General features: G+C 43.0%; 2 protein-coding genes across 2 annotated transcripts; both read left to right on the top strand.

The window, feature by feature from the left end:
• The first annotated feature begins 15,280 nt into the window (after window positions 1-15,280).
• On the top strand, window positions 15,281-28,904 carry LOC120026768 (PR domain zinc finger protein 1-like). The gene is made up of 7 exons (XM_038971486.1): window positions 15,281-15,318; window positions 16,275-16,581; window positions 21,099-21,218; window positions 23,259-23,502; window positions 25,298-26,175; window positions 26,280-26,408; window positions 27,020-28,904. The coding sequence occupies exons 1-7, from the start codon at window positions 15,281-15,283 to the stop codon at window positions 27,590-27,592; spliced, it is 2,289 nt and encodes a 762-aa protein (XP_038827414.1). The 3' UTR covers window positions 27,593-28,904.
• A 58,551-nt stretch (window positions 28,905-87,455) lies between these two features.
• On the top strand, window positions 87,456-134,892 carry LOC120026765 (beta/gamma crystallin domain-containing protein 1-like). The gene is made up of 20 exons (XM_038971483.1): window positions 87,456-87,466; window positions 95,749-97,819; window positions 120,893-120,940; window positions 122,496-122,614; window positions 124,962-125,175; window positions 125,548-125,687; window positions 126,604-126,730; window positions 126,874-126,909; window positions 127,028-127,167; window positions 127,245-127,371; window positions 129,940-130,094; window positions 130,414-130,540; window positions 130,769-130,804; window positions 130,945-131,057; window positions 132,132-132,261; window positions 132,618-132,757; window positions 133,220-133,343; window positions 133,471-133,629; window positions 133,971-134,130; window positions 134,322-134,892. Exons 1-20 carry the CDS (start codon window positions 87,456-87,458, stop codon window positions 134,408-134,410), a joined length of 4,266 nt encoding a protein of 1,421 aa, XP_038827411.1. The 3' UTR covers window positions 134,411-134,892.
• The last annotated feature ends 1,079 nt before the right edge of the window (window positions 134,893-135,971 follow it).

The following is a 135,971-nucleotide window of genomic DNA, read 5'->3' as shown; positions in this document are numbered from 1 at the left end:
ATTCACTCACACACACATGTGAAGGCTGTTCTGTTTCCAGGATCCTGTTGCGCAACACAGTAGAGGTGGTGTGGACAGATCTGCGTTAGCAACACTACCTGCTTCCTGTGGTGTTGTGTCTCCTCCAGTGTCCTGACAGCTTCACTCACCTGTCTGTGTCCTCAGGGGTTGGCTATCCGTCCTCACCTCAAGCCTAAACACACAGGCCCATCATGCTCTGAGGTCTCTCCACCCTGTCTGTCTCCTACCTTTCAGGAACTACAGCATATTGTATTATGTATATGTGATTTCCATTTTTTTTATTTAATCGAACCTTTATTTAACGAGGCAAGTGATACATGGTTGGGATACGAAAGTGATATGTGGTTTTCACGCCTGGCCATCTTAAGATGAACGCACTAGCTGTGGGTCGCTCTGGATGGGAGTGTCTGCTGAATATATATATATATATATATATATATATATATGTATATATACAGTGCTTTCGAAAAGTTTTCAGACCACTTGACTTTTTCCTTATTCTAAAATTGATTCAATGATTTTTTCCCCCCTCATCAATCTACACACAATACCTGATAAAGACAAAGCGAAAACATTTTTGCACATTTCTATAACAAAAATATACATAATAAAACAGTAATACAGTGTGATACAGGACATCCTTTCATAGACCATAGTGTTGTTATTGATACAGTAGCTGTGTCATGATTAAAGAGAACAGGTTCTGATACAAATTCATCTGACTATTAGCAATTCAGCAAGTCATACCCAAAAGGAAATGATGTCACCAATCAACCTTATTCCTGATTGACACTCCTATAGGAAACTCCCCATTTTCCTAGACTGTCCTTACGACTCAACACAACCTGCTTATAAAAATAACTAATGTCAACAATCCTCCACAGTTTCACTGCCAAATGACACAAACACACAGGTGATAAGCTCACGATTTTTTTCTTTTACATGATTACATTTCCGACGCAGATTACTTTTCTGAGGTGACTCATATCTGCCATTTACTGTGCTTTCTATTGAAGTAGTGTGATAACACCTACAGTAATTCCATTTATGAGGTTAATGATTACTGTTTATGGCCTTGAGAGAGAGTGCATCGCTCTTGTTTTTTAACTTCAAGGAGATGGAAGGATTTCTGACAGTGCCCCATCAAAACTACTATACCACTCGTTCTTTCACATCCCACTGTCCTGCCTTCGTCCTCTCCATATTTTCTATCCTGTCTCTCTCCCCCCCCCCCCCCCCCCCCTCTTGTCCTTCTCTATGGCCTTCAGGTATTCACCTGTTACCTAATGGAGCAGGTGTTTTGGACCCCCCTGACTCTGGCAGACAGACATATAGTCTCCTCAGGTTGTGTGGAGAAACTACAGAGGCAGGCCAGAGACCACACACAATACACACAACAACCCTGGGTGGTCCTCTCAACACTGGGAAAACATGAAGACGTTTTTTGTTGTTGAGAAATTAGCCTGTCAAGCAGACTGTTATTGCTTCACTGTTCAAAAACAGCTGCTGCCACTACTTATTTTCAATAGTAGACTACTATTGGTCTGTTTGTTTTTGTCACGACTTCCGCCGAAGCTGGTCCCTCTCCTTGTTCGGGCGGCGTTTGGCGGTCGAAGTCACCGACCTTCCAGCCATCGCTGATCCACTTTTCATTTTCCATTGGTTTTGTCTTGTCTTCCATCACACCTGGTTCCAATTCCATCAATGACATGTTGTGTATTTAACCCTCTGTTCCCCCCCCATGTCCTTGTCCGTAATTGTTTCTTGTAGGTCTTGTGCACGGTATGCTGGTATTACCGGGTTTTGTTTGACCCATTCATTGATTGTTCTGTTGACGGTGGTTTATGGATATTAAAGACACCGTTGTAAATCAGTTTTCGCTCTCCTGCGCCTCACTTCTCTGCCGCCAGTACGCACCTCACTACAGTTTTTCATATGTATAAGGCTTGAGGTCGATGTTGCATGCTTCCAATACGATTGTGTCAAATAGAAACATTGTTTGTGAAGCATAAAAAAGCAGACAAGATAATGTAAACGGTCAAACTTCTGGTGTAGCATTATTTTAGCTCTACGAGTGTATATTTGACACAAACTCTTTTTAAGCTTGGTGAGAGGCTATGAGCCTTCACAATTTACTGCTATTCCTCTATTGTGGTTTCATAGATTAATTAGCTGAGGAGTAAGAGGGTTTTGTGTAGGCAGACATTTGTTGTAATGTGGCGCATCCTTTGCGCATCATGGACTGGCCCTAAGGAATGGAGGGACCTGAAACAGGTTTTGAGTTTCGGACGTTCAGTCTGTCCAATCCATAAAGCTGTGAAAACGACTTGGAGAAGGAGGGAGGAAGGGGTCAGGGATGAGAGGCATGCAGTCATACAGATGGTTCATTTTGGTCTAATTAGTGTTGCAGTGAAAAGCAAGATGGTGTCCCAAATGGAACCCTACAGTGCATTACTTTTGACCAGGCCCATAGTTCTCCGGTCAAAAGTAGGCTAGTGCACTAAATAGGGAATACACTCTTACAAAAAAAGGTGAACCCTTTAAAGAACCCTTTTTGGTTCCAGGTAGAACACTTTCGGGTTCCATGTAAAACCCTTTCCACAGAGGGTTCTACATGCAACTCAAATGGGTTCTACCTGGGACCAAAAAGGATTCTCTCATGGGGACAGCCAAAGAACCCTTTTGGAACCTTTTTTCTAAGGGGGTGCCATTTGGGATGCACAGCTCAAGACAAATGAAGCTTGAAATAGTGGAACATACATGTTTTTGTATCAGTAATGCCCATTTATAAATGTAGATGGCAAGGATTTACAGAAAATACAGTACATTTAAAGTACACTTATCTTTGCCAGACAAGCAAACAAAGTTTGACCCCAAAAAAGAGGACGATGAGCGTGATGATGATGATGAGTATGAACTGTTGAAGGCAATTGTAGATTGCATCAGTGGAGATGAAGACGAGCGCAATGAATCAGAGTATTGAGGAGGATGACAATGAAAACAACAGGGACAATGACGACAATGACAGGAAGTTCGGACTTAGCACGTAGGACAGCAACATCCCCTATACATTACCTCACCACCATACTGTAACTCTGTTAGCAAACTGATTGATCGATCAGTCAGCATGCATGCAGCCCTAACTGGCCGGCTGTAACTAAGGTGTGGTGAGGCTGGGTTTAGTGGGGAGGAAAGTGGACCAGGCCACAGACAGTTGCGTGGTTATGAAAGCAGCCAGAGCCAGACAGGCCGTTGAGACAGTGGTCCTCCCCGCCCATCTGTGTTAGACCATTAGCATAAGGGCTAATGGGCTAACACATACAGTCAGGTAGCCTGCCAATTTGTACCGGGATTAGCCAGTCAGATTACAGAGAAGCCACGAGACAGCCTGAGAGGGAGAGGATGTAGTGGCTCCTGAAACAGTACTGGCTCTCGGTTCACTGCCAAGTTAAGGGATGATGTGGAGACCATGTTATGGCACTGAAAAAGACACGAATAGACAACGAGAGAGGGAAAGAAAGAGCTCAGAGCATATATTCTGCGTCCACTCGTTACACTGTCAGTGAATTGCAAAACTCAAACACACACACACAGACACAAACACACACACTGTGAAGGGAGCATTGTGATCAGTCATACTCTACTCTCAGTGTAGCGTATGGGGGACTGACAATAGATAATATGTGATTACATATTATATTGACTATTTTGAATATCATTGTGGTCATAAATTCAATATGAGATTTTACATGTTTTAATTGTACCTTTATTTAACTAGGTAGCTATACAGCACTCCTATCTGCAGAGTCATCGTCTAGTCTACATTTGTAAGACCACGCACCGGTGCTAGCATTGCCTAATGACATTACAAGCAATACAAGTAATACAACAATGGTCTGTGATAGTATTGGTATTGGGATCTAAGTATCATTCATCTTGGCAATCTACAGCTAAATGCTATCCATGTGGTAGCATAGCTAAAATCGCTTTGTCTGAGCTCAGTTACAGTAGTTGGAGACAGCATGGCACAAGTTAATCCACTAACACCATCTCTAACATTGCGATGGTGTGGCTTCTAGGCTAAACTCATACATGTAGATAATTCATATCTACTGTTTAGATTCAGGAACTTCTACCAGCACACTGTACAGTGTATCACACTAGTGGCTGCCTTGTGGGATACTTCTAAGAGTGGTGTAAACTGGCTTTTAAGTGGGCTATCTTCAAAGAGACTGAGCTAACGGCTATGAATGTATCAGAGATGTAAATTCTCTCAACTTTCTAACCATTTCTCAGTACAGAGGAAGTAGTGGCAGGAGGTGTTGCATGGTGTCTGTGCCCTCAGACTGCGGCTAGCTCATGCTGGCTAATGTAACTGTTTTTGTTTACTGGCTAGCTTACACTACTGACACAAGTTAGCTAACTTCCAGAATTCAAAACCATTAGGCCTAGATTTTTGGTAGCTTAGGCAAGCAATCTAACTTTTATGTGCACCATTCAATTTTAGTTTACTGGAATTAGCATGTTCAGTCTAGCCAACTTTCATTGTTTTTACTATGTTTATTCTGTTTTTGTTAGCTGGAGCATGCACATGCTAAAACAAGCTCCTTCACCTTTTACTGCTATCACATTTCAGGGAAGACCCAGAAGCAGTGTCGAAGTAACACAAGTTTATTACTAGAACAGGGGCAGGCAAAACGACAGGTCAAGGGCAGGCAGAGGTCAGTAATCTAGATCAGAGTCAAAAGGTACAGAACGGCAGGCAGTCTCAGGGCAGGCTGAGGTCAATAATCCAGGGCGGTGTGACAAGGTACAGAACGGCAGGTAGGCAGAATGGTCAAAACCAGGAAAACTAGAAAACAGGAACTATACAAAAAGACAGGCGCAAGGGGGAAATGCTGGGAAAAAAACAACGTTATTAATTATGAAATCATAAAAAATATTAATAACGTTTCACCCATGAGGCCAAAGAGGGCGCTTTTGGTCATTGACTGCAGGAAGAAAAAAAAATCTATGTGACAAAACTATTTGATTTGTGTTAGCTTGGGACAGCACATGCTAGCTCATGCTAGCTACTGTCTTTATGTGTCAAAAGCATTTTTTAGAAGTTGGGACATGCTGTCTTGTTTATTTTACTATAGGTCCCCATTGTTTGATTTTTGGTAAGATTTGTCACCATGACAGGTGTAGCTTATGGGTGGTATTAGAACAAACCCAAACCCCGCACTAATTAGAAAACACAGGCTTAATCCACATGCCACCCACGTGTGGCCCAACTCCAGAACATCCCCGAGGGGTGTTCCACTGTTTGCATGGGCTAGGGGTTAACATGTGGGCTCGTCGACTGGGGTGACCACCAAAGACCCTCAGAACAACTTTACCACAGATCCGTCTGTTAGACAGGGAGGATTTCAGCCCAAATCCCATAGATCAATAAAAGTGTCTGCTAATTAGGCTGGTGGAGAAATTGAAAAAAGAATGAGAGGAGGAGGAGGAAAAGAGGAGGACAAACAAATAGAACACCCTATGCTGATTCAGTCGTGTCTGGGCAGCGGACAACCCCCAGACAGAGACGCCCAGGGAACAAAGCAGGGGAAGTACAGGTGATGAGGTTATCTGACTTCACACATCACTAAGTAACACAACATCTCTCTTAGTCCCTCCTCTCTCTCTCTCCCCCTCACCACTTATTTCTTGATATTCTCCAGTCCAGTGCTAACGCAATTGGTTTCTCTGACCCCAATCCTCCCCACCCCCTCCTTCTCCTCCCTCCTTCTTCTAGCCATCATCGTCACTTTGACCTAATTCTCGATATTTAATCTGCTTCTTCTCCTCTTTCGGACAGCAAATCATCCCCCTAATTGTCTTAATCCTGCCAGTCTTTAACTGCCCCTCTAGGCCTTACACGTGCTCTGCCGTGGGGATGGAAAACAAACATGATAACTCCTCATCCCGTCAATTACAACTGATTCATAATACATGAAAATTGGACTGGCGTACTTTAGATCAAATGAGTAGCATATAAACACATTTTAGTGGTGTTTCGATTGATTTAGTTATTTGAAAAGAATAGAAATTGATAGTAATATGGGAATATTTTTTATGTGGTGATAAAATTTTAGGAATGATTTCAGCTGTGTATTTACTGGTAATAATGAGTGAGATGACGTGAAAAGGAGGTGAGACATACCATTCAAATCATGCTCTTGGTAGTAAAAACAAAAATGGATTTTAAGCAGAAAAACTGATTGAAGAAAAAAACAGAAATACCATACCAGTAAGGTGTGGAATAATACCTTCTGTCGTAATAATAATGGACATCTAATGTATGTCATGTGTCTGTCAATCTCCCTGAAAAGCAACAATAGACCTAACCAGATGTAAACACATTCAATACTCCCATGGCTGACTTTATCTGATCTCTAAAGGCAACACATCTGCACATTGTCAATTTCTACATGAGGATTTTATAGAGTACCACTCTTAGTTGTCTCTGAGTCTCTGCCTGGCCGGTTCCCGTCTCTCCACTGGGATTCTCTGCCTCTAACCCTATTACAGGGGCTGAGTCACTGGCTTACTGGTGCTCTTCCATGCCGTCCCTAGGAGGGGTGCGTCACTTGAGTGGGTTGAGTCATTGACGTGATCTTCCGGTCTGGGTTGGCAGCCCCCCTTGGGTTGTGCCGTGGCAGAGATCTTTGTGGGCTATACTCGGCCTTGTCTCAGGATGGTAAGTTGGTGGTTGAAGATATCCCTCTAGTGGTGTGGGGGCTGTGCTTTGGCAAAGTGGGTGGGGTTGTCCTGTCCTGCCTGTTTGGCCCTGTCCGGGGGTATCATCGGATGGGGCCACAGTGTCTCCTGACCCCTCCTGTCTCAGCCTCCAGTATTTATGCTGCAGAAGTTTATGTGTCGGGGGGCTAGAGTCAGTCTGTTATATCTGGAGTACTTCTCCTGTCTTATCCGGTGTCCTGTGTGAATTTTAAGTATGCTCTCTCTAATTCTCTCTTTCTCTCTTTCTTTCTCTCTCTCGGAGGACCTGAGCCCTAGGACCATGCCTCAGGACTACCTGGCATGATGACTCCTTGTTGTCCCCAGTCCACCTGGCCGTGCTGCTGCTCCAGTTTCAACTGTTCTGCCTGCGGCTATGGAACCCTGACCTGTTCACCGGACGTGCTACCTGTCCCAGACCTGCTGTTTTCAACTCTCTAGAGACAGCGGGAGCGGTAGAGATACTCTCAATGATCGGCTATGAAAAGCCAACTGACATTTACTCCTGAGGTTCTGACTTGTTGCACCCTCGACAACTACTGTGATTATTATTATTTGACCATGCTGGTCATTTATGAACATTTGAACATCTTGGCCATGTTCTGTTATAATCTCCACCCTGCACAGCCAGAAGAGGACTGGCCACCCCTCATAGCCTGGTTCCTCTCGAGGTTTCTTCTTAGGTTTTGGCCTTTCTAGGGAGTTTTTCCTAGCCACTGTGCTTCTACACCTGCATTGCTTGCTGTTTGGGGTTTTAGGCTGGGTTTCTGTACAGCACTTTGAGATATCAGCTGATGTAAGAAGGGCTATAAAAATACATTTGATTTGATTTAGTTGTAATATGGCTTCAAATCTAGCATTTCTGAGCCAAAGATATTAGCGTTGACTACTAAGCAGATAATCACCAGTGGAAAGGTTTGTGAGGGCTCCCGAGTGGCGCAGCGGGCTAAGGCACTGCATCTCAGTGCTAGAGGTGTCACTACAGACCCTGGTTTGATTCCAGGCTGTATCACAACCGGCTATGATTGGGAGTCCCATAGGGCGGTGCACAATTTGTTAGGGTTTGGTTTGGGTAGGCCGTCATTGTAAATAAGAATTTGTTCTTAACTGACTTGCCTAGTTAAATAAAATAACAATAAATAAAGAAGTTATTTGTGAAGCTACACATCTCTCTCCTTCCTCTTTGACAGTGTGTTACCTCCAGGTGTGAAGTTTACGGCTAGTTATTTTTGGCTGACACTGGTCTTATGTCATCATTGGTTGGTAGAGACACTCCTAAGGAAGTCTGAGTGAGCTCTCGCTTTTTCTTCCTTAAATGGTCAATTACTTGGTGTATGACTTCACAATCACAGAGCGGCATCTTTCAATCATTGAGAGGTGTGTCTCAAATGCTTAGGCTATGAATAGCCAACGGACATTTACGCCTGAGGTGTTGAACTGTTGCACACTCTATGTCCACTGTGGTTCCCTTTCAGTGCACCTTGCACCTTTGATGGATGCACCTTTGATGGATGCACCTTTGATGGATGCACCTTTGATGGATGCACCTTTGATGGAGCTGTGTCATAGGGTGGCAAATCACCTGAGGATGGATTGGCTGTCTTCTCCCCCGTATCATCCCGGATCGCTCAACGTAGGTACTGCTCTACTTTCCAGGGGGGTGTCCTATCTCTGTGGAGTAGAAACTGCATCCTTCGGTGGTTGCCCATATATGGGACCGGTTCGGCAGGGCCGATGTCGATCTTAACAGATCTCAAGAAAACGCGCAGTGCCAACTGTTCTTCTCAAAAAGGGATCTGGGAGCTCCTTTGGGAATGTATGCTTTGGCGTATCAGTGCCCTCGGACCCTGCATTATGCGTTTTCTCCGGTGGACCTGATTCAGGACACCGTGGAGAGGGTCTGTCAGGAGGGTCCTTTGTCGATTCTGGGGGCTCCCCGTTAACACAGACAACCTTGGTTCCCAGAGATCATCCGTCTGTTGGGAGGGACCCGTGGAGGATTCTGTGTTGTCGGGATCTATTGTCGCAGGCGCACGGGAGAATTTGGCACCAACGACCACAGATATGGATCTGTGGGTTTGGCCCCTGAAAGGTTGAATTTGACGGCTAGGGGTTTACCCTCGAACGTGATTACAACTATACAGTCGGCGCATGCTCCCTCTACGAGACGGTTGTTTTCAGATAACTGGCGCACGTTCGAGATTTGGTGTCAGATTAAAGGAGTTTCTTCTTTTCAGAGCTCTTTGGTGGACATTTTGATGTTCATACAAGAGTTTTTTGAGCAGGGCTTTCCTTTTCAACATTAAAGTTGATATGGCAGCCATCTTGACGTGTCATGTAGGGATTGACGTCTCTACCCCAGGTTCTGATCCGTTGGTGGTTACATCCTAATTCAGCTTTTGCATCCAAGGTATACCTATGTTTACCTATGTCTTACAGGTCCCCGGCCTTCGATCTGTTCCCGGTCTCACCTCCTCCGTTTGCTTCCAGTGAACAACGGAGGTTGCATGGCCAGTGTCAGGTGCGCGCTTTACACACGTACAGTGCATTCGGAAAGTATTCAGATTCCTTCACTTTTTCCACATTTTGTTACGTTACAGCCTTATTCTAAAATGGATGAAATAAGAAAAGTTCCTCATCAATCTACACAAAATACCCCATAATGACAAAGCGAAAACAGGTTTTTAGAAATGTTTGCAAAATAAAACAGAAATACCTGAGTATTCAGACCCTGAGACTCGAAATTGAGCTCAGGTGCATCCTGTTTCCATTGATCATCCTTGAGATGTTTCTACAATTGATTGGAGTCCACCTGTAGTAAATTCAATTGATTGGACATGTCTATATAAGGTCCCACAGTTGACAGTGCATGTCAGAAAAAAAAACAAGCCATGAGGTTGAAGGAATTGTCCACAGAGCTCCGAGACAGGATTGTGTCGAGGCACAGATCTTTTCTTTTTTTAATTTAAGTAGGCAAGTCAGTTAGAGAGAAACAATGAGAAACAAGATTCTCTGGTCTGATAAAACCAAGATTGAACTCTTTGGCCTGAATGCCAAGCGTCACGTCTGGAGGAAACCTGGCACCATCCCAATGGTGAAGCATGGAGGTGGCAGCATCATGCTATGGGGATGTTTTTCAGTGGCAAGGACTGGGAGGAGAAAGACGAACAGAGCAAAGTACAGGGAGATCCTTGATGAAAACCTGTTCCAGAGCACTCAGGACCTCAGACTGGGGTGAAGGTTCACCTTCCAACAGGACAATGATCCCAAGCACACAGCCAAGACAACGCAAGAGTGGCTTCGGGACAAGTCTCTGAATGTCCTTGAGTGGCCCAGCCAGATTCCGGATTTGAACCCAAACAAAAACATCTCTGGAGAGACCTGAAAATAGCTGTGCAGCGACGCTCCCCATCCAACCTGACAGAGCTTGAGAGGATCTGCAGAGAATAATGGGAAAAACTCCCCAAATACAGGTATGCCAAGCTTGAAGAGTCATACCCAAAAATATTCGAGGCTGGAAATCCTGCCAAAGGTGCTTCAACAAAGTACTGAATAAAGGGTCTGAATATTTTTGTAAATGTGATATTTCAGTTTTTATTTGCAATTTGCAAATATTTCTAGAAACCTGTTTTTGCCTTGTCATTATGGGGTATTGTGTGTAGATTGATGAGGGGGGGAAATGATTTAATACATTTTATAATAAGGCTGTAATGTAACAAAATGTGGGAAAAGTCAAGGGTTCTGAATACTTTTTGAAGTTTTTCTGGAAAAAAAGAAGTAGAGGGATAGGGATTGAGGGAAGTAGGGGAACACGAGAAAACATTGAAGAGGGGTATATTTTGGACAGGGTTCTCGTTTGCCCATTTATCCGTTTACTAATGTACTCATGACTGGTTTGTGCAGTGAACAAGCTTACTTAGACTTATGACGATAGCCCATTTGGTTTCTTAAGTACAATACCGACATGTTACCAAGCCCATCACCATCCCCCCCAAAATTTGACAGTCGTAACCTCTAATGTCGTCAGTAGCTCACTTCACTTTCATTCTTACAGAGAACCACCGACACATTATTAGGAACTACCTAATTGTTTATTGTAGCAACGAATAAATCCCTTTGCCATGTTACGAGTACTGCTCATCTAATGTCATCTGCTGAATTAGGTCAAGTGTTATAAAGTGTATCAACAAGCAAATAAATTCACCTGAAACTCTTGTGAAGGTTTTTATGATTTTTGACGTGATTTAAACATGACATAACTCCCCATGCAGACTAAAAGATTCCTTGGGTTGTTTATTCCATCGCTATTGACTCATGAAGCGTGTTAGAAAAGTGTATCTTAAGACTACAGTGAGTTTTACAAAACATTAGGAACACCTTCATAATATTAAGTTGCACCCCACAGTCGTGTCAAGTTGGCTGGATGTCCTTTGGGTGGTGGACCGTTCTTGATACACACAGGAAACTGTTGAGTGTGAAAAACCCAGCAGCGTCGCAGTTCTTGACGCACTCAAACTGATGCGCCTGGCACCTACTACCATGCCCTTTTCAAAGGCACCCTGTGAATGGGACACATACACAATCCATGTCTCAAGACTTAAAGATCCTTCTTTAACCCGTCTCCTCCACTTCATCTACACTGATTTGAAGTGGACTGAACAAGTGACATGAAGGGATAATAGTTTACCCCTGGACTCACCTGGTCAGTCTGTGTCATGGAAAGAGCAGTTATTCCTAATGTTTTGTACACTCAGTGCATGTTGTTATGCTGGCGCGTTGACAGGCGGCCACCACACTGGTAAAGTGATCTGATAAATTGATAAAACACAAAGGGAGAGATGAAAGAGGAGAGAATTGCTCGTTTTCCAAGTCATCCCACATTCATGTGAACTGCGCTGACATGCTGCCTCTAGTTCAGCTAAAGTGGTATCTGTGTCTGTGGGTGTATTTTGGTATGTGTGTGCTGTTCTGTATTTGGGAGTGTTTAGTGTGCTTTACGCAACAGTGTGTGTCTCATTGAGTGTGTATAAGTGCTTATCATTTTGTAAATGGGAGGGGGGTGACCCGTGGATGAACTTGCCTCCCTGCTGTGGCCCTTCTGGAGGTCCTGTATGGTTAGAGTTGAGACGGTGAGGGGGGTGAACGCGGGCACGGGTTAGGTTGGTGAGGTGGGGGCTAGTTTGGAGGAGGTTAGGGGTTAGATGGATAATGAATGGGATTAATTTAAGAGTTACACGTTAATTGCCTTCAGTGGGTGTTTGGGAACGTCTGGGCTGGGGGCAGGTGTACCCCAAGCCCATAGTCTCCTAAACTTTACTGTATAACAAGTTCAGTTGTGATGAATTCCATATAAATGTTTTACCAAAGCAGATAAAGAGGCTACTCTCCAGTCTCTGTGAGACACAACCTTGTAAGATACTAGATTTTCATTATCGCCAACTGTTAGTCAGGTGCAAATTAGTGAAACGTCCTTCTAGCTTGAAATGGTACATAAGTGGTACTGTATGATTCTCTAACTGTTGTCTTTCACCTGTTTTCAAACTGTTTGTGTGGGCTACCACAGCTTCCTCCCTTCCTCCCTCCTTCCCCAAGCCCAGTTCTTAGGAGGTCGGCAACGCTGCTGCTCCTGGAAAAAGTGCAACTGGAGCATCGCCCCGGACAGGAGAGGGTAGGAGAGGAGAGAGAAAGAGGGCGAGATCAGCCAAGCATCACGCTGAGCCTCCCTGTCCTGAGCCTCATCTCAGACAGTCTGCTTTTTATAGAAATGAGCCGCCGGGGGACAGAAGCTCAGAGATCTTTAGGGTCCCCCCTCAACTCCCTCGTACACACGCAACAGTGAAGCGCCCAGCACTCCTGGAATAGAAGTTGTGCCAGATGGCAGCCAATTTAGCTATCGTTTCACTGGGCAAGTTAAGAACAGGTGGTGCTAGACAGACAAACACACAGTGACATGCAGGACAAAGACAAAGAAACATACATAAATATACTGTATATACTTATAGTGAAGTCAACTAAATGCTTTAGAAATATATGGACATAATATGCACACATGCCCTAAACCCCAACACAACACATGTACGCATAAGCGCGACAAAGGGTGTTTCCGCCTTTCTCTCGCGCCGTAAATATATCAGTGGCCTACAGCCCAAGCTCCATCCATGTGCATGCGCAGGAAGACCTAAGTTGAGGAGTTAATTATCCTGACTCTCACCCTAGAGGATATATTGCACTGATCCCATGGGAATTCATGAAGCCTAGGAGAAGGTCTTGTTGAGTGATTGTATGACATATGACATATGACCATTAACACTAACAACCAATTGAACACGGTTTCTTCTTCTTCTTCATTTCCCCATGCATTAAGGAAGTTCCTGTATATACAACATCCAACTTGATTGACCAACATTTCTGGGATTCTGAAAGATTTTTTTGGAGGGTTCTTAATTGATTCTGTTTCTCACCGTGAACCATCTGTGTTATCAATTTGCTTAAAGTGATTCTAGCACTCTATAAGGAACTGTAAGACTTGCTATAAGACATGCTATAGGCGTATATCCTTTACAAGTACTACTAAGACTTAATAACACCGGTGGTTCATAGAAAGTAGAGCCCAACCTATATGTTTTCTTTGGGGTCTGATAACGATTCATATTTTTTGTGGGACAAAACTTACCGATACCGCCTCCCGAGTGGCACAGCACAGCTGTGTCACTACAGGTCCTGGTATGATTCCAGGCTGTGTGGCAGCTGGCCGTGACCGGGAGACCCATGAGGGGGCGCACAATTGGCCCAGCGTCGTCCGGGTTAGGGGAGGGTTTGGCCCGAACGGGATGTCCTTGTCCCATCGCGCTCTAGTGACTCCTATGGTGGGCCCAGGCGCATGCACGCTGACACGGTCGCCAGTTGGACGGTGCTTCCTCTGACACACTGGTGCGGCAGTGAGCAGTGGCGGGGTCGTGTTTCGGAGGACACATGGCTCTCTACCTTCACTTCTCCAGAGTCCGTAGGGGAGTTGCAGCAATGGGACAAGACTGTAACTACCAATTAGAAAATGGGTAAAAAAAGAAAAGAAAAAAAGAAAACTTACCGATACCGATATATTTGCAGGTTTTGTGTTTTACAGCAGGGAAATTAAAAAGTAAATTTTTTCCACACTAAGTTCTCTTAAATTTCCATCCAAAAGAGTAATTGTCCAAGAAATTTCTTCAAATGTTGATTTCTTACATTGTGACAATAATGACAACGAGAATGGGCGTTAGTGTTCAGATAAGCATGAGATTCACTTTTTTCCATCCCATTTATTGAATATCGGTTATCGGTAGAATTATCGGCCGATATCAATATATCGGTAAAAGGCCAATATCGGCCGATAATATAGATGAAACTATATATATCGGTCAGGCTCTAAAAAGAAAGTGTTACCAAAAACCTTGCTATAAGACATCATAGAGGCTTATACCACGTACAAGCATTAATAACACTTAATAACACTGACGGTTCATAGAAAGTGTTACCAAAAATCCTCTGTCTTGAAGGTGTTAGACAAATACAGTACAGCTGAGATTGGAGTTCCATCACCTCACAGGATGTCTATGCCACAAACCGATGTCCACGTGTTGCAGGGGGCTAGCCAGAAATGTATACACATAATATGCACACATACCCTATACCCCAACACAACACATGTACGCATAAGATTCATAAAATCAAATACGGGAAGTCCTTCTTATAATCCAAACTATATAAATAAACATGATAAACTATTTATGAACTATATATAAATAATATTTTCATATGTATATATTTCAGCGTAAGATGTACTAACTACTTCATTTTTGGCAGATTTTTTTTTTTTTTTAATATTCATTCAATATTAAAATATAAAAATATTCAATATTCATCCGAGGTTTTCCTGTAAAAATCTAAAGGAATCAACCTAGAAGGCATAGAATTTTACGTTGACTCCCCGCTTCCAATTATCCAGAAAGATCTTACAACAATTTACAGTCCTTTCACAATACAATGGATGATCCTTTGCACCTCTATGCTTTATTGTGAATCCAAATAAAATATTTGAAGTGTGTGTGTGTACTTGTGTGTGACCGTTCAGGGTCCTTTGAACCTAAATGTTTTATTATGAATTTGAAAAAAGTATGTGTGTGTGTGATCTGGGGGATTGAGGAGACCAAGATGTTGTAGGTCAAGGTGAGGGGCTGAGGACGTTGTTCCACCAGATCAGATTGCTCGTTAAGGGCCAAACCATGCAAAAGTCTATGTGTGTTTCAGTGTGTTTGTCAGTGGCCACAAGCCAGCCATCTGCTATTCTTTCTTTCATTCATTTGGATGCGTTACGTGGGCCCTGGGGTGTTCCTTTGTGTGTGTGTGTTCGCGTGTGTGTGCACAGTCACTTGCGGCCAAGTGTATATTCAGGGAATTGTCCAAAGCCACCAGTTGTGTGTCAATTGGCGCACGTCCAACTAATCCTCTCAGTCACATGGCCAACGGCAGCTTCCCATTGGACGAGAGGATGGGGTAAAAAAGCATTGCCCAACGGTGGCTCGGGAGTTTTGGTGGCAGAGGCAAAGTGGCCACAGCCTGGATACCCGAAGGATCTTACAGGGAGGAATTCCTGGAAAAACAAAGTGAGAGTGACACTGGAAGTAGTAGAAGACAAGAAAAAGAGAGGAAGCGAGGGATGACCTTACCAAAGAGATGATGATCCCACAGCAAAATGATTGTCTAAAAGTAATTGTCAACTGCTTCCTATTTTGTGCCTGTATGACAATCCATTTTTTTTTTTAGAAGGAAGGTGTTTAAGCAATACGTCAAATACAGTAATTGTGAACTTTGTATTCGAGCCAATGCTGAGTGAATGAACAGTGAATGAACAGCACCGAATGGGCTTGACCTCTTGGGTCTGATTGAGTTTGCATTGGGAAAATAGCTCATGGTCAACAACGGGGGTTGAGAAATGGAGGTGACTTGTTTACACTTACTTGATGGACTAGGATTTGGATTGGATTTGATCAACCTTGGCGATATTCAGATTAATATTGGGGCTTGGAATATGTTGAATATTTTTGCTGGGTTGAATGGAAAAGCTGCATGGATTTTTGGTGAAATTAAGCATGTTGACTTGATTCAGTATTGAACAATAATTTATTAGCTTGATGATGTTTTGGCTGAATTACATTGCTGATCATTTTGTCATTCAGTGGTTCTGTTGCCTTTTTGCAATATATTGCTGCTCCATGGATTATATTGATGACGACAAACATTGTCAACACCCTATCATGCAGTGAGATTAAGTCACTTTCAATCAATTCTCACAGTACAGGGTTTTGCTTATCAAGTGACAATGACAAGTGACAACAAGACGCAAGGCAAAGGAATTCCACTAGTTGTCACTAGTGAATTCAAACATACCATTTTATTCATGCTAGGATAAAGTAGCATGAGACCCCTTCTCTCCCTTTTCTCTCTTCCAGACCTCAAGCTTTAACCAACGCGTTTAAAGACGAGGGCCCCCAAGAAAAACAAAGTATCACCAAAGTGACACCGTACCGAAGCACCCCAACCCAAACCAAGTCCAGTGGGGAAGAGAGAATCAACACAAAGAGTGTTACGATGAAGCTGGAGACAGACCCAGATATGAGGGAGTGGCGAGAGGACGACTTTGCCCTCAACTGTACCTACATTGTCCCTGACCAGGTGTCGGACCCCAGCTTCGGTGTGCCCAAAGCCATGACGTCCATACCCCGCAACCTCACCTTTGAGTACAGCACAGAGAATGAGGTAGGAACTTTATTAGAAATCACATTTAAAATCAGCATTTCTGTGAAGGCGCCAGATTTAGAACCAGGAGGGGAATACAGTACACGTTCACAGCCAAGTGCATGTTTGTGTATTGACATTTACTGTGATGCACCATGTCTTTCTTACATACTCTATTAATTAAGTCTGAATGAATCTGGGAGAGTCAGAGGTCAATGACAAGTTGTGGTCAAGGCTCGTGTTAGGTGCGAGCAAGAGCTTCTCCATTCCATTGCTGGTTTGTTCAGTGTCACGATGGCCATCTCGCGTGTGCACCGGTACAAGCCCCTAGCCTCTTTACCGTTACCAAGTCTCTAGGTCAGTATTACAATCACGTCTCTGGGTCAACACACACACATTTCCGTGAACAGGTAGCTGCAATACTGAAACAAATACCTTGTCATTATGTCTTTTCCATATTGCATCACAATCACCTTAGTTTCTTCACTGCCAGGATCTTCCAACCACAAACAGGCATAAGGGACCAGGTCTGCTGCATCCAGTTGATCCAACCTGAGCCGTAAAATCACATCAACAGTTCCCGCTCTTGCCCTCCTTCCCCCTCCCCTCTCGATCCCTCCTTTCCCTCCATTTAGGTGAATCAGTCTTCTACACAATATCTCCAGGCTATGAGTGTCAGTGAATCAGCTGACTGGCATGGCCTTATTATGACTCACTAGAGAAGGGATCTGAGGTGTGAGGTTTTAGGCCGAGGGTGTCCTAAAATGTACACCATGCTCTTGTGAAAAGTGAACTTCAAATTGTGGCAGAAAAGTCGTCTCTCTCTTTTTGGGAAAAAAAAGGCTGTAATTCTCTCTTGCATTCTTCTCACTTGGTCAATCTTCTTCACTTTTCGTGTGGTTAAGTGAGCATACGGTTCCTTCCTCCTTCTCTCAGTATTTTCATCCGAGCAACGCTTAGATGTCCCTGCTTTAGCTGTGAGCGCCTCTTCTCTTCCTCTCTCTGCTGCTTTTTCTGCCTAGGCCTGCGAGAGGTGTGAAAACTGTGGTTCTGAACGCATGGTACGGTTTTATATGACTTTGTTCGTCTCCTTCCACCCTCACAAACACAAACATCAGCCAAACCAGATGTAGCAAGTTGAATACACAGTGCAAGACTTCACTTTCACACCAAGGGTTTGTGAGAACTCTTTTCCTGTTTCAGCAGAGGCAAAGTGACCCTCAACTCTACTGTACTTGCATGCAAGACAGCAACATTACTTGCACTTGCAAGCAGAACTTTTTTATATGAGTGTCTCACTAAAACACACGTGTAAAGTACAACATTTCAAACATGTTACAGTCTTTTGGTAAGGCTGGCTTTGTAGCCTCAGAGAAGTTTCCCTTTCTGATAATGGCATCATGTCAATTTCTCCCCTGAGTAGTTGGCATTTGCTTGGGGAATCCATGTCTTGGCATCTTACCTTTATGTATGTATGTATGTATGTATGTATGTATGTATGTATGTATGTATGTATGTATGTATGTGTGTATGTGTGTATGTGTGTATGTGTGTGTGTGTGTGTGTGTGTGTGTGTGTGTGTGTGTGTGTGTGTGTGTGTGTTTCCCAGTAAAGGTCACAGTGCCAGAGGGTGTGTGAATCGACAGGAAACAGACACATGCCAATTGAATCAAAAATAAAACCTATGAACTACCTATGGGAACTTCACACATACTTATTAGTCCTTGCCAACCATTGTTTGTTACCAGTCATTGTTTAGTCATGGCGATTGCCGATTATGCAAAAGTACTACTTTTCAATTCTGTGATTCTTTCAGTTGTTCACCAAGTTATTATTGACTAACAGAAAGAGAAATTCTAATTAATTTTCATATGACTTTTTTTGGTCCTCTTTGAGTTCTAATGTAATACTTATATACAAAAGTATGTGGACAACACTTCAGATTAGTGGATTCGCCTATTTCAGCCATGCCCGTTACTGACAGGTCTAAAAAATCAAGCACACGGCCATGCAATCTCCATAGACAAACATTGCCAGTAGAATGGCCTTACTGAAGAGCTCAGTGACTTTCAACATGGCACCGTCATAGGATGCCACCTTTCCAACAAGTCAGTTCGTCAAATTTCTTCCCTACTAGAGATTCCCCAGTCAACTGTTAGTGCTGTTATTGTGAAGTGGAAACTTCTAGGAGCAACAACGGCTCAGCCACGAAGTGGTAGGCTACAAAAGCTCACAGAACGGGACCGCCGAGTGCTGAAGTGTGTAGCGCATAAAAATCGTCTGTCCTCTGTTGCAACACTCATTACCGAGTTCCAAACTGTCTCTGGAAGCAAAGTCAGCACAATAACTGTTTGTTGGGAGCTTCATGAAATGGGTTTCCATGGTCGAGCAGCAGCACACAAGCCTAAGATCACAATGCGCAATGCCACGAGTCGGCAGGAGTGGTGTAAAGCTCACCGCCATTAGACTCTGGAGCAGCGGAAACGCATTCTCTGGAGTGATGAATCACGCCTCACCATCCGACGGAAGAATCTGGGTTTGACGGATGCTAGGAGAACACTACCTGCCCCAATGCATAGTGCCAACTATAATTTTTGGTGAAGGAGGAATAATGGTCTGTGGCTGTTTTCATGGTTCAGGTGAGGCCCCTTAGATCCAGTGAAGGGAAATATTTTATGCAACAGCATACAATGACATTCTAGACAATTCTGTGCTTTCAACTTTGTGGGAACAGTTTGTGGAAGGCCTTTTCCTGTTTCAGCATGACAATGCTCCTGTGCACAAAGCGAGGTCCATACAGAAATAGTTTGTCAAGATCAGTGTGGAAGAACTTGACTGGCCTGCACAGAGCACTGACCTCAACCCCATCAAACACTTTTGGGCTGAATTGGAACACTGACTGCGAGCCAGGCCTAATCGCCCAACATCAGTGCCCGACCTCACTAATGCTCTTGTGGCTGAATGGAAGCAAGTCCCCACAGCAATGTTCCAACATCTATTGGAAAGTCTTCCCAGTAAACAGCTGAGGCCACACGTAAGATCATGAATGGAAGGATTTGGCTGGTTAGTATAGAAGAGGGGTCACTCCCCCCTTCACTCCTCCTTCCAACGCTCTTCGTAACACCTAAGTGTGCCAAGAGGGGGGGGGGGGGGGGGGGGGGGCTGAGGGGGTGAGGGGAGGAGGTGGGTAAATAGGTTAAGCTCCAACGATTAACTTTCGTTTGGGGCGCAGGGCAGGCATCGTCACAGGCTGTATTTCCTGGCTGCGAGAGGACCTATTCCCGAGCAGGGACAGTTAGGGGGGAAGGTGGGAGGGAGAGTGGTGGCGTGGTCCAGTCAAGAAGCGAGTCCTCTACTCCCCCCCCCCCCTCCCTCCTTCCTCGTCTTCTTATAAACCTGGCTGAGCGGTCGTTAATCAGCAGCCCCGTCGCAGCTCATTCATTAGTCACGCTAAAACGGGGCCACACAATGTCCCTGTCACACTCACTCTCGTCTCACCCTCCGTCACCCCCTGGCCAGGACTCAACAGATCTTCAAGACAAAGCCCCTTAAGACCCCCCCCCAAGCTATGGGTGCGTCTCACAGATGCTCCCTGCCAAGCGGGGGTGTCCCCTGTGCCTTATTCAAACTTCCAGTACTTTCTAAAGAATCCCTATTGAAGTATGAGTCAGGTTGCTATTCCTGGCCGTCAAGGCTCAGGGGAGAGAGTCAGTCCTACTGTAGCTATTTCCCTGTTTCCTTACGCCAGCTCTCGAGTTAACTGTGGATGCGTGTTTTTCTTTACTTCATGTAAGTGTATAAGTTGAGTCTGGTAAACTCCGAGTCAGAGTGTAGACATTGAACACGTACCAGAAAAAGTCCAGGCACTACAGAGACTGGTGGTCATTCTCACCAGCGGGGGCAGCGGTGAGCTGAGTTAGGTAATTTGTGTTCCGTCTCTGTCCCTGTAAAAGGGCTCTGCATGGTCAATCCAACGTCTGCGGCGGCCGTAGAGCGTTCACTGCAATACGGCCTCCGCAGAAGTCAGGGCATTTATACTTCTCGAGCTTTGCTGAGCAGAGCAGAGCTGTTGTGAAGTACGTTGTCATGGAAGTGCGTTCGTGTTTATACTGTCAATGCAGAGCTATACGGGCCCCTCCGCATTGTTAAATCAGTTGGTCGGCGCACGGCGATGCGGTACAGAGCTCAATTTGGCCTCTGCATGGCTCCGGAGGCTCTGCAATTGCGTCACACCATTCATTCGGTGCCTCCAACCACATTGTCGGGTCAAGCATAAATTGGCTTTAAGTCAATGGTGTTTATGAGGACAGTCAGCAGGTCAGAGAAGCAGGTCAGAGAAAGTGCAATTCCCTTCATTCATTTAATGACTGCAGCCTCATGCTTCTAACAACTCTATTTCTATGGTCAAGGCTGTCTTAAGGAACTGGCACTGTTTGACTGACTCTAATGTTTGATAGCATGGGTTCCAGATCTGTTTGTGCTGTCTTGAAATCTGGTTCTAAGGCTAACTGTTTGATGATGTATCGTCTTGTGTTTAGGTGACAGGCGTGTTCAGCAAAGAGTACATTCCTCAGGGGACTCGGTTCGGACCTCTGCAGGGTGACATCTACACCAAATACAACGTCCCCAAACAGGCCGACAGGAAATACTTCTGGAGGGTAAGTTGGCGGAATAACCCTTCACACACACACGGTTTGTTTGGCCTTGGTCCAATTGTCCTTTTCATTAAAGTTCTTCCCATCTTGTCCTAACATGATTTTGGCAGCAACAAATTAGATTTGGCATACTTAAAGGAAACAGGATAACCAAAAATAGTTAGAACTTGCTCTCAGTCAGCTGGAGTTGTATATGAAGACATACTGTAAATACCAGCCAGGTCACCCGTGATACAAGTTAGTATTCAACTTCCATCCATGTCTGAAGACGTCAAGATGTCGGGAGATGATGTGGAAACCAGCCACTAGGGGCAACAGTGAGCGCTGTTACCTTCAAGTAGGTTTGGGCTTTGCTAGGGCATTGTGGACAGGGATGGTGGATGGGCGTAAGCATCTGCCTCTGATTCCAAAGGTTGCAAGTGCTTATCCAGTGATATTTTTGTTTTAAGCCTATCCCAGCCCCTAACCCTTACCTTAACCATTCTGAGTTAATACCTTCACAATTTGTAGTCAATTCCTGAACGTAACCCTTAACTTAAAAATGCTGAGTTAATGCCTAAACTTAATGCATTAAACACAAATTTGACTTTGGAGCAACTTTGAAATTTGACGTTTGAACGTCTAATTCTGACGCGAGAATGTGAGAGCTGGTTGAGAGCTGAGAGAGCTGGTACAGACATGAAAGCAGGTGAATGAAATTATACTGTGGGTTCTAGGGGAGAAATCTCAATACCTTACCTAACAAGTAGATATGGGAACTGCTTCTCGAAAGAGACGGGAAAAAGAGATTCGAAAATTCCAAAAATTCGTCCTAGTTTTCTTCTCCAATTATTCTTGGAAAAAGAAGCAAAAGTGGTCGAACAGTTTCACACCAAGTCAGTCACTTCCCATCTAAAAGGAAACAAAAATGCATTGCTCAGAAGCCCATATGTATTCAGGGGTTTTGGACAGATTTTTGGGGAAGTTGTGGATCTTTACACGCACGCAACAATTACATCCTTCCCAGTGCTCAAGTACCATTCAACCCATTCAACAAGTATGACATATAGGAAGTGATTGATAGTGTTCCCCTCTCTCTCATACACACTTCCTTCTCATTCCCACACACCCTCGTCCTCTCTCTGTCTCCCGGCGGTGACTTGCCTAATTCAGGAGTTTTCTCTGAGTCGTTTCCCTGTTAGGGCTTTCTGTCCTACGTTTTCACCTTCCTTCTGGCATTTCCTGTTAACCAGATCCATCCTGTCCTACTACTGCAAATTGGTGAAAGTCTGACTCGCCTCGAGAGTATGTCAACACTCTCTCACGGGACAGGTGTGGACGTGTGTGACGTGTGTGTGCCTGTGAGCACGTGCCACCATCTATTTGTGTGTGTTTGTGTCTGCCAACACAACCCCTCTTACACTTCCTTAAGGGATGCCAGTAAAAACAATTACAGTGCACCCTATATTTAATAAGTGATTGACAACTTGACAAGTGAGGAAATGTAATGGAAATGCCTACGGTTGACAATATTGCGATATGCTGCATCTCCTGGTGGGAAGCAGCCATTCAAGTCTGGGCATGTTGAGAGAAACCCCCCAACCAGATTGTGAGAGACAGAAAGAGAAAGAGAGAAGAAAATGTCTGTCTGTCTGTCTGGGCGTGCGTTCAAACTCTTTGCCCTGCCCCCTCTCCGTCAGTCTAACTAGCAGCTGATAAAAGCAGTGACAGCGTTGATTTCACACCAGACAGTGACAGTAGTTCAGGGACACACACTCAAGAAACAACCCAGGTGGAACGAGAACCAGATCATTCGAAGAGGATATAGGAGACTATTCTGTACATGGCAGAGGTGAACTACGCTTTCTATCTGTATACTGTGACAATGTTTGTCAACTGCCACAGTGAACATTTCAGTCATGAGTGAATGTAACAACACAGTAGAGGTCAGTCGGTTACAAAGTTGTGTACTAACTGATGTTACACTATGTTTAAATACAAGTGTGTGTGTGTTCTATTATTGCATTGTATTCTTATTTCACTCTCCCATCTTTTCCCTCTCAGATCTATAACGGCAGGCAGCTATACTACTTCATCGACGGCTATGACGTGCGGAGCAGCAACTGGATGCGCTACGTCAACCCGGCGCGCTCGCTGTCCGAACAGAACCTGGTGGCGTGCCAGAATGGCCGCGACGTCTACTTCTACACCAGCCGGCCCGTGGAGCCCAAGCAGGAGCTGCTGGTGTGGTACAGCCAAGATTTCGCCCAGAGACTGTGCAGCCAACCGGGTGACGAGCTCAAACAAAGTGAGTACCATCTTTGATTTTTTTTTTTTAATTTGCCCTCCTCTCATCTGTTCACTCTCCTCAACTCCTCTCCTTGTTTCTTTCTCCTCTACCCTCTCCACTCGTCTTTCCCATCCTCTACTCTTCTCTCCTCTGCACTCATCGTTCTCTCTCCTTGATTTGCTTTTCCATCTACTCTCTACCTCTCTGAGTGGGCAATGTAGTAAAAGACAGCCAGGTGTGTATGTTTGTCTCTAGGTGGAAACGATGGTGAACAGTGAGACAGTTTTCTTTTCATACCTATATCAGATAAAAAGGGGATTTAAATCTGTGTGTGTGTGTGTCTGCTCGATAAGATGACACAAAGGTGAGCCATTTTTGTCCGATCACAGACTTGATTATTGTCTTCAACGTAGTATTTTGGTCTCATATTGATAAGAACTGAGTTTATTACATGGTAAACAATGAGACTGAGTGTGACGGAAACCGTTTCCTGTCTTATCCCCTTTTTGGAGTGGGTGGCATTGTTATGGAATACATCCTGAGTCATGGTTGGGTGAGAGACTTACTGACAAAACACAATACACGGCTACACCTGCCTTAATGTAGAAGACAGCTCACCCACACACACACAAACACACTCACTCTTCCTTACACAAATCTCAAAAGGAGTAGAAAGTCATCTCAACAATGCCTGGTCAAGTAAAGTCCATGAGTCATAGTCAGCTGTAAATTCAGGTATGGCAAGTTGTCCACTCATTATATGACAACTAGTTTTGTTGCCAGAAATTCTGTAAGGAGACATGCCCTCTTAAACTATAATTACATTACACAGTCATTCAACCTGTTGACTAATGTTGACTAGGCTACAATGGCAACTGCATTGACACAGTCCTTTTTACTGTGTACTTCACACACTTGGGGACACCCCTGATAAAGACTGTAGTAAATAGACTAGGCCTCTAAAATTTCAACAAAACAATAAACGATAAAAGTAGCTTAAATAGTTTATCCAAACACATTCGGTTTAAATTGACCAATTTATAGGCCTAATTAAATGGCTTACAATTTTTTCAATGAACAGGTTGGCACTGAACAGGTGACAGTTGAAAGTTCACGCCTAAGCTTTGTAGTATCACTAGTGCACGGTTTAATGCACTATTGTAGCCTGCAGTGGTTTGAATTTCCCTTTAATCCTGGTTGTAAGGCAATTTCTGTTAAACAGCGAGTAATGCGTTAGCTAAGCTACACAGATATTCACATAAAACATAAGTAGGACTTAAAACAAGCTAACTAAATGGCAAATGTATTTCTTCCTGCGGTCCCGAGAAACACGCTTGTGCGGTAACTGAAACCTTGCGACAGAAACGTCCCAAAAATTAAAGCTCTTTGTCTTACTACAAATCCTACATGACACATACCCACATACACCCACACATCAAAATGAAAACATTGCTATCATAGTGCCAGACAGAAACCGTGAACTCTTTGAAGTTTCATCTAAAAACTGAAACCATCATCATCATTTACCATAAGAGGGAGTGCTAGGGAGGATGTGAGAGATCGAGTGTGAGTGTGGTGCGTCATTACAGTCACTTCTCGCTCCGTTAAGACTGTGAACTTTGTCACTTGCCCATCAATACTGTCCTATTACAGAGTGATAAGTGAATAATGGCTCATTAGGTCTACACAAAGGACGGATGGAAGTTGTATTATTGTGTGGATTGGCAAGGTTGACAATTGTTTTTGCAGTGTATTTCATACACACTCAAACCCAACCACTATGTCCGACCTTGTGTTTTATCTTCTTCTATAGAACACATTATCGGAGATGTCAGAGAATCCGAAGAGAAGGAGGAGATGACAGACCAGAGAGAGGATGAGGGGGAGGAGAGAATTGACGTGGAGGTGCTAGAAAGAGACACTCCGCCCGACACGCCAGACAACCAAATCATGGACTTCAGCCAGAAGATAGAGAATGAGAAGGTGACCCAGGACCACCGGGACCACCAGGGACCCATCCCCTCTCCTCAACCCATCCAGCGAGAGCCCAACCTGGGATCTCACGTCTACGGCTTCCCAGAGTGCCACCCTACCGCCCCCTCCCCGACCCGCGACCTCCACCTCCAAGGGCTCTACGGCCACAGAAAGGGCCTAGTGTCCTCCTACCCCCTCTACCATCCCTCCAGACCCCTTCAAACCCCCTACCAGCTTCTCCCCCCATACAGCAGCCCCCACTACCCCCTCCTCCTCCCCGAGTACCCCCCACCCTTCCCTGGGATGCTCCCCTCCAGAGGCCCTCTGCGGTACAGCAGCTACCCGAGTAGCGATGGACTTCCATACCCCTCCATGACCCACCAGCCTGGTCTGCTCCCAGTGCCTCTGCCCTACCCCGGAGCTACTCAGGGAGGGCTGAAGGAGAGGACCCCAAATATGTCACCTCCTTGTGGAGCCCCAGCCACCCCAGCCACCCCCTCTCCCCTTCCCAAGCAGGAGCACCAGACACCCCTGCCGTCACCCTGTGGCTGTGAGGAGGCCATGAACCTCAGCCTGGCCATGCCAAAGAGCAGCCCCTCGCCACCTGCTGCCCCTGGCTACAAATCCCTCCCCTACCCCCTGAAGAAACAGAACGGCAAGATCAAGTACGAATGCAACGTCTGCATCAAGACTTTCGGACAGCTGTCCAACCTCAAGGTGAGGATCTTATAGACATAGGTGGTACTTTTGGTTTCTTTGGTGGCCCAATCTATTCCTGTCTTATTGTGGGTTCCTATCTAACCGAGGCATTTGTCTTTTAGGTGCATCTGAGAGTTCACAGTGGAGAGAAGCCCTTCCAGTGTCACCTCTGTCAGAAGAGCTTCACCCAGCTAGCCCACCTGCAGAAGCACCACCTGGTCCACACTGGAGAGAAACCACATGAGTGCACGGTATGTTTGTGTTTTGATCTGCTTTTTCCAGTCTACTTCAGCTCTAAAACACACACACACCCCTGCGTGCCAGTATGACTTTCACCCTGCCCTGCCCCTGTGATGTAAGGAATCCCTGGGCTTTTGTTGAACATTATTTTATAACTATGTGGGTGTGATCATGACCTCAGTCCTGTGTTGATTTTCCTGGTAGGGTTCAGTGATCTCCCACTCAAAAGAAGCAGTCTACACTTATAGAAAAAAGGGTTCTTCGGCTGTCCCCATAGGAGAACTCTTTGAACAAACCTTTTTGGTTCCAGGCTGAACTCTTTTGGGTTCCATGTAGAACTCTCTGGGGAAAGGGTTCTACATGGAAACCAATAGGGTTCTACCTGGATCCAAAAGGGTTCTACCTGGAACCAAAAAGGGTTGTTCAAATGGTTCTCCTATGGGTCTCTAGCACCTTTTTAGGGTCATACCCTGCTAGCATGCAACCAGGGAAGGCCCTGTCTGGCTGGCGGGCGAACAACAGAAACCCAGGAGCCTGGTTTCACCCAGTTGTTCTCATGATATCACTATCACAACATCATCCTAACCTGAACTTTCCTATCTATCTGTTCCTATTCATATAGGTGTGTCACAAGCGCTTCAGCAGCACCAGCAACCTAAGGACCCACCTGCGGCTCCACTCAGGTGAGAAGCCCTACCAGTGCAAGCTGTGCAGCACCAAGTTCACCCAGTACATCCACCTCAAGCTGCACCGACGCCTGCACATCGCCCGCGACCGCCCCCACTGCTGCCCGCTCTGCGCCCGCGCCTTCCTCCATCGCTTCTCGCTGCGCATCCACCAGCGCAGCTGCTGCCCCGCCTCTGCCCAGGTCCACGCCAACTCACATGCCCACACCCACATCCGCGAGCTGGTCGAGCGCTTCGACACCAGCCCCGAGGCGGACACTCTGCCTGAAGGGGCAGGACCAGCCCATTTGGAAGCTGCAGTGGAGCGCTGGGTAGCCCGGAGCTTGGAAGGGCGAGAGGGCAAGGAGGACCAGAGTGAAGCCACCCTGCTGCTCAAGGCCCTCACGGCGGCCATTAACGCCCCAGCTCCTCCCACCACGTCATCGCACACTTCTACTTCAGCCTATCAGGAGAGGGCTAGTGTGGTACGCCTCTACAACCGGCCAATGGTGAAGACGCAAGGGCAGTAGGCGAAGTAGAAGGACCCTTGTGGGGAGGGGTAAGGAACAAGAAACATTTTAAGGGTCTACCTCCTGAAAAGCCAGAGCACAATCTGGGAAAAAAAATCCTCGAGTACAAATAAGTATTTCCTCGAGGGGAAGAGAGACTATGGACAGCCAATAAGAGAGCAGCAAAACAAAGACATGGCCAGTGTGTTCAGTGATTGCACTTCCACCCTAACTAAGGGTGTTTTCTTATTCGCTGTGAAGTTTCACTCCGGTTCACAGGTGTAATTTACATGGAATGTGTGAGAGAGTTTGTCAGCTATATTTGTTCAGTTGAGTGGTTATTTTTCCTGTTAACGTAATGTTACGTCTTGACACTTCCAAGGAGGCTTACTCCTGGGAAAACCGTTGGACCAATGCCACAAACTATTACTGCGATATCTAATGTTTTATTACCGGACAATCTTTGTGTGTGTTTATTTATTTTTTGCTAAAAAAGGGTAGATCAGGGATCTTGAAACTATGTGTATGTGTTTGCGTTTGCCAAAAAACAACAACAATCAAATAAAATATGAGGATAAACGGGTCTAACTTATGTAGCATAACTTAAAAAAAAAAACTTAAATAGTGTATTCTAATGTAATGTAACAAGAGAGGAAAGCAAACTAAAAGTAGTCCAAATGTTATAATGTTCCAGTTCAATGCAAATAGCTTCTCAGGACTTCCTGTGAGTCATTTAGTGATGTATTGGAGATACGTACTTCTGCACAGAAACTAGCAATAAAAAGTAAAACGTTTGTTTCTCTATTTTTTGTGTGTCTTTTTGTATGTTAAAACATTAAGACCGTGTATTTTTATTTGAATTTATTTGTGTTTCTAGCTCTTTCTCTTTGATTTAGTTTGTTATCTACCCACTGTCGCTAAAGTTTTATTTCATTCGTCCTCTATACTGGTGGTACTGTAGATGCGAGTGTCATCTGAATCAGAGCTTGAACCATATAGTATGTGAGAATGAACCCAATGTAGTCTGTACTGCACTTGCCCCTTTACTCAGTCTGCTCCTAGTACCACTGTATATATACACTCAGGTGAATGGCTCTCGACTCTTGTTATTTTACCAAAACTATTGACAATAGTACCTCATACGAGAGCTGTACGTTTTCGCTCTCACTGGAAAAAGCCAGAAATAGATCCATGCGCACCAAGGTTTCTGTTACCTAAAACCAAAATGGTGGAACTGTTCTAACATTAATACTGTGTGAATTATAATTGTTTTTGTATACACGTTTGTAGTTTTGTCTATGTAGTTTATTTTTGGACCAAGGTTATGATATGTGGATACTTTATGTCAGAGATTATTTTGATGATACTTTTGTAATAAATGTAGCACATTAAACATGTTGTTTTTCAAAATGTGATGTCTTTTGAGTTTTCTATTTTTCTCGCTTCAAAAATCCAACATGCTTGTATTTGCACATTCACATGAACGCACACACAGACACCCCCTCACAAATCCCCCACATACTCTCGCCCTCTCTTACTCATAACCAAACTCTAGAAAGTCCCATACGACGGCCCACTCAAAACTCTTGAGTTCACTTTCTTAGAAAATAGAGGAACTGAGAGTATGCAATGATGTTCACTAGAATCAGCATCACTTACCATCAGACTATACCTAATGTGCTAATAATGATTGAATGATTGTGCTAATAACATTGAATACGGATTATGTCTTCTGAGAAAATGTCACCTTTGTGGATATTCAGCTCTCTTGAAAATCTGTGAAACTATTGTTACCACCTTTCAGCATACGCATATAGTATGTAATCAAGATAGTCGTGAAGAGGGCACGAAAAAAACTAAAAAAACTAAGATTTGGCATGGGTCCTCAGACCCTCAAAAGGTTCTACAGCTGCACCATCAAGAGCATCCTGACGGGTTGCATCGCTGCCTGGTATGGCAACTGCTTGACCTCCGACTGCAAGGCACTATAGAGGGTAGTGCGTACGGCCCAGTACATCACTGGGGCCAAGCTTCCTGCCATCCAGGACCTCTATACCAGGTGGTGTCAGAGGAAAGCCCTAAAAAGACTCCAGCAACCCTAGTCATAGACTGTTCTCTCTACTACTGCACGGCAAGCGGTACCAGAGCGCCAAGTCTAGGTCCAAGAGGCTTCTAAACAGCTTCTACCCCCAAGCCATAAGAATCCTGAACATCTAATCAAATGGCTACACAGACTATTTGCATCCCCCCCTCTTTTACGCTGCTGCTACTCTCTGTTATTATCTATGCATAGTCACTTTAATAACTCTACCTACATGTACATATTACCTCAATTACCTCGACTAACCGGTGCCCCGCACATTGACTCTGTGCCGTTACCCCCTGTATATAGCCTCGCTATTGTTATTTTACTGCTGCTCTTTAATTATTTGTTACTTTTATGGAAAACTATTTTTGGGGGTATTTTTCTTAACTGCATTGTTGGTTAAAGGCTTGTGACAAATAAAATGTGGTTTGATTTGATTAATTGAATTCAATATGATTTCTATAATTACATTATACCAGAACGTAGTTTGAAATGCTGGTAAAAGACCACGCTGCTGTTCTCCACAAATACATTCTTAGAAATGATATCGATTTACAGGAATTGGCTCCATCTGTTGAGGACTGACTGAGTACTGGCACACCTGCTGAAGTTGAAACAATCTGTTGATGGACCTCCCTGACATTAAACCACACTTTCAGTCAACAGCATAGTTACAGTAAGCTGGGCCACTACTCCCATTCTTTCTCAGGTGGTCTCTCCTCTCCTTTCAGGGTGTTTACATGAGTGATCTCTCTCTCTCTCTCTCTCTCTCTCTCTCCAGAGTGTTTTTGTTTCCTCTCGTGATCTTTGCTTTCAAAGTCTGCGCTCATCAAGGGAGAACCCCACTGCACACCTCTGACCAGAACAAAAACACCTCGAACCGGATTAAGAGCCATAGGTTTGTCACGTTGTCGAGCAGAGATGATGTTAGCTAGACGGTAAGTCAGTTAGCATGCCTGTTAACTAGCCAGTTACATACAATATATGACCATTTAGCCAGTCAGTAAGCTTCAGAATTAGTCAGTAAATGTATATTCTTGCCAGTATAAGCCGTAGAGAATAAAGGCTTTTTAATTTTTTCACTACATTAGAGTTCTTTGATAACTTCTTGAAATTCTTTGCACAAAGGCTTTTCCACATTGTTCAGCAATGCATAAACTTCTGTTTCTTATTTTTAGCCTGCCTGTTCAGCAGTCATCAAGTAAACCAGTCGGTCAGTCTGTTTTCAGAATACCAGTAACAAATTAGCTCACTAGCTGATAAAAACACATCCTGGTGAAGAAAGGGATGGAGCAGTTATTGTGGAGAGGGGGAAGTTATGAGGGCCAACTTCCTGTTTACTCTTGAATTTCTTCTAAACCTACCCTTGTTCCGGTCTGTAGCTGGGAAGGGGTGGGACCACAAAATCACAATTTAATGGAATGCTGTCACGCCCTGACCGTAGTTCCTTTTTTATGTCTCTATTTTGGTTTGGTCAGGGCGTGAGTTGGGGTAGGCATTCTATGTTTTTGTTCTATGTTTTCTGTTTCTATGTGTTTGGCCTGGTATGGTTCCCAATCAGAGGCAACTGTCTATCGTTGTCTCTGATTGAGAACTATACTTAGGTAGCCTTTTCCCACCTATGGTTTGTGGGTAGTTGTTTTCTGTTTTGTGTTGTCACACCTTTCAGGACTGTTTCGATTTTCGTTTCTTTCATTCACTTTGTTATTTTGTATTTTCGTGTTCAGTTAATAAATGAACATGGACACTTACAACGCTGTGTTTTGGTCCGATATTTCCTGTTCCTCGGATGAAGAAGATCGTTACAAATGCCATCCGGACCTTCTTCATTGAACACATTAAAGTGGCACCAGTCTCCTTTTATTTATTTTTTTTTTTTTTTTTTTTAAGTTTAACTTAAATCCAATGACAAGGAAAACATCTTAGTTGAATTCACGTTAGTTGACAACTCAACCAAATGTAAATCAAAACTAGACGTTGAACTGGCATCTGTGCCCAGTGGGCAAGGTGTCGTCTGTATCATGTACGGTTCACGGATCACTGGGTCTTACATGTCTTGCATGTTTCGGTCTAAAAAGGGCCTAGAATGGCCACTTTCATCATCATTTTCATAAAAATGGTTTATGTTACAAATGTAAAAAGCATATCAAACATGCTTTCTACCAATGAGGTTTCTATGTGAGAATTGCCAGAACAATCTTAGACACACAAAATATTTTTGAGCCATGCTGGCATGGAATTGCCCAAGACTATTAGATGTAAGGCGAAGCGGCCATGGTTCATCAGAAACCTGTCAGTCTGAGTTAGATTTCACAAAATATTCATAGCCAGTCTTGCAAAACCAAACATTTACTCTGACATGCCATGGACGGTGAACATGCAACAGGTGTTTTCTTACATCATTATTTTTGATTGATGGGTGTCTTTGTGGTGACTGTATTGGAGGGGCATTTAACAGGTCATTAAACCAGATTAACACACTTGACACCCTTGATAAAGATGAGCAATAATGACTGTATCAAATAAGTAATTAAAATACTGAGCAAAACATTTGGAAATTAATCTATCTTACACTAATACAATTGCTCAGAGAAAGAGATTTAGTTTAACAAGTAATACATTTCCCCCCCAATATTTAAAATTAAAACTTTAGTAGGAGTGCTGATATTTATTGGGCACAAAATAATCGGAAACAACCAAACTGAACTGCAAATGCATCCAATAAGTTTGTAGAGTCACAAGCTTGAAGTAGTCATCACAGACAGTGCATTGCACACCAGTGCTCCACACACCATAAAACCCATCACTCAGAACTCTTTGTGCCTATTTGCATGGAACTGTGAAAGTGAAAACACAACTGGTTCTCCACTTTCCTCAGAAGTTCTTTGGAAGTGTGTGTGCGTGCGTGCGTGTGACGGTTTGAACCCTTAACATGATAGAGATGGTCTCCTGTAGTTGCCAGGGTGTGGCATCAACGACATCACTCCACACCTCCATCCTCTGGCCACACATCCTTGTCTGATCAAAGATGAACATCTGGAAAAGACAGCACCATTTCATAAGAGGGGTTCAAAGTAAAGGGCACAATAATAAAATCAACCATAGGCCTCTATATCTTAGCCCTGGTTGTGTGTGTGTGTGTGTGTGTGTGTGTGTGTGTGTGTGTGTGTGTGTGTGTGTGTGTGTGTGTGTGTGTGTGTGTGTGTGTGTGTGTGTGTGTGTGTGTGTGTGTGTGTGTGTGTGCTGTATGCCAACATACTTCCTTTTTAGATAAAGGGCAATCCATAGCTCCTTACATACTTCTTACTGTTGACTGATTTGTAGAATAATAGTCATTAGGGTGACACCACAGCCCTACTATATATTGTAATTGAGGTAACAACTAGCTTCTTATCAGGAGGGCTTTAGTTTCCATATGATGTCATCACATTTCACTGATGAGCCTGTCCTGTTTGCCTTGGCCTCTGAGAGCAAACACGGATAATACAATACAGTAGAAGCAAAAGAGAAAAACATTCTGTGAAGGTGTGGTGTTTTTACCTGGAACAAGGAAAGATCCAGGGCTTCGCTGGAAGAGAAAAAAAAAGTACATTCTTGCACTTTTCGTGGTTTGTTATCTTCAAAAGTACAACATGAAGGTAAACTGGGAGCTTTCTTTATGTGATACCTTTTACATAACTGCTAGATTCTTATCACAAAGAACTGGTTGTTCCAAGATGTCACATGACTGGCCCCACAAGCTCTCAGTCCAATGGGATTACTTTTAACTTTAATTGCTTTTATTTAACAACTGATTCAAGATCTGTTTCCCCTACTTCTACCTAAGCCTAACTGACCAATAAATATAATTTGTTACAGGCATAATGTCCCTTCACAGTACATATGGATTAGGCTACCTGCACAGAAACATAAACTTACATTATAATACAAAATCTGTCCTTCAATTGAAAATATGTATTAAGACTATGGCCTAGGGTTGTCTAGCAGTCTAAACTGCTGCCTCTTGATCACATACTGACGATTTTTTGTAAAAACTCTATCAAGGTTCCTGGGCGCCGAAGACGTGGATGTCGATTAAAGCAGCCCCCTTGCACCTCTCTGATTCAGAGGGGTTGGTTTAAATACGGAAGACACACTTCAGTTGAAGGCATTCAGTTGTAAAACTGACTAGGTATCCCCCTGTCCAATAAGGCATACAAAATGCAAAAACTAACTTTAAAAAAAGTATAATATGGACCTTTGATAAAAAATAAAAAACACAGATAAGTTTTATCTTGGTGTCCAACCCTGGACCATTCGTCACTGTCCTGGGCTGTTTGTCTTTCCATTACACACCGTCTCTGACAACATAGGTAGGGCAGGGTGCAGAGCAGACAGTGATAAACTGGATGAGTGATGAAGGCTCTCAGATACAGTAATCTATATGGGTTTAAAGGTAGAGACAGAGGGTGCTTATTCATTTAAATGCTGCTTGTGACGTGCACCCTACCCCCGCATCATTCTGCGGATGTCATAGAGCTGCATCCATATTCAACTGATCTGGTGTGTATCTCGTGTTCTGTTCACTATCATATGTTATTCTGGGGGAAATTGGGTTATTCTAAGTTAGTTAGCAAAAATATGATTTTCTACCTGCAACTGAACTCAACAATTGCTTTTGGTGACTTTCAAAGGCAAGATAAAGTGATATGATACTCTTCTATTATAAATAGAAAAATCCTATTGTAAATTTGTTCCATAAATACTATCAAACAATAAGGAAATGCAGTGACATTGATTTTCTCTCATTATATGTATCAAAGTTCAGTCAGAACCCCTCTTGTGCCACAGTAGATGAAAATCACAATTTGCTGTATTTTAACGCCCTCTTGTGTCAATTTTGTAGGCCTAGTCAGTCTATTGCTGCATTCAAGACAACTTGGAATTTGGGAACTGGGAACCCGAAAATCTCCGGCCTCCGACTTCAGTCCAATCGAGACAACTGGGAACTCTGAAAGAAACGAGCTTCGACTGGGGGAAAAAAAAAATTGAACGGTCATCCAACTTGGAATTCCAAGTCAGAAACTCTGGCCTCCTCCTAGAGCTCCGACTTTCCGACTTTCCGAACTGAAGATAACTGACTTTGCCGTGGGCTTTGAACAGGGCACCTGGCTAACGCCCGGGAATCAGCCAGGTTCCAAAACGAATGCAATCAACTTTCACCTGGTGCAAAACACACCGACCCGGGCACTCGGGCCAGATTAAATCGAATCTCCTTATTGACACAACAAGGAAATTTGACAGAGCCTATTTTCGTCAATTTATTTGCGGTTACATTAACATACTGCAGCTAAGTCTAAAGCCTACAACAGATGGCATGGGATATAATGCACAACCATATTTTTTAGGTCTTGTTATGTAGTAGCAGAGGAAAAGTCGCATCGGCTAATTTGAGTGAAGTTTTAGGCCTACTTTTAGGTCTATCTTTGCACATTGAAAACAAACATCCACAACTCGCAGTTCTCCCTCTATATATACACTGAACAAAAATATAAACGCAACATGCAACAATGTCAATGATTTTACTGAGTTACAGTTCAAAAAAGGCAATCAGTCAATTGAAATCAATTCATTAGGCTCTCTGATCTATGGATTTCACATGACTGGGCACAGGCGCAGCCATGGGTGGGCCTGGGAGGGCATAGGCCCACCCAATAGAAATGAATGGAAATAATGTATTGTGTCATTTTGGACTCACTTTTATTGTAAATAAGAATATAATATGTTTCTAAACACTTCTACATTAATGTGGATATTTCCCTGATTATGGGTAATCCTGAATTAATCGTGAGTAATGATGAGTGAAAAAGTTACAGAGGGTCAAAAATCATAACCTCAAGACATGCTAATCTCCCCTGTTATTGCTAATGGTGAGAGGTTAGCATCTCTTGGGTGCATGATCTTTGACCCTCTGTAACGTTCTCACTCATCATTATTCATGATTATTCGTAATCATGGTAGCATCAACATGAATACGTTTAAAAACATATTCTATTCTTATTTAAAATGACACAATACATTATTTACCATTCATTTATATTGGGCACAAAATAATCTGAAACACCCAAAATTAACTGTGTGTGTGTGTGGCGGTTTGAACACTTAACCTGATAGAGATGGTCTCCTGTAGTTGCCAGGGTGTGGCATCAACGACATCACTCCACACCTCCATCCTCTGGCCACACATCCTTGTCTGATCAAAGATGAACATCTGGAAAAGACAGCACCATTTCATAAGAGGGGTTCAAAGTAAAGGGCACAATAATAAAATCAACCATAGGCCTCTATATCTTAGCCCTGGTTGTGTGTGTGTGTGTGTGTGTGTGTGTGTGTGTGTGTGTGTGTGTGTGTGTGTGTGTGTGTGTGTGTGTGTGTGTGTGTGTGTGTGTGTGTGCTGTATGCCTACTGACACCCTTTTTAGAAAAAGGGCAATCTATGGCTCCTTACATACTTCTTACTGTTGATTGATTTGTAGAATAATAGTCATTAGGGTGACACCACAGCCCTACTATATATTGTAATTGAGGTAACAACTAGCTTCTTATCAGGAGGGCTTTAGTTTCCATATGATGTCATCACATTTCACTGATGAGCCTGTCCTGTTTGCCTTGGCCTCTGAGAGCAAACACGGATAATACAATACAGTAGAAGCAAAAGAGAAAAACATTCTGTGAAGGTGTGGTGTTTTTACCTGGAACAAGGAAAGATCCAGGGCTTCGCTGGAAGAGAAAAAAAAAGTACATTCTTGCACTTTTCGTGGTTTGTTATCTTCAAAAGAACAACATGAAGGTAAACTGGGAGCTTTCTTTATGTGATACCTTTTACATAACTGCTAGATTCGTATCACAAAGAACTGGTTGTTCCAAGATGTCACATGACTGGCCCCACGAGCTCTCAGTGCAATGGGATTACTTTTTACTTTAATTGCTTTTATTTAACAAATGATTCAAGATCTGTTTCCCCTACTTCTACCTAAGCCTAACTGACCAATAAATATAATTTGTTACAGGCATAATGTCCCTTCAAAACCACCAATTGATGGTAGTGTATACAGTACATATGGATTAGGCTACCTGCACAGAAACATAAACTTACATTATAATACAAAATCTGTCCTTCAATTGAAAATATGTATTAAGACTATGGCCTAGGGTTGTCTAGCAGTCTAAACTGCTGCCTCTTGATCACATACTGACGATTATTTGCGAAAACTCTATTCAATAAGGCATACAAAATGTCAAAACTATAAAATAAAAAAATTATAATATGGACCTTTGATTAAAAATGAAACACAAATATGTTTTGTGACAACCCTCCCACTCTGTCTGCCGAATTCTTTCTCTTTGCTCTTGTTTTCCTTAATAGGATGTCGGTGGGCGGAGCCGGGAGGGTCGTCAGTAAAATGGGACACACCTGGGCTCGGGTGTGTCCCGGGATAAATACACCTCTTCCCCATTTATTGAGGAGACTCACTCCATGCAGACACTGATAGATTTTGGTTGTGCCATTTTTGTGGCCGTTTTGTTTGTTTGTTTGCTTTGGCACCTTTCAACACTCCTCATTATCACATTTATGCACGCAAATACTCACTTACACTACTAATTACTGACTACACACCATTGTTAATTGTATTTAGTTTACTTCAGTTAATAAATATATTCTGTTATTCCTTATCTCCATGTTGTCTCCCTTTTTGTTACGCACTTCGAGCCGGTTTCATGACAGTTTTATCTTGGTGTCCAACCCTGGTCCATTCGTCACTGTCCTGGGCTGTTTGCCTTTCCATTACACACCGTCTCTGACAACATAGGTAGGGCAGGGTGCAGAGCAGACAGTGATAAACTGGATGAGCGATACAGGCTCTCAGATACAGTAACCTACAGTGGTTGCTCCACTAAAAGGTTTGTGATTATGCCGAGGGACTTAAGAGGTAATCTGTGGTTAATACCCTGCGTCACCACTTCATTGCACCAGACCAGCGCAAGGGGGAGTTAGAGCACTGATTATGCTAAATAGAAACTGATAATTGTGAACGACTTCAGTATTACTTACTAAAACTGTTACACTAAGGTTTTTATTATTCTCTAGTACAGCCACTATTGAAGGCTATCAATTGCTTCTCAAAGATGCCCTCTGGTGGTCAAACTAGCACTAACTACCATTAATGGTACCAGTTCACACTTAAATAATGTGCTATAGAATTCAGCGGCACCATGCAAGCTGCGCCACAGTACCCTGCAACTGGGCAGAGGCGCAGCCATGGGTGGCCCTGGGAGGGCTTAGGCCCACCCACTAGGTCAGACAGAAATACTCCTCAGTTTCATCAGCTGTCCGGGTGGCTTGTCTCAGATGATCCCGCAGGAAGCCAGATGTGGAGGTCCTCGGCTGACGTGGTTACATGTGGTCTGCGGTTGTGAGACCGGTTGGACTTATTGACAAATTCTCTAAAACGACATTGGAAGCAGCTTATGGTAGAGAAATTATCATTCAATTATCTGGCAACAGCTCTGGTGGACATTCCTGGAGTCAGCGTTCTAATTGCATGCTCCCTCAAAACTTGAGACATCTTTGGCATTGTGTGACAAAACTGCACATTTTAGAGTGGCCTTTTATTTTCCCCCAGCACAAGGTGCACCTGCGTGATGATCATGCTGTTTAATCAGCTTCTTGATATTCCCAAAATGTGAGAGAAATATGCTTTTTGTGCACATTGAAAATATCAGGGATCTTTTATTTCAGCTCATGAAACATTCGGACCAACACTACTCCAGACTGTGCTCTGTGATCCTGGGGCACGCAAAGCTCCCCTATTGATTAGGCTTATATTTAAGAAAATTATTCCACCTAAGCTACAGCAAAAAAGTGCAATAAGGAATGTATTATTGTTACCAAGTGAGCATACAATTATTGTCTATAAGCTGTAAACTGCAGTGATGTAGGCTAATTTGAATAACTGCTCAAATGTCTACTTTTCTTTTAGGCTATATGCCGAAATAACTGCAAACTGCCTAGGCCTGATTATGCAACCATTTGGATCAGTTATGGGTCTATTCGACAGTTTACAAGGTCCAGAAAGGTACATTATTAGCAGGCTACTCATATGGTGTATTTTGTCAGGATGTATCGGTGCTAAGATACCATCGGAAAATATGGGCTTCCTCTGACACTGAGATGCACGGTCTCGCTCTTTTCCAACTCCCCGCCAGATCTTAAGTCTGTAGCCAATTTCACATTCAGCAAGCAAGAGCAGGTGTGCATCTCTCCTCCAATAGTCTATTATAAATCAAATAAGTCAAAATAATTGTCCAACAAGCTATTGTTGTCTGGCTTTTCCTAGGAATAGCCAAGGCAGTACATGATTGTGTTTATATCTCCTGCCTTGCTGACTCTGAGACGAAATAGGCTAGGATGTCGTGCTTCTATACAGCACAACAATACTGTAGCCTAGTCATACTGTCGCATATTTGACGTCTATTTAATTTCGAGGATGCTTCTTGGCTATTGAATGAGCAATGGATAAATAAATGGTAGCCTAATATTTGTTGTGCAGCGGGAATAAACCAGTCATGTCCGAAAAGGAGAGACATCCCAGCTAGCACATAAAGTTCAGAGAACCATGTTTCTTAAAGCTTGGTGAGAGCGTGGTTGTCCTATGCTTATTTGGCGTACAACCTCCGCACAACTTTCTGGGAAGGGTGCAGGATAGTTGCTTGGCTTTGGAACATTCTCAGCACGTTTAAGGAACTTGTCAAAAAAACATTATTTTCTTGGTATTTCATTATTTCCTAAAAGTTCAAACATGGTTACGTTTCATTTACATTTTGGTAATGTTCTAGGAATGTTCTCCAACTGGTTTGATGTTGGGAATATTCTCACATTGTTCTGAGAACATACTTCTTTTTTTTAACATAAAAAACGGAATAAAACTTTAACAACATTTCAGAGAACATTCTAAGAATGTTATTTAAAAACATACATTCCCTTCTCAGCATCAACAAAACTCTCTGTATCCTGTATTTTGTTAAGTGTGTTCAGGTGTTGGCCACACCTGATCTTAATGAGTGCTTGTTTCCTTTGAAATGAGGTCTGTTTGAATAGACTAAAATGAACAGCTTTATTTGAGTTAAAAACTTGGCATGCTAGAACCAACCTAGTGGCGTAGTGGACTAATTCCATGGATAGCAAACAGAAGATCATAGGTTGGAATCCACAATTAAAAATTATTGTGTTTGCTTGATTAATGCCAAAGCAAATTCATTTCCATGGCTGTGTTTACACAGCCAGCCCAATTCAGATTTTTTTTCGCCTACCCATTGGTCTTTTAAGAAATCACATCAGATATTTTAACATCAGCTCTTTTCAGAGCTGATCGGATTGGTCAAAAGACCAATGAGTGAAAAAATATCAGAGTTGGGCTGCCTGTGTAAACACAGCCCATATGTCATATCTGTGCTTGGAGTTTAAAGCTAGCAGTGTTAATATTTTTTTTTATAAAACATGTTTTCATAACGATATTTCATTACCTTCAAATAACCTATATTTTCTGTTCTCAGAACATGAATAAAATCTCCCAGGAAAACTTTCATGGAACCATAGTAAATAAAACATTCTCAGAACCTCAAAACGAACGTTCCCAGAACAGGTGAAATTTTCACTTCCGTTCTCAGAACGTTTTAAAAAAAAAGTTCAATTTTACCAGTCAGGAAACTTATGGCTTCATTCCCAGAACCAATGGGAAACCAAAAACATACGTTCCTGCAACTTCCAATGAACCAAGTGTGCTAGCTGAGATGTCCTGCAATATATCATTAAGATTTAGAACTATATAATAAATGTAAAAGAAACATATTAGGCTACATACTGCTATGTGATCTCCTTACCAACAGCAAATGCATCTGTTTTATCATTAGGCACACGTTTAAAATGTTTTTATTATTATAATTCCCTGTGCATATAACACCTCCATTTCCCCATAAGAACAGTATTTGCTTGCAATACAATTGATCAACCACTAGAAGTTGTGCGTATGCAAGGTCTGAGCTGAACTTGGAGATATGCACACTTTCCTGCAAGTTCACTTCCCTGAACCAGATTACAAAATCCCAAATTGTTTGCAAAATCATTGTCATGTGCTTAATCAAAATTCTATCCAAATCTAAACGAAAATTATTCAGATCTAAAAAGTAACTTCTATTGCCATTGCCAACTATGTACAAATAGTCTACATAAAGCCAACAAATAAAAACATTCCAGCCTTCAGGTAGAAAATATCCTGATAAAAAAAATGATATCCTATACATCACATTGGCTACACAAAGCTTGCACTAGCGAACTTGTAACATTGTATAAAATATTCTGGCAGTGGTGGAAAAAGTACTCAATTGTCATACTTGAGTAAAAGTAAAGATACCTTAATAGAAAATGACTAAAGTAGAAGTGAAAGCCACCCAGTAAAATATTACTTGAGTAAAAGTCTAAAAGTATTTGGTTTTAAATGTACTTAAGTATCAAAAGTAAAAGCATAAATAATTTCAAATTCCTTATATTAAGGGAACCAGATGGCACAATTTTCTCTATTTTTTTTATAACTAATCTACAATGTTTGTAACTTTGGTTACGGTCATTTATTTTAATGCATTCAATATTATTCCAGTCTTCCTGTTCTCATTGTCAGAGTGGACACATTGTTTGCAGAGTTTACAACCTATGCTACACTTGTGAGAAACAAGTTTTGTTTTTATTTCATTTCATTTACGAGTTCTGTCAATTTAGTCATTGTCTTTTGTTTGGAGCGCTCTTGTCAATGTTGAGTAAGGACGCGCATGCATAGAAGTAGGCCTAAATGTACTACTAGTGATACATGTAATGGGGAGTTGATATACACTAAGAATCAAAAGGAAACAATTCACACAATGAAGTTATGAAACAATGAATGTGCACAAATCGTCGGGAGAGCGCATTCTGGAGCGAGAAGTGCGTTGTGCATCTGGGCGCATAGTCAATCCGACATCGTCATTAACCATGCAGCATTTACAGTGATATGGCCTCAGCAGAAGTCAGAGCATTCATACTTATTGTACGTCGCGGAGCAGTGCAGAGCTGTTGTCAAGGAAGTAAGTATGTGTTTATACAGGATGTATCGCATCCACCTACCGTCAACCAATCATGTCAATGCGAAGCTATACATAGCCCTCCTCATTGTTCGAAAATTTGGAAGTCGCATTGCGATGTGGTATAGACCTCAATTTGGTCTCTGAATGCTTTGGAGGCTCCGCAATTGCATCACACCATTTTAGTCTAGACCTCCGTAATGGATTCGTTCACTGAGATGGGCGCAGGTGCCTTTCCTCAGGTGACAAATCACTTCACCATGCTCTATATGTGCGGAAGTAAACCATGCTTGTGCGAGACTTTTATGAGTTGTCTGTCTCTGAAGAAAATAAATATTTAACAAAAGGAGTGTCAGAACTCCAGCAATTCTTTTTAACCAAAAACCCGTATTATGAATAATTTGTTCAGCTCCAAGGGCCAGACCAGTGCAAACTTTTGGGCCAGTCACTGAGGAGGAAGAATCAGGTAATGATGAGCAATTTAATAGATTCATCTGTACAATTCCTTGCTAGTCAGTGGCCTTGTAATTAATTTATTGTATTATTTTTTATTAAAGCTGTTGTAACAGTTGTAACAATAACAAAGCACACCCCCCTCCCGTTTTGGTAAAAAGCTGAGTGATGGGGTTGGGGAAATGTAACCACTTTCAATTTATGGACAGAGCTATGGATGCAAGGCCTTACCATCAACAATATTAAAATAATAGTTTTAACCATAATAGTTAACAATGTTTTTTTTACATTTATTTTGTATAAATACATTTGACTAAAACAAGGTTATAGTTTGGGTAAAACAAGCCAATATTTTGGGTTCAGATGGGGTACGACAGTTGAACTAAGCTCATGAGGCGTTCATATATTCTTCAAGAATCAATGGGTCACATATCATTAACATACAGTGCATTCGGAAAGTATTCAGACCCCTTCACTTTTCAGCCTTATTCTCAAATTTATTAAATTGTTTTTCCCCCTCATAAATCTACACACAATAACCCATAATGACAAAGCATAAACTGTTTTTTAGAAATGTAATAATACAAAAAAAACAGATATTTGAAGCACCTCTGGCAGCGATTACAGACTTGTGTCTTCTTGGGTATGACGCTACAAGCTTGGCACACCTGTATTTGGGGAGTTTCTCCCATTCTTCTCTGTAGATCCTCTCAAGCTCTGTGAGGTTGGATGGCACAGCTATTTTGAGGTCCTTCTAGAGATGTTCGATCGGGTTCAAGTCCAGGCTCTGGCTGGGCCACTCAAGGACATTCAGAGACTTGTCCTGAAGCCCTTCCTGCATTGTCCTGGCTGTGTGCTTAGAGTCTTTGTCCTGTTGGAAGGTGAACCTTTGCCCCAGTCTGAGGTCCTGAGCGCTCTGGAGCAGATTTTCATCTGTACTTTGCTCCATTCATCTTTCCCTCAATCCTGACTAGTCTCCCAGTCCCTGCCACTGAAGAACATCCCCACATCATGATGCTGCCACCACCATGCTTCACCGTAGGGATGGTATTGGCCAGGTGATGAGCGGTGCCTGGTTTCCTCCAGACATGACGCTTGGCATTCAGGCCAAAGGGTTCAATCTTGGTTTCATCAGACCAGATAATTTTGTTTATCATGGTCAGAGTCCTTTAGGTACCTTTTGGCAAACTCTAAGAGGGCTGTCGTGTGCCTTCTACTGAGGAGTGGCTTCCGTCTGGCCACTCTACCATAAAGGCCTGATTGCTGTAGTGCTGCAGAGATGGTTGTCCTTTTGGAAGGTTCTCCCATCTCCACAGAGGAACTCTGGAGCTCTGTCAGAGTGACCATCGGGTTCTTGGTCACCTCCCTGACCAAGGCCCTTCTCCCTTGATTGGTCAGTTTGGCCGGGGGGCCAGTTCTAGGATCAGTCTTGGTGGTTCCAAACTTCTTCCATTTAAGAATGATGGAGGCCAATGTGTTCTTGGGGACCTTCAATGCTGGAGAATTTGTTTGGTATCTTTCCCCAGATCTGTGCTTCAACACAATCCTGTCTCGGAGCTCTACTGACAATTCCTTCGACCTCATGGCTTGGTTTTTGTTCTGACATGCACTGTCAACTGTGGGACCTTAAATAGACAGTCCCTTATATAGACAGCCTTTCCAAATCATGTCCAATCAATTAAATTGACCCCAGGTGGACTCCAATCAAACTGTAGAAACATCTCAAAGATGATCAATGGAAATAGGATGCACCTGAACTCTATTTCGAGTCTCATAGCAAAGGGTCTGAATACTCCGTTTTTTTGTAATAAATGTGAAAATGTTTTATTTTTGCTTCGTCATTATTGGGTATTGTGTGTAGATTGATGAACAAGGCTGTAACGTAACAAAATGTGGAAAAAGTGAAGGGGTCTGAATACTTCCCGAATGCACTGTATTTGTTGTGGTCTTGTGAAGGCTGGCTGAATTTGAGCAGAGTATGTCTTTTATCTCAGCATGTCTACAAATTCTCCCTTTTCCCTGTTTTGCTTTTCTTGTAAATGGTGATACTGGAGACTGTTATCAAACGAAACTGTGTAACCTAGCATCTAAGAAATGCATTGCCATTAATTGGAATGTTGGTTATCCTTCCACAATGTCACAATGGATGGCAGAAATGTCAAGTTATGTATCACAATATTATTTATTACAAGATTAAGGGTAAACTGGGCAACTTTCATAAGATCTTATATGGAATACAGTATGACAAAAGGAGTCTGTATTGAAAACATGCTGTCAGGGAAGATACCTATTTAGGCAATCCCTAACTGCTGGGTGGCTCAGTCCTGGCCCTGGGGGTCTACCGTCCTGTGGGTTGTCACTCTGGTCTTGGCCCAACACACCCAAAACCAATAATGTTTCATTAAGATCTTAAAGCTGAGTTGGGTGTGTTGCATTGGGGCGTTGCAGGGTGGTGGACCCCTAGGGGCAGGACCAGGTGACCCAGCTATATTTGGTGTAAAAGTAAAAAGAGCTCTACAATACTATTAGGCCTATGAGAGTAATTATACGGAGGATGTGCTGTTTCTGTGTGTTAATGTGTATGTGCAGTTGTATGTGTTTTTTTGTTTCCAAACCTTTCCCATGTAAAAATAAGAGTTGACAGAGTTGATGAATTGACTAGACTGGTGGGGGTCAGGTGTGCAGGTGGCTTGGGCAGGCTGGGCAGTCTGGCTAGAATTTGATATAGAGGATGTCTTAATAAAGACCGTCAAAAGTCGGTTATTAGATTAGTTATTAGTTATTAGATTTATTAGGCTATTAGTTAAAAGGTGCAACAATATTGACTATTGAATTACCTTTGATGTAGTTCAGTCTTATCAATCACTTAAACATATGTAATAATGACCTCTTACCTAGCTTGCTTACTTTCTGTTGTTCTAAATAGAGACGGCTAGAAGGGCCATTGGATTGTGTAGAAATGCAGGAAATTAGCTTCTGATGCCAGCCAAAAATCTGGGGGAGGACCCCGAGACCCCCCACCAGGTTATGTCCCCCCAACTTCTAAAACCAAAGTTTTGCCCCTGCCTTCAACTATCCGTCACCACCACAAGTTGGTTCAACTTCTTTAATTAACATCATTGTCTGATCCTGGCACTGTCCTTTCAGCACCTTTTGCTTAACATGTCATTTCATCCAGATCTGTTGCCTACGCCTATAATAGTCCTACTCATCACTTATTATTGTTATTATTACAAATAGAAGATGATCACTTCTCACAATGGTGCTCCTGTCTCAGCCTCCAGTATTTATGCTGCAATAGTTTATGTATCGGGGGGCTAGGGTCAGTCTGTTAAATCTGGAGTATTTCTCCTGTCTTATCCGGTGTCCTGTGTGAATTTAGGTATGCTCCCTCTAATTCTCCCTCTCTTTTTCTTTCTCCTTCTCTCTCTCTTTCTCTCTCTTCTCTCAGAGGACTTGAGCCCTAGGACCATGCCTCAGGACTAACTGGCCTGATGACTCCTTGCTGTCCCCAGTCCACCTGGTCATGCTGCTGCTCCAGTTTCAACTGTTCTGCCTGCGGCTATGGAACCCTGACCTGTTCACTGGATGTGCTACCTTGTCCCGGACCTGCTGTTTTGGACTCTATCTCTTACGCACCTGCTGTCTCTAACTCTGAATGATCGGCTATGAAAAGCCAACTGACATTTACTCCTGAGGTGCTGACTTGTTGCACCCTCTACAACCACTGTGACCTGTTGCACCCTCTACAACCACTGTGATTATTATTATTTGACCTTGCTGATCATCTATGAATGTTTGAACATCTCCACCCAGCACAGCCAGAAGAAGACTGGCCACCCCTCAGAGCCTAGTTCCTCTTTATGTGTAACGGCTTTCTTCCTGGGGTGAAGGAGAGGACCAAAATGCAGCGCGGCTAGTGTTCAACATGATTTAATAAAGAAGAGACAATAACGTGAACACTATACAAAATACAAAATAACAAATGTGAAAACCGAGACAGTCCTATCTGGTGCAGAACACAAAGACAGAAGACAACCACCCACAACTCCCAACACAAAACAAGCCACCTATATATGATTCTCAATCAGGGACAACGATTGACAGCTGCCTCTGATTGAGAACCATATTAGGCTGAACACAGAAACAGACAAACTAGACACACAACATAGAATGCCCACCCAGCTCACGTCCTGACCAACACTAAACAAGCAAAACACACAAGAACTATGGTCAGGACGTGACATTATGTTTATTCCTAGTTTCTGGCCTTTCTAGGGAGTTTTTCCTAGCCACCGTCCTTCTACATCTGCATTGCTTGCTGTTTGGGGTTTTAGGCTGGGTTTCTGTACAGCACTTTGTGACATCGGCTGATGTAAAAAATCTGTCCTTTGGTCTGATGAGTCCAAATTTGAGATTTTTGGTTTCAACCGCTGTGTCTTTATGACACACAAAGTAGATGAATGGAGGATCTTTGCAAGTGTGGTTCCCACTGTGAAGCATGGAGGAGGATGTGTTATGGTGTGGGGGTGCTTTGCTGGTGACACTGTCTGTGATTTATTTAGAATTCAAGGTACACTTAACCAGCATGGCTAACACAGCATTCTGCAGCGATACGCCATACCATCTTGTTTGCGCTTAGTGGGACTATCATTTGTTTTACAACAGGACAATAACCCAAAACACACCTCCAGGCTGTGTAAGGGCTATTTGACCAAGAAGGAGAGTGATGGAGTGCTGCATCAGATGACCTGGCCTCTACAATCACCCGACCTCAACCCAACTGAGATGGTTTGGGATGAGTTGGACCGCAGAGTGAAGGAAAAGCAGCCAACAAGTGCTCAGTATATGTGGGAACTCCTTCCAGACTGTTGGGAAAGCATCCATGAAGCTGGTTGAGAGAATGCCAACAGTGTGCAAAGCTGTCATCAAGGCAAAGGGTGGCTACTTTGAAGAATCTCAAATATAAAATATATTTTTATTCGTTTAACACTTTTTTTGGTTACTACATGATTCCACGTTTTATTTCATAGTTTTGATGTCTTCACTATTATTCTACAATGTAGAAAATAGTGAAAATAAAGAAAACCCCTTGAATGAGTAGGTTCAACATGTTCAAGATAGCATGCAAAGGTTGCAGGTCTGTGGAGATCTCCTTAATTATTATAATAATCTGCGAAGAATCTTGAACAGCATTGAACACTTGCACTATGTCATTTTAATGTAATCTCAACTACAATCCAGGTAATTTGGTTGTGCCATTAGATGAAGCATAGTGATAGCACATTAAATTGTTGTATAAATCCAAAAATATCTGGCATTGTATTCCCATTTGAACTTTTAAATAGTTGAATGCGTAATGATAACACACTTAGATGACAACTATGCCAAAAACCTGGCATTGTTTTTCCTCTGTAACTTGGTTGTGCTTTTCGATGGTTGAAATCATAGTAATAACACAATGAGAATTCAACAAACTTCTGGCTGTCTTTTCGAGTGGGTGAACAAAGGTTGAAATCTCATTGATCAACGTCTCAACCAAATATGACCCAATTCTCCACGTTGAAATGATGTGGTGTGCCCAGTGGTATTTGTGGCTTATTGGAAGTGTGGCTTTCAGTTAGTTATGTTTGGCCACCCATCCCATGAGAGTGAATGTCCTTCAAGTTGATCTGAATGTCATTCCAGTGCACTGCTTGCTATGAATTATATCTGATGGTGTTTGCATGTTTAGGTAAAAATACAAATAATGTCCCGTTTGGAACACTGACAAGTAGAGAGCATTAAAAAAAAATCCAATCAATCTGATTGGGTGCCTACGCGGCTGCAATAGACTTCCTCACTGCTCATTCTGCAGTATGGAGGCTATGGAAGAAAACGAACAACGGCTCCAAAAACACCCACATGTGATGTCCTCTTAGAGAAACGTCAAAGCTCGCAGTATAGAGATGCAGGTCTTTAGATGTTGTACACATGAAATTGTGTTATTCCAAGTTACTATATTCCATTTTGTGTGACTTGAGTGGTTTCCCCTACCAGCTGTGCTGTGTGGGCTAGACGGAGAACTGCTAACTTCCTGCATTTCAACACATTTTGCCATGGTGCAGAGAAAATGTTGCAGTTTTAAAGCTAATTTCCTTTAATTCTACACTTTATACCATGTGTGCTGTTTTATAGCTCATCTCATGCTATTGTTCACATTTTGCCATGAGGCTGACAGAAAATGTTGCAGTTTTACAGCTAATTTCCTGCTATTCTTCACATCTTGCCATGGTGCAGAGAAAATGTTGCAGTTTTAAAGCTAATTTCCTTTAATTCTACACTTTATACCATGTGTGCTGTTTTATAGCTCATCTCATGCTATTGTTCACATTTTGCCATGAGGCTGACAGAAAATGTTGCAGTTTTACAGCTAATTTCCTGCTATTCTTCACATTTTGCCATCGTTTATGACGTGTTCATATGCTATCAGACCAGCCCTCGGCTTCCAGGCCTCCTGTGTACCTGTTCGGTAATCCGGCCCTGCTCTCAGTGTAGTGTTGCAGGTCTTTAGAAGTTGTACACATGAAATTGGGTAATTCCGAACTGTATCCGCAAAGCTATATTATATTTTGTGCGACTCGAGCGGTTTCCCCAACTTCGAGTTGGATGATCATTCAAACCGATTTTTCCCAGTCGGGGCTCCGTTTTTTTCCTGAGCTCCCAGTTGTCTTGAACGCACAGACGTCAGATTATCTAGCCAAAAAGCATCAATGAGCTGTTATATTTGTCTATCAATAGTCTGGCTCTGCTTGTGTCTATATTTGAGCGATTTACGCATCTGCAGGTATGTGGATTTCCTTAAAATGCTTGGCCAACGCATCACAAGGGCTAGCGTTGGGCCACAACATCGGGAGTCTGTGTATTGGGTAGAGCAGCAATATGGTGCGGTTCAGACAAAAGTTAGATTCAAACATGTATTTGATAGTGAGGGACACATTTGACTATACGACAGGTAAAAAGTTCCTACAGATTATACATATGCTTTAATTGACAGGAAACAATTTTTTTGGGTGAAGTCGGCAACATTGTTATAGTGTTACTTTCCGTCGATACACACACCAGAACGATGTACAACTCCGGGAGTCAAACCTACACTCAATACACAGACTCCCGGTGTTGTCACTCACCTGTGCGCGACTGCGCGTGGAACCGGAGAAAGTGAAGCGCGAGGATCAGCTGTCATCTTGCTGTCAGCAGGTTCAGCTAAGCTTGTGTTTTCCATGTCAAGATTCGTGACAATTCGGTGTTTTGCCAGATCTCGACCTCGTGTCCGGAATACACATAAAGATGGCGAAAAAGAGTAGTTCCAAAAAGTCATTCAAAAGCTTGTTTTCTAAAAGCGAAGCCAATTTAACCGACTCGGTGGAGAAAGATGACGGTGGACGTAACATTTTTAAACTCTTCAAATTTAAGAAAAAGAGGAAACCCAACAAAGATGAAGAGAAGCAAGTAGTCGTCGGGTAGGCTATGCCAAATACTTGAAATAGTTCCAGGCTTTTCTTGTTGAAACAACATACTGGTTTGGTGGAATGACACCTGTCGTAGTTTGCAATTTGAACTAATGGTCGTGATAACGTTACCATTATAATGTTCTACTGAAGTCCACTGACTTTGAATAGCATACTTTATTTATTTTGTGCATGACTTGAAATTAATTCACACTTTTGTTCTATTTGTTGCCCGCATCTCTAAACAGTGGGAACAATTAGGCTTAAAAAAAAAATGTTATTGTTTTGTTACATACACCGGATAGGTGCATTGAAACGTGTTGTTTTACAGGGTCCGACATAGTAGTACGGCGCCCCTTAAGCAATTTAGGGTTAAGTGCCTTGTTCAAGGACACAACGACAGATTTTTCACCTTGTTGGCTTGGGTCTTCAGCCACGACCTTTCGGTTAGCCTACTGGCACAAGCACAACACTCTAACCGCTAAGCTACCTACTGCTGCTAGCTACAGTAATTGACTGGATAGTTATCATTATGGTTCATGATAGAGTATAACATTGCATACATCTGCAGGGGTTATCCCGTTTGTGCTGTAGCTTTTTAAAATGTGTAATATTTAGTGGTTGGCTGTAGCTAGTGTCAAATTTGCGACCCTGGGTATCAATGCCAGTACACTTCTAACAGAGGTAAGGTTTCATCGTTCTGCAGTGTAACACAACAGAATTTTTTTTAGGAATAATCATCTTATTATGTGATTATAAAGTCATTCACAATGCTTTATTAAGAAGGGGACTACTCGGTTGGAATTCAATAAATAAGATAATCCAGTGATTGTCATGAATTTAAGGTTGACAAGTAGGTTATCTTTGTTATATTTTAGGCTACTTTCAAAATAGGGCTCAAAACACATTAGGTCACTAACTCTACATATAAAACCTACTGCTAGTAGCAATGTATTAATCAATAAATGTAATGTCCTAAAAAATACTTTGCAATGAGACCTAGTGCACTTGCGATGACCGATGCACATTTCACACACTCCATATTTTAAATCCATATCAAATATTTATTTGTAAAACAGTGTGTTTTGAGCTCAGTATTTAGCATTGAGAAACAAATACCTACAGAAAGCTGAGACCCTCCTTTCTATAATATGGACAACTGGTTGCTTCTAAATAATAATTATTCTAATGCTATGGTTGGTGTTTTGCATGACAAGAAAGGAAAAAGCCAGGTAGGGGTTATGACAAGGTAGGAACCGAAGTGTTGGTCAGTGTTTCCCAGGGGACCCTAATTACATTTTAATAGATGTTACATTTTGTCACGTTCCTGACCTTATTTTCCTTGTTTTGTATTTATTTAGTATGGTCAGGGTGTGAGTTGGGGTGGGTTGTCTATGTGTGTTTTTCTATGTTGGGGTTTTGTGTTCGGCCTGGTATGATTCTCAATCAGAGGCAGCTGTCAATCGTTGTCCCTGATTGAGAATCATACTTAGGCAGCCTGGGTTTCACGTTTGGTTTGTGGGTGTTTGTTTCCTGTGTCAGTGTTTGTGCCACACGGGACTGTTACGGTTAGTTCGTTTGTTATTTTGTATTGTGTCTTGTTTTCGTGGATATTAAAATCATGGAAACTTACCACTCTGCACATTGGTCCTCCGATCCTTTTCGCCTCTCCTCGTCCGAGGAGGAGGAAGAAATAGACTGCCGTTACAGAAACACCCACCACCAAAGGACCAAGCAGAGTGGTAAAGGACAGCAGCAGCAGCGGCAGAAGACACAGGACTCATGGAGTTGGGAGGAGATTCTGGACGGCAAGGGACCCTGGGCTCAGCCAGGGGAATATCGCCGTCCCAAAGCAGAGTTGGAGGCAGCGAAGGCAGAGAGGCGCTGGTATGAGGAGGCAGCGCGGCGACGCGGTTGGAAGCACGAGAGTCAGACCCAAAAAATTCTTGGGGGGGGGGGGGGGGGCACACGCGGAGTGTGGCTAAGCCAGGTAGGAGACCTGAGCCAACTCCCCGTGCTTACCGTGGAGTGAGAGGGCGTCGTACTGGTCAGGCACCGTGTTATGCGGTGGAGCGCACAGTGTCCCCAGTACGTGTGCTTAGCCCAGTGCGGGCTATTCCACCTCGCCGGGCTGGGTTGGGCATCGAGCCGGGTGCCATGGGTGCCATGAAGCCGGCTCAACACATCTGGTCTCCAGTGCGTCTCCTCGGGCCGGCGTACATGGCACCAGCCTTACGAATGGTGTCCCCGGTTCGCCAGCATAGCCCAGTGCGGGCTATTCCACCTCGCTGCACTGGCAGGGCTACGGGGAACATTCAACCAGGTAAGGTTGGGCAGGCTCGGTGCTCAAGAGCTCTTGTACTCCTTCACGGTCCGGTATATCCGGTGCCACCTCCACGTACCAGTCCTCCGGTGGCAGCCCCACGCACCAGGCTGTCTCTCTGGTTTCTCTCTACAGTTGCTCCCGCCTGTCCAGCGCTGCCAGAGCCTTCCTCTTCTCCAGCGCAGCCAGAGTCTCTCATCTGTGCAGCGCCGTCTGAACTGCCTGTCTGCCCAGCGCCACCTGCGCTGTCCGTCTGCCCGGCGCCGTCTGAGCTGCCTGCCTGCCCAGCGCCGTCTGAGCTGCCTGCCTGCCCAGCGCCGTCTGAGCTGCCTGCCTGCCCAGCGCCGTCTGAGCTGCCTGCCTGCCCAGCGCCGTCTGCCTGCCTGCCCAGCACCGCCTGAGCTGCCTGCCTGCCCAGCGCCGTCTGAGCTGCCTGCCTGCCCAGCGCCGTCTGAGCTGCCTGCCTGCCCAGCGCCGTCTGAGCCGCCCGTCAGTCAGGAGCCGCTAGAGCCGTCCGTCAGTCAGGAGCTGCCAGAGCCGCCAGCCAGCCAGGAGCTGCCAGAGCCAGTCAGCCAGGACCTGCCAGAGCCGTCAGTCAGCCAGGACCTGCCAGAGCCGTCAGTCAGCCAGGACCTGCCAGAGCCAGCCAGCCAGGACCTGCCAGAGCTGTCAGTCAGCCAGGACCTGCCAGAGCTGTCAGTCAGTCAGGACCTGCGAGAGCCATCAGTCAGCCAGGACCTGCCGGAGCCGTCAGTCAGCCGGGAGCTGCCAGAGCTGCCTGTCAAGCCGGCGATGCCGGAATTGCCTTTTACTCCGGTGCTGCCGGAGTCGTCTTGCACTCCGGTGCTGCCGGAGTATCCTGTCCATTCGGGACCCATGGCTAGGGTCCTCAGGCCAAGGTCGGCGGCGAGGATCGCCGCTCATAAGAGGCCACGGGGGCGGTTAAGGAAGTGGACAAAAACAATGGTGAAGTGGGGTCCACGTCCCGCGCCAGAGCCGCACCCGCGGACAGACGCCCACCCAGACCCTCCCCTAGAGTTTTAGGTGGTGCATCCGGAGTCCGCACCTTGAGGGGGGGTTCTGTCACGTTCCTGACCTTATTTTCCTTGTTTTGTATTTATTTAGTATGGTCAGGGTGTGAGTTGAGGTGGGTTGTCTATGTGTGTTTTTCTATGTTGGGGTTTTGTGTTCGGCCTGGTATGATTCTCAATCAGAGGCAGCTGTCAATCGTTGTCCCTGATTGAGAATCATACTTAGGCAGCCTGGGTTTCACGTTTGGTTTGTGGGTGTTTGTTTCCTGTGTCAGTGTTTGTGCCACACGGGACTGTTACGGTTAGTTCGTTTGTTATTTTGTATTGTGTCTTGTTTTCGTGGATATTAAAATCATGGAAACTTACCACTCTGCACATTGGTCCTCCGATCCTTCTCGCCTCTCCTCGTCTGAGGAGGAGGAAGAAATAGACTGCCGTTACACATTTAGACAAATATTACAGAATAGGCTCTCTGATTCAGAACATACTGTTCCACAAACAACATGCTGATCTACACCACACAGAATGCAATTTGCAACCTCTATTAAGCACAGGGTTGCAAAGGTCGGAAACTTTCCGGTAAATCTCTGGAATTTTTCCGGAAATTTTCCATAGGAAGTTAGCCCGGTAATTTTGGGAATTTTAGCTTATAACAGTTAACTTTCTTTGTGGGATACACATAAGGTAATTCTAGGTCTTGTGGCATATTTTGGTTAAACTATCCCCAATTGAATGGAATTGCAACACTCTGCATGTACAGTGCATTCTTCCATCACATGTGCAGTGCACTCTTCCATCACATATACAGCTGATTCTCAAGATCTTGCACACTATTGAGATGCTATTGAGCCCACACTACTACACTGTCTGAGCCAAGAACTACATGCTTTCTGGTAAGTTTTGATTACAATACTGGGTGAGGTGAATATATTTTACATGACATACATGATTTTTTGTTAACTAGTAAATAGTAGCCTACAGCAAAGTGTGTTTAAATAATTTCTAACTTGTTAACAATTTCTGCTAGTTAGTTTTTGGTACCATGTGGGTTTTAGCGGGCTTGAGCCTGCCAAACTGAGGAATGTTAATTCACCTGTTTCCATACATGTTTCATTTTAAAACATTTATCTTACAAAGGAGCTGTTTAATCTAACTGCGTAACAATTTTTTTTACCCATTTTTTTCTAATCTTTACAGGAAAATGCCACGGACACTATTTGATGTGTGGAGACATTTCACTGCAGCTAATGTAGAAGGAAAAGCTGTGTACATTTGCAAATACTGTGCCAAATCATATGTGAAGAATGCAAAAAAGATGCAGAATCATCTGGCCATGTCCATAAAGTTCCCTCAACGCTCACAGCAAGCAACCTCTGACAAAAGTCTACTTCTATTTGAGGTGAACATTTTGAATCAGACACCTTATCGATAGCAACAGCTCTTGGTCCTCCTGGAATCAGAAGTTTTTTTGACTCAATGGAGGAACGTAGTCAGATAAATGCTGATGAATGTCTTGCTCGAGATGTGTATGCAACTGGTTCACCTCTGATGCTCGCAGGCCATGTGTATTGGAAGAGATTTATGACTGTTCTTCGCCCAGCATACACCCCTCCACCAGACATGCTTTATCTACTCATTTACTGGATGCAGAGTTCAACGAAGTTCAAGTGAAGGTCAAGCAAATTATAGAGAAGCAGACTGTATTGCAATCATTTCTGACGAGTGGTCGAAAGTTCCTTGGGCAAGGAATAATTAACTACATAATCTCCACCCCTCAACCAGTATTCTACAAGAGCACAGACACAAGGGACAACAGACACACCGGTCTCTACATTGCAGATGAGCTGAAGGCAGTCATATATGACCTTGGACCATGGAAGGTATTTGCACGGGTGACAGACAATGCTGCGAACATGAAGGCTGCTTGGTCTAAAGTGGAGAAGTCCTACCCTCACATCACACCCATTGGCTGTGCTGCTCATGCATTGAATCTGCTCCTCAAGGACATCATGGCACTGAAAACAATGGATACGCTCTACAATAGAGCCAAGGAAATGGTTAGGTATGTGAAGGGTCATCAAGATATAGCAGAAATCTATCTCACCAAGCAAAGTGATAAGAATAAGAGCACCACATTGAAGCTGCCCGTTGGGGTGTTGTCATCATGTTTGACTGTCTCCTGGAGGGGAAGGAGTCTCTCCAAGAAATGGCCATATCACAGTCTGCCGATATGGACAGCCCCATCAAGAGGATCCTCCTGGGTGATGTATTTTGAGAGAGAGTGGTATACAGCCTGAAACTCCTGAAACCTATAGTAGTAGCCATTGCATGGATTGAGGGAGACAATGCCATCCTGTCTGATGTTCAGATTCTGCTTACAGATGTAAGGGAATAAATCAGTACTGCCCTGCCCACTTCACTGTTCCTCCAAGCAGAAGAAACTGCAGTTCTGAAATACATAAAAAAACGTGAAGACTTCTGCCTGAATCCCATACACGCCGCAGCGTACATGTTGGACCCCAAGTATGCTGGCAAGAGCATCTTGTCTGGTGCAGAGATCAATAAGGCCTATGGTGTCATCACTACTGTGTCTCGCCACCTTGGACTGGATGAGGGCAAGGTTCTTGGCAGTCTGGCGAAGTACACTTCCAAGCAAGGGCTTTGGGATGGAGATGCCATATGGCAGTCGTGCCAACATATCTCATCAGCCACCTCACCTGGTGGAAGGGACTTTGTGGATCTGAGGCTCTTTCCCCTGTTGCCTCCAAATCCCACCAATATCAGCCACCTCAGAGCGCAACTGGTCCTTGTTTGGGAACACACACAGCAAAGTACGCAACAGGCTGACCAATACAAGGGTTGAAAAATTGGTGGCCATCAGGGCAAATTTGAGGCTTTTTGAGCCTGACAACGAGCCATCCTCAACAAGGTTGGAAAGTGACAGTGAAGATGAGGCCTCAGAGTCTGATGTTCAAGAGGTAGACATTGAGGAGGTCCTGGGAGAAGACATGGAAGCCTGAGAGGAAGACAACCAAAGCTTTAGTTTCTAGACTATCATTTTACAGATGTATGTTGAAAATGTTTTTGGTAGATGCGATGGATCATTCAATATTCCCTTTCTTTTGTTGTTCAGTGAAATCATCCCATGTGAAGAGTCAACTCATTTAATTCAAGTTCAATTCGTAACTAAATAGTTTCGTTAATTCCCAGGGAAAGTTTCCACCTCTGAATATTCCCCAAAATGTGCAACCCTAATTAAGCATGAAGCATATTGACAATCTGATTGTCGATAAGTACTTAAGTATCACAGTAGGAGGCTGTTCCTTCTCTTGCTAGAACAAAATACGTACCTGCTGCGTACCGACAAACCAGACGTTTCTACTTGTAGAATCGCAATGGTCCTCAGTGGCCGATAACTTGGCTTTGAGCCAATAATAGAGCACAAATCTCCATGTGGGGCTGACAGGAGTGACAGCAAAAAGGAAAAAAGTGTTGTGCTAGGTAGCGAATGACACGCTAACGGTTTAGCTAACGTTAGCTAGCGAGCTAAAAAAAACTGTCTATGGGCTGGCACTATGGGATTATGGAGAGTGAATTAAATTGTTTCTTCGTCATCTTGCTGTGGCCATCTGGCTAGTATCAACAAGGGCTTTCTACAACAAAAGCAACATTAGCCCCATTAGCTAGCTAGTTAGCCAACATCGGAAAGCTTCAAAGCAAAATACAGAGAGAATAGCATTGCCAAACTAATCTTAAGAATGCAACTCTACTGCCAATTTAGAGTTGCAATTTAGAGTTGTATTTTAACAAGGCTGATGGCTTCAATGTCGGTGTGGTCGAACACAAAAGAGATTGACTGCTGACACTCTGTTCAGAGGTGCTAAGTACCCCCGGCACGCAAACATTTTATAATTGTACTGGTATGTGGGATCCATTAGAGTTAACGTTTGCTTTGCTCTAGCTCAGTGCATTAGGTAAATGGCATTGAGCTGGCCAGCTAGCTAGCTAGTTAGCGATTAGCGTTACACATGCCAGCTTCCTTAGACTGACTAACTAGTGTTTTGCAGAGAGCAAGACACACAAACTAATAGGAAAATACAGAAAACATGTGGAAAGCCACATGCATTGATAGTGTGCTGAGAGAAAGTCAACAGGGGGACCTGTGCTGCCTGCTTGAGAGACGTGGGCGGGAGCCATCAGCCACGGGAGGGAGAGTGTTTTTTTTTTTCGGGGCGAGAGAGAGAGAGGCTCGTTAATTCCAGCAGCCGGCCCCAGCGAAACAGGCACGGCGGCAGTGCAGACACTTTTTTATTACAGGAATCTTGAGGATAATTCAAAAAGTAGGACATTTTGATTGAGGTAGAATGTGCAGATCGCACCAGTAAAATTTTACCCTCACAACCAAGTCAAAGGGTTACAAAATTCGACTATGGTTGCAGTCTGGATCCCTGGTTATGTGGGGTCAGTTGATAATTGGAGTCCTAAAATATCCAATTTACGATTGGTGTGGTCCCTATTATCATGTGTAGATGCAGTATATTGTGTAGATATCATAGGAATCCTCCCAATGATATGATACCTGTCATATCACCTTTCATATTTGTTCACCATGACCTGCCATTCAAAATTGTCCCTCCTTGGCCCCAGACATTAAGGCACCAGACGTTAAGGCAACAACATCATTGTTAGTCTGTGGATAACTATTTGATTAACTTTTTTTCTTTCATTCAGTTGTACTATCATATTGATAGTTCCCCCAACAGTGGCGAATCCTCAGCTGCAATGCTGCGAAGGTGGTGGGGTGATTCAGAACCAGCAACCTCACAAGAGGTCCAGTCTCTGTGGTGTTAAACCATACACAACACGCTAGACAGGATGCAGAGCTACTGGTTCAAACCATCCACTTTGCATGCTCATCTGGGGGTAGCCCAAACATGCAGTATTTACACACATTTAGGTTTGTTGATCCTACAAAATTCTCAATGGCTTTATTTAGGTATGCTATGTGGTGATGAAACTTTGACCCTTATTTAGTGGCAAAGTTGAATATGAACAAACAGGTGAATGAGCGGCATAGCACATTACACAACAATCAAGTGGTTTGTCGTTTTAGAAAGCGGCGGTTGACATCTGTTCTTATTGGCACCAATACACCAGGTCGCCTTATTTGAACAGTGCCAACTATACACCTCAGTGCCTGGATTAACAGCAAGAGTAAACATCTCCTTTTCATAGAAGAGTTCATTCAAAGGCAGGAGGGCCAAACCAGGATACCAATGGAGTTGAGGTTTAGGCAGTGTTTGTTTTGGTGGTGTTTGTCAATTCCAGGGTATCAAGGGTAGTTGCCATGTTTGACTATTTAATATAGGCTTTGGTGATAAATAACTTCCTTATGTTATAAAATCTATTTTACCAAGACAAATATGAGTATTCATGTTCTGCATCGTTCAGTGGGGTCTTTCTCTAACATATCATTAACATTATATCCAAAAAGTCAGATTTTGTAACCTAATATATCCATTAATAAGCACAGACCCCTGTTGACATAGCAGTGCAGGTGTCTCTGAACAACTTTTGAAGATTTAGCATTTCGTGGTCGTTGTCTTCAAAGTTGTTTCCGTGTGTCGCAAAAGTAGCATGACATGAGCTGAATTTAGTCACCCGAATTTTGGCCATCCTACAAAGATAAAAACTCCAATAACTTTTGAGCGGATTATGATAGAGGCATGAGGTCTGGACCATTGGTTTTCTTCGAGGATTATCTACACATAACCCATAACCCCTTCTAGTGAAACCACCTTTATCTCTTCAATGGGGAGTGGTGAAGGGGAAAGGTTTTAAGTACACATGTCTCCATGACATAAAAAAAAGGACATTAATCCCATATGTGAGACTCAAAACTACATAAAATACCATTACAATATCCAGTCAGCATTGCCAAAACCACACAGGTAAAGATACTTCCAAATATAGAGCACTTCATGCTGTTTAGTCTAAAAATCCAGTGTGGAGTGTTAACTGAACTTATCACGTCGTGCTCAGAGCAGTTGTGTGACGAGGCAACCTGGCATCAGCATAACCCTTTTTCACAATTTAAAAATCTAATTTGTCTTGACACAACTCAAGACACGTCCCACTCCATTCTGTCCTTGTGCATAGCTTAGCTTCTTCACAGCCATCTGTCTAGCCAGAATTGTCGCTACATTATCTGTATCTAAGGAGGACTGTCTATGGACATATTTATGCCTTAGAGAAGGGGCACGAAGAGAAATTGGGTACTTTTCCCACCACTGTCCACGCTTTCCTCTTCATAGTTCTACAATGGTAGCTAAATCAATAGTGAAAACAACATGTCCTTCATATTTCTGACCCAGTACCTTCTCCCATCTCTGAATGTTACGTTGCCTTCTATTGTTCACGTTTAGCCATTTGACTATTGATCCCAACTGTCATGTCAACTCAGTGACCCCAGTACACTAGCATTCTTGTATGCTCCACAATGTGTTTTCCGGATCTCGAAACGACGCTTCCGTCAACAGACCTTATTGGTTTACTGGGAGGTGTGTAAATAAGAGTTTGTTTACCTGCAATTAAGGCATATCAGCAAGAGATAATAGTAGTTTACTCTGTAGAATTCTCATGTTTTATAGCACCGCCCAACATTTGAGTTAAACAGACTGAGTCGAATAGATGTTTTTCAATAAGGTCTACTTTTACCAAAGTGTGGCAAGGTTATCTCACATTCTGTACACAGTTACTAGGAGCTATGTGAAGGATGTGTACACAGGTATGTGTACACAGGTATGTTTCACCCCTCAGGGTGAAACTTCCTAGACTCCAACAGAACTTCACATTATACATGCATGCTTGCACATGTGTGTCAATACCAGTCTCCCCCCTACTACTACACTGAACAGAAATGTAAAAACAACATGCAACAATTCATAAGATGTTATACATAAGGAAATCAGTCAATTAAAAGAAATTCATTAGTCCCTAATCTATGGATTTCACATGACTGGAAATACAGATATGCATCTGTTGGTCACAGATACTGTAAAAGGTAGGGACGTGGATCACAAACCAGTCAGTGTCTGGTGCGTCCACAATTTGCATCATGCAGCGCGACACATCTCCTTCACATAGAGTTGATCAGGCTGGTGATTGTGGCCTGTGGAATGCAAAGTTGCTGGGTATTGGCGGGAACTGGAACAAGCTGTCATATACATTGATCCAAGGCATCACAAACATGCTCAATGGCTGACATGTCTGGTGAGTATGCAGGCCATGGAAGAACTGGGACATTTTCAGCTTCCAGGAATTGTATACAGATCTTTGCAACGTGGCCGTGCATTATCATGCTGAAACATGAGGTGATGGCGGCGGATGAATGACACGACAATGGGCCTCAGGATCTCATCATGGCATCTCTGGTACATTCAAATTGCCATTGATAAAATGCAATTGTGTCCGTTGTCCGTAGGTTATGCCTGCCCATACCATAACCCCACCGCCACCATGGGGCACTCTGTTCACAACATTGACATCAGCAAACCATCTGTCATCTGCCTTGTACAGTTGAAACCAGGATTCCTCCTTGAAGATCACACTTCTTCACGTAACTGACTTCAGTGGGCAAATGCTCACCTTCTATGGCCACTGAAGTCAGTTACGATGCCAAACTGCAGTCAGGTCAAGACCATGGTGAAGACGAAGAGCACGCAGATGAGCTTCCCTGAGACGGTTTCTGACAGTTTGCAGAAATTCTTCGGTTGTGCAAACCAAAAGTTTCATCAGCTTTCCGGGTGGCTCGTCTCAGACCATCCTGCAAGTGAAGAAGCCAGATGTGGATGCCCTGGGCTGGCGTGGTTACATCTAGTCTGAGGTTGTGAGGCTGTTTGGACGTACTGCTAAATGATCTAAAATGACGTTGGTAGAGAAATGAACATTCAATTCTCTGGCAACAGCTCTGGTCGACATTCCTGCAGTCAGCATGTCAATTGCACGCTCCCTCAACTTGAGACATCTGTGGTATTGTGTTGTGTGACAAATTTGAGAGTTGTCTTTTATTGTCCCTAGCACAAGGTGCACCTGTGTAATGATCATGCTGTTTAATCAGCTTCTTGATATGCTACAACTGTCAGGTGGATGGATTATCTTGGCTAAGGAGAAATGCTCACTAACAGGAATGTAAATAAATGTGTGCACAAAATTCGTGAGAAATACACTTTTTGTGCATATTGAACATTTCTGGGATCTTTTATTTCAGCTCATGAAACATGGGACCAACACTTAACATGTTGCGTTTATATTTTCGCTTACTACACACTGAACAAAAATATAAACGGAACATGCAACAATTTCAAAGATTTTGCTTAGTATAGTTTGTTGTTAACCTTAATTAGGCTATAAACTGTATGCATGTGATTCTATTAACGATTAAGGTTGGCATAACACATCGTTTGAGCAGAACTTTAAAATCCCAAATAGAATGTGAAGAATAGTCTGAATCCTTAAGGTGAGCCTTACAGTATATTAAATCATTTGAATAGGGAAACTGGGTGGCTTGGCTGGCTGTGAACCAATCTACCTCTATGCAAATCCTGAACTCATAAAGCATCCTGTCTAGTTGCACTGAGGCGCTCCTCACTTTCTCCCTCAATTTCTGCCTGTGCAGCTGAAGGAGGCACCTGTCACCTGCTCTTTAGGTATGCCCAGTTGAACAGCAGCCAAATCATGTCTTACATAGGAAGATGTCGGTCTATGGGCTTTTATATGAAGTCTTTATGAAGCCCACATAAGCAAGGCATTGTGCTTCTGTCAGGGTATACATGTCGCCAGGGAAGGATCTTGGAAGATGACATGACCCGTCTACATGCATCAGCACTCTTCCCTCTGAGCCAGAGAAACACCATGCTCGTCTTCTCTGTGTGATGATGAATGGACAGAATGATTGACAGGCCAAGCACTGCAGATGACACAGTAGAATGTCGATGTCTGTCTATTGTAACAGAGATCATATTTTTTTTATATACTGTATATTTGATTTGATCTTTTATAAACAATACAAAACATACACATACAAATGACAACAACATACAAACATCAACTACATCACACCTGCCCAGACCCACTAGCACACACCCCCATGGCCTTAAACTGCACCATTTTGTTTCTCTCTGTCGTCCACACACTTTCTATTTTTAGATAATAATGCATTTGACCTTTCCATTGCGTTAACGACTGAGGATTGGTTGATTTCCAGCTTTTAAATATACTATATGTTTTTAAGATGATTAACGAGAAAGGTATCGTCCAACCCATCAGGTATCTCACTGCACCCTCATATGCCATGTCTTGATATATGCAGACAAACGGATTAAAAGTACATTTCCATTGTAATACTTCTGACAGCCAACTTTCTAACTCCGCCCATAGCTTGTGGAGGCCAGATGATCTGGCCTCCACAAACACCCGACTTCAACCAAATTGAGATGGTTTGGGATGATTTGGGCCGCAGAGTGATGGAAAAGCAGCCAACAAGTGCTCAGCATATGTGGGAACTCCTTCAAGACTGTTGGAAAAGCATTCCAGCTGAAGCTGGTTGAGAGAAGGCCAAGAGTGTGCAAAGCTGTCATCAAGGCAAAGGGTGGCTACTTTGAAGAATCTCAAATATAAAATATATTTAACACTTTTTTGGTTACTGCATGATTCCATATGTGTTATTTCATAGTTTTGATGTCTTCACTATTATTCTATAATGTAGAAAATAGTAAAAAATTATGAAAAACCCTTGAATGAGTACAGGTGTGTTCAAACTTTTGACTGGTACTTTATAAAGTATATTTTCTCAAGCAACCTGAATATGGTCAGTCTGCACATTCTAAAGGTGGTTTAGTGTTAATAGCTCAAGAGGTTGAAGCGCTAGAGTGAGTGGAATAATAATAATAAGTATGTAAGAAATCTAGAGTTGTGCTTTGCCTTCAGCAAGCACACCTAATCAGGTTGTATTTGTGTGTTCTCCAGTGCTGCTGAGACCAATGGATCTGGTGGTGATGCTCTGGGGAGGGATGCTGAGGACTGGCCTGATGTCAGTCACACCAAGAAGACCAGATCTCTGACTGCTCCCAGATCAAAGGTCAGTTAAGGCATCCCCATGCTTCCCAACCGAAACAGTTCGGTAGAGTTTATGCCTATATTTTGACGACATTTTCTGACGTTTCGGTTGAATTCGGTGAGGTTTTTTTCAGTTGTTCGGGCACACACCATTTTTTCTGGAGGCAAGCTGAAGTTCGGACCAAAGTCCGGGGGCGTGAGCCCAACGCCCTGTTTCTCTAGAGGCAAATCAAATCATCAGTGGTGTAGAGTACTTAAGTAAAAATACTTGAAAGTACTATTTAAGTAGTTTTTGTGGGTATCTGTACTTTACTATTTATATTTTTGACAACTTTTACTTCACTACATTCCTAAAGAAAATGATGTACTTTTTACTCCATACATTTTACCTGACACCCAAAAGTACTCGTTACATTTTGAATGCATAGCACAACAGGAAAATGGTTTAATTCACACACTTATCAAGAGAACATCTCTTGTCATCTCTACTGCCTCTGATCTGGCGGACTCACTAAACACATGCTTTGTTTGTAAATTATTTCGGACTGTTGGAGCATGCCCCTGGCTATCCGTAAGTTTAAAAAAAACAAGAAAATTATGCTGTCTGGTTTGCTTTATATAAGGAATTTGAAATGATTTATACATTTACTTTTGATACTTAAGTGTATTTTAGCAATTACATTTACTTTTGATACCTAAGTATATTTAAAACCAAATACTTTTACTCAAGTAGTATTGTACTGGGTGACTTTCACTTTTACTTGAGTCATTTTCTATTAAGGTATCTTTACTTTTACTCAAATATGACAATTGGGTACCTTTTCCACCACTGCAAATCATTCACGAGAGGAATCAAGTCAAGAACACTGTGTGACGCTGAGTCTTAGTTGTCATTGATCAAATCAGAGGAAGAGGCGAAGTGAGAAGTTTCACTCTTGCCAAAATCTGTCCAAAATAAGCCCAATACATTTCTATGTACTTATTTTGGACCTAAGCTTGTCACCTACCTTCCCGTCTTTGGGACAATGACTTCCCTTGTTAGGGCGGAGACGTGAGCATATTGTCATTATATACAGATCTCTGGACAGTTAAAAGTTTACGCCTGCTACATTTGGTTATATACACACGGACTGCATGAGAGAGGAATGTTCACAACGACGAGAGGGACAGAGACAGTTTTTGAAAGTATGCCTTATCTACTTTGTAGAACGAGTAAAATGTTGTTTTCAGACAGCTCTGCAGCATACTTAGGCAGGCTAGCTAAATAGGATGACTAAATACAGTACAGTATGGGGAGGACGTAATGTTATATGGCCTGGCTGGCTGACTGCTACTGCCTGAACAGAAATTAGATGATTACTTTAAGGCATGAAAAATAATAACTGAAATATTGTATTATTTCATAGTCATTTCCTATTTTTCTCTTGATGTGTACCCAATGTGTACCTGACAGAGACAATGGAATATTTTCAATGTTTTGGCAATTTAATCGTCATTATTTTTGGCTTTGAAATTTCCATTAAAAAGCTAAAACATCATTGTAACGTCATTATTTCATAATGCATTTCATGTTAAGAAAATATGATCTAAACCAAAATAAAAAAAAATTGATTATTTTTAGAAATCGAACCAAAACCGAACCGGCCTCAAAAAGCACTAATCGCTCAGCACTGTCAAATACTTCAAATAGAAGTAGTGGATTTTGGCCACATTTTTAGAAAATACAAAAATACACAGTAAACAAGTATTTCAAAAATCTGTCATATTCTTGCACTTTAGGCCATCCTTCTCTCTCAAACGTTAGGTAACCTGTGTCTCTTAAGTTGTCGCCACCGCTGTCGGTCCATCTGGAAATCTATTTAAACAATAATATACGAGAGGCCATGTGTTATACATTTTTAATCATGGCTGTGCTGTGGTCATAGAATATACTGGAATGTATGTCCAAAGTACTTCAGTTGTTCCTTTCCCTTAAACCTAATGTAATGTGAAACTGTTGTAGCTCATCACACGACATGGGTTTTACCTTTGTGTTTGTCTAGGTTGTGTCTAGGATCTCTCTGTTTGTCCTAGTGTAGTGACTCCATTTGCAACTCCATTTTGTCCAGTGCTGTTTGCTGTAGTGTTTTCAGGCTCAACTGCCAGTTCAGTGTGGATATTTGTGATGATGGTCAGTATATTTGCTGTGGTATTATCCCAGTGGGGTTCCAGTTCTAGTAGACGTTTGCTCTGTAGTCATTGTCCTCTGTCCTCAAAGTCTTTTTTCAGTTATGCCCAATATGGGTGCAGCTGATCCTCGTACTGGATCTTACCACTTCACTTACTGTAATGACTGTAGCTCCGTTTGAGAAAAAGTAATGCACATGAATCAAATATTTAATTCTATAATTTCTATCACCATGGGAATAGCATCATAGTTACAATTCTGTAAAAAAAATTTTTTTTAAAAATGGTATACAATTATGTCAAAAATATATTTCCTTATCAGCTTATTAGCTATGGTATCCATTTAATTTGCTTTACTATAGTATGCCTGTAGCTCACTCCTAACTGTTAAGGTGCAGTATCGTTTTTCAGTAGTGGTGCTTGGGTAAAAAAATGAAGCCATATTACAACCTATGTGTTCTGATAATTGCGTGGTTTTCTCTATAAATCTTGTTAGTTCTCATGCCTTGTGACCGTGATATATAGGCCTAAAGAAGACAATAAGAAGACGGTGGCAGAATAAATTCAACCACACCTTTGTTTCAACACAAAACTGGAGAGCAACCACTGTCCGGCAAAGTCCACAATGCATATTGCATGTAACAAACAGTTACATGACCTACAGCATGGTCAAGCAAGTTAATGTTTCCATCCACTAAACAACTATTCATTTAGAACCACAGAGAGTTACCGGAAGTCGCAAAGAAAACAGGAGCTGCCTCCCCTCTTCCAGCACCATTTCAACTTCAACATTTCAACATCATCAAATCGCCTCTGCTTAGTCTAATACAATGACAACTAGGGCTGACCCCAATAAGTCGACTGTTCGATTGTTTGGTCATTAGGCTGTTGGTCGACCGAGATTGTTTTAGTCGAGCAGTAACAAATATATATTGCGGATGACCTAGAATAAAAGCCCATTTTATGCTTGATTATAAAATGTGGTCAATGGATCCACATGGAGGGTGTGATGCAGTTGCTGAGCCTACAGAGGCATGCAGAGGCCAAATCGAGCTCCGTACAGCATTGCCATGCGCCTTCCACATTTTGTAACAATGCGGAGGGCTCTATAGCTCAGCATGGATTGGTTGATGGTAGGTGTGGGCGGTACATCCTGTATAAACACAAACTCACTTCCTTGACAACATCTGCTCCGCAAAGCGCAAGAGGTATGAATGGCCTGACTTCTGCCGAGGCCATATCAGCGTAAATGATGCATGGCCAATGCAGACGTCGGATTGACTATGCGCCCAGATGTACAACGCATTTCTCTCCAGAATGTGCGCTCTCCTGACAATTTCATAACTTTATTGTGTGTATTGTTTGGGTTAGATTGTTAGTGTATATCGATTGCCATTTACATACAGTATATCACCAGTAGTACATTTACTGTTAATTCTTATCATTTCTCATCTACAATGTTTGTAACTTTAGTTAGGGTAATTTATTTTAATTGCATTCACTATTATTATTCCAGTCTTCCTGTTCTCATTGTCAGAGTGGACACATTGTTTGCAGAGTTTACAACCTATGCTACACTTGTGCGAAACACGTTTTGGTTTATTTCATTTCATTTACGAGTTCTGTCAATTTAGTCATTGTCTTTTGTTTGGAGCGCACCTGTCGATGTTGAGTAAGGACCCGCACGCATAGAAGTAGGCCTATAGGCTACCTGGCCTGCGTGCAAATGTAGGCATATAGCGGTTAGAGCATTGAGCCTGTAATGGGAAGGTTGCTGGATTGAATCCCAGAGCTGACAAGGTAAAAATCTGTCTTTCTGCCCCTGAGCAAGGCAGTTAACCCACTGTTCCCCGGGTGCCGAAGACGAGGATGTCAATTAAGGCAGCCCCCCGTACCTCTCTGATTCAGAGGGGTTGGGTTAAATGCGGAAGACACATTTCAGTCGGATACATTCAGTTGGACAACTGACTAGGTATCCCCCTTTCCCTATGTGCCCATTTGTGGATCTGATAGTATTTCTGATTGGCTTAACCCACCACCACTAATGCATGACCTGTGGAGCTTCTCAAAGTGATGTTTTCTTCACCTCAAACAGCAAGTAACAAAGTCTGTTGAATTACAATAGTTCCTTAATGTATTTGAAAAATCTTTCCAGCTCTCTCCCTTTCAATAACCAGTCAGTGTGAAAGGGAAAAATGTCATGCTCTAATCCAGTGGAAACATCATAAAATAGGCCTACCAGATGACTTCTTAGCAGTGCTTGACTTGGACTGAAATAGGTTCCGGTACTCATTTTGGGTACTGGTACTGTTTATATTTAGGTGCACAATACTTTTGAGCTAATATTCTATAAGAGGAACAGGAGCTCAATCAGTAGAGAATTTGAGGTGCCGGTACTCTGCTCCGGTGAGCTCCTGCCCAAGTCAAGCACATCTTCTTATCTCTTGTGCAAATAGCCTACAGCTGTGTCTGTCCCGAGCTCACTGGCACAGGAAACTGAGGGCCCAGAATATTTTATACAATGTTGCAAGTTTCGGGGCTGGACCAAACTTAATAGTTGATACAATGTTTCAAGTTCGTTGCAGACAGGCCATGCATAGCTAAAATGATTTATAGGATATTTATTTTCAGCCGGATATTTTCTACCTGCAGGCTGCAATGTTTTTATTTGTTTGCTTTAGGTAGGCTTTTTAGATAGTTGGCAATCGCCAAGTTACTTTTTAGGTTTGTATCATTTTCATCTAGATTTGGATAGATTTGTGATTAACAATGATTTTGAGATATGAAGATGTTATTATAAATTAGATGAAACTTTCACGAAAATGTGTATATGAAAACCATAACTGGCACGCATATTAGTCCAATCAACGTAAGCTAAATATGATATCCATGGTTCTGATTTCTGTGTGTGCGTGCGCGTTCCTTTGTGCAAGTAGAAAACATGTTGATTCACCCTACTTGTAGAGAAACGGCAATGCCATCCTCCTCTCTTTCATGTTGACGAAACTATCACTCTGTCATACCGTACACACTTTTATTTTTTGTTGTCCTAGGCTACCTGGCTGATATGCTTGCTCGCTTCCTTTCTTTGGCAACGGTAGCTCGTTAACATTAGCCTTCTACTTCTAGCTACATTTTGAACTTCCATCCTCTCAGGCCAGGGGCACAATGTATGAATCAATGGTTGGATCAGAATCACAGTTATAATCATTGGTCAGTACAGAGAATTAAGTAAAACCACAAGTCCAAATCCCTATCTCCATCCATGGCTAATATAGGAAAGGGAGAATTTTATCTAGCTAGCTTACCACCGGAGGACAACAACACAACGAGATGCAACAATTCAAGTTGTTTCGGTCAATGACGTATGGTCTCAATGCGATTTGATAGGAGGGATGCCAAATACAACCTGGCTTCCATTGACACTTTTTTTTGGTGCGCCAGGACCATTCACAGTTGAGCTTACTACTGGCAATTATTTTATACTTTTTTTCTATCAAGGGAGGCCAAATGCTCACTGGCTTCCCTTGCATTCAATGCTACAGGTGGCAACAATGTCATACTCCATTGGACCAGACAGCATCAGATAGATGGCCTACACATACAGAGACAGAGGGGCGCTGTTTCGCTCGCTCGGATGCTTTCTCAGGTAAGATACATTCAGCCTCTTGCGAATTGAATGAACATTGTGAAACGCAGAGAGACGAAAGATACATTATTATTGATATATTTTCCCAATGTTTTGGGGGGAAGCCTGGCTTCCCTTGGCGTCCATGAATACACGCCACTGTCTGTTTGAGAAGCCTAAACGCATTAGGGCAATTACTGCTTTTGTTGGTGTTATTATGGTGTCCGTCATTCTGATGGAGAAACCATCTGGGTATTTCTCTTAATTTTCTCAAGGCTTGTCCGAGCAGGAATATACTCGGGGTCTTATTTTTGTTTGTGTTAGAAAATGCGTATCGCCTCTCTAAAGGTTAGTGTGTGGCCCCTTTCTAACAGTAATTGCATGCCAGTCGTAGTCCCCCTCCACTCCCTCTGTCAGTTCTCAGTGCAGTCATGACAGTACAGTACACACCCACACATAGACTCATCACACTGTGATCTGTGTAGCAGTCATTTTAAGCGGCGTTGTAATTTGAGTGAATTATGACGTTATCAGATTCTGTTATTCCATGCTAGAGGGAGATGCAGCACAACAGGTTGTGGTGGAGCTCTGTCCCCCTCTGCTGTGTGACTGTGTGTTGCACAGACCTGGGTTCAAATACATGTGCATTTGAGTATTTGTATTTGAGATACTTATTTTCTGTTCATTTTATTTTTCTGTAGCCGAAACAGCTAGACTGCATGGGGGCACCTGTCATAGGCCTCATAGCCAGAACAACCTTGTCGACTGCTGTTGAATAATTCATCAATAGTCAGACACATCTAACCTTTTTTAAAAGAAGACCGATTTATTTATTTAGTATAAACAATGAAAACGTGCATTGTATAAAAAACTTTGTTTTTACTGAAGTGCCATAGCCTATAGCGCTCTACACTCCCTCGCATCATCAGTTGCAAAGAGGAGGAGATGGAGAACGTTTAGTAGACAGACTAAGTTAGCAAAACAATTGCTTATAATCATTAGTTAACACTCCCACTATTAGGTAAAGTTTATCTACATGAAAATAAAGTTGATAAAACGTTTTAAAAAATCAAAAAAATGTATCTATGCCTATTTAAACTGTTTTGATGGTTGTTTTATGTTCATGATGGTCTTCATCCATAACCGTCAGTTAAACGGTTATTCAATTACCGTCACGGCCCTACTTGTATTCTATCTACTTGTATTTTGAATGGAAAAAAATATCCAAATACTTACTTGGAAATTTCTTTGAAAAAAATTGAAATACGCAAAATAGTTTAACTCTGGTTTGGTGTAGCCTATTAAAAAAGGGCCAAGCCAATAACAAAATAATGACCAGCTTAATAATCAGATTGATTTTGGTTTAATGTAGGCTATTTCTTGTTGCTAGATTTTTAGAATTGTTCAGAGGGATTAGGGAAAAGTTGCCCCTATTTTATATTTCCAACACATTAGTGAACACTTCTCAAAGTGTTCTAGTGAGTTAGGAGACACATGGGAACTTTCAATATTTGGTAGCTTTTCTACTTGCGTGTGTGTGTGTGTGTGTGTGTGTGTGTGTGTGTGTGTGTGTGTTTTTCCCAGTAAAGGTCACAGTGCCAGAGGGTGTGTGAATCGACAGGAAACAGACACATGCCAATTGAATCAAAAATAAAACCGATGAACTACCTATGGGAACTTCAAACATACTTATTAGTCCTTGCCAACCATTGTTTGTTACCACAAACCACATCATATTCTCCTTTCAGTCTTTCCTTTAACAGTCAACCATTTCTATAGTAGTCTTCAAGTACATTGACGTTTCACTCTTTCTGTTCTGACAATAAGCCAAATGCTACCTATGTCATTAATCTGTTTCTGCTGCTGTATATAGCAACCCCTATGTATAGCCAAGCCAACTGCTATGGTAACATGGCATGACAACCATCATACATTAGGAGTTAATAAGACAGCATAAACAGATCTGAGACCAGATTTCTACAATCTGCCCCACCAGCTTGGTATGTACAGTGCCTTCGGAAAGTATTCCAACCCCTTGACTTTTTCCACATTTTGTTAGGTTACAGCCTTATTCTAAAAAAAAATCCTCAGCCATCTACACACATTACCCCTTAATGACAAATCAAAAACAGGTTTTTAGAAATGTTAGCAAAATTATTACAAATAAAAAACAGAATTACCTTATTTACATAAGACCCTTTGCTATGAGACTTGAAATTGAGCTCAGGTCATTCTGTTTCCATTGATCATCCTTGAGATGTTTCTACAACTTAATTTGGAGTCCACCTGTGGGAAATTCAATTGATTGGACATGATTTGGAAAGGCACACACCTGTCTATATAAGGTCCCACAGTTGACAGTGCATGTCAGATCAAAAACCAAGCCATCAGGTCGAAGGAATTGTCCTTAGAGCTCCGAGACATGATTGTGTCGAGGCAGAGATCGGGGGAAGGATACCAAAACTTTTCTGCAGTGTTGAAGGTTCCCAAGAAAACAGTGGCCTCCATCATTCTTAAATGGAAGAAGTTTGTAACCACCAAGACTCTTCCTAGAGCTGGCCGCCCGGCCAAACTGTACAATCGGTGGAGAAGGGCCTTGGTCAGGGAGGTGACCAAGAACCCGATGGACACTCTTACAGAGCTCTAGTGTTCCTCTGTGGAGATGGGAGAACCTTCCAGAAGGACAGCCATCTCTGCAGCACTCCACCAATCAGGCCTTTATAGTTTTATTTGAAATGACTGTACAACCATCAAGATTAATTGTCAGATCCAACAGCAGATCTCTTTGTTTCTTGCGACCTAGAACTAGCATCTCTGTTTTGTTCGAGTTTAAAAGTAAAACATTTGCCGCCATCCACTTCCTTATGTCTTTAACACAGCCTTCCAAGGTAGGCCATTTTTGGGGCTTCACCATGTTTCATCGAAATGTACAGCTGTGTGTTGTCCGGATAGCAGTGAAAGTTGACATTGTGTTTCCAAATGACATCACCAAGAGGTAGAATATATAGTGAAAACAGTAGTGGTCCTAAAACAGAACCTTGAGGAAAGCCGAAACGTACAATTGATTTGTCCGAGGACATACCATCCACAGAGACTAACTGATATATTTCCGACAGATAAGATCTAAACCAGGCCAGAACTTGTCAGTGTAGACCAATGAGGGTTTCTAATCTCTCCAAAAGAATGTGGTGATCGATGGTATCAAAGGCAGCACTAAGGTCTAGGAGCACGAGGACAGTTGCAGAGCCTTGGTCTGACTCCATTAAAAGGTAATTTACCACCTTCACGAGTGTAAGGAAGGCAGGGAGCTGTTTTTTTTTTTAATTGCGAGGAATGGGCCGTTTTGTGTTTTATTTTGGCTTGGTTTGGCTTTTTCAAGAGTCTTTATTAATATCATTTTTAGTGAGTTTGGTACACATCCGGTGGATAGAGAGCCATTTATTATGTTCAACATAGGAAGGCCAAGCACAGGATGTAGCTCTTTCAGTAGTTTAGTTTGAAAAGAGTCCAGTATGAAGCTTGAGCATTTAGAGGCCATGACTATTTTTATGAAAGTGTCAAGATATACAGTGTTATAAAACTTGAGTGTCTCCATTGATCCTAGGTCCTGGCAGTTCTATGCAGACTCAGGACAACTGAATTTTGGAGAAATATGCAGGGTCAAAGAGGAGTCTGTAATTTGCTTTCTAATGATCATGATCTTTTCATCAAAGAAGGTCATGAATTCATCACTCCTGAGGTGAAAGCCATCCTCTCTTGGAGAATGCTGCTTTTTAGTTAGCTTTGCGACAGTATCTAAAATACATTTTTGGATTGTTCTTATTCTCCTCAAGTAGGTTGAAAAAAAATAGGATGATCGAGCAGCATTGAGGGCTCTTCAACATTGCACGGTACTGTCTTTCCAAGCTAGTCGGGAGACTAGCTAGTCGGGAGACTTGGTGGAGCGCCATTTCCGTTCCAATTTTCTGGAAGCTTGCTTCAGGGCTCGGGTATTTTCTATATACCAGGAAGCAAATTTCTTGTGACAAATGTTTTTTGTTTTTTGGGGTACATGTGCGTCTAGGGTATTACGCAAGGTAAAATGTAGATCCTCAGTTAGGTGGTTGTTGTACTCCGACGTCTTTGGGTAGGTGGAGGGAGTCTGGAAGGGCATCTAGGATTCTTTGGGTTGTCTGAGAATTTATAGCACTGCTTTTAATGATCCTTGGTTGGAGTCTGAGCAGATTATTTGTTGCGATTGCAAACGTAATAAGATGGTGGTCCGATAGTCCAGGATTATGAGGAAAAACATTAAGATCCACAACATTTATTCCACGGGACAAAACTAGATCCAGGTTATGACTGTGACAATGAGTATGTCCGGAGACATGTTGGACAAAACCCACTGGGTCGATGATGGCTCCGGAAGCCTTTTGGAGTGGGTCTGTGGACTTTCCCATGTGAATATTAAAGTCACCAAAAATGTGAATATTATCGGCCATGACTACAAGGTCTGATAGGAATTCAGGGAACTCAGTGAGGAACGCTGTATATGGCCCAGGAGGCCTGTAGACAGTAGCTGTTAAAAGTGATTGAGTAGGCTGCATAGATTTCATGACTAGAAGCTCAAAAGAAGGAAATAAATGACATTTTAATTTGCTTTCGTAAATGTTAGCAACACCTCCGCCTTTGCGGGATGTGAGGTTGATATGGTTACTAGTGTAACCAGGAGGAGAGGTCTCATTTAACACAGTAAATTAATCAGGGTTGAGCCATGTTTTAGTCAGGCCAATCACATCAAGATTATGATAAGTGATTAGTTAATTGACTATGGCTGCCTTGGAAGTGAGGGATCTAACATTAGAGATATCACTATCTCTTTCAATAATGACAGGAATGGAGGTCTTTATTCCAGTGAGATTGCTAAGGCGAACACTGCCATGTTTAATTTTGCTCAACCTAGATTGAGGCACAAACTCGGTCTCAATGGGGATAGCTGAACTGACTACCCTGACTGTGCTAGTGGTAGACTCCACTAAGCTGGCAGGCTGGCTAACCGCCTGCTGCCTGGCCTGCACACTATATTATTGTGGAGCTAAAGGAGTTAGAGCTCTGTCTATATTGATGGATAAGATGAGAGCACCCCTCCAGCTAGGATGGAGTCACTCCTCAGTCAGCCAGGCTTGGTCCTGTTTGTGTGTGAGTCCCAGAAAAAGGGCCAATTGTCTACGAATTCTATCTTTTGGGAGGAGCAGAAAACAGTTTTCAACTAGTGATTGAGTTGTGAGACTCTGCTGTAGAGCTCATCACTCCCCCTAACTGGCAGGGGTCCAGAGACATCTCGATGCCGACATATCTTTCTAGCTAATTTACACGCTGAAGCTATGTTGCGCTTGGTGACCTCTGACTGTTTCGTCCTAACGTTGTTGGTACCGACGTGGACAACAATATCCCTATACTCTCTACACTCGCTAGTTTTAGCCTTAGCCAGCACCATCTTCAGATTAGCCTTAACGCTGGTAGCCCTGCCCCCTGGTAAACAGTGTGTTGTCACTGGATGGTTCTTTTTAAGTCTAATATTGTGGGTAATGTAGTCACCAATGACTAGGGTTTTCAATTTGTCAGAGCTAATGGTGGGAGACTTCGGCAGCTCAGACCCCGTAATGGGTGGAGGAGAGACCTGAGAAGGCTCAGCCTCTGACTCCGACTCGTTGCTAAATGGGGAGAACTGGTTGAACGTTTCTGTCTGCTGAATGAGTGACACTGGTTGAGCATTCCCGACAGCATTTCTTTCCATAAGTCTTGAGAAAATTGTCTGTCTGCGGGGACTGTGCAGGGGGATTTATACTGCTATCTCTATTTACTGGTGGCACAGACGCTGTTTTATCCTTTCCTACACTTAAATCACCCTTGCCTAACGATTGCATCTGAAGCTGGGCTTGCAACACGGCTATCCTCACCATAAGGTGATCGTTCTCCTGTATATTATGAGTACAGCGACTGCAATTGGATGGCATAGTGTTAATGTTACTACTTAGCTTTTTCGGCTGGTGTTAAAGCGTCCGGGATGAAAAAGTTAAATCAAAAAAGTAAAAAACCAAAAGTTTTACAGATAGCCAAGTAGCAACAAACAGCACAGCAGCACGGAGACAAGTCCGGAAGTTGAGGTTGGAGGTCAAATTCTTGCCCTGCTAGAGCTTCCCCGGTCAACTGTAAGTGCTGTTGTTGTGAAGTGGAAACGTCTAGGAGCACAGAACGAGACCGCCGAGTGCTGAAGCGCTCAGTGTGTAAAAATCGCCCTTCCTCAGTTGCAGCACTCATTAACTTCCTCTGGGAGCAATGTCAGCACAATAACTGTTCGTCTGGAGCTTCATGAAATGGGTTTCCATGGCCGAGCAGCTGCACACAAACCTAAGATCACCATGCGCAATGCCAAGACTCGGCTGGAGTGGTGTAAAGCTTGCCGCCATTAGACTCTGGAGCAGTGGAAACGTGTTCTCTGGAGTGATGAATCACGCTTCACCATCTCGCAGACCGATGGACTAATCTGGGTTTGGCGGATTCCAGGAGAACGCTGCCTGCCCAAATGCATATTGCCGACTGTAAAGTTTGTGGAGGAGGAATAATGGTCTGGGCCTGTTTTTCTTGGTTCGGGCTAGGCCCCTTAGTTCTATTGAAGGGAAATCTTAACTCTACAGCATACTTTCACATTCTAAACGATTCTATGCTTTCAACTTTGTGGCAACAGTTTGGGGAAGGCATGACAACGCCCCCATGCACAAAGAGAAGTACATACAGAAAGGGTTTGTCAAGATCTGAGTGGAAGAACTTGACTGGCCTGCACAGAGCCCTGACCTCAACCCCATCGAACACCTTTGGGGTGAATTGGAACGCTGACTGCGAGCCAGGCCTAATCGCCCAACATCAGTGCCTGACCTCACTAATGCTCTTTTGGCTGAATGGAAGCCAGTCCCCGCAGCAATATTCCAACATCTAGTGGAAAGTCTTCCCTGAAGAGTAGAGGCTGTTATAGCAGCAAAAGGGTGCCCAACTCCCTAATAATGGCCATGATTTTGGATTGAGATGTTCGATGAGCAGGTGTCCACATACATTTGGTCATGTAGTGTATAATTAACTGCAAATATGACAGTATACTACAGTCCGTAAAAACACTATAGTGAATATAGTGTGTATACATATAGCATTACTACAGTATTTAGACCATAGTATAATATAGTACTTTTTTATCTGTTCTGTCTGTGTGTGTGTCTCATACTCTTTGACCTAGTCTTCACCAAGTAGCTCCTCATCAAAAGCACCTTCCTACAAGAAGTCAATGACCTCTTGGTCCTCCTCATTCTGAAAGCCTTCCTCACCGATGACCGTTTCAGCACATAATTCCATTCATGAATGGAAGGGAGTTTTGTAGCTAAAAGTTATCAACCTGTTGGCAACGTGTCAAAGTTACATTTTATAATTGTAAGGTTTTCACTCTCACATTTGAGAAAATGTTACATAAATTCGTATCTGATAGTCTATAACTGAAATAATATGATAATGTATACCTGTAGCAAAGTCAAACCAGCTAGACCTCCAGCCTGAGCTTTAATGAGTCGTATGATCCATCATAAGGGCTATACATTCATTCTTGCGTTCAACAGCCAGAAGTCTTACTATTTTTCAGGAATCATATCACAGCTACACATACACCTGATGATGATGATGATGATAATAATAATAATAATAGCTACCCTCTCTCTTTCTTCTGGCTGGCAGGCTTGTAGCTACAAATCCAATCACAAGCCAGTTCATTTTAGCTCTATTACCTAATGACAAATACTCTTCAAATTGTCAATTTGACCATTTTATTTAAAAGTAAAGACAAATACAGTGTTGAACAACAGTCAACAGGCTAGCTAACAGACTTTGGTAACTAGCAATCAAGCTAACATTATCTGAGGAGACACTATAGTGGCCTGGAAATACGATGACATTGCTAAAGTAGGCAAGTAATTAGTAAGAAACAACTTTGCTATCATTATCATGTTGTAAAATGTACTTTAGAGAGATGGCAATTGCCATAGCTAGAAAAGTGAGTAAAAAATAGCTAGCTATTAATGTGTATTTTCCAAATTCATATGATTGTAAGTTTTTTCATTCTCTGAACAGCATATTGTAGAGTTAACTGAATTCCATCTGGTTTTGGGACAGACATGAATGCCATTTTGGACATGCGTGACCTAATAAGACCAACTACAATCCACAAGCAACCAAGGCTCTCCAGCATATACTCTCTGATTACAACCTCATTGATGCCTGGCGAGCACATAATCCTATGGCAAAAGAGTACACTTTCTACTCAAACAGGCATAAATCATTCTCAGAAATCGATTTCATACTATTATGCACACGTCTATTTTCTTTAATCAAGAAAATAGAAAATCAACATAATATGAGCTTGTCTGACCACGCTTACTACGGCTAACTTAACATGTCTAAATCTCCTAAAAGAGACACATTTCATTACTACAAAATCCTACAGTTCTGTATTCATGCAACCCATGAATAACACGCCCTTTACTTATAATAGAAAAGTAACTATCTAGACGTGAATGGGTTGCTGCTCCTGCCAATTTTCAAGACATAGAGATTCTGGGAACATCAGAAGTTGGGGGGAAATGAACTATATTCTGGTAATCCGACCAACTGAACATATGCGGTGGTACTTAGGTATATTATGTCAGTTCGGTTGTCATCTGAGACATTCTCATCAATGATAGGATGACATAAACTCTACTGTGGAAAGTCTAAACATCAGAGGTATCGGATTCACATGGAATTGTTGTTTAATTCAAATGCTATGAAATTATTTGTGAAGAGATGAAATGTAATTTTAGCTTCCAAATGAGAGATTTGGGTTTTCATAAGTTTGGGCCTCTGCTCAACCAGTGGCCCGCCCCTGTGAAGAGACATGGGTAATAAACTTTTCAGACACACCCCTCTCCCTCCACTATATAAAGCCATTGACAAAAATATAACTTTCTGTTCCGGGTACATTAGGATGACGATCCGATGTCAGAATGGTTCAGATAATAACTACAGAACGAAGCCAACATCAGCATGAACTTTGGTTGTGAATGGTATGAACTTTGAACTCGTATTCACTACAGAAGTGATACCTCCTAGCCGTTGCGTTAGCAACAGCTGCTACAAACGCAGGTTAGGAAGGACAGTCAGAGTATCCCGTCTACTACAAAACGACGTTACTACGACAGTGACCACCAGAGACATTCTTCAAAGGACAGAGGACTCGGTTTGGCAACCCGGTCCTCCATCTACCACCAACCTACTGAAGCGCAGCTCAGAGTAAATATTTATTGCATTTTCCTTTTCCAAATGGGCGGTAATTTAGAATGCATAAGATACTGTATTTACGATAGCACAGCTTCGCCTCTGTTCCAGTCTCCCGCTCTTTCACTAAAATCCAGCCCCCTTTCCTTTGTGTAACAAGCTGTCATATCTGTTCCGCCGCTAGGGACGTTTTCCTTTATGACGGCAATTTGTAATCAAGTTATGATTTAATTGTGTATGTGTGATTCTGTGTGATTAGTTAGGTATTTAGTAAATAAATAATTAAACCCAATTTTGTATTGCTGATTCAACTTGTTAGCCAGGATTTTTGCAGATAACCAAGAATTTACAACTTTCAGAATATGAGACTGAAGTAAGATGACGATTAATATTGACTGCTATGGATGTAAAATATTACTAAATCTTTAAGAGTTTATTCGGAAGATAACAGCTCTATAAATATTATTTCGTGGTGTCCCTCTCTAGTTAATTACATTTACATGATTAGTTCAATCAGGTAATATTAATTACGGAGAAATTATTTTATAGAATAGTATGTCATAGCAATTAATCCGGCATAACCAAAGACACGACAGTAGAATAATAGTGAAGGCATCACAACTATGAAATAATACATATGGAATCATGTAGTAACCAAAGAAGTGTCAAAGAAATCAAAATATATTTTATATTTGAGATTCTTCAAAGTATCCACACTTTGCCTTGATGACAAAATGACAAATCATTTTGTAACTTCTGTTCTACAGTGCATTCGGAAGGTATTCAGACCACATGACTTTGTACACATTTTGTTAGGTGACAGCCTTATTCTAAAATGTATTAAATTGTTTTTTTCCCCCTCATCAAACTACACATAATACCCCAAAATGACAAAGCAAAAACAGGTTTATTAAATATAAATAACCGATTTCATACTCAAATCTTCTATTTTTTATTTTATTTAACCTTTATTTAACTCTGCAAGTCAGTTACGAACAAATTCTTTACAATGATGGCCTAGGAACAGTGGGTTAACTGCCATGTTCAGGGGCAAAATGACAGATGTTTTTACCTTGTCAGCTCGGGGATTCGATCGAACAACGTTTCGGTTACTGTCCCACCGCTCTAACCACTAGGCTACCTGCCGCCCCCGTATGACACTACAAGCTTGGCACACTTGTATTTGGGGAGTTTCTCCCATTCTTCTCTGCAGATCATCTGTCGTGACGTGACTTTCATTCATGTGATGACTGTTATTTATCAAATAATTACCTACTATGTTTAATTGTTACCAGATTAAATTAATCATGTAACAATTAACTCATTAGGAATTTGGGGCACCACGGAAGAAGTTGTTTAACGAGTTACCATCTCCCGAATTAAACTCAAGAATATACAGTGGGGAGAACAAGTATTTGATACACTGCCGATTTTGCAGGTTTTCCTACTTACAAAGCATGTAGAGGTCTGTACATTTTATCATAGGTACACTTCAACTGTGAGAGACGGAATCTAAAAAAAAAAAAATCCAGAAAATCACATTGTATGATTTTTAAGTAATTCATTTGCATTTTATTGCATTATGTGAATGATGCAGTGAGATTATTGGCTCTCTAAAAAAAAGTTGGTAGAGTATGAAATGTTCATTTCAAAGCTAAGAAATAATGCTCTCTCTCATTTCTCTCCCCAATCTCTCTTTTAGCACATTACCCCCCCTCCCCCTCTCTCACTCACTATCCCTCCCTCTGCCTTTCCGTCTATCGCTCGCAAACAGGCCAAGGACCTCAGCTACTCAGAGATGGATCTCCGTGCCAAGCCCAAGAGGTTCGGCACGTTCACCTTTGGCTTGAAGAGGAGGAAGAAGAAGAGTGACGGGGATCTCTCCCAGAGCATCGTGGTCCTCCACAGCCCCAAGCCAGAGGTCAAAGGGCAAGAGGAGGAGGAGCCTCTGAACCTCAGCCTCTGGGACATCGGCCAAGGCGGCACTCTGAACAAGAGGGTAAGGTTCGCTGTGTCTCAGCCTGACCTCAACACTAAGACACTGGTCACCTCTTATCCTCCTCCCACTGTCCCCAAGAAATCGCAGGCCCAGGAGCCACCGATGGACAGTCCTAAGACTGCCACCAACCAACCAAATTCCCAGATGGATAACATTATTCCTCTTGAAGTGGGCCGGGCTACAAGAACAGTTCCTTTAGCTATGCCTGAGATGGAGTGGAACGAGACCTCACAGGAAGAGGAGAGCCCGGATGTTCAGTGTGACAACCCTTATGCCTCAGCAGACCATATGGACACAGCTTCTCTTATGGATGTTGATAGCTTTAACCCAAGTCCTCCACCTTTCCCACCTAACCCACCTCTACCGTCCTATCCATCTAGCCCACCCCCCTGCATCCCATTGAGCCCACCTACATCCTATTCCCCCTTTAGCTCTCCTCCTACTAGAGTTTACACCTCAAACCAGAGTGATGAAATTTCCCTCTCCCCCTTACCCAGCGCTGACCCTATGAATAGTGTTATTTCTGATCCCATCTTTCCTGTTACTGAACTCTCACTTAGCAAAGCTGAGGCCTCTTATGTTACCCTCTCCATTGGCCAACCTGTTGTTGTTGAAAATATCAGCACTGTTACCCCTAATACAGATCCCTCTCCCATTGCCTTGGACCCCAATATAGAAGCCACTATTACTGAAACAGACACAACTGTCCCTGAAGTTAAAACCGAGACCTTTCCTCTCAACCCTGATACTTTGGCTGACAACACTGAGACACCTATTCTCATCACCGTCACCTCTGCTCTTATCACTGTCAACCCTGTTACTGACATGGACACCGACTCCATCAATGACGCCTCTGTCTCCACCGCTGATACATCTAGGCCTATGCCTGAAACTGTCACCTCCATCACCTCTGAAGCGATCAGCACCGCTATTGCTGATCCTGGCCCCTCTCTCGCTGAAATGGTCATCCCCGTTCCAAGCACTGACAAATCTACACCTGAAATGCGAGCCTCCATTGCAAACACTGTCAACTCCATTACCAACAGTGACAACACTGTCCCCAACACTGACACTTTCTCTGCCAACACGGAGGTATTTGGAACTCTGTGTGACTCACTCTTTCCGCAAAGTTTCACCCCGGAGCAAGAATCTGCCACATCAGACAATGACTCTACCGAGGGATGCCTTGACACCAACCTACCCGTAATAAATGATGTAACTAACCCACACCTGTCCTTGGATAACCCCTTTGACTCACCAAGTCCCATTTTACCTGAATCAGTTAAACAGGAGTCTGAAACTGCCATTGATCACACTGAAGCTAGTGCCGGTGACCCCACCCAATCAACTCCGTTACAGTCTGCCACTGACGCCCCTGTCCCCGACATGGACATACCTGCCACTGCAGTCTCCAAAATGGATGCCAGCCATCCTGACACAGACACCACTGCTTCCCCTAATACTAACCTCACTGTTACTGATAAGGACTCTCAACCAGTATTCGGAGATCTTTACGACTCTCTTTTCCCTGGAATGTTTCCCTCACATCACATGTCTGGCCACACCGCATCTGCTACCAGTAGTTACACTTCTGGCGTTGTGACATCGGACGTCACGATGGACACTCGATGCACACCTACTAATATAGACACTTCTTTTGAAAACGAGCTTCCCTCTGTTCCTCAAATAGACACTGCCCACCCTAACACAGATATCTCCCTCACTGAGCCTGAGGCTTTTGCCTCTCTGTGCTTTGAGCCTACACTCCCCACAACTGAGCCAATGGAAATGGATGACTTAGAGCCTGAGCTTGCCACCTCAGACTCACCTCTCCCAAATACTGATATCGCTGTCCCTGATACTGGCTCTAGTGACACATATGAATCTCTCTATGACTTTCTTTTCCCTGAAAGTTTTCCTTCTGACCAAGTGTCCACCATTTCTGACCCCGTCCTTGATAATCCAGTCTATGTTACGGACACTGATTCTGATCTGCTCCGACCAGATTGCAACACTCGACCAAACCTTGTTGATCAGTCGGAGCCTTTGACCTCAGCTCTTCCAGTTTACCTTGATACGGAGGACACTGAAAACACAGATCCCGTCCTTCATCATTCTGACATGAACATTGATAACTCTGATCACATTCTCTCAGACAATGCCACCCTCGTTTCTGACATTCTTAGCGCTAGCCATCCAAGCACTAAGAATTCCAGTACTCGTGAAACCGCCATCTCCATTGGTGCGTCCGTCTCCTCAACAATAGCAGAAACAATGGCTACTGAGACAGGTCAAGAAGCAGAAGTACAGATTATGGAAGAGGAAAAGGGACAGATTGAGGAGAATATTATGTCCTATGATGTAGACCTTGTCAGGGAAATATTGAATGATATGTCCACCATGGTTACTGAGAAAGTTCAAGAAGCAGAAGTGGAGATTATGGAAGAGGCCAACAGCATAGATTCTAATAGACAGATTAAGGAACATATGCCCTGTGATGCAGAAGTTAACAGGGCAAGCTCCCAGCATGTGATCATACCAGAGAACAGCAATGCCATGGAAGTCGCTATACCAGCGGTCCATTACAGCATCCTGGAGGATTACATGGAGGAGAGTGGAGTTGAAGAAGTAAAATCAGAGGAAATGAAAGGAAGGGGCAAACAATGGAGGAATGGTAATGAAACCGTTGAAGTGGGATGGAGTTTGGGATCACAGAAAGTAACGGAAGTAATGTTAGAAACAAAGGATAGAGGTCAAGAGAATGAAGTCCACCGAGAGGAGAAGAGACACATTGAGTCCCCAGAAGACAGTGATGCAGAGAGGCTGGTGCTGGTGGAGGAGAGAGGAGCGAGAGAAGTCTCGTCACTGGTGAAAGAAGAGTGGGAGGATGGGGTGGAACCAGCCCTACCTGTTCAGCAGGTGCACACACTCATGGAATGTGAGTCGCCCGCCCCGCCTTCCATCACAGAGCAGCATGGAGAGGAGGAGGGGTCAGGGAGTAACCGGAGTGCAGTTACACACGCTTACCTGGTAACAGAGGCCCGCGCTGATACACATACACTCAGACAGACCCCAGGCCACGAAGAGCCACAGGAGTCTCACAGCGCTGAGAATAAACACGCTGCCACCGACAACAGAGAGAGACAGGACACACTCGCAACACATAACACACTCGCACACACCACATACCGAGAGGGGAGCGTTTCAGACACACACACAGCAGAGAAAGCGGACCTAGTCACTCCTACTACCGAGGACACATCCTCTTTCTCTGAGCAGAAAGCAACAGTAAACACCACGAGCACACATGGCGAGAACACATTCACACTTGACAGAGAAGAGACAGCGACAGACACAGAGTCCAAAACACACACTGGAACGATAGAACATAAAGGGACACTCAGTACTGAGTGGATAGACAGCATTGTCACGCAGGGAACAGACAGATCCAGTTCAGAGCCAGTGCCAGAGCAGGTGGCAGTGAATCCTCCAGTCACACGAGACACAGTCCTCGACAGACTTCGAAAGAGAGCCAACGGTCTTGCCACTGAGGACACAGAGAGACCCGGTGCAGAGCCAGAGCAGGTGGGAGGGAAGCTATCAGTCACTGCAGACACACTCCTCAACTCACTGAGGAACAGAGTCAAATTCCTCAGCCAGCCCGAAGGGTAAGGGATGAAATTTCATCTGCTATCCTTACTCTGATTTCCTACTTTTCTTGATGTGTGTGTTTTGAAGTGGAGGTGATCAAGTTTCATGTGATCTTTCTATGGTAAATAAGTGAGTGTGCGCGCAGATTGCACAAGTGTGTCTGTGAGTGCGAGAGAATGTGGGGGACTCAACAACAATAGGGCTATAGCTAATTGCTCTGTGTGTGCTGCACAGTAAATTGCATGAGTATGGTATGGGAGTAGGTGGACTGGAGGGGGAAATTGTTGATGTCCGTTCTCTATGCAATGTGTCTGGGATGTTGTTTTTTGGACATGCAAAGACTGTTATTAGCTCATAATGTTGTGATTGAGGGTAATTAGCTAGAATTATGAATTGGATTTCAATAGCACATCCCCTCTACTATGTACAGTACAGACAGTCTACTTCACTGTCCTGATACATGACATGTGGATCTGCGTAACAGCCATCTGAACTAGACACGTTGCGTTGAAAATCCTCAGGCGATACAACTAGAATATTCACCGGTAGAGTGGAATTCATTCTGCATTCACCCAGGCATTTTTTTTCTGTCACCTTTTAATATTATTTGTGGACATTTCTTTATTGCAACGGCATCCTTTTTGTCGTTGTCGAATAGTTTAGTTTCCTTTGTGGAACACATCACGTGAAAGTCTCCAAGCCAGACTAGAAGTGGTAATTGGCCTCACCCATCCACCCACATACTTGTGGTCCTCTCTGCACCCTCTCAGTGGGATGGGCTGTAAGGAGTCATAGTAAAAGAACTTTGACTTCTAGTCCAGTGGCTTGTTTGTGTTAGATGGTAGTCCCGAGATACACCTGTTAATGGATAATAGGCGTTTGCCTATGGGAACACTTGTGGCGTAACGTTTCATCGGCACGTACTGTGGTGCGCCTGTTGTCGGCACCTGAACATGAATGGCTGGGCGTGCGTGTTTGTGTGTGCGCACGCGACACTCTTTGTGTAGCCTATGGCTTTCATTCTTTAAGATAGTGTACACTATGTAAATTGTTTCTCGTAGAACGCAGGCACAGCCTTACATTGTTTGCCTGGTCGACAGGCCTTTTGCATGCCATGTGCTATCTGATCATGGGAATCTTGGACCTAGTCCTTTTTCATGGAACACAGTAAAGAACCCAGTGGATCCACACAGTAAAGTTTATATAGCCAAGCCACACTGTTTTCAGTTCATCCGAAAACATGAAAAGAGACTGTACTGTGTTGTCCATATGTTATTTTTCTTTCCCAATAGCAGCTTTCCTGCTTCCCCACAAGATGGCGGCAAATACATATAGTAAAGTCAGTGGTCCGTTTAGTTATTACAATATCACTTAGAGATATCTCTATATGTAAAGGGGGGAAGTAGAAAGAATCAGGTTGTGTGAATGTGGGCAGTTTCTAGAAAGTCACACAGGACACAAAAAGGGTTCGCTAGCCTCAGTTTTAGTCAGGTAAATTGCACTCTGTCCAACAACATCTCTGGTATGAACTAGGAAGTCCTGTCATAATCTGCCGATTAGATAAAACCTCCACCTCCTCTTTTATGAGATGGGAGCTCTGATGGACAGGCATGTTAATGCTAGGTGAAAGCTAAACTAAGGAATAGCCGTTATCTGTCCTGAGGCAGAATATTACATGGCTATCGTATTGTGGGTGGGGTGGAAACTGGAGGTAACTCTTGACACCGCTTTCAGTGTTTACCGCAGGTTGTCCATTCCATTTCCGTCCTCTCTGTTACCGTCAACTCTGTTTCCGTCACTCACAAAGACCAAGGAATGACAGCACTGCATAGAATGACAACAGGAATGAAAACAGGTGCCCCTTACGTTAAGAGGGTTTTAAAATGTGTAAATCAGTCTTTATCTCTCCTTCCGCCCTCCTCAGCAGGTGACGATGATGACATGTATGGTAATAACTCGGAGGCCGCCCTGGATGGGAAGGGTCAAATGTTTCCTGATGTCATCATCTGGTGCTGTCGTTGGTGCCCTCCATTCTTTGTTTACCGAACCTACTTAGATGTTCTATCATATTCAAAACAGTTGCTTTCAAACTAGGGATTTCGTGGCTAAATGAGGTAAGACAGTAAATCCGCTCATAGATTGTGTAGTTCACACATGCATATTGATACATCCAGGCCAAAGCGGGAGGTTTTAAGAATACTTTCTTAGTCGCCAACGTATTGGAGCATCGTTAATAACTGGAGATCTACAGATCTAGAATATCTGTAGTGCCAGCGAAATGAATGATCTTACGGGAACTATACACCCTGATCCCGGTATGTTGAGCTACAGTGGTGGTCGTTTCACATGTCGACATGACTAAGAACCTAATGAACTCAGTGGATGGTGTTGCTCTGTCCTCTGAAGCCGTCAGCCTGTCAGGTCACATCTAAAGTTGCGCTGGCTCTCTGCGTGTAAACCTGGTACACCTGGTATCAGATGTACACATGGTACCAACCAGATGAGTTCCCAGAGCTGGTTTCTGTGAGGATGGAGAGACCTGTGTGGAATGTGGAGGCACACAGGCAGGCCCCAATTCGAATATACTGTAGTACATTGAACAACAACAAAAAACATCCACAGGTGCTGCCAGGGTACAAATACTGCCGTAGGAAAAGAAATACCCGCAGAACATTTCGCTGTTGGAATGCTGCTGAATTTCAGTAGTTAAGCCTGAGAAAATCTCTTTGTGATTGATGCACTGCTATTCAAATGTAAGAACATGCGAAGAGTGTGTGGGTGTTCGTTGTCTTCTTTAGACTGCAAAGCCCTCCTCCGCCTTACCCTTCAGACAGCATAGAGGAAAAACAAGTAAAAAAAGAAGAAGAATTGTACCCAAATTTGCGATTGGAACATGATCCAAATCAAATCAGTTTATTGGTTGTGTACACAGCTTAGCAAGTGTTATAGCAGTGCAGCAAAATGCTTCGGTTACTAACAACCTAATAATGCAGTCGAATGTAAAAAATAAAATCATTTGAATGGAAAGAAAGAAATAAGAAAAAAACGTACGAAATCAAGAACGGTTCAACAGTCTTATGGCCTGGTGATAGAAGCTGTTTTTTAGTCTCTTGGTCTTAGCTCTGATGCACCTGGACTGTCTACGTCTGTCGGACGGGAGCAGAGTGAACAGTCCGTGGCTCGGGTGACTGAGGTCCTTGGCCTTCTTTTTTGACACCGGCTGCTGTACATGTTCTAAAGGGCAGGCAGCGTGGCCTGTGATGCGTTGGGCTGTCCTCGTCACCCTCTGGGGAGTCATGCGGTTGAGGACTGGAGCAGTTGCCGTACCAAGCAGTGACGTAACCCGACAGAAGGCTCTCAATAGTGCATCTGTAGAAGTCCGTGAGGGTCTTAGGGGCCAATGACAAATAGATTTCTAGCCATCTGAGGTTGTAAAGGCGCTATTGCACCTTATTCACCACGATGTCAGTTAGGTGAGACCATTTTAGGTCCCCAGTGATGTGCAGGCCGAGGAACTTGAAGCTTTTGACCCCTCCACTGTGGCCCCCTTCGAAGAGGATGGGATGTGCTCCCTCTCCTGTCTCCTGTAGTCCACAATAAGATCCTTCCTTTTTTTATCGTTGAGGGACAAATTATTTTCCTGGCACCTCGCCGCCAGCACAGGTGTGTCTGCATATGCGTGAATTTCCAATTTTTCATGTTGAAGCAGATGATTGTGAGTTTGTGTTGGTCTGACGTTTATAGGGCCTTCCTAATTTGGCCTCGTTTTAGATTTGGTTCAATAAGAAATGCTAGCAGCCGTGATTGAATTCAAACGTGAGTTGTTTTCGGGGTGTGGTTTGATGTGGGTGTCACTTGTGTATGTTCTCAGGTGATTTCATACATTAGCTTCAGCCGGGTGGTGTGCGACTGTGGCAAAGTTGGTTTGACTTTGGATAGCCTATCTCTGGGGATAGTTAGGGACCGTCAATAAATTACGCAATGTAAATGGGACAATATTTTCATGTTGCACATCTCATTATTTGCTTTCAATATTTGTATATTAATTTATACAACTTATAGTTGGTTTGCAGTTAATTCATTGTAATGTGGAGCGATTGACCTTTTAAAATATAGTCCCATGTATGTTGTGTAATTTACTGATGGTCCCTAACTATCCCCATAGGGATATTGAATGTCAAACCAAATTGACCATGGGCATTACGATCGGGTCTCATGCAGCTGCGCTCAGAATTGATTACTTGGGTGCTGCCAGCTGTGGGCAGGATTCAAATAAACCCAACCCACGGAAAACTGTTATGGTACCCTTCATTCCATGACATTCCATTTTTTTCTATATTGCAAATCTTAGTTTTGGACAAGACTGACTTCATGACCAAAATTATCCTATTTACATTTTGTAGTCAATTTTGACACTAGAGTAAACATTGGACTCCGTTCGATGCCACATCAGCCATTTAAAAAAAAAAAACTAGAAGTTGCTTTTTAGGGGCAGTCGCTCTATACAACTTCATGTTCCAGCAGGGTGTGCAGTGGTATGTGGTAGCTATTTAGCCCTTCTGTCTTCCCCGGGGTGCAGGTGTGGTGATGAGCTGAGTTAACTGCTGAAACGGAGGGATGGAGAAGTAGCATAGCAGGCTACCAAGACACACACCGGAGAGAAGTTGGAAATAGTTTAGGGGGAAAAAACACTGCTACAGAATGGCATTGTTGTGGTGATGTGCTGTCAAATTTTTCCGAAGTGGTAGTATGAAATGAAGGAGGAGTTGTGAGGATAGATGAACTCCATTTACTGTAGGTAAACATTGGTTGTCGGTTCACAAAAGGACTGCTGTTTAGTCTGTAAAACATAAACTCAGCAAAAAGAGGAGCGTCCTCTCACTGTCAACTACGTTTATTTTCAGCAAACTTAACATATGTTCATACAAATATTTACACAAGATTCAACAACTGAGACATAAACTGAACAAGTTCCACAGACATGTGACTAACAGAAATGGAATAATGTGTCCCTGAACAAATGGGGGGTCAAAATCAAAAGTAACAGTCAGTATCTGGTGTGGCCACCAGCTGCATTAAGTACTGCAGTGCATCTCCTCCTCATGGACTGCACCAGATTTGCCAGTTCTTGTTGTGAGATGTTACCCCACTCTTCCACCAAGGCACCTGCAAGTTCCTGGACATTTCTGGGGGGAATGGCCCTAGCCATCACCCTCCGATCCAACAGGTCCCAGATGTGCTCAATGGGATTGAGATCCAGGCTCTTCGCTGGCCATGGCAGAAGACTGACATTCCTGTCTTGCAGGAAATCACGAGCAGTATGGCAGGTGGCATTGTCATGCTGGAGGGTCATGTCAGGATGAGCCTGCAGGAAGGGTACCACATGAGGGAGGAGGATATCTTCCCTGTAAGGCACAGCATTGAGATTGCCTGCAATGACAACAAGCTCAGTCCGATGATGCTGTGACACACCGCCCCAGACTGTGACGGACCCGCCACCTCCAAATCGATTCTGCTCCAGAGTACAGGCCTCGGTGTAACGCTCATTACTTCGACGATAAACACGAATCCGACCATCACCCCTGGTGAGACAGAACCACAACTCGTCAGTGAAGAGCACTTTTTACCAGTCTTGTCTGGTCCAGTGATGGTGGGTTTGTGCCCATAGGCGACGTTGTTGCCGGTGATGTCTGGTGAGGACCTGCCTACAACAGGCCTACAAGCCCTCAGTCCAGCCTCTCTCAGCCTATTGTGGACAGTCTGAGTACTGATGGAGGGATTGTGCATTCCTGGTGGAACTTGGGCAGTTGTTGTTGCCATCCTGTACCTGTCCCGCAGGTGTGATGTTCGGATGTACCGATCCTGTACAGGTGTTATTACACATGGTCTGCCACTGCGAGGACGATCAGCTGTCCGTCCTGTCTCCCTGTAGCGCTGTCTTAGGCGTCTCACAGTACGGACATTGCAATTTATTGCCCTGGCCACATCTGCAGTCCTCATGCCTCCTTGCAGCATGCCTAAGGCATGTTTTTGCAGATGAGCAGGGACCCTGGGCATCTTTCTTTTGGTGTTTTTCAGAGTCAGTAGAAAAGCCTCTTTACTGTCCTAAGTTTTCATAACTGCGACCTTAATTGCCTACCGTCTGTAAGCTGTTAGTGTCTTAATGACCGTTACACAGGTGCATGTTCATTAATTGTTCATGGTTCATTGAACAAGCATGGGAAACAGTGTTTAAACCCTTTACAATGAAGATCTGTGAAGTTATTTGAAGTTTTACGAATTATCTTTGAAAGGGTCCTGAAAAAGGGCCATTTCTTTTTTTTTGAGTTTAGATTGGATGCTTACGTCTGTGTTGTCACTCCACTTGTCTCTCTTGTACAGGAGTATTCAACTCTTACCCTACAAAGTCCAAAGCCTGCTGGTTTTCTGTTCTACCTGATAACGAATTGCACACATCTGGTGTCTGTCCCAGTTCTAAATCAGTCCCTGATTAGAAGGGGACAATGGGAAAAATGAAACTGGCTTCGAGGTCCAGAGTTGAGTTTGAGGGCTCCAGTAGTTTGCATATTGTGCACTTTATGATGAATCCGTCTAGTTGTAACTGTCCCTGGAGAGAGACCCTGCATGTTTGAACAGACCAACTACTTTTTGTTGACCGCTAAATGAAAAGGCTTCTGCGTAGTCTAATCTTGAGTCAGTGACCGTGTTTACATGCACACCAATATGTCGTTATTATTTGGGATACTCAAGTATTCTATTTTTGAGTTGACGTATATAAACATCATATCCCGTTTACAATAACTGGAAAAGCTTGTATCCCGGTTATGAGAAACCAGTATATGATGCCTGGGCTATGCTGATCTAAGACGATACTGTGTCATGTAAACATCTTATCCCGTTTACTGTTGTTTTTGCGGTGTGCTCAGGCTCAGTTTCGCATATCATGGGTGTTGTGTGATGATGTTTTCATCTGATTGTCAAACAAATCACTTCAAAAAGTTGGCTACCTGCGCAGTTCCATCCACCATAATAATTTAGCCTACTGTAATTAATTTACTATAATTTACTATTGGCGATCCGGTCACGTGCAGCTGTGCTCGGAATTGATGATTACTTGGGTACTGCCAGAAACAGCAGGGATTCAAACTTTAGAACCCAGTTCCTACATTTGAATATAACAATTAATTTTATCAAACAAAACTATGCTACATTTTATCTCTGGGACCCTCAGGATGACAAATCAGAGCAAGATTACTGAATGTAAGTACATTATATACCTTCAGAGGTGAATGTATCAAACCAAGTGCCGTGATAAAAGCGTTTTGTTGTTGTGCACTCTCCTCAAACAATAGCATTGTATTTTTTTCACTGTAATAGCTACTGTAAATTGGACAGTGCAGTTAGATTATCAAGAATTTAAGCTTTCTGCTCATATACGATGTCCTGGATTGTTGGATGTTACTGACAACGTTATTGTAGTCACATTAGCACACGTTAGCAACAACCGTCAAGGTATAGAGACGCCGATCCCGTAGAGGTTTTAAGAGATGCCGAAAGAAAGAAATCATATTTCTCCACTCCTATTCCCTAGACAAAATTAACATATATTGTATAATATCACTGCAAAAAATGCATAATTCTGCAGGATTTCATATTATATTAATCTACATGTGAAAGGTTATAGGCCTGCAGTCAGTGTCCATATTTCAGTTACTATTCAATTTAACCCATATACTTAATGAGGAATATTCTGTTTATTCATGGACACAGGGATACTCATGAGCGGGATATCAAAGGTGCATGTAAACAGCTTATTCCGAATAAGAACTTGAGCGGGATTTGAGCTACTTTCCAGAATACTGTGTACATGTAAACGTGGTCAGTGGTTCTAATGGTTCAGTGGGTCAGAGCAGGGTTTCCCAAACTCGGTCCTGGGGTCCCCCAAGAGTGTATGTTTTTTTTTGTTTTTTTGCCCTACACGGCTGATTCAAATCATCAAAGCTTGATGATGAGTTGGATATTTGAATCAGCTGTGTAGTGCTAGTTCGTAAAAAAACTGAATGTGCACCCGGGGGAGTCCCAGGACAGAGTTTGGGAAACCCCGTGTTAGAGCAGGGGTTTTCTAACCTCTCCTCTGGGACACTAATCCGTTCCATGTATTTGAACTATTCCAAGGCTGGCAAACCTGGTTCAACTTGTCAACTATTTATCAAGCCCTTGACTACCTGAATCAGGTGAGTTAGTTCAGTGCTTCTAAATCCTGGTCCTGGTGACCCAAATGGGTGCACATTTTTTGTTTTTGCCCTAGCACTCGCACACCTGATTCAAGTCAAAGGCTTGTTGAGGAGTTGATTAGTTGAGTGCAGTGTGTGAACACACGTGTCACCGTCAATGCTGACGTCTCTGTCAGTCTCTTTGGATAAAAGCGTCGGTCACACTTTATTTGGATAGTCCCTCTGTGGATGCTCTCGTACATGGTCATACTATCAACAAACTATCTGTTGATAAGCGACTGCTGGCTAAGGTTAAGGTTAGGGTTAGAATAAGGGTTAGGGTAGGGTTGATTTTAGGGTTAGGATAAAGATCAAGGTTAGGGTTAGGGTTAGAATAAGGGTTAGGGTTAGGGTAAAGATTAAGGTTAGGGTTAGAATAAGGGTTAGGGTTAGGGTAAAGATTAAGGTTAGGGTTAGAATAAGGGTTAGGGTAGGGTTGATTTTAGGGTTAGGATAAAGATTAAGGTTAGGGTTAGGGTTAGAATAAGGGTTAGGGTTAGGGTAAAGATTAAGGTTAGGGTTAGAATAAGGGTTAGGGTTAGGGTAAAGATTAAGGTTAGGGTTAGAATAAGGGTTAGGGTAGGGTTGATTTTAGGGTTAGGATAAAGATTAAGGTTACGGTTAGGGTTAGAATAAGGGTTAGGGTTAGGGTAAAGATTAAGGTTAGGGTTAGAATAAGGGTTAGGGTAGGGTTAGGATAAAGATCAAGGTTAGGGTTAGGGTTAGAATAAGGGTTAGGGTTAGGGTAAAGATTAAGGTTAGGGTTAGAATAAGGGTTAGGGGTAGGGTAATGATTAAGGTTAGGGTTAGAATAAGGGTTAGGGTAGGGTTGATTTTAGGGTTAGGATAAAGATCAAGGTTAGGGTTAGGGTTAGAATAAGGGTTAGGGTAGGGTTGATTTTAGGGTTAGGATAAAGATCAAGGTTAGGGTTAGGGTTAGAATAAGGGTTAGGGTAGGGTTGATTTTAGGGTTAGGATAAAGATTAGGGTTAGGGTTAGAATAAGGGTTAGGGTAAAGATTAGGGTTAGGGTTAGAATAAGGGTTAGGGTTAGGGTAAAGATTAAGGTTAGGGTTAGAATAAGGGTTAGGGTTAGGGTAAAGATTAAGGTTAGGGTTAGAATAAGGGTTAGGGTAGGGTTGATTTTAGGGTTAGGATAAAGATTAAGGTTAGGGTTAGGGTTAGAATAAGGGTTAGGGTTAGGGTAAAGATTAAGGTTAGGGTTAGAATAAGGGTTAGGTTAGGGTAAAGATTAAGGTTAGGGTTAGAATAAGGGTTAGGGTAGGGTTGATTTTAGGGTTAGGATAAAGATCAATGTTAGGGTTAGGGTTAGAATAAGGGTTAGGGTAGGGTTGATTTTAGGGTTAGGATAAAGATTAAGGTTAGGGTTAGGGTTAGAATAAGGGTTAGGGTAAAGATTAAGGTTAGGGTTAGAATAAGGGTTAGGGTTAGGGTAAAGATTAAGGTTAGGGTTAGAATAAGGGTTAGGGTTAGGATAAAGGGTTAGGGTTAGGGTAAAGATTAAGGTTAGGGTTAGAATAAGGGTTAGGGTAGGGTTGATTTTAGGGTTAGGATAAAGATTAAGGTTAGGGTTAGAATAAGGGTTAGGGTTAGGGTAAAGATTAAGGTTAGGGTTAGAATAAGGGTTAGGTTAGGGTAAAGATTAAGGTTAGGGTTAGAATAAGGGTTAGGGTAGGGTTGATTTTAGGGTTAGGATAAAGATCAATGTTAGGGTTAGGGTTAGAATAAGGGTTAGGGTAGGGTTGATTTTAGGGTTAGGATAAAGATTAGGGTTAGGATAAAGATTAAGGTTAGGGTTAGAATAAGGGTTAGGGTTAGGGTAAAGATTAAGGTTAGGGTTAGAATAAGGGTTAGGGTTAGGATAAAGGGTTAGGGTTAGAATAAGGGTTAGGGTTGGGTTGATTTTAGGGTTAGGATAAAGATCAAGGTTAGGGTTAGGGTTAGAATAAGGGTTAGGGTAGGGTTGATTTTAGGGTTAGGATAAAGATTAAGGTTAGGGTTAGGGTTAGAATAAGGGTTAGGGTTAGGGTAAAGATTAAGGTTAGGGTTAGAATAAGGGTTAGGGTAGGGTTGATTTTAGGGTTAGGATAAAGATTAAGGTTAGGGTTAGAATAAGGGTTAGGGTAGGGTTGATTTTAAGGTTAGGGTTAGGGTTAGAATAAGGGTTAGGGTAAAGATTAAGGTTAGGGTTAGAATAAGGGTTAGGGTTAGGGTAAAGATTAAGGTTAGGGTTAGAATAAGGGTTAGGGTTAGGGTAAAGATTAAGGTTAGGGTTAGAATAAGGGTTAGGGTAGGGTTGATTTTAGGGTTAGGATAAAGATCAAGGTTAAGGTTAGGGTTAGAATAAGGGTTAGGGTTAGGATAAAGATTGAGGTTAGGGTTAGGGTTAGAATAAGGGTTAGGGTAGGGTTGATTTTAGGGTTAGGATAAAGATTAAGGTTAGGGTTAGTAGATAGTTAGTTGAAATGTTAATGACTAGTGTGTAGAGCATCTACAGATGGACTATCCAATTAAAGGGATACCGTGCTGCTAAAAGACCGTTATTAGTCATACCGACAAACATAGTAAGTATGCAACAGTGGCCTATGAGGAACACACGTCTGATATCTGTGTGTTTTGATTTGACATATGAGAGAACTCCGGTCGTACGCCCAACAGGTTTGTGATTAGGTTAATCGCAACCCGCTGCTATTGTTTGATCTTATGACCTTCTCCAGTGCTCCTGGAAAGCACCCACCCCTTCCGTGAAGAGTAGGTAGGGCACTTTGGTTAATGTCACTGCCGGAAAGTTCTCCCAGCGCAAAGAGCTTGAACATAACAGTAATTAGCTGTTAAATGGTATTTGACACATGTGGAATAGTACTGGGATACAAAGATGACTTTACCTGTCACACTTTGTTTGGAGTTCTTTGCACATTTGGAGGTGAGGAGAAATGGTGATTCATTTCGAAGTCATTTCAACATTGCCTGATAGTTAACCTGTGACATTCAAGCTCAAACGTGATTTAACAGAGTTACATCGATAGTAGTATCACAACAGTGGGTTGGGATATCATTTGAAACCTGTTGACTTTTAAAGTAACCTTTTAGCTTTCGTCAACTCTTCATGGAACATTGCAAACACAAGCTAATCTCCGTTTAAACCACATTGTTGCAATGTGTGTAGGCCTATAGGCACTGAAAGAGTCTGTGGAGCTGTTGACATTATAGAAGTTCTGTGTGCATTTTTTTGTGCCTCACTACGTTTTAGGAAGAACATATAAATTGGCCCACCACAGTGAATGCAACTGTTAAGCATGTAGCCTAGCTTCTGTTAACATTTTTTACTGCATGCCTAAAGTTCACCTCTATAATTTGCATAGCTCGTCTAGATAATCACCACCTCTTGACAAAACAGTCCTTAACACACTTCCATGGTTGGTCAATGACAATTATTAACATATGTGTCATTCTGTCTGTTAGGTCTCTGAATGCTTCAGCTGTTCTCAGTACAGCTTTAGAAGACTCTGAGGACTCCGATTCAGAAATTCAGCAGATAGTGGCTGATCTGGAGTCAGACAGCGAGATGAAGTCATACAGTTCCACCCTCACTCTAAGACCCTCTCCCACCCACAAGGGTGTGGACAAATCAAAACAGGGCTTCCGCAAAGTTTCCCTGGTCACTGACAATGACACCACAGACCACACTGAAGACAGTGTGGACTACAGTGAAAGCACTATCAATGATCCGAATAGAACTGAAAGTGACCTAGGTCCAGTCGCACCAGAATACAAATGGAGGAACCTGTACGAGGGGGTGCAAACTACTTTCGAACCCACAGGGGAGTCCTGGCGCTCTGACTCTCAGTCAGATGAGTCAAGAGTGTCCACATACAAGGGACACTACTCCTCCCTCTCCCCCTCCCTCTCTGTGTACACACTCACCTCTCACGGGCCGCCATTCCAAGAACCTGGCTTGTCCTCCCTCTCCTCAGAGACACCCCGTTCCCCCGGCAACGGCCGCTGGTTGAGTGACAGGAGCGAAGTTCAGTTGACCCGGGAGAGTAGCGAGCCAGAGGCAGGAACAGGCAGGGGGAGTAGGAAGGAGTGGGAGGAGGAGCTAGCCACTGCACCTGCAGGACAGAGAGAGAGAGAGGTAGAGCAAGAGGGGAGGGAGGGAGAGTCCATGGCAAGGAAGATAAAGTCAGGCTGCGACTTGCAATCACTCCCAGTCTCAAACTTCTCCTCGGCGGGTCAGACCATTGACAACGTGGACTACAGCAGAGGCAGCAGTTACTCCTACTCCGGACAGTACAAGGCCACACACGTGGATCTGCTCCCTTCCCCCTCCTCCTTGGACCCTTCCCCCTCTTCCTCTCCCGTGACCCCTGACCCGGGCTCCCCCTATAACCGCGACATAGAGAGCCTGGTGGACACCCTGAAGAGCATGAACTCTAACCTTCCCCAGAGGCAGAGGAGGCTGCGTGGGACCACCGCCCCCTCCATCATCTCCTCCCTGCCCTCCATCGAGGAGGACACCCCCAGCTCCAGCCCCACCAATACCAAATCTCCCCAGGTGCCACCTGGGTCTCTGCTGGAGGGCCCCAACAGCCGCTACAACCTGCCCGCAGACCTTGGCCTCAACTGGAGTGCCCCCAAGGAGATGCATTCCCCTCTGGAGTTGATGAAGCTCCAACAGCAGCAGCAACAGCAGCAGCAGGCTGGAGACCACCATTGGAACCGTGGAGGTCTCAACCTCCCACTCCGAGCCTCGGCTCTTAGCAGCATCGTCATGAGAAAGAGCTCCTTGGGCAGTGACTCTTCCCCAGAGCACTCGCCGTCCCCTCTGCTAAACGGAGGGAGCAGCAACCAGTCTCCAAACCCCTCGCGCCTGGACAGGTCCCTCCTCTACTCCAGCTATCGTTCAGCATCGATTGATCAACCACAGGAGAACGGCAAGGCCCATAGCCCAGGCCAGCGGCCCTCTCTGTTCCGTACGGGCTTCCTAACGGACATAGGGCCTAACCAGGACCACATGAGCTCAGGGCCTGGTATGGGCATGGCTGGTGGGCCTGGTAGCGGACTTGGATTTGAATCTGGAGTTGGAACCCAAACTGGAACAGGAACTGACCCTTCAACCCACTTCCGCTACGACCGTTTCTCCTCCCGGATGTCTGACTCCTTAACCGGAAACAACACAGACACCAACTCTCGAATGAGCAGGCCCCCTCCCCTCCCTAGCTTCACCTCTACCCGAGAAGGCCTTCTCAGTCCCACAAGCTCATCTCTGGACATCCACAGGTCTTTCGCCAATGCTAACGAGTCCGCATTAAAGCTCAGCCCGGGGCTGGGTGGTATGGGTTCCAATGGCAACGCGGGCTCTGTGGGCTCTATTGGTCTGGGTCTGCAGAGGAACTTCAGTAACGAAGGCCTGAACTCACCACTGTTCAACATGGGCTCGCCCCATGGAGGGTCCCCCCATGGAGGATCTCACTTCAGTCCAGAGGCTGAGAAGAACCTGGTGCCCAAGTACAGGGCTTTCCCTGACGCCTATGTGAGTACTGACCTGGGGGTTTCTTTTTAGCATTGATTTAGATGGAAGGTTTGAGAAGGGAGGATATTTCAGCAAGAGATTGCGTGAATACTCAGATCATGGGATGGTAAAAGGGGTGTGATGTGAGTCATGGAAAAGACTAATGGGACAGGGTCTAAAGTGAGGGAAATGGAGGCATTTACTAGGACTGCAATTAGATTGTATTTGTCTGGGACATGTGTTTCAGCATTGGCTTCATTCATTTTTTAAATAATGCTTAGCGAGAGTTTGAGGGAACACAGTGTGAGAGGAGAAGAATACAGAAGGAGGGGAAATGGAATTCAGCCTAAGTATGCAGGATGTAAATGTTTTAGACGCCTACTAAGCATTTGAGCATTATTTATGAAATACAGATGCGTTTCGATTTTTTTTAACCTTTCACTGAATGAGTTCCACCACAGTGATGCCGATGCCCTTGCTGAACGAATGGGTGTGTGAGAGAGCAGTGAAATGAGTCTAGGGTGACGATCCATGGCCATATACATTAGATCAGTTTACAGTATGTACGATATCTGTTCTCCCCTCTCATGTAGCTAGCTCTTCCTATCCGCATTCTCTCCTGTCATAATACACATGTTCAGGTCTCTAATAAATACAGTAGTACACGAGAATACAGGTGACACTAAAAGAGGGAGGTGATTTCATAAGAAGTTCTAGAATTAAAGAAGTAACTCATTGTGTGGCGAGGGTTGCTGTGGTTACAAGGGGAGTGGGTTAAGCCAATGTTTTGCAGTGTGCCTCTGATGACAATAGCTTTCAGGACGGGTCCTGATCAGCAAGTTATTTCATGCCAACACACATATTCACGCAGGCATGCACGACATGAATGCACATGCATGTGTGAGCGCACACACAATCATTCACTCTATGGTCCTCAAGGCTTGGATCGCATGCTAAACTCATTCAACACAGTCTCACACTCCAAAAAGTTTTTTGGCAGATTTTGTGCGTTTCTGTGAAGCTTAATTCGTGTGAAAAGACACACATTTTTGTGCGATTTAATTTACAGGTAAAATAAATTTTTTGGGAGCACATTTTGGGAACAATCTTTTGAAAGTTATTAGAGTGCCCATTGCAATGTTGTTCTACACTGCCTTATTTTAAACAAACATGTTGACAAACCAATATTGTCATTCAACCAGGTTGTCACCTGAAATAATTATAATATAACAGTAGCCTTACACTGTTTTTTTGTTTATTAATGCAAATACAGTTTTTTATGCTTGTTTTCACTTAATACTTTGGGATGCTGATGCACTTGTAGTCAGAAAGCCCTTATTTCGTGTAGGCAACAGTAGGCCTACACGATTTTCTTGATAATGTATTTCATATTTCGGGGAGTCTACATTACACTATTTTCTTCATAATGCATTTAATACAAGGATCCACTTTTTCATGTACATCATACAATTTCATTCATAATGATTGGGGATACATTTTTATGATGGGAAATTATAATACACACCATAATACACACACACGCACACAAACACTTGCACACTTATACACACACTCACTTTGTTTGTACTCATGTTATAGCCAACTCTTGTCTTGGCTGTGCCAATTGTGCGCCACCCTATGGGACTCCCAATCACAGCCAGATGTGATGCAGCCCGTATTTGAACCAGGGACTGCAGTGACGCCTCTTGCACTGAGATGCAGTGCCTTAGACCGCTGCGCCACTCAGGCGGGCATATGGGTGATATTGGTGATCCACACGGGCATATGGGTGATCCACACCCATCTGATGTGGATCATAGTCAGGTTATAAGATGTATAAGCTTCAGTAACAGAAGAACATCATGTTTGTGATAACACTTTAAACAGGTAGTTTGTCAATGTGTAGAACGTGTTTGTTTTGGGTCCACACTGGTAAGTTAACTTATGTAAATGTCTAGTCACAGAGGATTTTCTTCTGAATCACTGGTCAGAGCATAGCACTTTCCATTCATCTTCAGGCAAGGCTTGATCACACCTGTAGTAAGTATGTCTATCCATCACGTCCATTGTTGCTTACCCATTGTCCACTAGATATATCAATGTAATTACGCACAACACAATGTTGAAAAACAGAACGCTTCCCACCACTAGATCACATAACTAGACGTGAGCTGGACGTGATCCCAACGCTGCCACCAATGTAGCGTAGGAAAAAAAGCTGCAACAGGAACTCTAACCAGGGCTCATGTGTGGCAGGGGAATTTCAACCGAACATGTCTTTTTTTGCTTCTGTTTCCCCACATTTATCGATCGATTAATTAATTTACAATCATGAAAATGTTTCCCCATTCCCCGATCAAATACCTTCATTGATTGATACCACGCATAAAAAGACAAATACAATTTTTTACTGCAATCTGTCACCCGACATAGCACCAGTATCCCAAAGTATTAAACAAAAACAAGCATTGGCAACCATCTAAATAAAAATAATGTAAGGATACTATTATATTATAAGTATTTCAGTGACAACTTGGTTGATTAACAATATTGGGTTGTTAACACATTTATATTTTGGGGGGTATTGTTTTGTATATAAAGTCAGAAGTTTATATACACCTTAGCCAAATACATTTCAACTAAATTTTTCACAAATCCTGACATTTAATCCTAGTAAAGATTCCCTGTCTTAGGTCAGTTAGGATCACCACTTTATTTTAAGAATGTAAAATGTCAGAATAATAGTAGAGAGAATGATTAATTTCAGCTTTTATTTCTTTCATCACATTCCCAGTGGGTCAGACGTTTACATACACTCAATTAGTATTTGGTACCATTGCCTTTAAATTGTTTAACTTGGGTCAAATGTTTCGGGTAGCCTTCCACATGCTTCCCAAGATAAGTTGGGTGAATTTTGGCCCATTCCTTCTGACAGAGCTGGTGTAATTGAGTCAGATTTGTAGGCCTCCTTGCTCGCACACGCTTTTTCAGTTCTGCCCACAAATTTTCTATTGGATTGAGGTCAGGGCTTTGTGATGGCCACTCCAATACCTTAACTTTGTTGTCCTTAAGCCATTTTGCCACAACTTTGGAAGTATGCTTGGGGTCATTGTCCATTTGGAAGACCCATTTGCAACCAAGCTTTAACTTCCTGACTCTTTTCTTAAAATGTTGCTTCAATATATCCACATAATTGTCCTGCCTCATGATGCCATCTATTTTGTGAAGTGCACCAGCCCCTCCTGCAACAAAGCACCCCCACAACATGATGCTGCCTCCCCCGTCCTTCACGATTGGGAGGGTGATCTTTGGCTTGCAAGCCTCCCCCTTTTTCCTCCAAACATAACGATGGTCATTTTGGCCAAACAGGTCTACATTTCTCCAAGGACATTTCTCCAAAAAGTACGAGCTTTGTCTCCATGTGCAGTTTCAAACCGTAGTCTGTTTTTTTATGGTGGTTTTGGAGCAGTGGCTTCTTCCTTGCTTAGCGGCCTTTCAGATTATGTCGATATAGGACTCGTTTTACTGTGGATTTAGATACTTTTGTACCCGTTTCCTCCAGCATCTTCACAAGGTCCTTTGCTGTTGTTCTGGGATTGATTTGCACTTTTCGCACCAAAGTACGTTCATCTCTAGGAGACAGAACGCGTCTCCTTCCTTAGCGGTATGACGGCTGCATGGTCCCATGGTGTTTATACTTGTGTACTGTTGTTTGTACAGATGAACGTGGTACCTTTAGGCGTTTGGAAATTGCTCCCAAGGATGAACCAGACTTGTGGAGGTCTACAATTATTTTTCTGAGGTCTTGGCTGATTTCTTTAGATTTTCCCATGATGTCAAGCAAAGAGGCACTGAGTTTGATGGTAGGCCTTGAAATACATCCACAGGTACACCTCCAATTGACTCAAATGATGTCAACTAGCCTATCAGAAGCTTCTAGAACCATGACATAATTTTCTGGAATTTTCCAAGCTGTTTAAAGGCACAGTCAACTTAGTGTATGTAAACTTCTGACCCACTGGAATTGTGATACAGTGAATTATAAGTGAAATAATATGTCTGTAAACAATTGTTGGAAAAATTACTTGTGTCATGCACAAAGTCGATGTTTAACCGACTTGCCAAAACTATAGTTTGTTAACTACTTGACGCACGGATCCCTTTACGAAAATGATCCCGCTAAACAACCGCTGAATTGCAGAGCGCCAAATAAAAAAATAAAAAATATTTTCATGAAATCACAAGTGAAATATACCAAAACACAGCTTAGCTTGTTGTTAATCCACCTATCGTGTCAGATTCTGAAAATATGCTTTACAGCGAAAGCAATCCAAGCGTTTGTGAGTTTATCAATCAATAGACAAAACAGTAAGAACAGCTTGCCGCAAATTAGCTTGGTCACGAAAGTCAGAAAAGCAATAAAATTAATCGCTTACCTTTGGTGATCTTCGGATGTTTGCACTCACGAGACTCCCAGTTACACAATAAATGTTATTTTTGTTCAATAAAGATTATTTTTATAACCAAAAACCTCCATTTGGTTTGCGCGTTATGTTCAGAAAACCACAGACTCGTGCCGGTCCTGAAGGGCAGACGAAAATTCCAAAAAGTATCCGTAATGTTCGTAGAAACATGTCAAATGTTTTTTATAATCAATCCTCAGGTTGTTTTTAACATAATCGGTAATATTTCAACCGGACGGTAAACTATTCAATACTACAGAGAAAGAAAATGTTGAGCTACAACTCTCGCGCGCATGAACTAATCAAAGGACACCTGACGCGTTTTGATAAATCTCGCTCATTTTTCAAAATAAAAGCTTTAAACTATGTCTAAAGCCTGGTCACAGCCTGAGGAAGCCATTGGAAAATGAATTTTGTTGTTACCCCTTTAAATGGAGGATGGGCAGGCAATGGAACAGGGATCTTTCCAAATAAAAGGCAATTCCCGGGTTGGATTTCCTCAGGTTTTCGCCTGCAAAATCAGTTCTGTTATACTCACAGACAATATTTTGACAGTTTTGAAAACTTTAGAGTGTTTCCTATCCTAATATGTCAGTTATATGCATATTCTAGCTTCTGGGCCTGAGAAATAGTCAGTTTACCTTATTTTTCAAAAAAATTGTGCCCCCTAGCTGAAAGAGGTTAACAAGAAATTTGTGGAGTGGTTGAAAAACGAGTTTTAATCACTCCAACCTAAGTGTATGTAAACTTCCGACTTCAACTGTGTATATATATATATATTTTTTACTTTTACCCCTTTTTCTCCACAATTTCGTGGTGTCCAATTGATAGTTACAGTCTTGTCTCATCGCTGCAACTCCCGTACGGTCTCGGGAGAGGCGAAGGTCGAGAACCATGCATCCCCCGAAACACAACCCAACCAAGCCGCACTGCTTTTCGACACAATGCCCACTTAACCCGGAAGCCAGCCACACCAATGTGTCGGAGGAAACACCGTGCACCTGGTGATCGTGTCAGCGTGCACTGCACCCTGCCCGCCACAGGAGTTGCTAGTGCGCGATGGGACAAGGACATCCCTGCCGGCCAAACCCTCCCCTAACCCAGACGACGCTGGGCCAATTGTGCGCCGCCCCATGGGTCTCCCGGTCGCGGCCGGCTACGACAGAGCCTGGACTCGAACCCAGAATCTCTAGTGGCACAGCTACATAGCACTGTGATGCAGTGCCTTAGATCACTGCGCCACTCGGGGAGCCCACATTTGTTTTTTTACATAAATAAATGTGGGACACAAAAAAAGGCAGTGTAGAACATCTTTGCCCAAAATGCATTGCTCCAATACTTTCAAAATATTTTTCCAAAGTTTGCCCCCCAAAAATGTAGTCGCACAATGTGTATTTTTAGACGAATTAAGTATCACAAAAATGTGTGTATTTTCACGCAAATTAAGCCACACAAAAACGCAAGAAATCTGCTGAAATACTTTGAGATTGTGTTAACTCGTTATATAAAACTCCACCGGAGTTCTTTCAGTTTTCCAGCCTCTTCCACAGAACTGTGAAACTGGCACATAAATTGTTTCACAATCAGACAATTTGGCTTATTTTTTACAGTTTACATATACCGTTTATGCCACATAAATGTCACACCACAAGATGCATCCTCGATGGGAAATACATTTACATTTTAGCCATTTAGGATTTTTCCTCAGTAAAGTAGCCAACAGCATATTCACAGCTAGTAAGTGGGGGAAAAAGTCAAGTGCGAGTGTTAGTTCACGAAAAGGGGGTGGTTGCTGTGGGACTATTTAAGATACTCTTTGAAGAGTTCGGGTTTCAGACGATTTCGGAAGATGCCATACAGTATACATTCGAGCTTTATCCGACTGCATTCTACTGAGATGTTGGCGCTTGTCCTATGCAAACTGTAGGGTGTTTTGCAGAGTTGGCACATTGCATGTGTGCCTTCTTTGTTTTCCGGTCTGGATATCTAGTTGCCTTGCCTCCTGTCAGGGCCACAGGTAAAGCTCATGTTGCTTTGTGTCACTGAGACTATTATTGACCCTGTTGAGCCATGTGATTAGGCTCCTCAATGGAACTGGCTGTCTGACCTCAAATGTGTAGGCCGAAACCTAATATAAATCAGAATATGAGATCCACAACCCGAAAATGAGATCCCCCATGGGTGAGAATTTTTATTTAATTTATTGTATTTAACCAGGCAGGTCAATTAAGAGCAAATTACTATTTACAATGGCAACCTGGCTCAAGTTTTTTGAGCAAATCTCCCATTGACATCAATACATGATTTATGTAAGCGTTTCTGTGCATGCATAGCCTAGATCTCAGGTAAGGATTCAGCCAGAAGTCACAAGGGCAGTTCAGTTACCTATAATGTTAGTGGCTCTCTGACCCAAATGCTATGTCACTAGGGCAGGTAAAGTAAGTGGCTTGTTATCAAGTGGGTGTTGCCAGGCGAGTGTTTGGGGAAAATTTGTTTCACCACCCACTGTTGGCTTTTACAGCCTCATCCTGCTTTCCCTCTGCCAACAGAGAGGAGAATTGAGGGAGAGATGGAGAGAGACAGCGATGGACATGGAGAATGAGATAGTAAAAGAGAGACAGAGGGATGGAGAGATGAAGAAAAGAGAAGAGGGATAGGGATGGGAGAGTGTACGAGAGAGAGTCCAACACGCAAAGACAGACCTATCAAAACACAATGGTTGGAGTTTCTGGGGAATTTTAATACTCAGGGGCAGGGTTTTAGAAGTTTGGAAGGTGTGTGTGTGTGTGTGTGTGGGGGGGGGGGGGGGGGGGCATCTAGAACAAAAAGTAAGCAAAAATGCCCACAGTTTAAGTGATTAATAAGACTGAACTAGATCAAAGGTAATTCAATAATAAATATTGTGTTGCACCTATAACCAATAGCCTAACAAATGAACAACTCGTGAAACAACTCTTTGTTGAGACATCCTCTATGCCTGCACGCCAGACCCCCACCAGTCTCGTCAATAACTCAACTCTCTCCCAATACAATTTCCTTCCCAGTTCCCACCTATAATTGTTGTAATTCCCAGGGGAAAGGTTTGGTAAGAACAACAAAACACATAACACTGCACATACACATTAACACACAGAAACAGCACATCCTCCATATAATTACTCTCATAGGCCCAATAGTATTGTAGAGCTCTTTTTACTTTTACACCAAATATAGCTGGGTCACCCTGTCCTGTTCCGAGGGGTCCACCACCCTGCAAAGGCAACCCACTGGACGGCAGACCACCAGGGCCAGGACTGAGCAGCCAAGCAGCTAGGGATTGCCTAAAATAGGCATCTCCCCTGACGTGGGCATGTTTTCAATACAGACTCCTTTACTCATACTGTACAAGGCATTCAATCCTTATGAAAGTTTCCCAAATCTAGTGATACATAACTTGACATTGTGGGAGGATAACCAACCTTCCAATTAATGGCAATGCATTTCTTAGCCACTATAAATGCTTGGTTACACAGCTTCTTCAGATAAGTCTCCAGTATCAACATTTCCAAGCAAACAAAAACAGGGAGAAGGGAGAATCTGTAGACATGCAGAGATAAAAGAACGTACTCTTTGCCAGAATTCAGCCACACTGCACAAGATCATAACAAATGCAAATACAATATGTCCCCTTTTGTGTTTTACAGCTCCAGCAGAGGACTGACATTTCTGAGTGCATGTTATTCAGTTACATTGGCATATAGTATGTTCTATGGATGGTCTTAAACTGCAGTAATTTATGACTGAGATGATATGAACATGACTGGGCATTCAAACATACAGTATTTTTATCCATTCATTATCATTAATAGCTTCTACCAGGTCTTCCTCACATTTTTGTTTGACATGTTTTGTGTAGTCGGGAAACGCCTCTATCAACCCTTGATACATTTTGGTTTGTCAGACTGCCTTAATATAGCATCTGGCTTGTCCACTGTTTGCTGCACAGAGAGAAGAATTTGTATTATTTTGTACACTGTAGAATAATAGTGAAGACATCAAAACGATGAAATAACACATATGGAATCATGTGGTAATCAAAAAAGGGTGGCTACTTTGAAGAATCTAAAATATATTGCGCTTTTTTGGTTACTACGTGATTCCATATGTGTTATTTCATAGTTTTGATGTCTTCAATATTATTCTACCATGTAGAAAATAGTAAAACTAAAGTAAAAACCCTGACATGTGTAGGTGTGTCCAAACTTTTGTCTGAAACTGTATATAGTTTAGCTTTACGGGTTGCCACTGGCCTAGTAATACAGATATCCTAATATAAGAGCCATGTGAGAATCTCTGATAATTAAAACTATGGCTTAAGTTATTTTTGCGCATTTGATATTACCTATAGGGCGCAAAATTGTTGGGCCCATGGCTGTCAAGTGAGCTGCGTCACATGCGCCTAAAATAACATTGCGGGACTGCGGTTGTTTTGTTTACCCAGTTTTAGCGGTAGCGGGCGGGAGTCGGACAGAGAGCCAACGGAGTGCGGTATGAAAAGCTGTAGAAAAGAAAAAAACGCTTTCTTCTTCCCGCGGGAGAAGAAATTGGTCCATGCAGACCTCTACTGTGCACCATGACAGTGAAGCCTGTAACGTTAGAGCTGTTTATTACTGTGTCAGTGTGAAAAATAGGGAATTAGCTAGGGAAACTGACAGATCAATAACGTCACATTGCCGTACTGACTTATACAAACTTATACAAACTCACATTGCTCTGAAAAAACGTGAGAATATCAATCTTCAATCGTATGGCTGATGGTTTCATCGTTTGATTCAGGTCTAGTGTGATTGAGGCAAAAATAATAGCTAACGTCAGCCAACTTTTGGACAGCTCTCTCTCTAACGGTACATCAACCGGCGAAAGCTAGCCAAGTTCATTTACTTCTGTTGAAATGGGACAAAACAAAGGTTACAAAACATTTCCATACAAACAACTGCTATTAGATAGTAGTAATAGCCACCTCATATCGCTATCTGACAGAACTAAAGGCTAGAGCTGACCTGGCTGTGGTAGCTACTAGCTAGCGTAGCTAATTCATTCATCTGTCGAAGGGGGATGAAACATTAACTAACGTTACTTCTCAGTTACAATACTAGCTCAGTACTGCGAATTAACACTAGTTAAAAAAAAATCTGTTAAGTTAAACAGCAGCTACCTTGCCAAATACTAAAGAGTAGCCAGTTTCTGCTCTGCTTGCCTTTACAACTCGGTGAAAGAGCGAAACACATACACACTGAACGATGCTCAACTCTCCCGTGCTGATTCAGCCAGCCTTCCAGAAGCTTTGCCTTCACACAGCCTGTCAGCCTGCTCTGTGGTGTCCACGTGGTCTTAAATCAATCCTGTTGAACATTCTAAACAGCCTACCTGACCGCTCGGAGGTGTCCGGATGGTCCGTAAGCACACCGTTGCTGCTTTTTGTATCACATTGCAATGATAAACAAAAATACAATCTCAAAATGTGGGGGGGACATGACCCAGTCCCCAGTAAAAGGTGTGCCACTGCTCAGGGAAACAGACTATGGGCAACATGCCTTGGACACATTACATCTATGTCTGTACATACAGTTGGAAGTTTACATACACTTAGGTTGGAGTCAATTAAACTAGTTTTTCAACCACTCCACAAACTTCTTGTTAACAAACTATAGTTTTGGCAAGTTGGTTAGAACATCTACTTTGTACGTGACAAGTAATTTTTCCAACAATTGTTTACAGACAGATTATTTCACTGTATCACAATTCCAGTGGGTCAGCAGTTTACATACATTCAAATTGACTGTGCCTTTAAACAGCTTGGAAAATTCCAGAAAATGATGTTGTCACGATTTTCGTCGTCGGATGAAGAGTAGTCTGACCAAAGCGCAGCGTGGTAAGTGTTCATGTTAAATATTTTTTTAAACAGAACACTAAACAAAATAACAAAGAGAATGAACGAAAACGAAACAGTCCTGTAAAGTGCATCAACACAAAACAGAAAACAACTACCCACAAAACCAACATGAAAAATGGCAACCTAAATAGGCTCCCCAATCAGAGACAACGAGAAACAGCTGTCTCTGATTGGGAACCAATTCAGGCCACCATAAACCTACAAACCCCTAGACCATACAAAATGCCCATAGATAAACAAAAACCCTAGACAATACAAAAACTAAACAAACCACCCTTGTCACACCCTGACCTAACCAAAAAATTAAGAAAACAAATATAACTAAAGTCAGGGCGTGACAGATGTCATGGCTTTAGAAGCTTCTGATAGGCTAATTGACATTGTTTGAGTGTACCTGTGGATGTATTTTATGGCCTACCTTCAAACTCAGTGCCTCTTTGCTTAACATCATGGGAAAATCAAAAGAAATGAGCCAAGACCTCAGTTTTTTTTTTTTACCTCCACAAGTCTGGTTCATCCTTGGGAGCAATTTCCAAACGCCTGAAGGTTCATCTATACAAACAATAGTACGCAAGTATAATACCATGGGACCACATAGCCGTCATACCGCTCAGGAAGGAGACGCGTTCTGTCTCCTAGAGATGAACGTACTTTGGTGCGAAAAGTGCAAATCAATCCCAGAACAACAGCAAAGGACCTTGTGAAGATGCTGGAGGAAACAGGTACAAAAGTATCTACATCCACAGTAAAACGAGTCCTATATCGACATAACCTGAAAGGCCGCTCAGCAAGGAAGAAGCCACTGCTCCAAAACCGCCATTAAAAAAGCCAGACTACGGTTTGCAACTGCACATGGGAACAAAGATCGTACTTTTTGCAGAACTGTCTGATGGAACAAAAATAGAATTGTTTGGCCATACTGACCATTGTTATCTTTGGAGGAAAAAGAGGGAGCCTTGCAAGCCGAAGAACACCATCCCAACCGCGAAGCACGGGGGAGGCAGCATCATGTTGTGGGGGTGCTTTGCTGCAGGAGGGACTGGTGCACTTCACAAAATAGATGGCATCATGAGGCAGGAAAATTAGGTTGATATATTGAAGCAACATCTCAAGACATCAGTCAGGAAGTTAAAGCTTGGTCGCAGATAGGTCTTCCAAATGGACAATGACCCCAAGCATACTTCCAAAGTTGTGGCAAAATGGCTTAAGGACCACAAAGTCAAGGTATTGGAGTGGCCATCACAAAGGCCTGACCTCAATCCTATAGAAAATTTGTGGGCAGAACTGAAAAAGTGTGTGTGAGCAAGGAGGCCTACAAATCTGACTCAGTTACACCAGCTCTGTCAGGAGGAATGGGCCAAAATTCACCCAACTTATTGTGGGAAGCTTGTGGAAGGCTACCCGAAACGTTTGACCCAAGTTAAACCATTTAAAGGCAATGTTACCAAATACTAATTGAGTGTGTGTAAACTTCTGACCCACTGGGAATGCGATGAAAGAAATAAAAAGCTGAAATAAATCATTCTCTCTACTATTATTCTGACGTTTAACAGACAGGGAATTTGTACTCGGATTAAATGTCAGGAATGGTGGAAAAACGGAATTTAAATGTATTTGGCTAAGGTGTATGTAAACTTTCGACTTCAACTGTATATGACATTAATGAAAACTACCCATCCAGGTAGCATGGGCATAATTAATCTTGGCACACTGTTATGTTTTCTTTTCTTGTATTATTTTTACGAGACTCTATCGCACTTCTCCACCCAGCGATCTATCTGTCGAATCCTGCTTTGGATGCCACACCTCGTCTTTTGTATTATCACCTCTCGTTTACCTTAAGTTAGACCTCTGTTTACTGGTGGATCAGACAGAGCTGAGTCGACAGTCTGGCCCGGGAGAGGAAGAGGGAGGGAGGTGGAGGGGTAACAATTATTAAGTCTTCTCTTTTACCCGCTGTTCCGTTAATCTCTCTTACACAAGTCTGTGCACAGTCTGAACGGATCATGCTGGGCCTGCAAGACGTTCTGTAAGCACATTCCCACCCTGCAGTGCTTGTATTGAGGTTGACATCTGATCTGCATGGTGGAAGGCGGTGAGGCGTGGGTACGTGATGGAACTGACAGCATTCACTCAATTAATCAGAGACACAGAGAGAAAGAGAGAGTGGGGGATGTACTGAACTATAGGTAAAGACTTGAGTAACTGATCTGTCAGTCAACCTTCTGCTCAAGTGCCAGGATTTCCTAATGTACTATGCAGTACTAGCCTGACTTGATTAATGATGATGATTAGCATGATAATAACTACAGTTGCAGGCACTAAAAAGTTAGGTCACTCCGCGGTATTGGCAGAACAATTGCGGCAATTCATGTCCAACGTGCCACTCAAGCTTCTTTTACTGCAATACAGGATTTTAAAAACTAAAATGTTAGTGCCCACAACTATTCTTAGTGGTTTTGATAGTCACTCACGGAATGACGTTCACTGCCTTCAACGGGGAACGGTGGCTTCCATACCCCGCTCGTCCCTGCTTTTGTGAATTTAGTTGAAAACATCCCTTTGCCGTGTGGACCTACTGTATGCCTGGCATTTCAATCAACATCACATACTGATGTCTTATTGCTATTGGGTGGGTTGTAGTCATTAAATCACTGAGTGTACAAAACATTAGGAACGCCTTCCTAATATTGAGTTTTGCCCTCAGAACGGCCTCAATTCGTCGGAGCATGGACTGTACAGTAAAAGGTGTAGAAAGCGTTCTTCAGGGATGCTGGCCCATGTTGACTCCAATGTTTCCACAGTTGTGTCAAGTTGGCTGGTTGTCCTTTGGGTGGTGGACCACTCTTAATACAAATGGGAAACTGTTGAGTTTGAAAAACTCAGCAGCTTTGCATTCCTTGACACACTCAAACCGGTGCGCCTGGCAACTACTACTACACCTTGTTCAAAGGCACTTAAAAAGTGTGTCTTGCCCATTCATCCTCTGAATGGCACACATACACAATCCATGTCTCAAATGTCTTGAGGGTTAAACATCCTTCTTTAACCTGTCTCCCCCCCTTCATCTACACTAATTGAAGTGGATTTAACAAGTGACATCAATAAGGGATCATAGCTTTAACCTGGATTCACCTGGTCAGTCTGTCATTGAAAGAGTTCCTAATGTTTTATACACTCAGTGTATAACTGTTATATACAGTTGAAGTCGGAGGTTTACATCCACCTTAGCCAAATACATTTAAACTCAGTTTTTCACAATTCCTGACATTTAATCCTAGTAAAAATGCCCTGTCTTAGGTCAGTTAGGATCACCACTTTATTTTAAGAATGTTAAATGTCAGAATAATAGTAGAGAGAATTATTTATTTCAGATTTTATTTATTTCATCGCATTCCCAGTGGGTCAGAAGTTAACATACACTCAATTGGTATTTGGTAGCATTGCCTTTAAATTGTTTTACTTGGGTCAAACGTTGTGTGTAGCCTTCCACATGCTTCCCACAATAAATTGGGTGAATTTTGGCCCATTCCTCCTGACAGAGCTGGTGTAATTGAGTCAGGTTTGTAGGCCTCCTTGCTTGCATACGCTTTTTCAGTTCTGCCCACAAATTTTCCATAGGATTGAGGTCAGGGCTTTGTGATGGCCACTCCAATACCTTGACTTTGTTGTCCTTAAGCCATTTTGCCACAACTTTGGAAGTATGCTTGGGGTCATTGTCCATTTGGAAGACCCATTTGCAACCAAGCTTAACTTCCTGACTGATGTCTTGAGATGTTGCTTCAATATATCCACATAATTTTCCTGTCTCATAATGCCATCTATTTTGTGAAGTGCACCAGATCCTCCTGCAGCAAAGCACCACCACAACATGATGCTGCCAACCCCGTGCTTCACGGTTGGGATGGTGTTCTTCTGCTTGCAAGCCACCCCCTTTTTCCTCCAAACATAATGATGGTCATTAATGGCCAAACAGTTCTATTTTTGTTCCATCAGACCAGAGGACATTTCTCCAAAAAGTACGATCTTTGTCCCCATGTGCATTTGCAAACCGTAGTCTGGCTTTTTTATGGCGGTTTTGGAGCAGTGGCATCTTCCTTGCTGAGCGGCCTTTCAGGTTATGTCGATATAGGACTCGTTTTACTGTGGATGTACATTGGGGAGAACAAGTATTTGATAAACTGCCGATTTTAGAGGATTTTCCTACCTGAAAACCTGATTTTGCAGGTTTTCCTGACCGACCCATGTAGAGGTCTGTAATTTTTATCATAGGTACACTTCAACTGTGAGAGACGGAATCTAAAACAAAAATCCAGAAAATCACATTGTATGATTTTTAAGTAATTAATTAGCATTTTAATGCATGACATAAGTATTTGATCACCTACCAACCAGTACGAATTCTGGCTCTCACAGACCTGTTAGTTTTTCTTTAAGAAGCCCTCCTGTTCTCCAGTCATTACCTGTATTAACTGCACCTGTTTGAACTCGTTAAAAGACACCTGTCCACACACTGAATCAACCAGACTCCAACCTCTCCACAATGGCCAAGACCAGAGAGCTGTGTAAGGACATCAGGGATAAAATTGTAGACCTGCACAAGGCTGGGATGGGCTACAGGACAATAGGCAGGCAGCTTGGTGAGAAGGCAACAACTGTTGGCGCAATTATTAGAAAATGGAAGAAGTTCAAGATGACGGTCAATCACCCTCGCTCTGGGGCTCCATGCAAGATCTCACCTCGTGGGGCATCAATGATCATGAGGAAGGTGAGGGATCAGCCCAGAACTACACGGCAGGACCTGGTCAATGACCTGAAGAGAGCTGGGACCACAGTCTCAAAGAAAACCATTAGTAACACACTACGCCGTCATGGATTAAAATCCTGCAGCGCACGCAAGGTCCCCCTGCTCAAGCCAGCGCATGTCCAGGCCCGTCTGAAGTTTGCCAATGACCATCTGGATGATCCAGAGGAGGAATGGGAGAAGGTCATGTGGTCTTATGAGACAAAAATAGAGCTTTTTGGTCTAAACTCCACTCGCCGTGTTTGGAGGAAGAAGAAGGATGAATACAACCCCAAGAACACCATCCCAACCGTGAAGCATGGAGGTGGAAACATCATTCTTTGGGGATGCTTTTCTGCAAAGGGGACAGGACAACTGCACCGTATTGAGGGGAGGATGGATGGGGCCATGTATCGCGAGATCTTGGCCAACAACCTCCTTCCCTCAGTAAGAGCATTGAAGATGGGTCGTGGCTGGGTCTTCCAGCATGACCGACCCGAAACACACAGCCAGGGCAACTAAGGGAGTGGCTCCGTAAGAAGCATTTCAAGGTCCTGGAGTGGCCTAGCCAGTCTCCAGACCTGAACCCAATAGAAAATCTTTGGAGGGAGCTGAAAGTCCGTATTGCCCAGCGACAGCCCCGAAACCTGAAGGATCTGGAGAAGGTCTGTATGGAGGAGTGGGCCAAAATCCCTGCTGCAGTGTGTGCAAACCTGGTCAAGAACTACAGGAAACGTATGATCTCTGTAATTGCAAACAAAGGTTTCTGGACCAAATATTAAGTTCTGCTTTTCTGATGTATCAAATACTTATGTCATGCAATAAAATGCACATTAATTACTTAAAAATCATACAATGTGATTTTCTGGATTTTTGTTTTAGATTCTGTCTCTCACAGTTGAAGTGTACCTATGATAACAATTACAGACCTCTACATGCTTTGTAAGTAGGAAAACCTGCAAAATCGGCAGTGTATCAAATACTTGTTCTCCCCACTGTAGATACTTTTGTACCTGTTTCCTCCAGCATCTTCACAAGGTCCTTTGCTGTTGTTCTGGGATTGATTTGCACTTTTCGCACCAAAGTACGTTCATCTCTAGGAGTGGTGTTTATACTTGCGTACTATTGTTTGTACAGATTAACATGGTACCTTCAGGCGTTTGTAAATGTCTCCCAAGGATGAACCAGACTTGTTGGAGGTCTACAATTTTTTTCTGAGGTCTTGGCTGATTTCTTTTGATTTTCCCATGTTGTCAAGCAAAGAGTCACTGAGTTTGAAGGTAGGCCTTGAAATACATCCACAGGTACACCTCCAGTTGACTCAAATTATGTCAATTAGCCTATCAGAAGCTTCTAAAGCCATGACATCATTTTCTGGAATTTTCCAAGCTGTTTAAAGGCACAGTCAACTTAGTGTATGTAAACTTCTGACCCACTGGAATTGTGATACAGTGAATTATAAGTGAAATAATCTGTCTGTAAACAATTGTTGGAAAAATGACTTCTGTCATGCACAAAGTAGATGTCCTAACCGACTTGCCAAAACGATAGTTTGTTAACAAGAAATGCGTGTATTGGTTGAAAAACGAGTTTAAATACTCCAACCTAAGTGTATGTAAACTTCCGACTTCATCTGTAACTCCAACTTGTGGGTCAGACCCAAAGGTGAAGTTTACTGGTAGTATGTGTTATGAATCATGCTAGTCATGCCCTTTAGCATGGACTAGTGTTTTTTACAACCAAATCCTAGTCGCTAATGGAAAAAGCACACTCGACACAGAAACAGTCTGGATAATTGCCACGGTAACCGACACTCAATCACTTTTGACAAAAGGACCTTGGCAGCGGTGTGTCGTAACCAGACAGGTGAGGACACTACATGATGATCACTCTATTGTGGGACTGCTCACTCCGTCTCTCAGCAGTTTCAGTCGGGTTTTCTAACCCCAAAGACATCCCGGATACACGTGGTGTGTTTAATGACTCTACGAGTTGACTTAGGGCTTACATAACGCATCTGCAGCATTTTCTATACTTTCTGCTCCAGAATGTTTCAGCTACGGCTCTGCAAAGGCATCTCGTCAAGCAAGCCAAGATGTACGAACGAAAGAGCACGAGCCTGTGCCTTATCTTGAATTGCACGTTATTACATTATTTTATAGATGTTGGCACGACACCTTTGATACATTTGACACGGTTTGAGTTTTTGTTCCAATGTTGGGATTTGTAATTGGTTATCACATTTCAAACATACATCTGCTTTTGGCCGATAAAAACAAATGAAAAGCCGATAAATAAAACTGGTGCCAACCAAAATGAGGAGATCGTTAGTCATCATTTATCTTATTTATCCAAACACAACGATTATACACGTACAGCGTACAGAGCCTTTTTTTGAGCGGGATTTCTCCTGCAGCTCCTCCGCTGGTTGTTGTTGGAGTAAAACGTGTTTTTATCAGCCCATTCATTGCGCAACAATTCTAAATATTCTAATTAAAAACAGTTTTGGTGCACGATTAAAAAGAGCTACTATTTTTATTTCTCAACTGGTAATTGATGCACGCCTCCCATTCACCATTAAAGTTTAGGCAGCAGGCTCTCAGCTCGTCACCCAACACTTTACGATGTGCGCTGGAGGCAGTATGCATTATGAAAATATATTTAATTCTTTGAAACCTGAATGTTTTATTTCATATTATGAGGCGCATGTCTTACCTTGCTTCAAAGTAGCCTATAGGCAAAATCTGACCATGCAAACCTGGAGGCAATTCTTTTATAAAGACTTCATAGGCAGGGCGTGACTTTCAAGTTTGGAGAATCTTACAATTTATCCTCTCATTTCTACCGTTCTGCATGCCAGTTGTGATTTTCATATGCGCATTTTCGTAGAGCAGTTTCATTTCAATAACTTTTTAGTTTCTCCAAATCATTGTCACGTGGCTAATCGTAAAAATCTGAATTAAAATGAAAAAAATCTCAAAGTTAAAGTAAACTAATGCAAGTTCACCAGCCTCTGCCATATGGGCACATTGATACACCATTATACACCGTGATCCATTGGCAGCTAAATAAATGAATGCATGGAACTCATAGCCTATAGGCCAATGCAGCGGTAGGCCTATAACTTCCATTGCTCTTTCACACTGAAGATTGGTGATTACTGAGTGGGAGATTGTAGGAAAGATTTTTCAAATAGCTTACTGTGAGGAACTATAGTTTTAATATGTCATTCACAATGGATGTTAAAAAAACACTTTCCTACATTTCCTCGCAGCAGGCCAGGTACGTCTATGCGTGCTCAGGTGCGTGTGCTCCCTCAATATTATCAGGACAGAAACCAGACACGTTTGGAGCACTCCAAACAAAAGACAATGAAAAATGTACAGATCTCGTAAATTATGGTTATGAAATAAACCAAAACTTGTTTCTCACAAGTTTAGCAGGTTGTGAACTCTGCAAACAACGTTTCCACTCCGAGAATGAGAACGGTAAATGACTGTAATTAATAAATGCATTAACAGCAATTTATGTAACCAAATCGCCTCACAAGTCCTCAACTGACAGCTTCATTAAATAGTACCCGCAAAACACCAGTGAAGAGGAGACTCCGGGATGCTGGATTCTGTTTCTCAAACTAGACACTCTAATGTACTTGTCCTCTTGCTCAGTTGTGCACCGGGGTTCTCCCACTCCTCTTTCTATTCTAGTTAGAGCCCGTTTGTGCTGTTCTGTGAAGGGAGGAGTACACAGTGTTGTACGAGATCTTCAGTTATTTGGCCATTTTTCGCATGGAATTTCTCAGAACAAAAATAAACTGATTCAGAAGAAAGTTCTTTGTTTCTGGCCATTTTGTGCCTGTAATCGAACCCACAAATGCTGATGCTCCAAATACTCAACTAGTCTAATTCTTTAATCAGCATAACAGTTTTCAGCTGTGCTAACATAATTGCAAAAGGTTTTTCTAATGATCAATTAGCCTTTTTAAAAGGATAAACTTGGATGAGCTAACACAACGTGCCATTGGAACACAGGAGTGATGGTTGCTGTTAATGGGCCTCTGTACGCTTCTGTAGGTGTTCCATAAAAAAATTGTCAGTTTCCAGCTACAGTAGTCATTTACAACATTATCAATGTCTACACTGTATTTCTGATCAATTTGATGTTATTTTAATTGGCAAAAACTGTGCTTTTCTTTCAAAAACAAGGGCATTTCTAAGTGACCCCAAACTTTTGAACGGTAATATACATATTCAGACCCTTTACTCAGTACTTTGTTGAAGCACCTTTGGCAGCATAGCATTCTTGGGTATACGCTACAAGCTTGGCACACTTGTATTTGGGGAGTTTTCTCGCATTCATCTCTGCAGATTTTCTACAAACCTTTTTTTCACTTTGTCATTATGGGGTATTGTGTGTAGATTGCTGAGGATTTGTATTTATTTAATCCATCGTCGGATAAGGCTGTAACGTAACAAAATGTGGGGAAAATCAGGGTCTGAATACTTTCCGAAGGCACTGTATGTAATGTGGAATTGATAAAAAATATAGATAAAAGTGCAAACAATTCACACAATGAAACACTGAATGAGCAAGAATTGTCGGGAGACCACTGCTCCATCTGTATAGAGACTCGCCTATGTCTTCGACACACACCCCTCCCCTCCTTCTTGTCTCAACATTTTCAATTATACTCAGACACATTATCTAAACACATACTGTATTTTTACATGCTTTTCACTGACAGCCGCAACTCAATAATCAGCTAGGCCTATTGCCACACGCGCTTTCCAAATAGCGTGCTTCCCAATTAGGCATAGGCCTATGAGCTTGTAATTTGTAACTATCCACACCTATTTTTTTAAAGAAGCTAATGATCCTTGATACCTCTGTGGCTAAGTCATGCTTTCTGGGGAAGTATTTTGAATGAATTTGCTTATTTCTTCAAACACAGGAGTAATTATATAATTTTGGCACATATGCCATTTATCTCCTGTTCTATTGGTTTTCATATCCAATATCTTTCATTGTCCAGAAGCCAAAGATACAATCCTAGTCATATTAGCAACCCATCGTAGTTGTTGCATCTTTAGATTCACCCTCTTTCTAAGTTTCTAACATAGATTTTCATCTCTATCACATCCTGTATGGAGCTGCTATGAGATGTGCTGTTTAGAATGGCCTTTTCCCAGGTGCTCTGTTTAGGATGGTATTTTTCCAGGTGTGCTGTTTAGGATGGTGTTTTCCCAGGTGCTCTGTTTAGGATGGTGTTTTCCCAGGTGCTCTGTTTAGGATGGTGTTTTCCCAGGTGCTCTGTTTATGATGGTATTTTTCCAGGTGTGCTGTTTAGGATGGTGTTTTCCCAGGTGCTCTGTTTAGGATGGTGTTTTTCCAGGTGCTCTGTTTAGGATGGTGTTTTTCCAGGTGCTCTGTTTAGGATGGTGTTTTCCCAGGTGCTCTGTTTAGGATGGTGTTTTTCCAGGTGTGCTGTTTAGGATGGTGTTTTTCCAGGTGCTCTGTTTAGGATGGTGTTTTTCCAGGTGTTCTGTTTAGGATGGTGTTTTCCCAGGTGCTCTGTTTAGGATGGTGTTTTCCCAGGTGCGCTGTTTAGGATGGTGTTTTCCCAGGTGCGCTGTTTAGGATGGTGTTTTCCCAGGTGCTCTGTTTAGGATGGTGTTTTCCCAGGTGCCCTGTTTAGGATGGCCTTTCCCCAGGCGCTCTGTTTAGAATGGCCTGTCCCCAGGTGTGCTGTTTAGGATGGTGTTTTCCCAGGTGTGCTGTTTAGGATGGTGTTTTCCCATGTGCGCTGTTTAGGATGGCCTTTCCCCAGGTGCTCTGTTTAGGATGGTGTTTTCCCATGTGTGCTGTTTAGGATGGTGTTTTCCCAGGTGCGCTGTTTAGGATGGTGTTTTCCCAGGTGCTCTGTTTAGGATGGTGTTTTCCCAGGTGCTTTGTTTAGGATAGTGTTTTCCCAGGTGCTCTGTTTAGGATGGTGTTTTCCCAGGTGTGCTGTTTAGGATGGTGTTTTCCCAGGTGCTCTGTTTAGGATGGTGTTTTCCCAGGTGCTCTGTTTAGGATGGTATTTTCCCAGGTGCTCTGTTTAGGATGGTGTTTTCCCATGTGTGCTGTTTAGGATGGTGTTTTCCCAGGTGTGCTGTTTAGGATGGTGTTTTCCCAGGTGCGCTGTTTAGGATGGTGTTTTCCCAGGTGCTCTGTTTAGGATGGTGTTTTCCCAGGTGCTCTGTTTAGGATGGTGTTTTCCCAGGTGCGCTGTTTAGGATGGTGTTTTCCCAGGAGCTTTGTTTAGGATGGTGTTTTCCCAGGTGCTCTGTTTAGGATGGTGTTTTCCCAGGTGCTCTGTTTAGGATGGTGTTTTTCCAGGTGCTCTGTTTAGGATGGTGTTTTCCCAGGTGCTCTGTTTAGGATGGTATTTTCCCAGGTGCTCTGTTTAGGATGGTGTTTTCCCAGGTGCTCTGTTTAGGATGGTGTTTTCCCAGGTGCGCTGTTTAGGATGGTGTTTTCCCAGGTGCGCTGTTTAGGATGGTGTTTTCCCAGGTGCTCTGTTTAGGATGGTGTTTTTCCAGGTGCTCTGTTTAGGATGGTGTTTTTCCAGGTGCTCTGTTTAGGATGGTGTTTTCCCAGGTGCGCTGTTTAGGATGGTGTTTTCCCAGGTGCGCTGTTTAGGATGGTGTTTTCCCAGGTGTGCTGTTTAGGATGGTGTTTAACCGCAAATTGCATTTTGGCAAATGTTTGAAAATGACGTTTTACTGGCTGCTTCATTACATGAGTTGATGTTCTGTTAAGATGCATTACCATAATCAAAATGTGATGTCTGTCATTCTGATCACCGTGGGTGGATGCCCTAATGGGTTATGCAGTGCATATAGGTCCGGTAAATTTCTCAAATGGCCGGTAATTTAATATCTTCTCGGTCAAGTTGTCCGGCGCCACATTTTCCTAACGGGATCCCTGACACACACACACACACACACACACACACACACACACACACACACACACACACACACACACACACACACACACACACACACACACACATATACACACTCTCTCTCTCTCTCTCTACCTGTCCACCCAGAAAGGTGAAGGACTACAGACCACAGTGTGGACACATTCTATCACATTCCAACTATATGCCACCAGTCCCCCAAGTACATGTCATTGAGAAAAAGGTGTAACCAAGGAATGCCAAGGTCTGGTGAGAGTAGAACAAGTGACAAGAGAATGTGTCTTTCTCTCCTGAAGATCTGAGATGTTGTTGTTGTTGTTGTTGTGCTGTCAGAATGGCCGCTCCCCTCTCCTTGTCTTCCTCAGAACCAGTTCTCCTAGATGGGGTGTTAATCAGAACTAATGCTGAGATGGTTAGGCATGTGCTGAAATAAAGTGAAACGCATAGTAAATCACTGCAAAGGATATTGTTAATTGTGTGGATGCACGCACGCACACACACACACACAGTATTTTGTTTTTGTCTGTCTCATACATCGTTCCTCTCAAGGTGAAGTTCATGTTTGCCATCTCATGGAGTGATGGGACATGGGTGGCCTTGTGTGTTAATCAGTAATTGCAAAAGGGGGTTGACAGGGTGGCTGGGGGTTGTGGATTTTACATTCTGTCGTTTGGGTACTATTGCTGCAGTAGTTTAGATGTTTTGAGGTTTGGTATGTTAACTATTTAGAAGTTAAACATGACATACTGTAGAAAGTCTAGTGATGCACTGTTCCTTTTTGTTTTTCCATTTGACATTTTTAGTCATTTAGTAGAAGCTCTTATACAGAGCGACTTACAGTTTGCACATTCATCTTAAAAGATAGCAAGGTAAGATAGCTATGTGCTATTTATAGTGGTTTGGTAAAGTAGGAAATGACTAAAGAGCTGTTTTCGCTGTGTGTCTGCAGCTCACCAAGGAGAAAGAACATGGAAAGCTCAACCCTCGACCAGGAAAGGTGAGTGTCTGTCTGACTGTGAAAACTACTACAGGAATCACCCATCTCTGTCCCTCATCTATCGTCTTTGTCCTGCAGTAAAGGTCAATGTCCCATTGCAACCTCTTTTTTTTTAGATGTAATGAGGGATCTGCTCACCAACCAAGTTAGCCTTATCAAAAATGGTTTATTTTGCCAGCTGTCTTGACTTGAACTATGGAGGTCTCCAAGGAGCAATAGTAACCACATAACATCCTTAAATGTGTTTTTTTTTAATGATGATAATTAAAAGTGAATTAACGGCTTCACACTTCAAGGTACCCCAGAGACCGACAGTTGCCAAAGTCGAGTAATTAAGGATGAGAAGAGCATGGTAAAGCTGAGGAAATGAGATTAGTATGATTGTATTCTTATTCACTCAGCCCAAACATCGTTCTCTATTTAGGCTGTTGAACATTTAGATATATCAATCAGAATTATGTGGAAGTGGAAATCACGTCTTCACAAAGAAAGACATTTTCTTTTTTCCAATGCACACTCACTGGTTTGGAGAATATTACTAAAAGCCCAGTTCATTCACTATAGACCTAACATACTACAGAGCAGGGGTTCCCAACCTAAGGGTCGCAACCGCAGCACGGGGCTGCCAAAGCTTCCAGAGCTTGACTTGAGAAAAATAAATACATATTTGTGGTGTACTTGATGGGCATGTTTTCGTTTCATCGTTTGGTAACAGTTTCAATCTCTTATTATTAGTCATCCGTAATTATTTCCGCGTTGGCAGAAGTTACGCCGGTGCCTTGCCAACGCCATTGTTCTCCTCTCAACAATCCCGCTCTTAATCAATTACTGTGGTATTTCAACCCTAACAAGTAATACTAGCTAAACACCTGCCTCATTTGCCCATTGCCATCAAGACGGAGATTATGAACCTAGCTAAATGTCAAGCTTGCTCCTGCATGCAACCAAATTGCTCCTCCCCCAACTGTACCATTCTATCTCAGCTCCGTCATGGCACCTACAGGCTTGCTTGACATTTAGGTCTGACAGTTTCTGATTCCAGAGCCTACCTGTGATACACAATAGCATACCTTACCTGAACGTTCATGTGGTTCACAACACAAAGCAGTGTGTCTAAGTTGCATCTCAGTCTTTTTGCTGTTTGCTGTTTGCTGCTTCGATTGATGTTGAAAAGGGATGGATAGAGTTAGCCTGGTCATTAGATCTGTTTGTTCCTTTTAATGCACGGAAAGAAGTGGGGGGGGGGGGGGGGTTAACAAACGTGAGTGAAGGTGCAACCAAAGAATTACATCGTCATTGAACAGGAAACGGTGCAACGCTCGTTCACCATTAAAAACATATCATTTTATTTGAGCAACTTATTAAAAGCTTGACGTTTGAGCCTTCATTCCCTTTGGTAGTGGCCTTCATCAGAACCTTTTAATGTACGTCAGATATTGGCTAAAGACGAGCAGATCTAGCGTCCGTGCTCGGATAGAGGATGGGCCATGGTACATGTACAGCATGAGTGTGCTGTTTTAATTTGAGCATTATGAAATGGTGCTGTCTTTTCCAGATGTTCATCTTTGACCGGCCAGGGATGTGTGGCCAGAGGATGGAGGTGTGGAGTGATGTCGTTGATGCCACACCCTGGCAACTACAGGAGACCATCTCTATCAGGGTTGTCAGAGGAGGGTAAGTGTTCACACACAAAGTGCAATCGTCCCAGACAACTCTCTGAACTAAAGCCTGATCTCCATGACCCTGGTGCACCACAGATGCTAATCCATAGAATTATGATCAAGATAGTTGCAGGAGGATCTCAACCAAGTACCTAGTAGTAATACACACTATAATCATTGCATTATTTCTGAGAGGGAATGGATTATTAATATTAGGAAGTAGAGCAAAGGCATACAGTCCAATACCTGCACTGGGTGTGTGCACTGCAGAGGGAATGTTCTCAAGTCTCTCACAACCATCCCTTTCTCCGTGCTGCACGGGATTTCTTAGGAGCTCTCTGGAGAGGGATATTTGCGTATCTGTCTTCCTCTCTCTCTTTCATGCTATAGTTTGCCTACTCTAAAATGTTTAAATATAAACAGTCTCTCACAACCTATTACTGTACACTCTTAGAATAAGGTGCCATCCAGAACCTAAAATAAGTATTCGACTTTAGCCCATAGGACAACCGTTTTTGGTTCCAGGTAGAACCCTTTTGTCTTTCATGTAGAACCCTTTCCACAGGTGGTTCTACCTGGAACCAAAAAAGGGTTCTTCTATGGGGGCAGCCGTAGGGTAGCATGGTGTAGGGTAGCACGGTGTCCAAAATGGGTCTGAACATGCTGACTCACCCATCCCTGGGGCTCCAGAACACTAAACAGTGATGTGGTGCAACCCCCTTCTACCGCCAAGCCTCACTGAGACACAGCGGTGAATAATCATTAGGCTGCTTTCATTACCATCACAGATCATCTGAAGGGTGACATCTGTCACTTGTTCATTCTGTCTCCATCTCTCTCTCTTTTTCTGTGTGTGTGAATGTTGACTTTTCAAAACTCTCAGTGTAGAATATGCAGCTAATGAGCCATGGCCGAATTGGCATGACATGATTATTATTTATCACTTGTTTGTGTGTGTGTGTGTGTGTGTGTGTGTGTGTGTGTGTGTGTGTGTGTGTGTGTGTGTGTGTGTGTGTGTGTGTGTGTGTGAACTTGTGGTTTTCGGAACTCTCAGTGCAGTACAGAACATGTGCCACCGGGTGGTTTGGATTTATATCACTAATACAAATGTTTGACTGAAAGAAGTCCAAATAACAAGCAAATGTTATTTGTCACTTATTCTGTGTGAACCCTCACTTTTGCAAACTCTCCGTGGGCTATGGGTATGAAAGAATGAGAGGATTTTAGTTCCACGGATAAAGGATTTGACTGTATTAGTGATTTAAATACTTGGATGGCTCACAACTTCCTCCAGCTAAATCAAGATAAGACCGAGATGCTTGTTGTTGGAGCCAAAGCACAGAGAGAGAATCTGGCCACATGTTTTAATTCACGGGCAATAAAGATAAAACACCAGATAAAAAACCTAGGTGTTATTTTAGATTCTGAACTCGGTTTCAAATCACACATTAGGAATGTGACCAAAATAGTGTTTTACTATTTCCAAGGTGTGGCTGTTTCTCTCTCAGGCTGACACAGAGAGACTCATCCATGCTTTTATAACAAGCAGGCTTGACTACTGTAATGCTCTCCTGTCTGGTCTACCCAAGAAAGCCATTGGTCAACTACAAACACATACAGAATGCTGCAGCACGGGTACTGACCAAGACCAGACGGAGAGCAGATATTACACCGGTTTTAAGGTCTCTGCACTGGCTGCCTGTGAGTTTTAGAATACATTTTAAGATTCTTCTATTGGTTTTTAAATAAATCCACGATGGTGCTTCCCAATACATGTTAGACATGCTTTGAAGTTAAGTATCTAGTAGGTCCCTCAGGTCCTTTGGCACTGGCCTTTTAACTGTCCCAAAGCCTAGGACCAAGAGGCAGCCTTTAGTTACTATGCCCCCAGCCACTGGAATAGCCTGCCAGAGAACCTGAGGGGGGGGGTGAAACTGTGGATAATTTTTTTTTTTTTTAAACAGCCTTTTAGCTTTGCTTTTCATTTTTAGTCATTCATTTTTTTCTTTTATTTTTTTTTCTTCTGTAAAGCACATTGTGTTGCGCTCCATGTCTGAAATGGGCTGTATAAATACAGCTTGATTTGACGACTCAACATCTTGTGAATACTTACATAACTGGATAGATATTTCTACTTTCACCCTTTCATATCTTCAATAGGAACACCAGGGCCATCCTCAGGGTGCTAGTGTAGAGCTCTACTAGTGTGTCCATCATTAGAGCAATGGCCAATCTGTTCACCAGCTTTCCCTGTTTAACTCACTTTTAAAATAGGTCATGCATTGTTAAATTAATCTTGTTCAGACCACTGATCCAACTGGACTTGTTGTTAAACCCCATCTTTCCATTCCTCTCTTCAGCTGGGTCTTGTACGAGAAGCCCAACTTCAAAGGGGAGAAGATCGCTCTGGACGAGGGGGACATAGAGCTCACCTACCCCTTCGACCCCCCCGAGGAGGTAGAGGGACAACAACCGCAGAATGGAGAGGACAGCCAGAAGGAGGGAGGAGAAGAAGTGGTGGCGGCCAAGCCGGCCAGGAGGTTCATCATAGGATCAGTACGAAGAGTAGTCAGGGTAAGAAGAAGAAGAAGTCACAGATGACCCCTTACTATTATGATTATATGATGAGCCCTAGAGCAGTGCTTCTCAAAGTGTGGCATGCAACCAGGCAACTACTAAAACCTTGGTTGTGGTTAGAAACATGGCTTTGTGTATTTGGTGGATCAGAAGAATTCCAAAGGCTTTCGGTGAGAGTTATGTCAATCTGATTAGGTGTGGTTCAGTAGAACTGCTCGTCTGTTGATAGACTCTGGCACCTTTAAGGATTTCTGCCTCACAACTCCGTCCTCTCTGTTAGAGCCTGTATCACAATTGCGCTGCTCTGTGAGACTATAGCACCCCCTAGTGTCAAAGTACCATACCTGTCATTTCTCTCTGCCCCCGCAGGACTACAGTGTGCCAGAGATCAGTCTGTTCCCAGAGGAGAATGCCGAGGGGAAGAAGGTGACCTTCAGAGACACGTCAGATGACGCCAGGATATTCGGCTTCCCCATCAAAGCCAACTCCATCATCATCAACGCTGGACTGTGAGTAACTGTAGTCAGCTCCGCCAACTGCTTTTTAGTCGGCCACGTCGGGCACAAGGATAAACATTTATGAAAGTAAGATGATACAATGTATTGTTTGATCAAATAAAGCTTCAAATGTAATCCCTGGGGGAGTAGTGCTAAGCTGACATATGGAATTGTTTTAAGATGGGCGTACTATGGACCATCTGGCTATTTGATTTTTGAATTTTAGGACCCCTTTAGGTATAAAAAAAAATTGATGGCAAAAAAGACAGTCAAAAAATATATCATAAGAAACAAGGGTTTGAAGTGTCTGTCCTCAATCAAGGAGATATAAGAAAGCTCAGGAAATATTTGTCGTTTTTTTTTACACATATTTAACCCCTTTTTTTGTGTAGGCACAAATCCTCCTTCATACTTCCAATATTTTTTACATCTGGTCACCTTCAGCAGAGTCCTGTGACACTTGTGGGGTCGTAGTGCAAAACGGAGAACACCGTGTTCATGAGAATCTCCCCTTTCCGTAGTGGTCATAATAGTTTTGAGGTCGAACCGTTCTGACGCTACATACGTTTCCGTGAGAAGACCGATTTTCGGGATCTCTTATGATCTGACGAACACCGCTCTAGCCCTGCCATGTGGAAGTGCAACACTGGCGGATGCGGTGGATTTAAAACGCATCCAATGCCAAAAAAACGATATCTCTAGCTTAAACTGATGGATTTTGATGGGGAATTTTTTATGGAACTTAGATTGACACACCAGTGCGTCAGTCAACTCTAGGGGTTTAACGTTGTATTGGGTGAAAAGAAGTTAAGCTCAATATATTACAGTATATTGGCTATTTTATTGGTGTGATAGCATGGTTTTGGTGAGGTCTGTCTTCTGTAATGATATCTCTGTTCTGATTGGATTGACTCTCTTCTCTCTCCAGATGGCTGGTATATGCTCAGCCTTTCTTCCAGGGCGTACCACGTGTTCTGGAGGTGGGGGGGTTCCCCAACCCTGCAGCCTGGGGCGTGGAACAACCTTACGTGGGCTCCGTGCACCCTCTCAAAATCGTAAGATTATAATAGACACATGGTAGAGACTGACCACAGCTAGAACAATGTACACCCCATGGAAATAGCTTTAGTATACTTCATGTTTTGCATTCATAGGTGATGACCACGAAATGAAATTTTCCTAATGTTTTTTATGACAGGGTGAACCAAGAGTGGAGAAACCTGGTGAGCCCAAGGTAAGAATGAACAAACAAACAAATGATTGAAGCCGATACCTCACTGTAAAAGTTATTGGGTAACTTTCCATTGAATCTTACTCAGCCCCCCCTTGCGCCTGCTGTTTTGTCTTCCCAGCTGGTGCTCTATGAAAAGCCCTACTTCACTGGGAAGACGAGGACAATCTACACCAACATGAGAGACTTCATGACCAGGAAGGATAGACAGCAGACTGCCTTCATGTACAGCCCCGGATCCATCAAAGTACAGGGAGGCTGGTGAGTAGACTGTGTGTGTGTGTGTGTGTGTGTCTGTTACTTCCTGCATCTCATCCTCTGTCTCCCTGTACTTCTAGCTGGGTGGGCTATGAGAAGGAGGGTTTCCGAGGCCACCAGTATATGTTGGAGGAGGGAGAGTACCATGACTGGAGGGTGTGGGGGGGCTGCGATGCCGAGCTGCGCTCTGTCAGAGTCATACGAGCGGTGAGTGGGCCATACCATCACGTAACACCCCCATCTCTTTCAGGCCCTTGTATCTTGTATCCAGCTGCTGCAGGAATGATCATGCCCTAAATGGCATATACACTGAGTATACAAAATATTAAGAAGGCCTGCTCTTTCCAGGTGAAAGCTATGATTTATTATTGATGTCACTTGTTAAATCCATATCAATCAGTGTAGATGAAGGGGAGGAGACAGGTTAAAGAAGGATTTTTAAGCCTTGAGACAACTGAGACATGGATTGTGTATGTGTGCTATTCAGAGGGTGAATGAGCAAAACAAAATGTAAGTGCATTTGAACGGGGCATGGTAGTAGGCGCCAGGCGCACCAGTTTGAGTGTGTCAACTGCAATGCTGCGGGGTTTTTCACGCTCAACAGTTTCGTGTGTATAAAGGATGGTCCACCACCCAAAGGACATCCAGCCAACTTGACACAACTGTGGGAAGCATTGGAGTCAACATGGGCCAGCATCCCTGTGGAACAAATTGAAGCTGTTCCAAGGGCAAAAGGGGGTGAAACTTAATATTGGTGTTCCAATTGGTGTTTGGTATACTCAGTGTATATCATATATACAGGTACAGTTGAAGTCGGAAGTTTACATACACCTTAGCCAAATACATTTCAACTCAGTTTTTCACAATTCCTGACATTTAATCAGAGTAAAAATTCCCTGTCTTAGGTCAGTTCGGATCACCACTGAAATGTCAGAAAAATAGTAGAGAGAATTATTTATTTCAGCTTTTATTTCTTTCATCACATTTCCAGTGGGTCAGAAGTTTACATACACTCAATTAGTATTTGGTAGCATTGCCTTTAAATTGTTTAACTTGGGTCAAATGTTTCGGGTAGCCTTCCACAAGCTTCCCACAATAAGTTGGGCGAATTTTGGCCCATTCCTCCTGACAGAGCTGGTGTAACTGAGTCAGGTTTGTAGGCCTACTTGCTTGCACACGCCTTTTGAGTTCTGCCCACACATTTTCTACAGGATTGAGGTCAGGGCTTTGTGATGGCCACTCCAGTACCTTGACTTTGTTGTCCTTAAGCCATTTTGCCACAACTTTGGAAGCATGCTTGGGGTCATTGTCCATTTGGAAGACCCATTTGCGACCAAGCTCTAACTTCCTGACCTGATTTCTTGAGACGTCGCTACAAAATATTCACATAATTTTCCTTCCTCATGGTGCCATCTATTTTGTGAAGTGCACCAGTCCCTCCTGCAGCAAAGCACCCCCACAACATGATGCTGCCACCCCAGTGCTTCACGGTTGGGTGAAATAATCTGTCTGTAAACAATTGTTGGAAAAATTGCTTGTGTCATGCACAAAGTCGATGTCCTCGCCGACTTGCCAAAACAATCGTTTGTTAACAAGAAATGTGTGGAGTGGTTGAAAAACGAGTTTTAATGACTCCAACCTAAGTGTATGCAAACTTCCGACTTCAACTGTAACTGCCAAAATAAAGCAAACATCCAACATACAGTGTCTTACATTTACATTTAAGTCATTTAGCAGACGCTCTTATCCAGAGCGACTTACAAATTGGTGCATTCACCTTATGATATCCACACATGGTATTGCATTTTATTTTTTATTTTTTATTTATTTTTTATCTTTTTTTATTATTATTATTATTATTATTTTATTTTATTTAACTATGCAAGTCAGTTAAGAACAAATTCTTATTTTCAATGACGGCCTAGGAACAGTGGGTTAACTGCCTGTTCAGGGGCAGAACGACAGATTTGTACCTTGTCAGCTCGGGGATTTGAACTTGCAACCTTTCGGTTACTAGTCCAACGCTCTAACCACTAGGCTACCCTGCCGCCCCGTCTTAATAGGTGTTGGGCCACCATGAGCCAGAACAGCTTCAATGCACCTTGGCATAGATTCTACAATTGTCTGGAACTCTGTTGGCGGGATTGTGGTGGAAAACGCAGCAAGATATTTTTCTGCATTTCATCTTTCCTTTTCTGTATGAAAATCGCAAACGCGACCCCTGTGGCATATGGTTTACATCGTTTTCATGTTCATCAAACCGTTCAACCATTGACCACTCGTGCGCTTGGATGGGGGCATTGTCATCCTATAGGGGTACAGCCATGGAGCCAAAATAAATGGCCTGTCCAGCATTTTTATACATGACCCTAAGCATGACGGGATACTAATTGCTTAATTAACTCAGGAACCACACCTGGGAGGAAACACCTGCTTTCAATACACTTTGTATCCCTCATTTACTCGTGTTTCGGTTAATTTGGCAGTTGACCTCGGCAAAGGGACGTACTCAGGCTTTTAGTTTGCGGTTAGGGTTAAATATCTACAATTTATAATTCACTCAAAAACAAATGTAGTTCCATTGAACTAATCAGTGTGAAATACGTTTGACCAGAAATGGAACTAAAGGTAGCATCTTTAAGGGCAGTGGCACACAGTAGCTGTCCCTTTTCCTGTTGGTTAAGTTTAGGATGGAGCTGATCCTAGATCTGTGCCTAAAGACAACCCCTACCTGGAGCCACAGTATGTGACCTCTGACCACTCTGTCCCCTGTAGGACCTGACCGAGCCCATGTTGGTGTTGTATGAGCAGCCTGACGTGGAGCAGGAGATGGACCAGGACAACACCTTTGAGGTGACCGAGGCCATTCCTGACGTGGAGCTGTTTGGCTTCCGCACCACCACGCGCTCCATCCACGTCGTCAGTGGAGCGTGAGTACAAATGCTTGTGACGAGCAGCGTTACAGTCCAACATGGGTGTAATCCAGTGTTGAACAGTAATGACTGATATCATTTTAACTGTGCCTGATAAGATAGTAAGAACATTATCATAACTAGAGGCAATATACAGTAGATATGGCTCTGATAATAACTTGATACTGGCTGATACATTGATAAGAATACGATCATATTTGACAATACCTTTATAGACATAATACAGTAAACATAAGTTCCCTCCAACAGTGAATGAAGGATGTTACGGAGTATTAGTGGAAGTTTGACGCTAAGTGGCCACTGTCTCCCCCTCCAGATGGATCGCCTACTCTCACGTGGACTTCTCTGGTGACCAGTATGTCCTGGAGAAAGGTTTCTACAGTAACTCTGCCGACTGGGGCTCTTCAGACAACCGCATCTGCTCTGTCCAGCCCATCCTGCAGGTGAGTAGGTCGTCTAGAGACGCTTTTTGTACGGAGTTGACAGTGGAGAAGACGGAAACAGGCAGGCAAATGAACTGGAAGGAGAACACCCACGAACGCGCACCGCTTAGATGCTCCTTTAATGTTAACATTGAAACGTATTCATCGCTGAGGAACATTTGAAGGGATTGCTGGTGTCAGACATCGTGGTGTTTACTCGGTGCACCCGGTTCTCTTGTCTGTTTTCAGGCTCCAAGTGAAAACCAGGGCAGCGTCAGAAGTGAGGTGAGACATCTTGTAGTATCGTGTGTGTGTATCCTTCTGCAGTCACGCTCCTCTCTTTTCACACTTCACTTGTACTATGTACTACAGTAAATGTGACCGATTTGAACTCTTTCTTCCCTCGCTGCCCCTGTCCGTCTCAGGTGATGCTGTACACAGAGCCAGATTTCCAGGGGGAATGCCATGTGTGTGACAAGAACCAGGAGTCCCTCTCTGACAAGCTCATCGCCAAGTCCTGCAGAGTGGTGGGAGGAAGGTGGGACAGAACCAACATGCACAATATATATATATACACTGCTCAAAAAAATAAAGGGAACACTTAAACAACACAATGTAACTCCAAGTCAATCACACTTCTGTGAAATCAAACTGTCCACTTAGGAAGCAACACTGATTGACAATACATTTCACATGCTGTTGTGCAAATGGAATAGACAAAAGGTGGAAATTATAGGCAATTAGCAAGACACCCCCAATAAAGGAGTGGTTCTGCAGGTGGTGACCACAGACCACTTCTCAGTTCCTATGCTTCCTGGCTGATGTTTTGGTCACTTTTGAATGCTGGCGGTGCTCTCACTCTAGTGGTAGCATGAGACGGAGTCTACAACCCACACAAGTGGCTCAGGTAGTGCAGCTCATCCAGGATGGCACATCAATGCAAGCTGTGGCAAGAAGGTTTGCTGTGTCTGTCAGCGTAGTGTCCAGAGCATGGAGGCGCTACCAGGAGACAGGCCAGTACATCAGGAGACGTGGAGGAGGCCGTAGGAGGGCAACAACCCAGCAGCAGGACCGCTACCTCCGCCTTTGTGCAAGGAGGAGCACTGCCAGAGCCCTGCAAAATGACCTCCAGCAGGCCACAAAGCCAGGAAGCAACTGAGAAGTGGTCTGTGGTCACCACCTGCAGAATCACTCCTTTATTGGGGGTGTCTTGCTAATTGCCTATAATTTCCACCTTTTGTCTATTCCATTTGCACAACAGCATGTGAAATTTATTGTCAATCAGTGTTGCTTCCTAAGTGGACAGTTTGATTTCACAGAAGTGTGATTGACTTGGAGTTACATTGTGTTGTTTAAGTGTTCCCTTTATTTTTTTGAGCAGTGTATATATATATACACACACACACCAAGTGTAGGAAAAATGTAGAATTAGGAGAGATGGCAGTATACACAGGCTTAGTGGAGCTGTAGAGGGATGGTATGGAGTACTGCAGAACCTAGAGATGAGCCAGCATATAATTATTACAATTAAAGGGGAGTTCACTGTACTGATGAGTGTGCGGCGCTAGTAAATTGGTTTTAAATGGGTTTTGCGTGTTCCTCTACGTTCCAGTTGGGTGGTGTACGAGGGCCGTGAGTATTCAGGGAACCTGTACATCCTGTCAGAAGGAGACTACCCCAACTTCACCAGCATGGGCTGTCCCCCGAACTGTGTCATACGCTCGCTGAAGACTGTCCCGCTGGTAAGACCAATCCTCATATACTGGTCACACTCATATAAACTGGCTTATTCAACGTCACATTGTCCTTCACTTTTTTCTGTCTGTCTCTCACTCTATAGCTTTCTCCGTTTTATTTTCAATCAGTTAATGAATCAGGTTGTTGTATTCAGGTTAACGCCCCCAGCCCTCTCTCTTCCCCACACCGTTACTCCTCCCAACCCCATACCCTGACCCACTGTAACACCGCTGCAGCCTACCCAACCTAGTGTGTGTGTGTTTATACAGGAGGGGTTGGAAGAAAAACAGACGACACATTTCCATCCCATATGGAGTAATAAAGTATATCTTAACACTGTCTCCCCCCCCCGTTTCCCCAGGTATTCTCAGTGCCCTCCGTCTCCCTGTTTGGTCTGGAGTGTTTGGAGGGTAGGGAGATCACAGTGGACACAGAGGTGGCCAATATGCTGGAGGAGGGCTACAACAACCATCTACTCTCGGTCAGAGTCAACCGAGGCTGGTGAGTGTGCGTTTAAGTGTGTGCGTATGTATGTGCGTAAGGGTATGCGTGTTAAAATTTTTATTTTTATTTTATTTCACCTTTATTTAACCAGGTAGGCAAATTGAGAACACGTTCTCATTTACAATTGCGACCTGGCCAAGATAAAGCAAAAATGTGTGTGTGTGTGTGTGTGTGTGTGTGTGTGTGTGTGTGTGTGTGTGTGTGTGTGTGTGTGTGTGTGTGTGTGTGTGTGTGTTGACATTATGCGCTCTTATGTTTCTGACCTGACGAAGATCCGTTCCAGATGGAAACGTTGTCATAAAGCGGTGAATTGGGAGCTTTAACAGTGTGGGGCCCTTCTTGTTCTCTACCAGTATTCTTTATTAGACCGGCACCTATGTTTTTAAGGATGTGCGTATGACCACAAACGTTTCCCTTGTGTCACTCTCTCTCCCTATACCTCACTTGCTCTCTTTGCAGCTGGGTGATGTGTGAGCACAGTAACTACAGGGGGCGACAGTTCCTATTAGAACCCATTGAAATCTCCAACTGGCCCAAATTCAGTCAGCTTCTCACCATTGGCTCAATGCACCCAGTACGGCAGGTTAGAATCCCTATGACTTCATTCACTTTGTTTGGGTTGGTTGATAATACAGTACTTCTATCCAATTCATGTTAACTATTTTTATTACTTATATTTACTCATCCATTTACTCACCCATTTCCTGCAGAGGCGGCACTTCTTTCGCATCAAAAGCAAAGAGCGAGGTCACTTCCTGTCCATCCAGGGTGGCGTAGAGGAAATGATGTCGGGACGCGTGGTGGTGACCGAGCAGGTGGAGGGCATGAGCGAAATCTGGTTCTACCAGGAAGGCCTCATCAAGAACAAGGTATTACTCACTAGGAATAAAGTTCTTCAGCTTTTTCATTCTCATGATCATTTTCTTTCACCTTACTGAGGAACCCCTGGAACTACCCCTAGGACCCCATGAGTTAACACATACATACATTGACAGCCCTAAAATGCAGAGAATCCGTTTTTTTCCCCCATAGAAGTAAATATCGAGCATTTTTATATCTTCCGATGTTATTTCTCCTATTTATTTTACACCTATATTTATCATGTTTTACAATTAATTTACCACATATCCTATCCACATCGCTTAGATGTTTTGCTAGTTGAGCACGCCAGATTTGTCCATTTCTTATGTCTCTTGCTCTCGCTCTCTAGTTGGCTCCTACTATGAGCCTGCAGGTAATGGGGAACGTGGAGGCGGGGGCGAAAGTGGTGCTGTGGTCAGAGACCCGGCAGCCTGTCCAGACCTGGTCGGCCCAGATGAGAGGCACCATCCCCAGTCTCACCTTCCCTGGCATGGTGTTGGACATCAAGGGTGAGACACTAGTCTAATTTTAGGAGTGAAATTATAGGAACTACACATACATGATTTGTACTTTCATGTAATACGATGAACACTTGGGTAAATGTTTGGGGTAATCCCCCCCCCCCAAATGTTTCATATGAGGCGACAGTACAGAATGTCACCTTTTATTTGAGGGTATTTTCAACATACAATTCTCTCAGGTGGCAAGCAGTACGACAGAGACCATGTGGTGATTTTACCAGAGAGTGAGGAGAGGCCTTGCCAACAGTGGGAGCTGGAGCTGCTGTAACCTTCCAATAACCTTCCCTCAACCTGCACCCTTCACCCGCTCCTCCAATACAATACATTCCAATATATCCAGTATTTTTATTTTATTTTGTTTGACTATGTAATTTACTACGTTTTGGGAAAACATTGGATGGGAAGTGTATTCTTTATGCAGTATAATACATACACAATACATATAATAATGTATGATGCAGTATAATACATACACAATACATATAATAATGTATGATGCAGTGCAATGACTCTGTGGGCTTTTATGCAGTTCCTCTCTAATGCTACAGTATGTTCTTCTATTTCACTATGGTCTATCTATTTTCATAGATATGAATCATACATTGCCAATCACTGTCAATATACCGGTAACTTTCTTATTTGTATATTTAACACAAATGCCTTGCACCTCAATGCATTATTCTTTGATACCAAAAATAGAATGTGAAAAGAAATGAGTGGTTATAAAATATAAAAGATATAAATATTAAATAAAACTATCAAAAATTAAACTGTTGTTCAAGTGTCTTGTTAATCTAAAAGGTGTCTTGTTCTTTCATAGATCTTCAATTGTAGCTAAGTTACAGTATACTGTCATGTATTCCTTGGAGAAAGAAATTCGGGGACATCATGGGCTTTCACATGTTATTATAATGCAGACAGGTCAAAATTGAGGAGTGGTACTGTCTGACTATCATCTTGATTCACACAGACATAATCTAGAAACACTGAGCAAGCTGTTCTGAACACCATGGTCATACAAGGTGTACAAGATACAGGACTGTTAAGAGTGAGACAAGACAACTGATAGTATAGTGTGGCCTACTCTGTACAGAACATACTATGCATATGTACATACAAGCAGCTCAAAGTTAAATACAGTACCAGTAAAAAGTCTGGACACACCTACTCATTCAAGGGTTTTTCTTTCTTTTTACTATGTTATACATGGTAGAATAATAGTGAAGACATCAAAACTATGAAATAACACATATGGAATCATGTAGTGACCAAAAAAGTGTTGAACAAATCAAAATATATTTTATATTTGAGATTCTTCAAATAGCCACCCTTTGCCCTGATGACAGCTTTGCACACTATTGGCATTCTCTCAACCAGCTTCACCTAGAATGCTTTTCCAACAGTCTTGAAGGAGTTCCTGCATATGCTGAGCACTTGTTGGCTGCTTTTCTTTCACTCTGCGGTCCAACTCATCCCACACCATCTCAATTTTGTTGAGGTCGGGGATTATGGAGGCCAGGTCATCTGATGCAGCACTCCATCACTCTCCTTCTTGGTAACATAGCCCTTACACAGCCTGGAGGTGTGTTGGGTCATTGACCTGTTGAAAAACAAAATGATAGTCGTACTAACCTCAAACCAGATGGGATGGTGTATCACTGCAGAATGCTGTGGTAGCCATGCTGGTTAAGTGTGCCTTGAATTCTAAATAAATTACTGACAGTGTCACCAGCAAAGCACCCCCACACCATAACCACCTCCTCCATGCTTTAGGGTGGGAAATACACATGCGGAGATCATCCGTTCACCCACACCACGTCTCACAAAGA

Source organism: Salvelinus namaycush, chromosome 32 (assembly GCF_016432855.1).
Source record: "Salvelinus namaycush isolate Seneca chromosome 32, SaNama_1.0, whole genome shotgun sequence".
In the NCBI taxonomy this organism is placed as follows: Eukaryota; Metazoa; Chordata; class Actinopteri; order Salmoniformes; family Salmonidae; genus Salvelinus; species Salvelinus namaycush.
Note: the sequence above shows the minus strand (reverse complement) of the source record. Positions and strands in the feature narration are given on the sequence as shown.

What these genes read in the sequence shown, in the direction of transcription:
- LOC120026768 (XM_038971486.1), top strand. Translation starts at nt 15,281, where the DNA reads ATGGCCAACGGCAGCTTCCCATTGGACGAGAGGATGGG. An exon ending in CCATTGGACGAGAGGATGGG is followed by an intron (nt 15,319 to 16,274) that starts GTAAAAAAGCAT and finishes TCTCTCTTCCAG; the next exon opens with ACCTCAAGCTTTAACCAACG. An exon ending in AGAAACCACATGAGTGCACG is followed by an intron (nt 26,409 to 27,019) that starts GTATGTTTGTGT and finishes CTATTCATATAG; the next exon opens with GTGTGTCACAAGCGCTTCAG.
- LOC120026765 (XM_038971483.1), top strand. An exon ending in ATCAAAGTACAGGGAGGCTG is followed by an intron (nt 127,168 to 127,244) that starts GTGAGTAGACTG and finishes CTGTACTTCTAG; the next exon opens with CTGGGTGGGCTATGAGAAGG. An exon ending in AGGGCAGCGTCAGAAGTGAG is followed by an intron (nt 130,805 to 130,944) that starts GTGAGACATCTT and finishes TGTCCGTCTCAG; the next exon opens with GTGATGCTGTACACAGAGCC.